The following is a 144,179-nucleotide window of genomic DNA, read 5'->3' on the forward strand; positions in this document are numbered from 1 at the left end:
ACCCTGTCATAGTTGAATAACGACAGTTTGGTGGGTAAATAGGACGTACATAGAAGCTCAAAATCCCATTGACACCCCTTTACTATGAAAATCTCATATTTTGAAACTGTTGCTGAAAACGGGTGAATCTCAATAAAGCTGGAAGTTGACGTCAACCTCCCAAGACCTGTAACTTTGTCACGCCCATGGGTGTATTAAGAGAACAGTCACACCCCAACATTTACATAGGCTACTGACCTGAGATCAGGTAGTCTTCTGAATCTAGGTCACGCAGATCTCTGCTATTCCATTACAAAATTCACTTCTGAAACTTTTTTATGCGAGATATCAACTACGTAAAGCTCAAATATGGGCTGTTTTACGAAAATGGATGGCTAATTGCAAATTTTGTCCCGACTGTGTGTCTGAGTTCAGCGGCCGATGCTGCCTGGGTTGCTACATCGCCGCCCTGCCTGTCCTCCATCACAGACCCCTGCCTGCTGTGAGCTCGATTGAGCTCGGCCGGCGGCCCGGTGCTCAATACCCGCGCAAACTTACCCTTTTCTGGGTGACTGGACTACCAAACGCCGCTGCCCTGACAGAGCTCCAGGGCCTGCATCTCGCTGTTCTCCCTCCCCTCTTCCTGCTAACGGCCGGCCGGTGAGTGACTGAGAGCGCGGTCAGCGAGCTTGTTACGCCCGCAATCTCTTACCGAAGCCCGCAGGTTCCAGTTAATTTTATAATGGATATGTGTGTTGAGTTATTTAAACAAACAATCGGGGGAAATAAACGCCTCTTGTCCGCGAGTCTCATTGACAGAGCCTGCGGTGAGCTGGAGTCCATTAATGAGAGCTAGCTAGCCTCCTCCTAACGAGACCTCTGACATTCACAAAAATGCATTCAATTGAAATCCGAAATCAGTGTTAGTTAAGCTTTGTAAGACCTTGGGGAACCTGTAATATTCATGCTGTGACGAAATTCAAACTGTAATATACTATACTATATACTATAGTTATGTCGAAGGTGTAGCTAGCTAGCCGCAATCATTTCCCATTGCATTCAATTTAGGGTGACCCGACGTCCCGGTTTGACCGGGGCAGTCCCGATTTTGAATTGCTTGTCCTGAGTCGGGACGCTAAAATGTTACACCAGGAGCGGCGTCAGCCGATTTTCCGTGTCTTCAGCCCCGAATGTTTTGAGTGTAGCCCCGAATGTAACTTTGTCCAGTTTATTTTTCCGAGGCGAATAGAACTGTGCGGGGTCCGACCATGCTGTATTTGTTGCTATCACCTAGCAACCATTTCTCCGTGAGGAAAGCTGTGAAAGCCGGGTGAAGTTTTCCAAGGAATCATAGCCAAATCAGTCTAATACATTGATGCCATCAACACAAAGTTTAGGAGCGCAATACTAATGATTTAGTTTGAAGTTCCCGTGACGTGACGTTTCCAGTCTACGGTTCAGACTCAAACACACGGAGCTCTGAAGCAGACCTGTGCGTTGCTTAGTGTCCACTCTCTGTAAAATGGAGGGCAGCTTCAGGTTTATGGATGCGCTCAGCTGTGGACATGCTGCGGCAGATGTGTTGCGTTTGTGCTCCATGTATTTCTGTAGTTTCGGGTTTCCACCTCCGACATAGAGCAGCGTATAGCCACTTCCCTAGCTAAACTATTTGTCTCATTCAGAGACCAGAGACCCAAACGGGGCTCTGTGTCTGTCAGAAGGTCAGAGATCTACCGTATCAGCAGAGCAATCGCGTAATGCACAGCAGACTATGGTGCAGGTATAGATTATTTTCTGAAATATAGCTTGTGACTTATTCTTCTAATAGCCTATTATCACTTTATTTTTCTCAAAATATCACGACTCCTCCAAATCACAGAGAACACAGATATACTGTATTTTATTTGAAAGTTTTGAGCAGAAATCTTGCTCAAACATCTGAAATATTACAGTCCAGGGGTTTATTAATAAATTAAAATGAATGAATGTATCATTGAGGTGAATAATTGTCATATGCACATTAAGGAGGTTACTTCCCCAACAAAATACGCAAAACAGGAGGTAAGAGTAAATTATGCCTATATGGCTACATGTGTGCTGTCTCAGATATAATTAGAAAAGTCCATCCAAAGGTGAATAAATAGTTGAAAGCAATACAGAATTCCTGACAGCCTTACTGCAATATATTCCATTATGTTTTTATATTTGGATTGTAATCTGTTTCTCTTTAACTAAAGTTATTTGCAGCATACATTGATTCAGAAAAAGGTAGAAATAGGTGCATAAAAATTCACCAGAATTAGGAAATTAGTTTAATGCTCAAAATTTTCAATAAATCATTTTAATTACTTTGCTGTTATTGGAATAAATAGCACTTCAAAAAATCTTTTTTAGAAAAAATCTCAACATAAATCTCACACTAAACTGAAAAAGGCTGTTACTGCAATTTAGTTAATTTCACAGGAAAAAACACTTATTAGACGAGGAGCCTAGGATCAAAATAATGAAGTTACTGTCTGTGTCTGATCTGGGTTGACACATGTTCACGTTAAAAAGCGTGTGTCTGCACAAGCACTACGGTCACACGCAAAGTGTCCCGGTTTTAGTTCCGGGAAATCTGGTCACCCTAATTCAATGGGACACATAGCTAGCTTGCTGCTCCTCCTAATAAGACCCCTCAGTTCATAAAAATACCTTAAATTCAAATCGGACACAACGGTTAGCTTTGTAAGACCTTGGGGTAGCTGTGATATAAGTGCCGTGACGAAATTCAAACTGTAAATATACTATAGTTATGCCGAAAGTGTAGCTAGCCAACTGCAATGTTTCCCATTGTTTTGAATGGGACATATAGCTAGCTAGCTGCTCATCCTAACAAGATGCTTCGCGTTCATAAAAATGCCTCAAGATCAAATTGGACACAACGGTTAGCTTTATAAGACATTGGGGTAGATGTTATATAAGTGGCGTGACGAAATTCAAACCGTAAATATATTATCGTTATGCCGGCAGCTGGCCGCGGAGCCCCGGTAGTGCAGTATCCACAAAGGGTGACTTTGCCCTGGGTATGGAGCCCAGCAGGCTGCCGCTTTCTCGTCAGACTGTGTGGAGCTCCTAAAGTCCGACACGTCTTACCAAATTTGCAATTAGCCATACATTTTCGGAAAACGGCCCATATTTGAGCTTTATATAGTTGATTTCTCGCATAAAAAAGTCTCAGAAGTGAATTTGGTAAGGAAACATTGCAGTGTCTGAAATATGAGATTCTGTCACGTCTCTAATGTGTGTGTATTGGGGATTCGCTCAACCAATCAGCGCGCGTCTCCAATGTGTGTGTATGGCGATTCGCTCAACCAATCAGCGTGCGTCTCTAATGTGTGCGTATGGCAATTCGCTCAACCAATCGGCGCGCTCCAATGTGTGTGTATGGCGATTCGCTCAACCAATCAGCGTGCGTCTCTAATGTGTGCGTATGGCAATTCGTTCAACCAATCAGCGCGCAGCTCATCTAAATATTCATGAGCATACCATATTTGGAAGAAAAGCTCTTGTTACAAATAGGGCCAAAACACAGGGATGCATAAGGGCCAATACAATTTCCAGCCCAACCAATGTTACATACCCCATTAGGAGACCATAAGGAACAATGTGAAATACCCTGTATAATCATTCTATCACCCCTTTAACGTTAGTGAATATTTAAGACAATGAATGCGAACGCTGTATCTAGTTCTAATCCAGTTCTCTTAAAGGTGCTCTAAGTGATGTGACGCATTTGTTTTGTATTGCTGTATTTATTTTTATTGTTTTATTATTTTTGTGTTGTGCCTCTGTTGTATGTTACTGTTTATTCATAGACTGTGTTCAGCACTTTGGTCAACAGTGTTGTTTTTAAGGTGCTTTATAAATAAAGGTGGATTGGATTGGATTTTTTAGGCTACAACATTTTTTGTCACATACAGCAAACATCTCCTCCCTATCAGCTTGCTGCCTGTCCCCTGAACAGACTGTAAAAAAACACGGTCTCTGAAGACAGCCCAGCTTGTAGCCTAAAAAACACGTCACATCACTTAGAGCACCTTTAATAAATGGAACGGAACATATCCATTTCTAATCAGCAATGGAGTTTGACAATGAAAACTACAATTCCCATAATTCCACGAAACTTCACAACATCATCAAAAGTCCTTGATTACCATCCATTGTTTTGATTGAGAGACTCCTAGCGGCAGAAAAATACATATTGTATGGTTTAAGCAGCAAAACTAACTGTAGTTATAAACTTGAACGAGGGAACAGAACTAGGCCTTTAGCTTCTGAAATAATCACAATGAAGTTAAGTTGCTGTTTCTCAAGCGTCTCTGCAGACACACTTTCAAATGAAGCTGTCTATCCAACAGCAGCTCTGCTTTGTTAACATTTTAGAGCACGTTAATAATATTTTCCTCGTTGATTGTGTATTATTTCACCCCCGCTAAATTTACCTGTATAGGCCTACCTATATATTACCTACTCCCATTTCTCTACGGGAGTGCCTGAAGTTTGCTCTTTTGCACGTTTTGAGATGAAACTTATATTTCTCAGGTTTTTACTCATTATTCACTAAATCGACAGTAGCCCATGGAACAGATTATTTATATATTTCTTAAAACGGAATTGAACACATAACGAGAAAATATTGATCTCTAGTGGTGGAAAGTAATTTAGCAATTTACTCAAGTACTGTACTTAACAAATTTGAGGTACGCCTACTTGTACTTTATTTGAGTCTTTTATTTTCATGCCACTTTCTACTTCTACTCAGACACTACATCTCAGAGAGAAATATTATACTTTTTACTCCACTACATTAATCTGACAGCTTTAATTACTAGTTACTTTACAATTTTTTTTTTTTTTGCAAAACGCATGTTGTTTATACAATGTTGTATTATATATTAAAATACACAACAATTTCCAGGCCTACAGGTACAGCTGAAATGATTAGCTTTAAACACTTAGTTAATTGACAGAACTGTTTTGATCGTTTCCAGTTTCTAAAATGTGAGGATTTTTCTGCATTGAGTAGGCTACTTTTACTTTTAATAGCCAGCTTTAAGTACATTTTCCTGATGATTGGTTACTTACATACTTAAGTAGCCTAACATTTTCAATGCATATTTCTATCTTTTTTTCTTAAGGATCGGAGTACTACTTCCATCACTTTTTATCTCGTATTTTTGTTTCATTTTATTTATTTATATTTAATCATTTGAAGAGGGGGTTGTAATGGAACTGGAAATATTTGAAATGAGATGTCTTGTAAAAATCCAAACGCCCAAAAAAGTCCACTGGACTTGGTTCAGCCCTAGGGGTTACAGGAAGTTGTAGCTACCATGTTTAGCTGCTTTGTTGTAGATTCCTTGTAGGTTTCCTGCAGATTTTAGCCTAAGTGTTGCAATGGAACCGAGCTGGAGTACGTTTTTATTCCAAGTAAGTGGCACAGTACAACAGTAGTCTGAGAAACAGCATACGCGTTTTTGAAATGACGTAAATGTTGTTAGCCAAATATTTGTTATCACTTTCTGAAATGAATTAGAGTTAGCCAAGCAAAACAAAGGTGTTAGCGTTAGCCTGTTAGCTAGCTTCACTGTGTGGGCTGATGTAGCAATTTGCTAACCAGTTTTCTGTCGAACCCGAGACCTCCGGCTGTGTCTGATTCCGATATAGCTAACGTTACGGTCATCAAGGCCGCCTCCGTGGTGTTGGTTACATGTTCTGAACTAGCTAGCTATATGTCTTATCATACTGCGACGTTTGTCTCAACTTGCACCTTGAAGTCACTTTATGGTGCCATTGCTGTTGATGCGCGCGCGTTAGCAAATTAGCTGGTAGCTCGAGCTATTGCTATTGCATTTCGGTATGCTAAGCTAATTGGCTAATGTGTTAGCTAACCCGGGTACTTTTCTCGTCTCCACCACATCAATCCTCGCCACAATACAGATAACGATAATTGGTAGGCGGGGATTTATTGTGAGTTCCAACCGAATTCTGTTGTTGAAGCAAGGCAACAAAATGAGTTTTAATAACGTTGACGTTACACCAGACACTCGTCGGTTAACGAGAAGCTAACAGAAGGCTAACACTGTAAATTGGAGGGTACCAAGCACGCGGACAGCAGCGACTTAACCACACTAAAGACGCCAAACTTTTTTTCTTTTAGTACAAATCTGTAGCCATGGATTGCAAACAAGAATGCAAATAACGTTAACCATCAGTCCCCATTGATCCGACTGTTCTTTGCGCAAGCCCTATATAAACTTCAAAGTATAATGTGGCCTTTTGTTTAGAGAAACATACATTACAGCATGTGAAACTTGTTTTAAGAACTTTTCTAGATTATGGCAAGGCACTCATTAGTTCGACACACATGGCAAGCCGTTTAACATTCAATCGAACCACACTCCTATCTGTAATTACATGTTAGATATCCATAATAGCATTTCTCCTAGTTAAAATTATATTGTCACTAATCATAATGGTGCTAAAAGATATCCACGATAACATTCTTACTAGTAGAAATTGTTTTCAAGATATCTACCACTTTGATTGTAGTAGTCAAAACTAAATTTAAATTCTTAAAAAGAATAAGTGGCAGCCTAACATTTATTAGCTAGACTGGATATTTATTGCAGGTGTCGCTAATTCAATTCTTCCTAGTCAAAAAGAACATTTCAGATATCCACAATTATATTCTTCATAGCCACAATTGTCATTTCAGATAACCACAAAGTCATTCGTCCTAGGACAAATTACATCACTTTTGTCATTCATGTGTATTGGGTTTTTTAATTTCAGATATCCACAATGTCATTTTTCCTATCCAGAATCAACATTCTAGATCGCTGTAGTACCAGTTCTTACTAGGAAGAACTTTTAATTTCAGATATCTACAATTCAATTGTTACTAGTCATAATTTTAATTTAAGATACATAGATATATAGGGATATCTACAATAGAGGTGTGAATCTTCACTGATCTCCTGATTCGATTACCATTATCAGGTCTTCGATTCGATATCTCGATGCATCAGAAAACATTTTTCTATTCGAGCCATATAGGATATTTGACTTGACAAACTTGCATTGTCAAGTGCAATGCCCAAGCTGTAATACGTAACTTTAGACTGGAATGATGAAGTGTTTGGGTTCATTTCTTTAAGGTAGCTACCACGAAGGTTTACCCATTTTGGATTAGTCATATACCACCCTACTTTTAGCCAGCAAATCTATTGTGCTGTATTGGAATAACTGACCCCAGACAACTATTTAACAAAAAAGGTATTGTTTACTGAACAATAACTTAAATGTTCAAATAATATTTAGCCGTTGGATTGAATAACAAAAAAAATAACACAAATCACACCTTTCAAATATGCTAACTGCAATATTTCTTTAAATGATATTACACACAACTACCCCTTTACCCGTTTCTCTATCAGTTTCCACTTATAACACTCCAGCTACACAAAATTATTCCTCCTTACAGCAGTTTCAATGTAAAACTTACTCAAACCCTATTAAACCACTGTGTTAACACACACCTACCTACCTACCCACCCACACACGCCGAGAGAGGGAAAAAAAAGAAAAAAAGTTGCGGGCCGGATGGTAGCTCATGTGGACGTGCAGCAGGACGTTATCTTCAGTGAAGCAAACGCACAGAAATCCAACTTACAGTTAGCTGTTAGTCCAAGAAACACAGCTCAAACACAAAAACGAAAACCAGTCACCAGCTACGGCAAAGTCCTCTTCAGCAGGGAAACACGCTGTCGTCCTCTCCAGTCCAAAATCAACGTCCTCCGAATCAGCAACTCTCCAACTTTAGCTAGTCCGTTAGCGCCAACTTTAGCCAGGCACACTAGTACGTTTGTTCTAAACCACAGCTGTTAGACAGGAAAAGTGTCGTAGTGTAGCTACACCTCTTCAGCTTCGTTATTCCACTTGGATTGCATTAGAGTCCGGATCGGGCCGAATTTTTCTGTCCGAGGCCGGCCTGCGTCCGACAGGTATTAAGAAATTTGGGACTGAACCCGGCCCGAGCCCGACTGGTATTAAGAAATTTGTGTCCAAGCCCGACACAGTTAAAATCAATTTTTTTTCCTCATACTAATGACACATGTAGGCTACGTTTGTTTGTGTGGAAAGCCCGCTTTTGTTAAGCAACTGTAGGAAGGCATTCGGAAATGTCAACAGATGAGCACATCAGCGCACACGGGGCAACAAGTGCACGTTAATAAGCTGTTAACATGTTCAATGGGTTAACCTTTCCTGATCGCTTCGTTTCCGACTGATCAGAAAACCAGGGGAGACTCGTTACCTCCAGGGCCGACGTTATAACATGAATAACTACTAACTCTGCTCCGGTTGCATCTACAACACGTCTGCTTCCTCTTTCTCTCTCTCTCTTCTACACACACACACACACACACACACACACACACACACACACACACACACACACACACACACACACACACACACACACACACACACACACACACAGCTCTCTTAAAAGGAGCCGCAGCACCATTTTAAAACAAATGCCTTATCGCACTGATATGACCGAGCCCGACCATCATTTTTAAATATCTGTCCGAACCCGGCCTGGCCCATCGGGTACCGCCGGGACCCGTCGGCCTCGGGTCGGGTATCCATGCCTTAGTCCGCATCCAGATGCATCGATTATTTGATTAATTTCAACACCTCTAATCTACAATAAATATCCAGTCTAGCTATTAAATGCTAAAAATGACTTGCCATAGACACATCCTGTCACAATGGGTGGGCAAATAAAGCTGTATAAAGTATTCCAGGAGGGGAAATTGTATTTAAAACACGGGTGCTAAGTAGTAGAGTTACTAAAGAAGCTTTACCTCAAATAATTCTGAATTTGGTCAGTAAAGTCTTTAATGTTGTTTGTGTTAATAGTTTTGATTATGTTGCAGCAATATATGGCCACAGTCAGTGTTTCTGCTTGACAACAAAGTAAAACTTTTTAAATCTATTGCACATTAGGGCGCTGACACACCATGCCGACTATTGGCCGTGGGACAGTCTGGCGAGGTCAGTGACTCAAATCTGTTTGGTGTGTCCCGTGCCGTCATCCGTCTGGGGGGCGGTCTGCGTTCATTTTGGCCGACCTGACATGTTCGGTCGGCGGCAGGGCAGTCGGAACTCACCCGGAAATGACGAGCGGGATGAGGTGACTAGAGTCTCTCAAAATCTGACAAATCTTTTAAACTGACGTTTGTTGAGCTGAAATGAAGACAGATTCAGCAACTGCATGGCCTATTTCTCGCTTAAAATGTTTTCAGAAACATGTTTCAGTGAACTATTTTAGTACAATATGAGATCGTATTCTGAACGGCCGCCATGACAGTCTGGCTTTGAATTTCCGGAGAAAACAAACCCATGTGACGCGTTCGTCCAATCAGCTGCCGGTTTTCATTTCTTGGGCAACATTACAGATTAGCGCCGCCTGCTGTTATAGAGATGTATTACGTCTCGTCTCCTCTCGTCTTTTTGGTCTGTTCTGTGGCAGTTTTTTGGACCTCGGGGACGCGACTGATCATATCGACGGGGTTTTCTGTCAACGGTCGGCCGTCGGCTAAATGTGTCTACACCTTTTTAGAGGTTTTTGGGCAATCCAAGTGTATCTTTTACCAACTGACCGGGAAATGCATCTCCAATTTTGATTGATTGTTTATTTTTTTTGCAAGTACTATCAAATTGCAACATAATTTTACTGCCACAGAATTTAATAATGTGATTACAGCTAGGGATGCAACGATTCGACTTTTTCAGTCCCGATACCAATGCCAGGGCTTTGTGTATCTGTCGATTACCGATCCGATACCATTGCTGAATTAATACTAAACTGTATACCTTCCACCTTGCTTCCACCATGTGGAAGAGACTAAAGGCACCAGCCTTTACTAACTCAACATTACTTTCCTAACTAAGACAAAATAACATAGATGTAATATATTGAATTCTTATTCATTTGTTATTTAAAAAACAAAATATAATGTAATCAAACTTCTTAAAATTCTTAAAATAAATTTAAATAAATAACAATAATGGGCCTTCAATAATGGGCCACCTTTAAATAAGTTGATAATGGCTTATTCTACAGTCAGGAGTACATAGAATATCACAAACATTTTAATGGCATCATGTTTATTAAAAGCTTTGATTACTAAAGGGTTTGGCTCCATGACATTATACAATAACTTTAGGCCTAGAAGCTAAACTATTTTTATTGTGCAAAGTAGTAAAATAAACTCAAATCAAATGAATAGCCTGCACATACAGACAACTTTAACATTGTTTCCCTTTCAAAGCTAGCTAGTTGTATAAACACCACCTTGGCCACAGGTAAGTTAGGTTGTTGTAGTGTGGTTGTAGTGGGTGACTGAACTTAGCTCCGCTGTCAGCCTCCTTCGGTGTTTGAATAATGTTAGTAGGTTGGTGGACGTATTTCAGCGAGGCAAGACATCTTAAATCCAGTGTTTTAATCATTGCTCTGAACCCGTCTTTCTCAACGGTCTGTAGCGGGACCATAGGGGGATTGTTATTGCGTTCATAATGTTGGTCCGCTGCATGCTTGAAGTGACATGTCTTTAACGTTAGCATAGTAATGTTAGCACTGTAACGTTAGCACGGCCGAGTAACGTTAGAGCGACGGGCAACAACAGAAAGAGAGTTAGGTGTGGGTTATTAATTGTTGTGTTTAGGCCTGTCACGATAGTCAATAAATCAATTAATTGCACGATAAAAAAAATGAGCTTGATAATTTTTCCGGCCGCAATAATTTCCATTTGCATGCTTGTTTGTTTTTCTCGTCTCTCTCTACCAGAGAGACTGGAGGACCACTCTCGGTTCCTTAGCGTAACGAGGAGTGAACCCTCTTGTCAGTCGCATGGTCTTTGTGGGGGCGGGACTCCTGGCGGAGAGAGAGACGGAGACAGAAAACGCTAGTTGAGAGTTGGGGCAGGGTTTCCCGCAGCACTTTGCAGTTAAGGTGCCGTCAAAAAACTAAAAAGTATATGAGCGATGTCAACCGTGTTACTCGGCGTCCCATTTTCTCCCTTTCATTTCAAACCACACAGCTGACAACCTGCAGGTGGAGGCGGTGGAGACAGTGTGTGTGTGTGTGTGTGTGTGTGTGTGTGTGTGTGTGTGTGTGTGTGTGTGTGTGTGTGTGTGTGTGTGTGTGTTCAGAATGTCCCTGCCCCCCGACCGAACATGTCAGGTCGGCCAAAATGAACGCCGACAGCCCCCCAGACGGACGAGGGCACGGGACACACTGAACAGATTTGAGTCACTGACCTCGCCAGACTGTCCCACTGCCGATAATCGGGTTAATGTGTCCCGGACCTAAGATGCAAATTGGTCTCTCAACGACAATATTATCGTTTATCGCAATAATTTCTGGGACAATTTATCGTCCAGCAAAATTTGTTATCGTGACAGGCCTAGTTGTGTTATAAAGTTACTACCATGAGTGAGAAGGGTACTCAGTTAACAAGGATCCCGGTGCTGCGGCGGAGGGAAAAACAACTGGATCGGCCGTAGGGCTGAACGATTAATTGCATTTGCAATAATATCGCGATATGTTAAAACACGATTTCCTAATTGCAAAGGCTGCAATTTGGTCACATGACTCGCGAGAGCAAATCAGTCTGCACTCCGCAGAGAAAGCATGAACTTGGCACTCTAACGCTACGCCGTACCTTGAGCTGATTTCTGTCATTCAAACAACTCTGAGTTGAAGTTTAAAACGTTTACAGCCATTTTAATGAAATTAAGGGTTTTGTTCGGGCTCGAGTCCATACATGCAGTTAATGGATACAGGCACGCAGAACTGAATGCTTGGTTGGCAATGATTAGCTCTGATTAGCGGTTAGCTCCGGGTTAGCTCCGTTATAAAGATATGGAGTGGAGGAGCTGCCGCTGAGAGGGGTAACAATTGGACCGATAAATGACGTTCGGGGAGCTTTCACAGCAGCATGGCCGCGGTGTTTCAAAGTTTTTTTTAGTACACTTAATCCCACGGCAAGAACACTAGCAACTAACGTAACGACAGCCTGTCTGAGCAAGTGCAACATTGACGGTGTCATGCACACGGCACGCAACTTCACGAGGGGGAGGGCAGGGCTCCAGACTAACTTTTTGCCTTGGTCGCACTGGTGCGCCTAACTTTTTTTATTTAGGTGCACCAGCACAAAATTTAGGTGCACCCAAATGTTTCCTCGCGTCGCCATTAACGCCACAATTTCAAGGTCACCTTTTTAATCACACTCCATATACATTCATATATATATTATGTCAATTTTTTTTGAAACAAGGATAAGGAGTTGGTACATTTTTTTATTTTTTATTTGAAGCACAATTATACTGTACTCAAAGTCTTATAGCGGGTCCCCCCTTGCTGTCAAATGCCCCTCAGATGGCCAACACCTGTAATTTGGCCTTCTTCCCCTTTTGGCCTTGGCTAAACCAGCTTGCCACACTCCCTAGCATCGAAATTCTCCAAGCTGGGCCCCTCCACACGGATTCTTATCAGATCTTCCACTAGTCCAGGACTAAAAATCATATCTCTGTATTTTTCGGCTGAATGGTGATACACAATATATATCTAATATATATTTTTTACAAAGTGGGCTAAATGTTCAGTTTTAAGTCAAAGCCACTTTTCACAAGCTCTTTTATTAAAATGGATTGTGATTAAAATAAAATGCAAAGACAGGGTTTCCTTCCCAATTTGAAAATATACAGCTACAACACATGTAAATTATCTAAAATAAATAGCCTGGGATATATTAAAAAATAAATAAGAAAGCTCCTTCACTTGTTTTCAATAACAGACCCGGATAGCCCAGTAGCTCATATAGGGAGAGAGGGGGAGTGCGATGGACTGGAGTGACAGCTGACTCATTATGAGCGGGTCCAGCACGGGTCGAATGCGGGTCAGCGGCGTTACACATGTCTTGTGTAGGCTATGAAATGTCTGTATTGTCACTCGCGCGTGCATTTTTATGAACTATGATAATGTGGCCATGGTCTATCGCCCAGGTCCGCAGGGGCTGCCTCACATGCTATTACTCAAACGAACTGAAGTTACTTCTAATTAATAACTTCTTCTGTGAATTTCGGCGCGTATTACGATGCCGGAATAAAAGTTACGCACCGGATACACAAATACAGGTTTCCCTCTCATACTTAACAATATAACCAGCTGTGTTAATAACAATTAAAACCGAGAATTATGTCAGCATGTGGACTGGCGGCGCTGTGTCTCTCCATGTTGCAGGTGAGCCGGCCCGGAGGCCCCGAGGAGAGATCCAAACACAGGCACGGCTTTACAGAAGGAGTGGGTCATGTAACGCAACATTAAACCATATCCATATAAACCACATTGCGTTCGCGTTGAGAGGCAGCGAATCGCAGCGACGTAGAGTGCACCAGCCGACCTAGGAAAAATCTTAGGCCTATTCAATTACATACTTGATTTACGTACCAAATTGCGCGACCTCTAGAGCCCTGGAGGGGCTGGATGCAGCCATGGGGGTAAGTTTCGCTTCAGAACTCGAACCTCCTATGGCGCCATTTTGATGCTACAAAGGTATCATCTCCTGTTAGCATTCCACTGACTAGCATTCATTTTGACGTCACTTGACAGCGAATAACTTTACATCTGAAGCATTTAAAGACTCTATTTGTCCATTGTTTAGTTCTAAAGAAACACGACAATATATAAAAGGCTCCATTACCTTGTACCTCACGTTATGGCTCCGTAGTAGTGATGCACCGAAATGAAAATTCTTGGCCGAAACCGAAAACCGAAAAAAGAGGAAACAAAGACCGAAAACCGAAACCGAAACACCGAAAGAAATTAAGCCAATTATTAGTACCATTGCATTTATGGCTATGACTGTGTACTAACTTTACTAAAATCAAGGCATTGCAATTGTATAAATTAATATTAAAGTTTAATTAAAAAAATATCTAGCAGAAATATGGCTACAATCTGATAGTCACATACAGTATACAGTAGCCTAAGAACAGAATAGCTTACCTATTGTTATTATTATTATTATTATTATTATTATTATTATTATTAATTGAGGCACTTTCTTGCAGGATTTCACTGAACATATCAGACAACGAGGGTGCATGCCCCTCATCTGGTGCAGCGAGACAAGTCTTTTTTCTGGCGCTTCTGATCTCCTGCGCGGTGGCGCGCTGCTCCCTCGTCTCCACGCAGGTTTTCCGCATCCATCGCGCCTGGATCATTTCTCGTGGCCCTGCTTTATTTCCGCATCCAAGTAATGGTCTTTATAACGCGGATCAAGTACGAGTCGCGATAGGTGTGCAGAGGATCCGAACAGATCTCACCGAAACGGTGCGCAGACTCTACGCGCAAGAGTTTCTTTCATTGTTTTCAGTCCGTGGTCCGTCTCAACCTCTTTGCTTAGGAGACACTTTGCAGGTGGAACGGATCGGTACTGACACACGGTGGTCGCGTTTTCTGTTTGCGTCATCACAACATTTTCGGTGTATTGTTCGGTGATAAAAGATTATTCGCCGAAACCCAAAATGCGCGCCCTTTGCGGCCATTTTCGGCCGGTAACAATATTCGGGCGGGTGCATCCCTACTCCGTAGCAGGAGCGGTTTTGTGTAAAAAATAAGCTAACGACTGTGTCACATAGTAGAGGAATTACCGATATAGTACAGAAGAAGCTCGCAGTGGCAGTTTACCGAACATGACCATGTTTAGGTTTAATTACTAATGTTAACTAGCATTTTAGTTAGCAATAATTACTATGCCTATCTTATCATCCTTACATATAAACCTAAGCTCTCTGTCTCTGCAAGATTGGGAATGATGGCACAGCTACCACAGTGACTTACAACTTTCAGACGCACGTTCCATGCCACATTTTCACATATCTCTCAGTTGAGGTCGCAAGTAAAGCAAGAGATCACCCGAAAAGTGCTTCTAATAGCCTTCACTGGTCTCCGTCCAGAACAACGGGGTCTGTTGGTCCATTATATACTGTCTATGGATGCAGCTCCTCTCTGTGCGCTGTAAAAAAAATACACCATTTTTGTGTGTGTGTGTGTGTGTGTGTGTGTGTGTGTGTGTGTGTGTGTGTGTGTTAGAGGTGTGAATCTTCACTGATCTCCCGATTCGATTACGATTATCAGGTATTCTATCTCGATGCATCAAGATGCTTCAAAATAAATTTTTCTATTAAAGCCATATAGGATATTTGACTTGACAAACTTGCATTGTCAAGTGCAATGCCCAAGCTGCAATACATAATTTTAGACTGGAATGATGAAGTGTTTGGGTTCATTTCTTTAAGGTAGCTACCACGAAGGTTTACCTATTTTGGATTAGTCATATACCACCCTACTTTTAGCCAGCAAATCTATTGTGCTGTATTGGAAAACCCCAGACAACTCTGTAACAAAAAAGGTACTGTTTACTGAACAATAACTTAAATGTATAAATAACATTTAGCCGTTAGATTGAATAACAAAAAAACATCACACCCTTCAAATATGCTAACTGCAATTTTTCTTCAAATGATATTACACACAACTACCCCTTTACCTGTTTCTCTATCAGTTTCCACTTATAACACTCCAGCTACACAAAATTATTCCTCCTTACAGCAGTTTCAATGTAAACTTTACTCAAACCCTGTTAAACCACCGTGTTAATACACACACCCACCCACCCACACGCACCCGCACACACCGAGAGGAAAACAAAACAAAAAAGTTGCGGGCTCATGTGGACGTGCAGCAGCCAGCAGGACGTTATCTTCAGTGAAGCAAACACACAGAAATCCAATTTACAGTTAGCTGGTAGTCTAAGAAACACAGCTCAAACATAAAAAGTCACCAGCTACAGCAAAGTCATCTTCAGCAGGGAAACACGCTGTCGTCCTCTCCAGTCCAAAATCAGCGTCCTCCGAACCAGCAACTCTCCGCTGTTAGCTCCATCTTTAGCTAGTCTGTTAGCTCTAACGTTAGCCAGGCACACTAGCACAACGTTTGTTCTAAACCACTGCTGTTAGACAGGAAAAGTGCCGTAGTGTAGCTACACCTCTTTAGCTTCGTTATTACACTTAGATCGTTTCCAAGCTAACTATTTTAGTGTCTCTCTGTGTTTCTCAGTGTTTTCTTTCCTCTTCTCGATTTGCGATCCTCTCAGCTCTCCTGTGTCTCCGCTCAGCTGTTGTGTGTGTGTGTGTGTGTGTGTGTGTGTGTGTGTGTGTGTGTGTGTGTGTGTGTGTGTGTGTGTGAGATTGAGAGAGAAACGGGTTAGCTAGGCTAATGTTATTTTTCATTTGAATGTTTATGCCGCGGCCGGAAAATTAACGAGCAACGTCATTGCGTTATAATCGATTATGGTGGGCCACTGCATGCATGCAGCATCGTCTGTGTCCGCGATGCAATGCATCGATTATTTAATTTCAACACTTGGTGTGTGTGTGTGTGTGTGTGTGTGTATCTATCTATCTGCCTGGAAGGTGACGTTGGGGGCTAAAAACACCAAACTGTGTGTGTGTGAGCGAGACACGTGACAGAGAGACAGAGGAGAGCAGGGAAAGGAAATGCAGAAGAACGTGTTAAAAAAAGCGTTTAAAAAACAAAAAATGAATAACTAAACGCAATGTGCGGCGGCCGGTGTTGATAGTGAGGCGGACCGCCACACATTAGTCTGTGTGGGAAACACTGAAGTATTCAAGTAAAAACAATTCAAAGACCTGAAATACTAATACTAATTGAACTAGTGTAGGAACATTGAACTCTGAGTAAACATTCAGTTGTACACCTCTGCTGTAATGTAAATTGTGCAGCATACAAGCAAGATGACATCCTAATAATTAACAAAGGGCTTTGTTCTGTAGCATATTGCACACAACCATGTCCTTATTGGAAGCAGTCCTGGAGCTTGGATAGGGCAGTATCAGGCCAGGTTTTGATAGTCCTTGTACTTGGCTGTATAGTCCTTCTGACCGGGATTTATGCTGTGATCAGTAGTTGGATGTAATCTGACTGGCCCAGGTGAGGAAGAGGCGCAGTTCTGTATGCTTTCTTGATATTAAAGTATACATGGTCTAGTGTGTTCTTCCCTCTAGTAGCACAATCTACATGCTGGAAAATGATGGGGAGTACAGACTTTAAGGATGCCTTGCTGCAGTTTGTTCACCATGGTTAGCAGTGAGCCAAACTTGTGCTAACGTTAGCATCGGGGGCTATGTAGACGGCAGTGTGCTGTTTTCTTGGTAAATAAAATGGCCTGTATATTACTGACAGGGCTTCCAGGTCAGGTGAGGAGTGCTAGGCAACGATCCTGCGGTTGGTACTCCATTCATTATGCACAAAAATGCAGTCCTCCGCCTCTGGTCTTGCCGGAGTTCTTGTCTCGATCCTGCCGGTAGCTAGTTCGGCCTGCTAGCTGCGGACAACAGTCCACGGAGCGCCCGGTCTGGCTATGTCCTCCAGGATGTTATGAGCCGCCTGGAAGGCTCTTGTAATGGCTGTGTTGTATCGTAGTCCTGTATCGATTAGTTCAGTGTAGCTGTACTTATTAAATATACACCGACAGGAGAGCTAATATCGCTGCACAATTGCGCGCTGCCATCTTTGTTGACATTATATAATGTATAGCATTCCAATGCGTGTTTTGAAGTGTTTTTTTTCTAAGTAATTTAAATACTCGATGATGTCAATTTGCACATCGTTAACACAACAATAACTATTATCGTAGACGATATATATCGCCCACCCCAAGTGTGTGTGTGTGTGTGTATTTTATATATATATATATATAAAATTTGAGAGATGATATTGTAAGCAATGTAGGCAATACAAATGTTGCTTTTTTCGAAAATATTGTTTTTTTCCCTAGTTTGGGTTGTTTAAAAACGCAAAAAAAAAATTACCCGATCGATAAAGTGCTAGATTAATCGATTACAAAAAGAATCGATAGCTGTAGCCCTACTGTATTTCAACGGAGAGGTTTCCAACACCGGACTGTAGCTGCCGTTGTCTGAAAAACACAGTCATGATGTTATGTTGCTCGCCTCGCAAGCCTAGTGGTGCATTCACTGTAATTGTAAAAGACCCTTTTCCCACCCAGTGATTGTTTTCACCATTTTGTGCTCCTTTTTCGCGAATCAAATTAAATATTTTAATCGTTTGACAGCACTAAAATATATATATATATATATATATATATATATATATATATATATATATATATATATATATATATATATATATATATATATTAGGGCCGGGACTCGATTAAAAAAATGTATCTAATTAATTAGAGGCTTTGTAATTAATTAATTGCATAAATATTTGACCTGAGAACAGTGAGAAGTAATTTTTTTCACATGGAATTTTAAGTATACCATTGAATAATGACTGAATACATAAGCTTAAGCAACAAAATATTGTTTATTTTTGTTCAACCAAGTCCAGCAGACCAGTGCAAGTTTTGCCATTAAGTGTAGCAATAGCATATTTAGAAATATAGTACATTTCAGAAATCCAGTGAGTCAGGCCGTTGGTTATTTTTTCAGACGTGGACTTAGTTACCCTGGTCCTTAAACCAGTCATCTGGTGGAGTGTGGGTTGGGTGTGGGTCCTTGTACTTGAGTCGGGCTAACGTCCAGGCTAGCTGCTAAATGTTTTGCGTTGAGGTGATACTTGAGGTAGGGCTGGGCGATATGGACCAAAAGTCATATCCCGATATATTTTGGCTGAATATCGATATACGATATATATCCCGATATTTTTTTCCGCGAATTGAGAGCAAATGTTCAGTCAAAGCCCAAATCAAATATGACATGTCACAAGTAGTTTCATAGAAACAGTTGCAAAATCAAATAAATAATAAACCGGTTTCTTCACCTGATTCATGATTAAATGCTCAGCTGTTCAAATAACAATAAAATGTAAACCTAAATACTGTATAACAGGAGTAACTTTTTTGAAATCAAAGCTCCATAGGCTATTTGTGATTCGTTCCAAAGGTCAATTAAGCTTTTGATATTAATATAATCTACTTTGTTAAAAATGTAATGCCTCATGCCTGTAAGCCTAGGTTATAGTCCCATTCTTCCACTTGATACTGCTTCCACTTAAGTAAACTAAAAGATTAACTATCGACTACAAAACAAAGAAACTAATTAATGTGTTAATACAAAGAATATTTATTATGATCGGTTCACAGATCTGAGTCCAAACGGAAACTTCACCCTTCTGAACTAAGAGTTTCTGCTTCAAGGTGAAGTTTAAACAGACTGAAATGTCCAGGCTCATTCCTCCACTATTTATTTCTGTATGTATTTATGCGTTACATGTAATTTTAACGGGCACTGAGCTCCAGATCCTGCAGCCGCAGACGGTCGCTGCCCCGCTGTAGCTTCTTTCAGTCCGCCTGCCGCCGGCAAACTTAGTGGAACTTTCCGCCGATATCGACATACAGTTCGTCCCTGACTACGTTAAGATCCTACCGATCACCACTCTGTCTTTGGCTGGTCCGATCCTGGATCAGCGGGGACCGCGCAGCAGCGAGGCGAAGCTGTGTTTTTGCCCGGGAAGAAGACGCGCGGCTCGGCCACGGGCGTCTCCGCCGCCCGAGCTCAGATTGCTGGTCGAAGGCGTATATATAATCATAAAACACATTGTCACCTGTTAAATGTTATCCATTGCGGGTTTGTTCTTTTCATTTCCTCTATCGAACATAATTAAGCAGTACAAAAGTCCGGCATCTTTAGCGTTGATCTGAATGCTTCGGACCCCTGTTCCAAGATGGCGGCGGGTTTTGACGTATGTTTAGAACCTCACGGCGACATATCTATGGGAGCAAGGATCACATTTGAACTATATCGATATATGCGATATGGTCTAATTCCATATCTCATTTAAAAATATATCGATATATTTGTTTATATCGATATATCGCCCAGCCCTAACTTGAGGCTCGATGTGCTGCGGTGATATGCGATTTCCTTGTTGCATAGCTTGCACACAACCATGCTCTTATCGACCCTTCATCCGTTCGTTTTTTATAATAAAATTTCCCATCCACGGGGCCAACCAAAGCGGTCTCGTCAGTTTGTTGTCTTTATATATATATCTATATCTATATATATATATATATATATATATATATATATATATATATATATATATATATATATATATATATATATATATATATATATATATCTCCTTTTGCCTTGGTTGCTCTGGTGCACCTAACTTTTTTTATTTAGGTACACCAGCACAAAATTTAGGTGCACCCAAATTTTTCCTTGCGTCGCCATTAGTGCTGAATGGCAAAAATACACGATATATAACTCAGTTTTTTTTACAAAGTGGGCTAAATGTTCAGTTTTAAGTCAGTCACTTTTCACAAGCTATTTTATTAAAACAGATGTGATTAAAATAAAATGCAAAGACAGGGTTTCCTTTACCAGTTTGAAAATATACAGCTGCAACACATGTAAATGAAAGTTATCTGAAATAAATAGCCTAGGATATATTAAATCTCTTTTTTTTTTTTTTTTTTTTTTTTTTTTTTTTTTTTTTTTTTTTTTTTTTTTTTTTTTTTTTTTTTTTTTTTCTCTCTCTCTGAGAAAGCTCCTTCACTTGTTTTCAACAACAATAACAGACCCGGATAGCTCACTTGGTAAATATAGAGGTTTGACTCCAACCTGCGACCCTTTCCTGCATGTCATTCCCCCATTCTCTCTCCCCTTTCATTTCCTCAGCTTTCCTATCAAAATAAAGGCCGAAATTATAAAATTTTATATATATATATATATATATATATATATATATATATATATATATATATATATATATATATATATATATATATATATATCAGTGCCTTGCGAAAGTATTCGGCCCCCTTGAACTTTTCGACCTTTTGCCACATTTCAGGCCTCAAACATAAAGATATAAAACTGTAATTTTTTGTGAAGAATCAACAACAAGTGGGACACAAACATGAAGTGGAACGAAATTTATTGGATATTTCAAACCTTTTAAACAAATAAAAACTGAAATATTGGGCGGCAAAATTATTCAGCCCCCTTAAGTTAATACTTTGTAAGCGCCACCTTTGCTGCTGCGATTACAGCTGTAAGTCGCTGGGGTATGTCTTTATCAGTTTTGCACATCGAGAGACTGACATTTTTGCCCATTCCTCCTTGCAAAACAGCTCGAGCTCAGTGAGGTTGGATGGAGAGCGCGTGAACAGCAGTTTTCAGTTCCTTTCACAGATTCTCGATTGGATTCAGGTCTGGACTTTGACTTGGCCATGCTAACACCTGGATATGTTTATTTGTGAACCATTCCATTGTAGATTTTGCTTTATGTTTTGGATCATTGTCTTGTTGGAAGACAAATCTCCGCCCAGTCTCAGGTCTTTTGCAGACTCCATCAGGTTTTCTTCCAGAATGGTCCTGTATTTGGCTCCATCCATCTTCCCATCAATTTTAACCATCTTCCCTGTCCCTGCTGAAGAAAAGCAGGCCCAAAACAGATGCTGCCACCACCATGTTTGACAGTGGGGATGGTGTGTTCAGGGTGATGAGCTGTGTTGCTTTTTACGCCAAACATAACGTTTTGCATTGTTGCCAAAAGTTCGATTTTGGTTTCATCTGACCACAGCACCTTCTTCCACATGTTTGGTGTGTCTCCCAGGTGGCTTTTGGCAAACTTTAAACGACACTTTTATGGATATCTTTAAGAAATGGCTTTCTTCTTGCCACTCTTCCATAAAGGCCAGATTTGTGCAGTATACGACTGATTGTTGTCCTATGGACAGAGTCTCCCACCTCAGCTGTAGATCTCTGCAGTTCATCCAGAGTGATCATGGGCCTCTTGGCTGCATCTCTGATCAGTCTTCTCCTTGTATGAGCTGAATGTTTAGAGGGACGGCCGGGTCTTCGTAGATTTGTAGTGGTCTGATACTCCTTCCATTTCAATATTATCGCGCACAGTGCTCCTTGGGATGTTTAAAGCTTGGGAAATCTTTTTGTATCCAATCCGGCTTTAAACTTCTCCCACAACAGTATCTCGGACCTGCCTGGTGTGTTCCTTGTTCTTCATGATGCTCTCTGCGCTTTACACGGACCTCTGAGACTATCACAGAGCAGGTGCATTTATACGGAGACTTGATTACACACAGCTGGATTCTATTTATCATCATTTGTCATTTAGGTCAACATTGGATCATTCAGAGATCCTCACTGAACTTCTGGAGAGATTTGCTGCACTGAAAGTAAAGGGGCTGAATAATTTTGCACCCACTTTTTCAGTTTTTATTTGTTAAAAAGTTTGAAATAGCCAATGAATTTCGTTCCACTTCATAATTGGGACCCACTTGTTGTTGATTCTTCACAAAAATTACAGTTTTATATCTTTATGTTTGAGGCCTGAAATGTGGCAAAAGGTCGAAACGTTCAAGGGGCCGAATACTTTCGCAAGGCACTGTGTATATATATATATGTATATATGTATATATGTGTATATATATATATATATATATATATATATATATATATATATTACTGAAGCAGCGGGGGCAGATCTGTCTGAACAGCAACCACCTCTATTCACACACCATGACGCATATTTTCAGTTGTGTCATGATAGTAATGATGACATCACATACAATATAGTCATCAGGGCACAATTTTGCTTAGTATAATATAAATATAAAATAATGTAAATGAGAAGTAATTCATTTGTATTTGAAGGTCACAAAGTGGCTTTTCAACTCACATATCATTGGCACTGTATTTTATTACCTTTTATTCAATATTTTTGTATAGAGTTAATAAAACAATACTATTTTATGGTATAACTGGTATTCCTAATATTGTGGTCAGTGAGTATATGCCATCATATTTTCATCAATGTCAATCCTAACAAATTGGGCCTAGGCCTAATAACATCATTGTGTGTGTGTGTGTGTGTGTGTGTGTGTGTGTGTGTGTGTGTGTGTGTGTGTGTGTGTGTGTGTGTGAGATAATCGTTAACGAAATAACCAAAACTTGTCAATGTCTTTCACAGAGCAAATAACGTTATATCTTTCAAAGTTGACATTTCCGACCATAGACCTGTTTTATACAGTCTATGCCATAGACGTATATAGTTTCCAACTGGGAACCCAGAAATTCCGACATTCCATGTCAAATTGAACACAACATAGTCCGTGCCCCTCGCCTGGCATCATGGTGGTACTGAAAGTCAAGAAAGCGGAAGAGTCCTATTTGATTGTGACTGTGTCAGATAAAAGCAAGTGCCTTGCAGTGGAAGGTGGCATAATATGTGGACAATTAATTAAAGGGAAAAATCCCCCCAATTTGAAAGTACATTTGAGAAGCGCACACAAGGAGGCTAACCTAGCTTACCATAGCAAGGTAAAGGAGAACGCAAAGCCCTGTTCCCCCAAAACAGTAGCTAACCCCGGTACAGGGCGTGGATGTATGGGTACAGGGCCTGGCAGCATGACGGAGACAATCGTAGGACAGAGGATTTTTAGTAATCGAATTACTCAAGTTACTCGAGGAATCGTTTCAGCCAGGTGCATTATGTCGGCAACCGCATTGTGCGTCTACCCTATTTCTGTTACCATGGCAGAAGAAAATTTGCCATTGTGGGAGGAAACACTGCACCCTCTCATCTAGTCACATTGGTGTACACTAGCAGGTTTCAGAACGCTGCAGACTGGCACATTGCATATTTTATGATATTTTAGGCTCCAGTGTGGTAAAAGCTGAGCTGATTTGTTCACAAACACGTTCCATGTGAAAACTATGAATATACAGTGCAGTAACGGACCGCCCCTATGGTCAGCATACATGTGAACTGCGGATTAATTGTAAAGTTTAACCTTGTGGAATACAGTTTAACTTAACTCGCACTGTTATGTGAACAGACAGCAGTCAGATCTCCGACGGAAGACTGACATCTCTGCGCCCGTCAGCAGCAGCTTCTCGCTGCGCCGTGGTCCCCAGAGCAGCATGATCACCGGGAGAGTCCGGTACAGCCTGACTCTGCAAGCGAAGATCCCATTAGCGCTAATTTCACAGCGGAGCGTTCAGATCCAGTCAAATCAGCGCCAGCCGCATGTGTAAAATATATTGTCTGTGTGTGAGAGGGAGGCTAGCGGCTGAAAATCAGACGCTTTGACGCGCTCGTGATTTCCCTTTGCCGCTGGCTAAAACCTCTTTGGAGTGCGCCAAAAATACTCTGTGCAGGAAATATACACGGCATACCTACAGACGTACCTATAGCGCACATTCAACACAAAACCATAAATCAGGACTAACTCGCAGCCCTTCAGAAAGGTTGATGTGGAATTACCCAAGGAGCATATTGATGTTTGATGGGGGAGGCTATTGCTCAGGTGGTAGAGCAGTCGTCTACCAGTCGCAAGGTCGCTGGTTCAATCGCTGGCCCTGCATTCCCATCTCGAAGTTTAGTTGGGCCAGTGATGGAGTACTCAAGTCCTGAGGCCTGTACTACGAAGCAAGATAAACATGTCCTGGATTTCTTTCAGTTATCCAGCTTCACTAACCCTAACAACCGCGGTCCCACATAACCTGTGTCACGACGGTGGTTATCAACTAGTTCAGTCAACTCTGGGTTTCCCAATCCAGCGACGCGCGCGTTCACATAAAAGAGGCGGTGTTTGCGCACCACGACCAATTGCAAACATCTACCAGAGCCGCATATTTTACATAAGAAGAGCAAACTATAATTCTACATAAATAAGAAGAACACAGACACGGTTTTACAGGCAAAATGCAGGAAGGAAAGCTGACAAAAAAGCCGACGCTGTTTTGCGTAAATCACAACGCCTATCAATATCACTTCCAGTGGTGTAGTCTACATGATAGTAAGCTCCAGGATTTCTATATACCCACTTAAAAATGCTCAATGAAACGTAACAACTAGGGGTGCACCGATCCGATATTAGGATAGGTTATCTGCCCCGATATTGAAAGTTAGTTCTTTTTTTTTTCTTCTTTTTTTTTTCTCCGTCGCAGCTAGGGCTGAAACGATTCCTCGAATAATTCGATTACAAAAAATCCTCGACGCAAAATGACCTCGAAGCTTCGTTAAATCAATGTAACCAATGTATCGCTGACGGACGGTGTTTCCACACGGAGCACTATTACTGTCGCACAGACGCGGCTCAGTCTGCTGCTGGCGACACATGCCAGAGTGTAAATAGCGAGGGGCTGGAGAAAACGACAGAAAGTGTCCAAAATTTGGAATCAGTTCAAACGTAATTAAAACTAAAACTCTGTACGGTGTGTCTACTGCAAAATCAAACTATCTTACCACGATAATAGTACGACGTCTAACTTAATCATCCATTCCACGAAGAGGACCGACTAAAGTAAATCACAGAGCCGTATGGACGATGAAACTACAACAAACGCAACAACTACCAAAAACAAAGACAAGAAAATACGTAGTAGTGACCACGATCTGATGAGCCGACGCGTTGACTATCCCTTCGGAAAAACAGCTGATTGTTGCGCATCTCTCTCTCTCTCTCTCTCTCTCTCTCTCTCTCTCTCTCTCTCTCTCTCTGGAGAAACAGCTGATCAACGATCTAATAGCATAAGTGTAACAGAGCTGTGTGACATTATAATCAAATATATAAATGAAAATAGGTTGAGTATAACTAATATTTACATATAGGCCTACTGTATATACAGATCAGTCTCAGGTTGAAACTTGTAGTTCTGAAAGTTAAGTTGCACAACTTAATGTTTGTGTATGTTTAATGTATGCCTTAGTTTGAGGTTGATATCATTTGAAAAAAAAATCTTTAAAAACAATGTAATATGGCACTTAAATGCACTTAATATGTTTAGTTTTTTGAGAGATGATATTGTAAACAATGTAGGCAATACAAATGTTGCTTTTTCCGAAAATATTGCTTTTTTCCCTAGTTTGGGTTGTTTAAAAACGCAAAAAAAAAAATATCCGATCGATAAAGTGCTAGATTAATCGATTACAAAAAGAATCAATAGCTGCAGCCCTAGTTGCATCACTGGGACCCCTTTTTTACCCTTCTCACTCAAGGTAGTAACTAGGATTAACTACCATAGCATATAACAATTTGTGACTTAAACAGTTTCTAACACTAATAATTTTACATTTACAAATGTAGCTACACCGCCCAACGGCATGCTGGGTAACATTATAGCTGCTAGCCTAGCTAGCTAGCCAGGTAACATAACAGTCTGTTAAACTGGGAGAGGCTCCGGTCGCTACTGCACATTCAAGAACCGAGAAGAAAGTTAGCTATCCACCGTCATGGTACAGAAAACCCTGGGTTGAACCTGAAGTTACCTCGTTAACGGCAAATCCGGCTTTGTAGTACAGGCCTCTGGACTCGGACTCAAGTCCTACTCAAGTCTCTGTTGTCTGGACTCGTGACTTGACTTGGACTCAGACTCGAGGATATATAAAATTGGACTTGAGCATTCATGAAAAAGGACTCAGACGTTGGATGAAGTTTCTGACAAAATAGGTTATAAAAAGATTTATATAAGATGTTACACTTTTTCTGTTTCGGCCTCCAAGAACAGCCAGGAAGCAGTTGGGGAGATGTTCCATCCAGGGCTGATGTTCTTTTGGGGGTAACACCCTTTACTTCACTGACAGTATTAACAAAAGATGAAGCCACCATGTCTTGTGAAGCTTCTTGTTTATTGTTAACTGCAGTGTTTCCCACAGATTACAAAGCAATTTGTGGCGGGGGTCGCCCCGTGTCACCCGGGGGGGGGGGGAGGGAGTGTGTAACTTATTTTTGTAACAATCAAGTATCAAAAACTGAGGACATGCTGTTGGATGCTGTCCTCCTCTCCTACTTCAATGCCTAACGAATCTAATGCAGAATAACGTTTTAAATAGCGTTTAAGAACAAAAATTAATAACTAAACGCAATGTGCGGCGGCCGGTGTTGATAGTGAGGCGCACCACCACACAATAGTCTGTGTGGGAAACACTAACTGTTAACTCACTTTACATCGTCTTTGGATCTCTTTTTTTTTTATTTTATTTTTTTTTTCTCTTGCGCTTTTTCCTCACAGCCACACGTACGCTTCTCAGTCACTTAATGCTGCATTCTCGCTCTAACTTTCACTACTCTCGTAACAAAGGAATTTATATTGATATATGCAACTGTAGTGCATGATTCGCGGTAGGGCTGGGCGATAAAACGATAACGATATGTATCGTGATAGACACATAATCAATATCAATAGAAAATGCGGTCGATAAAACGTTCGATAACTTGTTTTTCTTCATCAGAAGAAACCAGAGGTTGTGAATCAAGTTTGGTTGCATGAACACAGGCCCTCACTCTCTGGCAACCTAGCAACGTAGGGAGTGACACTCTAACAGCCAATCATGTAACAGTATCATGTTTGGTTGCGCCACATCGCTGTCTCGTGTTCTTCAATAACAGAGCCGGCATGGAGTGGAAAGTGAGTGCCGCGGCGAGCGAGGAAATTGTTGATAAAACAAAGTCAGTATGGCAGTTTTGGGGATTTTATAAGTCTGACCGTAGCCAGACAAATGTCGTCAGACCATCGTCCCCACCAACACTGGTAATACCATAAACTTGTTTTACCACTTTAGCCGCGCTCACACTTTCGAGCACAGCCGTATTCGCCATCAACGTCCAACAACATCTGCATGTAACACGGCACAAGCAGCAGACCGCCATGGAGAGGTACTCTGCATCAGCGCCTTACTAAACGCTACAAAGAAATAACGAAGGCAGACATGCTGAGCACTGTCCAGAAGCCAGGTTACCAACCTAGCACTAAACCTGCAGAAAATAGTTCCCTCTCAGGTTTCTTATTTTTAGCTAATACTTTGCACTATTTTATGACACTTTATTAAGCATTTCTTACTTATTCTTATTATTATAATTTTGCACCTTAATGTTAAGAGATAATTGTTAAGTGTTCATTGTGATTTTAGACCTGTTTACATTTTAATTATTTGAGTGTTTTCCATGGTTGTGTTGACATTTCTGCTTTTATAACTGAGGGGATTATAATCAGAGCAGGGTTAAGTTTAAAATAAAAATGTTTAAATTTAATATATTTTTCTCCTGGTCCTTATTTTAAATAGGTCATAAAAATATCAATAATTATCGATATCGACTGATATGAAAAACGTATATCGTGATACAGTTTTCAACCATATCGCCCAGCCCTAATTCGCGGGAACCCTACTATATGTTCACATTTGGAAAATGAAAAGAGATGTTCGCCTACAAGGATTTTACATCCAATGCTGGAAAGAGCACTGCTAAATGTTTAGAAAAAAGTCAATGAATAAACTCCCTTTGCAATCGTGGAAAATAGCATTGTGAACACTGAATTTTAATGGTTTATCAGACGGGGGGATCATTTGCAATCGTTTCTAAAACGCATCATACATCTTACAATGTCCTCTCACAGAAAGTCTTTGGATCGGATTGTTTTACTACTGTGACTCTGACTGTGGTCGCACAATGATTGCAACCATTTTTTGAGACTGTGCGAGTAATTCTTAAAACTACTCGCACAAATTTTATGACTTATTAATTTTATGTTGAAAAGGCGGAGAGTTGGTCAGTGTATGGGAGAGTGTCCTTGAGTGATTAGTTACTGCGTGGGTAGGTAACGTCATCTACACTCATGTATGCACAACAGATGCTGTTGCACAGCGCTGTTACCGTGTTTCCGTGAAAATCATGTCGCAGTCATACATTTATGAGTGGTTAACGTTAGCCCTCTTCTCTTTGTTTACGGTCTTAACACCCGCTTGCACTTCCGGTCGGCCGAGCTGTGTTGATAGACCTCGGCAATGCTGTAGTATTACGTTTCGTCACAAAATCGGCCGCAACATTTGCCACGGTATCGCTCCCTCACTTGGGGTGAGAGAGGTTATGTTAGAGACGCGAAGAGAGGAGACCGCTTCTTTGGAAAAAAAAAAAAAATCCATATAGGCTGCTAAATATATAAATCTTAAAAACAAATAGTACATGTGTGAGTGTCGTGAGCTCATCTGTCTCTGGCTCCCGCATAGGGCTGTGCAATTAATTGAATTTCGATTTCGATTTTGGCTCCCAACGATCACCAAAATAGTATTATCGAGAAAAAACAATTATGCCATGTTCTGTTTTGCAAGAACACTCTTATTTTGTCTTGTGTTCTGAATGACACGCGCATGCGCACATCCGCCTCTCCCGAAGCCAGTCAGGGAGGCAAGTCGTGTGCATATCATCCGCCGGAATTTAAAAACTCAGTGGGAGTAAAGATGGCAGCAGCGTTTGGTGAGCAAGAAAAGGCACAACCAACTCAGTTGTCTGGGAACAGCTAACGTTAGCTAACCCTGCGGTCCCTCTGCCTCCCCCCCTCACTGTAGTAGACGTTGTATTCCCCCGACACGCTGTATTCACTTACTGTTTAAACCTTTTTCCAGCTTAGTGGGAGTGCATAAGCATACTGCTCAAAAACAACATGAAAAAACCTAGTAATGTTCCCTCAGCATTTAGTTTTGTTGTTAAACTGTATGTAAATGAGCAGGGACGTTAAATCACCTGTTTCATTATTGATATTTTGGCACAATGTTTAGTAATGACAGTAGTAGTGGTCATAGTGAGTGAACATGTGATGTGAGATGCACATTGTGTTATGTCTGTGGAACTGTTCATTAGCTGTGTAACGTTATGTGTGATATCTGTAAAGCTGAACCGACTCACAGTAGTAAAACAGATTTTATTCTGATCCAAAGACTCTTTCTGTGAGATAAAGGACACTAACCGATTATACCCTGGACACTATCCATTATATCCAAATGTTAATGAGTAATTGTGTTAAATAATCATGATTTCAGTATTGACCAAAATAATCGTGATTATAATTTTTTCCCATAATCGAGCATCCCTACTCCCGCATCACTCAATATTTCCCACACTGGCTGTTAGATAATTAGATACCCCCTTTCCATGGAAGTCTAATTACATAGATATTGCTATTTCGGTGATGACGAGAAAAAAAAAGGCTGAGGCAATAATGATATAATTGACAATTATAATACTTTGTTACATTTTTTCAATATTAACTACGTTGTTTAAAAGTTGTCATTGAAATGACCAGTGATGTTCTATTCCAATATCTTGTCGTTGGCGCAGGACCAAAGATGCTAGAGCGCTACATTTGCACTTTAGTGTATTATTTCATTAACATATTTTATTTTAATTTTCTATGGGAACTAAAGTTATGTTAAGGCAGGGACAGGACAACTAGGTGATATTCACAGGTGTACAGACTTGAGCAGGTGAGGTAAAACATGCACTGGAGCCCGGTACATGAGCCCCGCCCAAAGGAAACAGAGATCAAGGGCTTGCCAAAAATAATCGTTGACTAAGCGAAAAAATAATCAACAGATTAGTTGACAACCAAAATAATCATTAGTTGCAACCATAATCATTACTAAACATTGTGCAAAAATATGAACAATAACTTTACCTGAAACCGTTGACTTAACATCACCACTCATTTTACATACAATTTAGCAAAAAAAACAAAATTCTGAGGGGACATTACTACGTTTTTTTCATGTTGGTTTTGAGCGGTCCCACTAACCTGGAAAACTTTTTAAACCGTAACGTTAATACAGCATGTGGGGGCAATACATCTCCTGCAGCAAGGAGTCAAAGGCAGAGGGACCCCAGGGTTCAATAACATAAGCTTCTTGTCTTATCTGGGGTCTGATAAACAGTCAATTCATCATATTCAGTGCCCATAATGCGGTTTTCCAAGCGGCTGTAGCTGTCACATTTCACTGGGTTTTCATGGTAAATCAGCCGTCGAGGCTTTCGTCACTGTTTTTCACTTTGCCTGAGGAGAAAATGCTGTACTGTTAATTTGTTGCCATGACTTTGCGAGTGACGACGTCCAGTCACTGTTCCAGTTGCTCACCCTCAAAGGAGTTCGTGGAGCAGCAGCTCTGCAGTCGTGGAATTACGACTTCATGACATTTTTTAAAACACTGAAGGAGCAGCAACAATCGCTCCTTCAGCAGCGGACCGAATGTTTTGCTCCTAACAATTTGTGATTGTTAGGAGCCGTAATCACGATTAAAAATTTGACTAATTTCACAGCCCTTCCTACATTAGCAAACTGTGCCGCCACATTACATTGGTAATAAGCAATATGGCAACGTGATTAACATTAATGTATGTTAACAGAGCAGTGTCTGACACTTTCTGACAGCACTTTACAGAGCAGCAGAGCAATACGATTTTACCCATTTTAAATAGTAAAAACATTGCCACAAATAACTCAATGTATGGAAAACACTGAAAGTGACAGTGTTTTTTTATATTTGGAGAGAAGAGTTTGATGAAACCAAGATATAAATGTTATTTCTGCTGTTTTAATGGCTAATATTTTACACTGGAGCAGAAACACTTCCCCTTTTTTCTTTCATTAGTAATGTCCAAATAAAGCTGCATGAAGCTTTGTAAACTATTTTCTGGGCCCCCTAGATGGCGCTCTCTGTTCAACAGTGTGTTGAAATTACGCTGAATTGCTATTCCTTTAGCCTTTTTCTTTAAACCAAAAGCGCCATCTGGAGGCCTCATTAAATAAATAAAATGGTTCACATGGCCATGACTATGTCGTATGTGGTTCACTGATGTGTATTAACATCATTTTATTTTCTCATTACAGCAGGCCAATGAGGCTCTGCATCACCAGCACCAAGTAGCCGGAAACAGCCTCTTGCCTTTGCTCAGTTCTGGAACGGAGCCGCCTGATCAGAAACCGGTGCTGCCCATTCCCTTGGACCAGAAACCCCCTGTCAGTGCTGCAGAACTTCTTAAAGACAATGTGGCTAGTGGAACTGGGGGAGGAGGAGGTGGAGGGCCTCCAGTTGCCGTGGTCAAAAAGGAACCCAAATCAAAGACCCCCTTTATCTGTGGCTACTGCAACAAGGCTTTCCGGGACAGCTACCACCTCCGGCGGCATGAGTCTTGCCATACTGGCATTAAGATGGTTTCACGGCCTAAGAAGACACAAACAGCCCCCACAATGGTGCCACTCATATCCACTGTACCACGTGAGAATAGCGGAAATCCTTCATACATTACTACAGTAGCTGGTATCCTGACTACAGCCACAACGTCAACATCCACAGGCACCAGCATCATGACCCCAATGCAACACCAACAGCAGCAGAGCATCCCTAAGAAGCCACCCAAACCAGTGAAAAAGAATCATGGTTGCGACATGTGTGGTAAGGCCTTCAGAGATGTGTACCACCTCAACCGCCACAAGCTGTCGCACTCTGATGAGAAGCCGTTTGAGTGTCCCATCTGCCAGCAGAGGTTCAAGAGGAAGGATCGCATGACATACCATGTCCGCTCCCATGATGGTGGAGTTCACAAGCCTTACATTTGCTCTGTCTGTGGCAAGGGCTTCTCCAGGTATGTGGACATTATTTTTGAACTTTTTGATGAAATTTAAATGCCTACCATATCGAATGATAGACACTATTAAAAAAGTTGAAAATAGGGCTGAGTGGTATGTCCTAAAAATAAAAACAATTTTTTTTTTTTTTTTTCTTTAAAAAAAAACAACTACAAAAGACGAAGGAATCATTCAAATAAGTTTTTTATTTTAACTAACAATTATTAACAAAAGCAAACAGATGATTTTTATAAAGCGCAAACCTACCTTTCCCCTTTCAAAATGTGTTCAGACACCACCAACCTATCTGCATGGATTGGTGGTAACTAGGGGTGGGCGATACGGACATCTATATAAATATGTCTTTTTTTGGCGATTTTGACGATAACGATAATTAGACGATATCCTTTTAAAAAATTGTTTTTAAAAGTCCGATTTACTTAATCACTGATGATAATAATGGGCACAATGTTGAATGAAAACAGTTCTTATTTATTTTCTTTAAAATGTAAGTATTCAAGTAAAAACAATTCAAAGACATAAAATACTAATACTAATTGAACTAGTGTAGGAACATTGAACTCTGATTCAGTTGTACGCCTCTGCTGTAATCTAAATTGTGCAGCATAGAAGCAAGATGAAATCATAATAATAAACAAAGGGCTCTGTTCTGTAACATATTGCACACAACCATGTCCTTATTGGAAGCAGTCCTGGAGCTGGGATAGGGCAGTGTCAGGCCAGGTTTTGAAAGTCCTTCTACTTGGCTGTATAGTTCTTCTGACCGGGATTTATGCTGGGATCAGGAGTAGTTGGATATGATCTGACTGGCCCAGGTGAGGGAGAGGCAGTTCTGTATGCTTTCTAGGGCTGTTGGAACGAATACCGAAATTCGAATATAATTCGAATAGTTAAAAAATCCATACTATTCGAATGTTGAAATTACTATTTGAATGTGACTTTTTTATATAAATATGTTGGCTAACGTTAGCTAATCTCCCTCTTCTCGCATTGACCTATACCCGCATGATTCATGTCACGCCATATGAACAATAACAGCGGGAGTGAGAAACACAAGGCATTGTGAGGTCTAAGATAAGGTTACGTACCGAGTAACGTTAGTACAACATCGCAGACCTGACGTTACGTAGCGAGTAACGTTAGTACACGGGGGAGTGACAGGCTGCGGCTGGAAATCGTAAGGAGGACGGTAAATAGTTTTAACATGACTTTAAAATCGCCATCCACCGAGCCAAAATGCTAATGTTATCAATAGTTTGTTCTGGTTTCCTAACTGCGTCGGGATGTAACGTTAGCGTAGCTGGGAGCTTCATGGAGAAAGCTACAGTTTATGTTAGCTCCCCTACAGCTGTCAGTTAGCTTCCACGTCATCTTATCTTCTTACAGCTGTATTCTCAGTAACGCGACAATCTGCTGGAAACAGGTTGCTTATAAATCACTAAACTAGTTGTGACAGCACCGTTTGGCTTGGTTATTAATGCAGTTAGCATCGTTTGTTACTTACCTAGTTTATGACAAATGGTTTCGGCTGTGCTTCCTAACATGATGTCGTTGTGCTAACCGAGCACTGTTAGCCTTTACAACAGAGCCGCTTCCCTTGTTGGATCATGGTTCATTACTCTGTTGATTTGTGTTTGTCGCTGTGTGCTCGTGGTGGAAAATGAATGTAAACAAAGTTGCGTGCAGGTCGCCTCAAGGCCAGTCTATAATGTTAGACGTCCCTCTAGTGAACAGAACGTGTAACAACAACCACATGCTTGTAGTGGCATCGACAATGCATAAGCCTGAGTAGTGTAGAACATATTTAACAGGCTGCATTTTGAGCATTAAATATTCGAATATTATTTGAATATTAAAAAAAATCTCAAATGGAATTTGAATAGTATTATAGAGGAAGATTGACAGCTCTAATGCTTTCTTGATATTAGAGTATGCATGGTCTAGTGCAGTGGTTCTCAAACTTTTTCGGTCATTCCCCACTTTGGACAAGGGGGAATTTCCAGCCCCACCTGCCCCTATCGGCCCAACACAATGCTAATGAAATGCGCAACAAGCTTAAAATGTTCCACTTTATTGAAGTAACAACTATCTACAGTACAGGCCAAAAGTTTGGACACACCTTCTCATTCAATGCGTTTCCTTTTTATTTTCATGACTATTTACATTGTAGATTCTCACTGAAGGCATCAAAACTATGAATAAACACATATGGAATTATGTACTTAACAAAAAAGTGTGAAATAACTGAAAACATGTCTTATATTCTAGTTTCTTCAAAGTAGCCACCCTTTGCTTTTTTATTAATAAGGGGAAAAAATCCACTAATTAACCCTGACAAAGCACACCTGTGAAGTGAAAACCATTTCAGGTGACTACCTCATGAAGCTCATTGAGAGAATACCAAGGGTTTGCAGCGCTATCAAAAAAAAGCACAGGGTGGCTACTTTGAACAATCTAAAATATAAGACATGTTTTCAGTTATTTCACACTTTTTTGTTAAGTACATAATTCCATATGTGTTCATTCATAGTTTTGATGCCTTCAGTGAGAATCTACAATGTCAATAGTCATGAAAATAAAGAAACACATTGAATGAGGTGTGTCCAAACTTTTGGCCTGTACTGTACATCAAATAACAGCAAGTTCAAAAATAAAGAAAATAAAAGTGCAGCTGTGTCAAAATTTGTATCAACTTCAAAAATAGAAAATAAATAAAAGTGCCACTTTGCAATCTGATAAAAAAAGAAAAGAAGAGAAATCCATTTGGCAAGACAGGTCTATTCTCCCTGCATTAGTGGCTGCAATGAGCCTGTTTTGCATTGCACAATTTCGGGGGTGATCGGTCAAATAAGCGGCAAAACACCTATAAGAATGGTTTTCTCTCACACTTGTGCATTTATAGTCACACACACACGTGCAGTAACTCTCTAGTCTAGTGGAGGCGGGTATGGCTGCAGCCTGGAGTGTCCTAAGCCGTCCGTATCGTGCCGAGGCGTATCAAAGGGTAAATTCAGAGGGTCAAAAATACGAAATCAAATTATTTTCCAGATTGATTCACGGGTAAATCCATGGGCGTCAGTTTGGTTTGAAATGTGCTAGGGACAGAGACGCATTTCCAGTACATTTCCAGAAGTGCTGGGTACAATGACGCATACTTTTTTTTTTGTTCTCTTTTGCGCAGGTCACGTTTGAAAGACGCTATCCTGTAGCTTACTAATGAATAAAAACGTGGTTTAATGTACGTAAACAATGACCAATGATAACCAAATTTCATTCCATATTGCTCCTCATAACCACTGAAAACTGTCAAAAAATCTAACCCAAAGTCCTATTATTATGGACGTTATCAGACATCTGACGCGTTTCCTCTTCACAGCGGCTGTGGGTTGACTCCCAACGGTTCTCATGGGCTTTATAAGTCCTAACATGAAAAAGCTTAACGTGGTTTAATGTACCTAAACAACGATCAATCATCAGCACATTTCTGGTTCGATTTTTGACAGTTTTCAGTGGTTATGAGGAGCAATATGAGAAAGCTTGTGTGTTAATCATTGATCAGTGATCAATGATTACCACACAAGCTCACAAGCTTTTTCCTCGTCACAGGCGCCAATGGAGAAGAAAATGTTAATGTAAGATAACGTATAATCGTTGGATTTTGAGTTCTTTTGACAGGCTTAAGTGTTCATTACAAGATATGGCCATGATAAATTTGGTGATCATTGATCGTTGTTGAGGTACATTAAACCACGTTAAGCTTTTTCACGTTAAGCAGAATGTTCCGACAGGCAGCGTTGTGAACAGATGCGTGCAGCCAGCACAGCAGCAGAGCGGCTTTGGGGATAGAGATTGCTGTGGATTTTTTGGCATCTTTTTTTTGGCAGAATTATATGTATTAGTAATAAAGTAGTAAAGTATTTTATTCCAGACGCCAGCTTTTATTTTGAAAAGTAGAAGCTCGGGGACGGCACCAGGCGGGATGGCATGAGACGGGTCGGCATGACATGGGACGCTCCAGGCTGCAGCCATACAGTCTTGTTCTAGTGCGCGGTCTTGCTCCAGATTCCGGGAGATTGGATGTCATTTGCGGGCGTCAAGGAGCCGCTATCGATATGCGGGAGACTCCCGGAACTTCCGGAACAGTTGGGATTTCTGGATAAAGATATAAAGGCATAAAAACTAAAATTTCCTCCCGTTTTCCTCCCGCGCCCCACCTGTCAGGTCTCTATTCCCGACCAGTGGTCCACACTTTGAGAACTGCTGGTCTAGTGTGTTCTTCCCTCTAGTAGCACAATCTACATGCTGGAAAAAGCTGGGGAGTACAGACTTTAAGGATGCCTTGTTAAAGTCCCCTGCTATAATATGTATCCCCTCCAGGTGATCGCGCTGCAGTTTGTTCACTATGGTTAGCAGTGAGCCAAACTTGTGCTAACGTTAGCATCGGGGGCTATGTAGACGGCAGTGTGCTGTTTTCGTGGTAAATAAAATGGCCTGTATATTACCGACAGGGCATCCAGGTCAGGTGAGCAATGCTGGGGAACGATCCTGCGGTTGGTACTCCATTATGCACAAAAATGCAGTCCTCCGCCCTTTGTCTTGCCGGAGTGCTTATCTCGATCCTGCCGGTAGCTAGCTCGGCCTGCTAGCTGCCAACAACAATCCACGGAGCGCCCGGTCTGGCTATGTCCTCCGGGATGTTATGAGCCACCTGGAAGGCTCTCGTAACTGCTGTGTTGTATCAGTGTGGCTGTACTTGTATAAATATACACCGACAGGAGAGCTAGTAGCCGCTGCACAATCGCGTGCCGCCATCTTTGTTGACATTAGTGAATGTGTAGTGTTCCAATGCGTGTTTTGAAGTGTTTTTTTTTCTAAGTAATTTAAATACTCAATGTCAATTTGCACATCGTTAACACAACAATGATGATATCGTAAACGATATATATTGCCCACCCCTAGTGGTAACAATGTAGGAGCCGCACACAAGAACACAGGGTCTTGAGGAGTTGTAGCATTTATTGACTGGCAGATAAACTGTACACAGACTGTAACTTTCACAGACTGTAACATTACTGCTAACTTCATACTCACCAACAAACGCACATCTTACTCTCTTTTTCTCTTTCTGTCTTCGCCGCACATGCATTGTGTGTGTGTGTGTGTGTGGCTGACACTGTTTGTGCCGCTGTGTACGCAAACCGTGTGTATGCTGAATGTTTCACAAAGCACGTTTTTAAAGTGGCATTAAAGAAATGGTACCTTGTAGTAGGGCTGGGCGATATGGACCAAAAGTCATATCCCGATATATTTTGGCTGAATATCGATATACGATATATATCCCGATATTTTTTCCGCGAAGTGAGAACAAATGTTCAGTCAAAGCCCAAATCAAATATGACATGTCACAAGTAGTTTCATAGAAACAGTTGCAAAATCAAATAAATAATAAACCGGTTTCTTCACATGGTTCATGATTAAATGCTCAGCTGTTCAAATAACAATAAAATGTAAACCTAAATACTGTATAACAGGAGTAACTTTTTTGAAATCAAAGCTCCATAGGCTATTTGTGATTTGTTCCAAAGGTCAATTAAGCTTTTGATATTAATATAATCTACTTTGTTCAAAATGTAATGCCTCATGCCTGTAAGCCTAGGTTATAGTCCCATTCTTCCACTTGATACTGCTTCCACTTAAGTAAACTAAAAGATGAACTATCGACTACAAAACAAAGAAATTTATTATGATCGGTTCACAGATCTGAGTCCAAACGGAAACTTCACCCTTCTGAACTAAAAGTTTCTGCTTCAAGGTGAAGTTTAAACAGACTGAAATGTCCAGGCTCATTCCTCCACTATTTATTTCTGTATGTATTTATGCGTTACATGTAATTTTAACGGGCACTGAGCTCCAGATCCTGCAGCCGCAGACGGTCGCTGCCCCCGTGAGCTCTCTCCGTCCGTCGTCGCCAGCAAACTTAGTGGAACTTTCCACCGATATCGACATACAGGTCGTCCTGGACTACGTGTAAGATCCTACCGATCACCACTCTGTCTTTGGCTGGTCCGATCTGGATCAGCGGGGACCGGCGCAGCAGCGAGGCGAAGCTGTGTTTTTGCCCGGGAAGAGGCACGCCTCGGCCACCGGAGCTCTCCGCCTCCCGCCCCGCGAGCTCAGATTGCTGGTCGAAGGCGGCATATATAATCATAAAACACATTGTCACCTGTTAAATGTTATCCATTGCTGTTTGTTCTTTTCATTTCCTCTATCGAACATAATTAAGCGTACAAAAAGTCCGGCATCTTTAGCGTTGATCTGAATGCTTCGGCCCCCTGTTCCAAGATGGCGGCGGGTTTTGACGTATGTTTAGAACCTCACGGCGACATATCTATGGGAGCAAGGATCACATTTGAACTATATCGATATATGCGATATGGTCTAATTCCATATCTCATTTAAAAATATATCGATATATTTGTTTATATCGATATATCGCCCAGCCCTACCTTGTAGCGTATTTAAGGTTGGGTACCGTTCATATTTTTACCAGTACCTAAAATTTGTTGCCGGTAGCCAACGTTAACAGGTACCTCTTTCCGTCTTTAATAAAAACAATTTACGTTTTAAAAATAATTCCAAAACTATTCATCCTATTCATATAACATTTTGTTGTTTTATTTATTCATTTTACATGCTAGACAAATAAAACCCCTCTCCTCTCATAAATCTTTCCCTTTGTCTACAATTTGGGCCTCTTTAACCTATAAAATCAAATAATTATTAATTTCTTACACTGCTGTGTTTCCCACAGGTTGAGAATTTACTTGATGTTGTTGGGTGGAACAGGATGTGATGGCTGGGTTCAGTAATAAACTAGTCAAACAAAGGTTTATGAACTATTTATAGAAATGTATGACTATATAACATAAACAGATATTTTAAAGAAATAAATAACTATTTACATATTAAACAATCCAGACTAAAAGATAATAGAGATGCGTAGCCTTAATGTGTTTCGTCAATTAAGTGGTTGGTTTGTCAAATACATTTTATGGTTCAGCAGATAAAATACCTTATTACCTGGAGCCCAAATGTTATATAGGCCTATATTAAGAACTTAACCTTAAAACTAGGGGTGCACGATTCGGAAAATGTCACGATTCGATATCGATTTTTAGGCTCAAGATTTTGATTCAAAAACGATTCTTGATTTAAAAATAAATAAAAAAAGATTCACAGTATGTAAATGTAGTTACTTTTCCTATGTGAATGCAGTAGACATACAATTTAAAAGAAAAGAAACGCAACAAATTAAATGTAGTTTGATATTACTTCATATTGTCTTCATACAAAAATTTAAACTTTTGCAACTAAAAACTGCAAACTGCCAAGCTTTCAAATACATTTAATTCAAGTATAAAATAAAAAGAGCTTTTTGTTCAGAGTTCAGTGGGAGTTTAGAGCATTGAAAGAGTGCATTGGTTGACTGGCATGTTAGGTACTTTAGGTTGTTGTTCGTCCACGTCTTTAATGTTAATCTCTGGGTGATGGCCTACCTTGTGAGTTCTCAAGTTTGTGTTTTTTCCAAAATAATTAACTCTCGCTTTGAAAGCCAGCTTATAGCATAATTCCTATCAAGTTCAGTCTTCCCCTCAAGGTTATAAAAGCCGAAATGTGCCCAAACTCTCGCCTTCAATGAGGATGAACCCGGTTGAATAATTCTTTCTGTGAGGGCTGCCATTTTTTGTGCCGACTAAACTACTTCTGCTGCACTTATTCTTCTTTTGTTATAACAACAAGGTTCCCGCGGGTCCTTAAAAAGTCTCAAAATGTCTTAAATTAAAATCCGGGTAATTAAGGTCTTAACTTGTCTTAAATTTACCGTAAAGTTGTGGTAGGTATTACATTTTCAGCCAGTGTGCTTAATGATGATCGGAAAGCACAGTGGCCCACCATAAAACATCTAATAGTTGATTAATTTAGACGCTGACGTCGGGCTGCGTGCCGCCATTACGCGGTTGTTGAGGTGAGGTTCAACGTGCAAAGAAGATGGGGAAGTGCAAATTTAACGACAAGTGGATGGAAGAGGATGTATTTAGGTGGTTGGCGCCAGCTGAAAACGACAATGAGGCAATGTGTAAATTCTGCAAAACAACTTTTTCATTAGGGACCATGGGGCTCAAAGCCGTCAAGTCACATATGAGAGGAGGAAAGCACCAGCGGTACGTGGCAGCAGCTAGCCATAGCTAATCCCTGCATTGTTTGCAGCACGACCTAACGACCTTACAAGTTCAGACGCCACCTCTCAGTCGGCTATAACAAGTTTAATTTCACTGCCAGACATCCAAAAGGCAGAGGTACTATGGGTTCTCCATACTGTGACAAGGCACAATTCATTTAAATCTAACGAGGACATATGTGGCGTCGTTGCTGCCATGTTCCCTGATTCGCAGCTTGCAAAGTCATTCACCTGTGTTGAAAATAAAACTGCCTATGTCGCCATATATGGCATCGCTTCATTCATCAAGAAGGAGCTATCGTGCAGCGTTAGTGAGAAGCCATATGTTGTCAAGTTTGACGGAAGCATGAATAAAACGACAAAGAACAAACAAATGGACCTTCATTTGCGGTTCTGGACTACTACTACTATTACTACTACTACTATGATGAGACTGGCACACACCACGTCATCTCCCGCTACTATGGGTCGGAGTTCATGGGTCACTCCAAAGCCGAGGACATGTTGGGTCATTTCAGCGTAAGTAACGTTACGATCCCATACTATTATTCATACTGAGTGTGGTGTAAAATTGACTAACGTTAGTGCAGTCCAAAGCTCATATGCTAGCGGTGTAAACACCAACACTCCCCCGGTGCTCAGTGCTGCCACTCCGGGCAGAGTCGGCAGATGACTGGTTATGTGCTCCAGTCAGGTCACAGGTCTATGGTCATTTTGACAATCTAACAGGTAACAACACATTAGCTCAGAGTTTAAGGGGTGTAACTGGTGGTAGATGTGGTTTATTGCAAGGAAAAGAGAGGGGAGTTGGTGGACCTAGACCGTGAAATTGAGAAGAGAGCGGCAGAGCTAAGCCACGTCTTGAGGAGAATTTGGGTTGTTGTTGAGCTTATTTATGAAGGACACTGCTTTTATTCTTGGAAGTATTATTATTCGGTCTCCCACTGAGCCATGATGGAGTCCACTTTAAGTGTTATTTTCATTATTCTATATGGTTCCTTCATGCAATGCATTGTGTTGTTTAGTGTAATCCAACTTATGTATGTTATGTTGGCTCTGTTCTGCAAAGGAACAAAATGAAAATGCCAACTGTGAGCTTTGATTGTGTTTACATCTATATTTGCCAAACAGTGTTGGAAGTGTTATTGTTAGTTATTAGGCTGTCTCCTATCCATCCATCCATCCATCCATCCATCTTCGTCCGCTTATCCGGTGTCGGGTCGCGGGGGGAGCAGCTCCAGCAGGGGACCCCAAACTTCCCTTTCCCGAGCAACATTAACCAGCTCGGACTGGGGGATCCCGAGGCGTTCCCAGGCCTGGTTGGAGATATAATCCCTCCACCTAGTCCTGGGTCTTCCCCGAGGCCTCCTCCCAGCTGGACGTGCCTGTAACACCTCCCTAGGGAGGCCCAGGGGCATCCTTTACCAGATGCCCGAACCACCTCAACTGGCTCCTTTCGGACGAAGGAGCAGCGGCTCTACCCGAGCTCCTCACGGATGACTGAGCTTCTCACCCTATCTCTAAGAGAGACGCCAGCCACCCTCCTGAGGAAACCCATTTCGGCGCTTGCACCCTGGATCTCGTTCTTTCGGTCATGACCCAGCCTTCATGACCATAGGTGAGGGTAGGAACGAAACTGACCGGTAGATCGAGAGCTTTGCCTTCTGGCTCAGCTCTTTTTTCGTCAACAACGGTGCGATAGATGGAATGTAATACCGCACCCGCCCCGATTCTCCGACCAATCTCCCGCTCCATTGTCCCCTCACTGCCGAACAAAACCCCAAGGTACTTGAACTCCTTCACTTGGGGTAAGGACTCATTCCTTACCTGGAGAAGGCATTCCATCGGTTTCCTGCTGAGAACCATGGCCTCCGATTTAGAGGTGCTGATCCTCATCCCAACCGCTTCACACTTCCGCTGCGAACCGATCCAGTGAGTGCTGAAGGTCGCAGGCCGATGATGCCATCAGGACCACATCATCTGCAAAAAGCAGCGATGAGATCCCCAGCCCAACGAACTGCAACCCCTCCCCACCCCGGACTACGCCCGATATCCTGTCCATAAATATTACAAACAGGATTGGTGACAAAGCGCAGCCCTGCCGGGAGGCCAACCCTCACCTGAAACGAGTCCGACTTACTGCCGAGAACCCGACACAGCTCTCACTTTGGTCGTACAGAGATTGGATGGCCCTGAGTAGAGACCCCTCACCCCATACTCCCCAGCACCTCCCCACGGTATCTCCGCGGCGACCCGCCATACTCTCCAAATCCACAAAACACATGTAGACCGGTTGGGCATACTCCCAGGCCCCTCCAGGATCCTTGCGAGAGTGAAGAGCTGGTCCGTTGTTCCACGACCAGGACGGAATCCGATTGTTCCTCCTCAACCTGAGGTTCGAACTATCGGCCGAACCCTCCTTTCCAGCACCTTGGAGTAGACTTTACCAGGGAGGCTGAGAAGTGTGATACCCCTGCAATTGGCACACACCCTCTGGTCCCCCTATTTAAAAAGGGGAACCACCACCCCAGTCTGCCACTCCTTTGGCACTGTTCCAGACTTCCACGCAATGTTGAAGAGACGTGTCAACCAGGACAGCCCCTCCACACCCAGAGCCTTGAGCATTTCTGGACGGATCTCATCAATCCCCGGGGCTTTGCCACTGTGGAGTTGTTTGACTACATCAGTGACTTCCGCCCGGGAAATTGACGGACAATCCCCGTCATCCTCCAGCTCTGCCCCTAACATAGAGGGCGTATTAGTCGGATTCAGGAGTTCCTCAAAATGCTCCTTCCACCGCCCTATTACCTCCTCAGTTGAGGTCAACAGTGTCCCATCCTTACTGTACACAGCTTGGATGGTTCCCCGCTTCCCCCTCCTGAGGGGGCGAACAGTTTTCCAGAAGCACTTTGGTGCCGACCGAAAGTCCTTCTCCATGTCTTCTCCAAACTTCTCCCACACCCGCTGCTTTGCCTCTTTCACAGCAGAGGCTGCAGCCCTTCGGTACCCTGCAACTGCCTCCGGAGTCCTCTGGGATAACATATCCCGGAAAGACGACTCCTTCAGTCGGACGGCTTCCCTGACCACCGGTGTCCACCACGGTGTTCGTGGGTTACCGCCCCTTGAGGCACCTAAGACCCTAAGACCACAGCTCCTCGCTTCAGCAATGGAAACTTTGAACATTGTCCACTCGGGTTCAATGCCCCCAGCCTCCACAGGGATGCACGAAAAGCTCCGCAAGAGGTGCGAGTTGAAAGTCTGTTGGGACAGGGGCCTCCTCCAGACGTTCCTCACCCGCGCACTACACGCTTGGGCTTACCAGGTCTGTCCAGAGTCTTCCCCCACCCCCTGACCCAACTCACCACCAGATGGTGATCGGTTGACAGCTCTGCCCCTCTCTTCACCCGAGTGTCCAAAACATACGGCCTCAGATCAGATGAAACGATTATAAAATCGATCATTGACCTTCGGCCTAGGGTGCTCTGGTACCAGGTACACTTATGAGCATCCCTATGTTCGAACATGGTGTTCGTTATACACAATCCATGACTAGCACAGAAGTCCAACAACAAACAACCACTCTGGTTTAGATCAGGGAGGCCGTTCCTCCCAATCACGCCTCTCCAGGTGTCTCCATCATTGCCCACGTGTGCGTTGAAGTCCCCCAGCAGAACAATGGAGTCCCCCACTGGCGCCCCATGCAGGACTCCACTCAAGGTCTCCAAGAAGGCCGAATACTCCGAACTCCTGTTTGGTGCATATGCACAAACAACAGTCAGAGTTTCCCCACAACCCGCAGGCGAGGGGAGACGACCCTCTCGTCCACTCCAACGTAAGCGGCTCAGCCGGGGGCTTGTTAGTATCCCCACACCCGCCCGGCCGCGCACACCCTGAGCAACTCCGGAGAAAGAAAAGAGTCCAACCCCTATCCAGGAGTACGGTTCCAGAACCGACCGTGCGTATGAGGTAAGCCCCACCAGATCTAACCGGTAGCGCTCCACCTCCCGCACCAGTTCCGGCTCCTTCCCCCACAGAGGTGTGACGTTCCACGTCCCCAGAGCCAGCGTCTGCTGCCCGGGTCTGGTCCGTCGAGGCCCCTGACCTTCACTGCCACCCATGTGGCAGCGCACCCGACCCCAGCGGTTCCTCCCACAGGTGGTGGGCCCATGGGCTGGAGAGATGGGAGCCACGTAGCTTGTTCGGACTGTGCCCGGCTGGGCTCCGTGGCAAACCCGGCCACCAGGCGCTCGCCGACGAGTCCGCCGTCTGGGCCTGGCTCCAGACGGGGGCCCCGGGCTTCCTCCGGGCAGGGTCACTCCATTTCTACCTTGTTTTTCCATTGGGGTTTTGAACCATTCTTTGTCTGGCCCCTCACCTGAGACCACTTTGCGTTGGGAGACCCTACCAGGAGCACAAAGCTCCAGACAACACAGCCCTCAGGTTCACAGAGACACACAAACCTCTCCACCACGATAAGGTGATGGTTCACGGAGAGGCTGTCTCCTAATTTGAAAAAAAGGTCTCATGAAAAAGTATTTTGGCAGAGTTTACACATTGCACATAATTGATAACAAATGGAAAACTTTAAGTTTTGATTTCCATTGTAGGAGGCAATACATTGAGTATTCCAAAGAAATTGTTATGACATGTCTTAAATTATATTTGTTGAGGTCTTAAAAAGGTCTTAAAAAGCATTACATTTTACTTTTAAAATGGTGCAACAACCCTGATAAAGTCGCCAGGCGTCAGTGTGAATTCGACGCAGTGCCATCTATGGTAATGGAGAGCTAAACTCATTTCAGGACACGCCATTACAAAAACGAAAATAAAAATAAATTGATTTTTGGAATTCTATGAATCGATTTTGAATCAGAGCTTGAATCGCGATACGAATGTTAATCGATTTTTTTGCACACCCCTACTTAAAACCATATAATCCATACAGACAATTACATGTTATTATAAATCTCAACAATTATGACTTCAACAAAACTGCAGAGCCGACATAGTTTACTCCGTCCGCACCTCTGTGCATGTGTGTGTCGGTCGGAGCTCCGCTCTCTGTCAATATGCAGAGAGGACAGATAACCTTGCGCTTACGCGCTCAGACTTAAATTTGGCACCGTAAGAGAAATATTTTTTCCGGTGCCCAGCCCTAAGAGTCCATAAGTACAGTTAATGAATACGGGCACGGAGACAAAGAGAAAACATAATTGATTGGAAAAAAAATTTAATTCAGATTTTATCTACCTAGGCCGGTATAAATCTACCTTTGGGGGCACCCATGTAGAACCTACGTATGGGAAACACAGCTGCACTGTAACTTTTATTCTTGTATTGTGTATCTTTTTCTATTTTAGCCTGTTTTATTTTCTATCACTTTCATGACTGTTTTATTTTTATCACTTTGTTTTATTTAAAGCGTTTTGAATTGCCTTGTTGCTGAAATGTGCTACAGAAATAAAGTTGCCTTGTCTTGCCTACAACCTTTAGCCTGTCAGTCTGTCACCACTGCATAGAGAAAGCTGTTGTGCCTGTCTGTCTCAGAGGAAGTGTAATGTTAAACGCACCGTGATCGCTTTTGCCTCACCATTATATTATATTGCAGCAAACGCTGTCTGTATGGACCACACTTGTGACCAATTTCTCAGCATTGCCGTCGATATCCACGACGTTACACTTCCGGGATTGCTCCGGTGCCGCAGGAAATTCCGGCAGATGCATGTCTTTTCGCCGATGTCGGTTTCGCTTTCTTTGTGTTGGAATTTTAAACTCTGGTGGATTTATGAGGACTATAGTTAACTGCTCCTCAGATCTCTGCATGGAGAATTGAGACAGCTAGCTAGACTATCTGTCCTATCTGAGTTTTCTCTCGCATGACTAAAACAACTTTTTAATGTACACGTTCCACCAAAACAAGTTCCTTCCTGAGGCTATTTTGCAGCACCCATGACAATTGTGATTGTTTTAAAGAAATGCCAATAAACCCGAGCACGTTTTTCTCCCATCCCGGAATGCTATGTTGACTAGCTAGACCCTCCTTCGCAGCGCCTTGGAGGATGGTCTGGCAAAGCGAGACTAGCATTGTGACTTGAACAAGCTGCACAGGTGAGTTTTGCTCCGTCTGCACCGCAGCTCTGTGTGTTGGTGCTGAGTCTCGCTCTCCGTCAATTATGCAGAGAGCAAAGAATCTCGCTCTTACACAAGGACATGAATTGGTTCTCGGTAGTACCGATGTAATTCGGTCGATACCCTAAAAAGTACCAAGTTTGATACCCAACCCTTAGCATATTTAATGTCAATTCTATTTTTTTTTTTACTTTTTATGACCACGAAAGAGCACGTTGACATAGCTACCCTGCGGCCTGTTATTCATATGTTGATTGTATTGTCTGCACTTGTTGTCTCGTTGATGTGCCGTTTTAACTTGTGGTCTGTTAAGATGTTTTACTAGATAACCACAATGGAACCAAATTTGACTTAATTGTGTTATTAGGGATGCACCGCATGAAAATGTCACTTTATGAGGTTTTTTAACATTAATATGCGTTCCCCCCAGCCTGCCTATGGTCCCCTAGTGGCTACAAATGGTGATAGGTGTAAACCAAGCCCTGGGTATCCTGCTCTACCTTTTGAGAAAATGAAAGCTCAGATGGGCCGATCTGGAATCTTGCTCCTTATGAGGTCATAAGGAGCAAGGTTACCACCCCTTTCTCTGCTTTGCCCGCCCAGAGAATTTGGCCCACCCTTGAGAGTGAGAGACATTATGGCTTTCAAACGAGCAAAGTGGCAGTTGGTCAAAAAATAACCATGTACATGTAAACAGGGTCTAAGGAAAGCTCATTGTGGGACTGGCTTCTAGTGGCTGTAATTCTGCACCAAGGCTGAATTTCAGGAAAGAGACTTCAGATACAGTATTGGGGGACCACTAAGGTCTATATAAAAGCATCCAAAGAACACCATGTCATGGGACCTTTAAGCAAATTCGGATGAAAATGGCCAAAAAAAAGCAATCATCAACAATTACGTTTTTTTTAAGACACTATCAAATAGCAACCAACGTAGAGTGAGAGGCATGCGCGCTTTATAAATGCAGCAAATATGTCAGCAGTATGGAAGCACTGCCGATTTGATTTAGTGCCGTGACGGCATCAGCACAGGTTGCTAATGTACTTTTTAATTTGCCAGAAGGTGTCATAGTGGCGCATGCTGATTCAACCGGTTAGCATAAAATCAAACCGGTTTAGTCTCGTACGTGAAACCGGAAATCCAAAGTTGATACATTTTTCTGCCATATTACACAGCCCTAAACTTTTGCATCAATAAAATGATGCTACTACTAAAGCCAAAGCTGAAGGATTTCCTTTTTTTCCTTGTCTTCATCTCACCTTGCAGACCTGATCACCTAAGCTGTCATGTCAAGCATGTCCATTCCTCAGAGAGGCCATTTAAGTGCCAAGTAACGGTAAGAGTAATGACTAAGTCTTCTGTGTTACTATTATTATTATTATTATTATTATTATTAAATAAATTAAAAGAATAAAACAATATTCACTGCTTTTATGTCCTAGGCCTGTACCTCCGCCTTCGCTACCAAAGACCGTCTGCGCTCCCACATGATCAGGCATGAAGGCAAAGTGACCTGCAACATCTGTGGCAAAATGCTAAGCGCTGCCTACATCACAAGTCATCTCAAGACACATGGTCAGGCCAGCTTCAGCAACCCATGTAACAATAAAGGTAAGCCATAGCCTCCTTTTACCCATCCTAAAGCTTCTTGCTACTTTGTCCACTTTTCAAGTTTAACACATAATCAGCAGGCAAGTTGATACTGATGGTTTCTATCAATACCCCACTCATCCAGCGGTGATTTAATGTATATTGGAACTGAGCTACAGACTACCACCACTACCTGCCTTAAGTGCAAGAAGTCAGTTGTTCAGTGCAGTCAGTGCCCTAACTGTCATCAGCTTTTAAGTTGTAATGTGGTTTTGATGCTTTTAACTTGAAAAAGAAATTGTGTGTTGGCCGTTTGTGGCGTGAAACTATATCTTCACCTTTTTTTTTGTTTTTCAAGAGCAGGCTTCTCAAAAACTGTTATGGGCATGATGACCTGAATCTGATGCATAATTTGTTTTAGCACTAACCTCTTGGCATATTGTCCTTTTTCACTCAATAATTAACATTAGCATTTCTGGCAATATTTAAAAGTTTTATTAAAGAAGTGAGCCATAGATACGTACTGAAGTAGTAGCAGTGCAGGGCATAGTGGGACGTTAAGCAAGACAACGGCAGAAGCTGCTCACTTGATCCAGGTGCCTCCACAATCAAAGGAAATCTGCAAGGCGAGAAAGCATAAATGTGTCTGTTTTGATATTTTGCTGGTGTCACTAGTTTTTAATCCTTTAAAAGTATACTACCGGTCAAAAGTTTGGGGTCACTTACAAATTTCCATTCCACTCCATTGTAGACAGAATACCAGCTGATCTGAGTGGGTGGCTGATCTTTAATGCAATATCTACATTGCCCATTATCAGCAACCATTCATCCAATGTTCCAAAGGCAAATTCTGTTTACTAATCTGATATCATTTTAAAAGGCTAACTGAGAAAACATTGGAGAACCCTTTTGCAATTATGTAGGCACATAATGTAATCTGAAAACTGCTACCCTAAAAAAACTCATTCAGTCATTTTTCAGTTTTTCAAGAATCTGTTTAGGAATCGGTTAGGAAGCAGAATAGTTTTAAAAGTACCGGTTCGGAATCGTAAAAATCCAAACGGTACCCAACCCTAATCTTGGAATGGTTTGCATCAATTGGAATTGTTTGCATCAATGTTTGATTTGATTTGCATCAATTGTTTGATTGCTGAACAGAAATCGTGTCAGATCGAGTGTCATACAAGTAGCCAACTGTAAGGTTGAGGATGCCCTTATGCACTATTTGCACTGCTCTATTCCAGTAGATAAATGTATGTCTTGGCAATGAAGTACATTTTTTCTTTTTTTTTTCTTTTCAACTAATATAGGCTATTCACACATTACACATTACAAGAGATGTGCCCTTGATTATTTTTCTCTACATACATTTTGTAAGTACAAATGTGTACAAAGGAGAAAATATTAGAAAAAATAAAACTGCTGTAAACTGCTGTTTGCGGTATGTGAACCATATTACCAAGGGTCATTTTTTTTTTTTTTTTTTGGGAAACGCCTAGACATACAGGTGTAAAATAGTAATTTTATGAGAGATTGTTTGAAATTTTCAACTGGGACTAGGTAAGACTTATTGTTGTAGCCACATTGTGTTTTCAAGCTATGAAGTCCCAGCTGTAGTCATCTACAGGCATCTTTTTATGAATAAATATTCAGGCAGAAATGAAAACCTTGACAACATATCTCAGTTTTTGCTGCTCCCATTGGGACCATTCCTTTTTTCTCTTGTGTATCTACTAACTGTTTGCAAGTGCAATACTAAACTGCAAGCAGTAATGACAGGGTCCAAGCCTCACCGGCACAAGTCCCCCCTGGAGCGAGTCTCCCCTGGCGACCTGCGGAACCCGTGAAAGCGCAACCCAAAGCGTGTTGCCTGCGATGCAAACCGAAGGAAATATCGCAATGCGCGTGCTGCAATGCCTTGTAGTAAATGCAATTGCAAATTTCCCATTTACATTCATAGAGTTTCAGGCCAAAACGCATCTACATTGATTATACTGCCCCCTGAGGGCAGATCTTCACCAAATTTGGTACAAAGCCTCGGAGTGGCACGTGAACAGTAATGCCACGTTTTGTTTTGATAGCATTTACTTTAGCCAACAAATGCTAAAGTTAGTGTTTGGACACTAGCTAGAAAAATGTGTTTGTTGCTGATTTATGCAATTTTTAACTAGGGCTGTGCAATTAATTGAATTTCGATTTTGGCTCCCAACGATCACCAAAATAGTATAATCGAGAAAAAATGATTATTTTGCCATGTTCTGTTTTGCAAGAACACTCTTATTTGTCTTGTGTTCTGAAACACACGCATCCGCCCCTCCCGAAGCCAGTCAGGGAAGCAAGTCCTGCGCTGTGCATATCATCCGCTGGAATTTAAAAACTCAGCGCGAGTAAAGATGGCAGCAGCATTTGGTGAGCAAAAAAAGGCAAAACCAACCCAGTTGTCTGGGAACACCTAATGTTAGCTAACCCTGCGGTCCCTCTGCCTTTGCAAGCAAAAAGACCTTTAACTCTATAGCATCACCTAGTGGTCCACATGTGTAAAGTTTGGTATGTAAGGTCCATGACCCATTGTTCCCTGTAAATTTGAAGTTGCTCACATTAGTGTAAGTGGTGAATCGAAACATGGGTCCCATAGGTTACGCCCACTTTGACTAATCAGTACAACACTGTAGGCATGGCCTCAGGAGATGGTACCCTCCAAATTTCGTAAAAATCGGATGAGCCGTTCATGAGATATAAACGTTTCGTACTTGTAGTGCGGCCAATTTCAGAGGGTCATGGCAAACAAGAATCTAAATTTTCGTGTTGATAGCGTTTATTTTGGCTGAGATATGGCAAAGCTCGTGTTTTCGTAGCTAGTAACACAAATTTGTTTGTACGTTTCTTGCGCAATTTTTAACCGATAATTTTTTTTTTTAGAACTTTGTGTCAGGTCAGTCTGGAGATGCTAAGTACCAAGTTTCGTGCAGGAAGTGTACGAAAAAGTAGGTTTACGATAAAAGAAAGAAAAGAAGCATAATTTGTTTCCCTGATCCCACTAGAAACTGTGAAACCCATCTTAAAATGTTTAGCATTTAACACCCCATTACCATGCCACATACACACAACCATGTTCTGTTGAAGCTGACTCCTAGATGATGGCACTGCTGCCCTGTGCTCTTGTAACCCCATATGTGTCTGTATTTCTAAATAGGCATAAGTGACTGGCAGTGGAACCACTCAGGGCCACGAAAAGGTAATCCAGTAGCTTGTAGCAGAAACCCCTAAACACTGAATTATAACCTCTACAAAACATAAGTGGCCAGTTTTTCTACACATACCATGTCACTTGAATACAGAATCATTTTTGTTCTGGTATTATGTAAGGACTGGTGTAATTAAGGTTCTTCTGTTATGAAGACATAGAACTTTGCTAGTATAAGGTTAAATTTCATGAAGCAGGATCAGTAGTTCATTTAAATTAACCACAAACTGGACTATAACACTAAAGCTGGATGCACATTACCTGACCTTTCATAGGAGGTCATCTTGCATTACCAACTGTAATTTCTGTCCTGACTTTGACCAGATTGATAAATCGGCTTTTTCATCCACTCACTCTTAAAATTTACCAACTATAACAATAAACGTATTTGACAAAAAATTGGGATATCCCAGTTGAGATTGGGTCAAAAATTACCAAGCAGTGAGCCAGCCCCATTACAGCATGGGTGAGGCAAGTTGATAATGAACCTGGGATGTGCTGGCCGTGAACTCATGGGAATGTCAAATTGGCAGTCCTGAAGTGTAATGTGCGTCCAGCCTTAGGCATACACAGAGCTTAAGATGTCCTTCATAATGTGTTACTGTTTAAAATGAAAGTTTTGAGTTAAAACAAATGGCCAGTTAGCTGGTTAGTCTATTGATCCTGCTTTTTGAATTTACCCCTCAGGTGAGTTGACGGTAGGAGAGATTTTAAATAACTCCTTCCAAGTCCTAATTGACAACTCTCACAAAGGTAGGTTTCTTCAACAATACTACCACAGTTGACATAATGTATTAATGATGTATTGATATTTTCAGTGACCCAGCTAAACAGCCAAGAAGCTGAGAGGGCTGTTGACTTTCCCTGTTTTGGAGTGGTAGTATATTTATACAAGGTTGACCAGCCCTAAATTTACTCTTATCTGTCTTTTTTAACACAGATGCCAACAATGTGCACAACAACTCGGCCACTACGACGCCTGTCACAAACACAGCAGCCATCACATCGTCTGTGAACCGAGGTGGCATTGCCAGCAATCCTGTCACCATCGCTGCTCAGATGAACATCGCCACCAGCACGGTCAATATCACGTCACCGGTCAACCTGCAGCACCCGGTCACCATCACTGGCCCTGTGAACCTGGCCTCCGTCAATACTACAACAGCACACATGAATATCGCCCACCCAGTGGCTATCACCACTCCCATGTCCATGAATATCACTGGGCCACTCAATATTGCCATGAGGTCCATGGAGAGCATGCCTTTTCTATCCCAAGTTCTGCCTTCCTCTCCTCCTTGGTAGAAACTTTTTCTTTTGCCTATTTAAGAGCCGATAATGTTTTAACTGCCTAATAATGGATGAGACTGTCATATCTTAGTAAAATGGCCTTTTTATGGGTTGATAATGTCTTAAACCTGAAAAGGTGATAACTTATTCAACCACATAGATAGTAACCAATAAATGCTACTTGCAGGAGTGATAATTACGACGTAATTTGTTAATTTTTAAGTTTATTTGTATTTATAGAAGAAAAAATATTTCAAATACCATTAGTCAATGATAAAAAATAAATAATTGTTTGCTTAAAGTCACCCGTTACAGAGTATTAACCTAAATAGCATGTGAGATAAAGTTTGCTGCCCTCCACAAGAGAATCTGTCAGATTAATTGTCTATTTTAGGGATGGGCAACATGGATACACTCGTATATCATAGCATGTTTTTTATTATTTTTATTTTAGATATTGTAATATAGGACATTACTAGAAATTTATTGGACATTTTTAATTGATACTAGATGGGAGATTCTGTTTTGGCAAACCCAGTGAATTAATTGTCTGACAAATTAAGGTACTTCATCACATTGATGCAAAAAAATCTTGTAAATCAAATATAACCATAAAGTACATGGATTTGCAACATTACCAACACTGGCCTAATACACCAAAATGGAGAGATACCTTAGTGTAAATGATAAGGCAAAATTTCGACGGATATCAAGTTGTTACCGTCTTGAACTATATTGCTCAACCCTAATATATGGTGTTACTCCCCGCTGTATAGTTAATCTAATACATTGGTCACAGCTTTTGATAAGTCTTTGTCATTCCTATTATTTGGGTTTCTGAGGGCCATGTCAGTCTCAAATAACAGATAAAGTAGTTTGGCAAAAAAAATCATAACTTAATTTAACTTACAAATTTTTCTCATAGTTATCAACCACATTTCATAGTCTTCATCAGTTGTTCTAGAGCTGTCATTGTGTGATCGAAGTATGGAACCTTTTATGGGGGGTGGAGGAATATAACCACTGTGTCTGTTTTAAAAAATGGTCTTTAGTGCCAGATGTGATTAGCCTCCAATCTCCATCTACTGATCAAGACCATGATGTATAGTTGAAAGCTCTAAAAAATGCTAGCAAATGGTCCTGAAGTTAAGATTATTTGCCAGACTATCTCCAAGGTGAAGAATGAACTTTCACGCTTGGATAATCTATATTTGTTACCTCTACTGCCTGATTTACCCAAATGATGTCACTGGCCACAGAACATTTCAGATAACTTCTTTTACATTGCACCGTGATCCCATGATGCGGTTGGAGGTAGATGTTTGAATGGTGACGTTTTGTGCTGATAGATATTCTCTGTAAATAATGACCATTTTATGCCAAAGATTTTTTAGTGTTTTCTCCCAAATGCTATATTTTAAAAGATGAGGGAAAACCTTAAAACAGTGTTTAAAACATCATAGAACGCTAAATTCTCCTTTTTAAAACAGAGTTATAAAATTGGCGCTTCAGGTGGGGCTGTCTGACTCCTGTCTGACTGATCTTTCATTAGAAGCCAACAATACCCATTATATTATTGCAATAATGTTTAATTTTGCATTATTTAAATATGTGATAATGTGTATGTAATTATTTGCATTACTGGCAGTAACATCACATGAACAGGTTTCATTACACTTTCAAACCAAATGAGTATTTTCTTTCACTTTGGTTTAAAATTATTGGGCAGTTATTACAATATCAGCTGCTACATTGTCACCCTTTTATTTATCCCTTGTCTACTGCTTTTTTAAACGTGTAGTTTTTTACAATGACAAATAGTTGGGGTTGAGCCAGCTCAATGCAGCAGTGTTGGCATTCAACTTATATGCTGTGGAGAGGCAAACCTTTTTCCAGGATTCTTTCAAGGTGACCACTTAGATGATTTCTTTAAGTGGGCATTTGGCTTCAAACATGGGAGATACATGATACATTACTATACCTTAGGCTTTGTTTATCAGCTCCTTAAATGAAAGCGTATTGCTGGAGTTGTTCTTAAATGCTTCCTCTTAAGACAAATTTTGTTAGTTTTTTCTGTTATTTTAGTGGACTTATCAGTATTTGATAGTTTATGTATTTAAAAGTTAAATTACAAAAAAACAAAGCTTCCATTTCGGGGGTGAGTGAGATTGTGGATTTCACTGATGGTGCAGAGATGCTGTTTAGATCCATCAACCCCCCTCCCTTCAGAAGTTTATCTGTGACATCTGTTTAGGGGAATTTTGTATGTATTTATAACAGGACATGACCGCAAATGGACAATGACTTGTACTGAAAGCATGTCACTTATGATTTGCCCTTAAAATGGCAGTATTATCAAAAGTCAAATAATTTAAAATTTTGATTAGAGGACTTAACTGTAGAGGTCAAGAGAGCTACCCAGTGGCTCGTTATACTGTACTACAAACGATGTCCCAAATGTAAAGCCTCTGAACACCCACACAGGTGTTTTCAGTTATTCTGGCTGATTAGACTCTTTTCAGGTTGAGCTTTGATGGGAACTTATTAGGTTACAAATTCTTTCTACCAATAAGGATGACAAAGGTGTCATTTGTCCCGCCCTAACAGGTGCAACAACACTAACCAAGGACTCGGGAAGATGTCAATCACTCAGTCTAACCACACCCACACAGTCCTGGAAAAGGTCGAATCAGCCACATTAACAATAAACACCTGTGTGGGTCTTCAGGGCCTTTAACTTGTGGTATATTCAGCTGGTTAGATTGTTTACTTTAGCAGGTATAGGATCCCATCACTGTCAGTCAAACTCAGGAAGGTTACTGAGAATAGTCTTTTACCATGTTCAACAATTTACACACTGACCATTTCTTTGTAAATATGAAACACTATTTTATTGCCTTTACCTGTGGGAGAGGGAGCATCTCTCTACTTACCACAGGCTAGCAATGCAAGAACTATATTACCGCTGATGTGGCCGTCCATTCCGCAGAAGAGAGAGAAAAGGAGCAGAGACTAAAGGATAAGGCTGGTGTCAGTTTTTTGCATAATCAGGAAAAATCCCATTAAAATGCCAAAAAACACCATTTTATTAAGTATCCTCTGTGTAGCTACGACTTGACATCACAGCTTATGCCTCCAATACAATAAAAGTCCATTGATGACCAGAAACTATTGCAAAAACATTAAGGTCCATTAAGGCCATACCGTTGAATTGGTTACCATGCTTCATTAACATGAACACTTATTCCCCTCAGATTGTCAAACCACCGGTGCATGTCATCAGTCCCACATGGTGTTACTCTCAGAGACAAAGTGAAGCCACAGAATTCTTTGAGTATAAAAACCATGTTATTCTCATTGAATGAGTATGTCAGCAGTATGGCCCTTGTTTGTAGTTTATTAGTTTTTAGCAAATGGGGTTCTGTGGCAGTGTTAGCAATATCAGTCTGTAGCTACACAGATCATACCTTGCAGGATAACTCATTGTTGGTTGTGATTTCTTCAGGAAAATTATCAATTATTATAAAGAGACAAAACTCCCACTTGATCCTTTTTAAGCTGAATTTTTGCTGTAGCTCAGTATTTTTTCTTTCTTTTTTTTTTCTTTCTGGCAGTTCATCTTTACTGAAAAATTGAGGCTGTGATCACAAAGGAGGCTTTATATCCTGCTCAAAGATCAGGTGTACTAGTTGTATCCCACAATAGTCTTATAGGGATGTGGCACAAATAAATTCATTGATTCATTGTAATGTGCGTTCATTTTCAGCTGACATAAATAGCCCCCTGACGATGGACACCTTAATGCAAGAACAGACCTTAACATCGTAGCAGATGAAAGTCTTCCTTTCATGCCTTAACCCACAGAGGACCAGATACTTTGACCATTGCTCGATCATTTTCTCGTTCAGAGTCTATTCTATTCAGCAGTCTGAGATGATCTTGAATGCAGTATCCGTAGAAAGGACCACCTACCTTCATTTACATGGTCAGTTTTATCATTGAAACGCTAAAGGTCTGTCACTATGTATGTGTGACAGTTATCGGGGCCAGAGCTGAACAGGCATCTGTTTTTTTGGTCGCTGAGTTTAGTATGCTTCTAACAAAGGTTGAAGGTTGTTGCATCTCATCAACCATGTCTAAAGACAAAGTGTTTCTTCCTGATCTGAAAGCCCATAGGCCCAGGTCCCGAATTCCACCTAAATAGTTTCGAGAACGTGTGCTTGTCACGACCAAGCTCATGGACAGTGACTGAAAAAAAAAATAAGAGTGAACATGTCAAGTCTCTTATGTGATCTCGGCCTCAACAGGCAGGCTCACATAATGCCCTACAGTTCCCTGGTGGAGTTTGTCTTAAACATGAGTGAATTAGTTCATAGAAGCCTGTTTGTAGTTACGGGCCTTTTTCAGTGCAGGAACTCTGAAACACTTGCAGCAATCTGTAGGATGTCCACACTACAGAAGAGTGGTACTTAGGGGCCCCTTAATTTCATTGTATGCTTGCGAACCCTGTCCATCAAAGGAAATGCTCTAATTTGGAATGGCATCATGAATTTAATTCATTTTAAATCTTTATTTGATTTGATTTTTTTTCAGTGTTGCATGTGTCAGAGCTTGTCCAGTGTAGGTTTGAGTTCAACCATTATTAAAGGCTAGTGATTTTTTTATGAAAACAAAACACTAAAAAATTAGGATGAAAGGAAGTGTGTAGTGTCATTTGTCCTTCTCCAATGGCTGTTAACAAGTGTGCCTGAAATACTTTGCAAGACTTTTCCACATGTTAATGCTTCTTCCTTTAGGCGTGCTGTGTGATGGAATAGTTTTGTGAGGGAAGCCTTCATCAGTTCAGACGGCCAAGGGCCCCACAGGTCTGGCAACCAAACTATGTTGTAAAAAGCTTTTTTTATTTTTTTGAACCAAATGATTGTGAAGTTATTCTACTTCAGGAACAACATTGAAACATGAGTTGAGATCTTTACTTGGGTCAAGGTAAATATATCCGTGACATTTAACCATGTGGTTTATTTTTTTAATTAGACTCCAAACTAATGTGAAAAACATTTGGCCAAATAATGATTTGGAAGATTGTGAAGTTTGTGATGAATTTGGCAGATGTGAAGGCAAATGAATGTATATCTTTGTACAAAATAATTTAGTTCAGAGGACATGTTAGTTATGACAGACACATGCAAGAAAAAAATAACCTTTTATAAATCTTTTTGTATTAGAACATTAACATGGTAATTTTGTATATAAAACGGCTAGGCTTTCTGATTAGCAGAAAGGTAAAACATTCCTACATTTTTTTTTTAAATGTATGTCCATTGAGAATAATTATGTGCAATGTTTTATGTGCCTTTTATTTGGGTTTGTCTAAATAAAAGAAAACATTAAAACATGATTCTGGACTGTCCATGCTGAGTCTTACAGAGGAAAGTCAATACTGTTTTGCTCAGATGAATCTCTGGACCCCCTGCACTCAAGACACTCGAGAGATGCACTCTTCTGGTTTAGTGCTTTTTCTAGCTTTCGTTGCATTTTCTGGTAGGCTGAATGGTTGCTGAAGTCCCCTGTCTTTATGGATGTTTCTGATCTCCAGACTTCTCAGTGTCTTCACCGGTTCACAGGCGGCCTGCTCATTATGAAAGTGCCTCTGTGACTTTGCTTATTGGAGTGGATTGTGGGGGATTGTGTGCCAAATCATGGTATGTATGTGTTGACAAAAACATTTCAGTGTTTTTTCATTCTTTAACTATTAAACTTGGAAAATGTGATGGGGCTGTGTGAAGTGTCCTTGTTTGACATTCAGTGGTTAACTGGCATCTGAATGGGCAAAGTTTTGCACTGTATAATGTAAAGAAAAACAGCTTACTGACTACCACAAGTGTATTTTAAACACTATATGGCCAAAAGTATGTGGACTTAATCTTCCACACCAAAGTCATTTTGGGGATGGTTTTTCTGGTTTGGGTAAGGTGCCTTTCTTGTGGAAGAAGCACTGATTCGCTAGTCAAAGGCTAGCACTCCACTTATCAGATTGGTCATTGAGTCCGACTGCCCACTGGCCGATTCAGCAAGTCAAATCGGCCAAAATGGATGCCGACGGCTCCTCCGACTGACGACGGCACGGAACACACTGAACAGACTCAAGTCACCGACCTCACCAGACTGTCTGACAGCTGATAATCAGGTTGGTGTGTCAGACCCTTAAAGGAAAGCGTATGCTCCAGCATGAAAGTATGTCTAAAGCCCGGGACACACAGGGCCGAAAATTGGCCATTTTTGGACAGTCTGGGGGCCTGTCGGCGTTCATTTTGGCCGACCTGACGTTCAGTCGGCGACAGGGCAATCGGGAATTTCCGGAGAAAACAAACCCATGTGACCCCGGTGTCGCCTCAGTGTGTTCCCGAGGCAGTTTTTTGGACCTCGGACCCGACTGATCATTTCCACTGGCTTTTCTGCCGAGGGTTGGCCGCCTAGTTGGTGTGTACCGGCTTTAAGACTACCGTGTGTTGCCAACTTGCGAAAAACCTTTTTTTCACAGGCCCCTGTGCATAAAACCAGGTCCATAAAGAAATATATAGTAATATATATAAATAGTCAGTGAAACGCCCCAAATTAATATTCATCCATACCGACATGCGCACAGAGGAAAACAAAACAAAGGACTTTCACTCAATGTGAAGTTGTAGTTAGAGGGGTGGAAAAGAGGAAAATATGTTGGGCGGGCACAGTGTGGGCATTACTAATGCCAAAAAAGCTGTAGAGTGACAACATGGTTGCAAACGCAGCCCCAGAGGTTGGACCGTGGCCCATATTAAAAAGAAATGGTACGATATTAAAGTTGATGCAAAAAGCCGCCGCTGACACCCCTTGAAGTGTCGGCACTGAGTGCTCCTCTGTAACGCTGGGCCCAAAACAACACAGAGATCCAACAGGACAGCTCGAGACAGTCGGAACCGGCTCTGAGGCCACTTGCTGTCGGTCTCCATTTGTCACATAGCCATTGTGCATCACTACGCATGGCATGCCTTTTTTATACCTATCAATTTGTTGTATCTAAAAAGCTAAAGGTGTCGGAATTAAACCTCTTGTAAATGACAAATAGTTCTGTGCAAGGAGCACTAATTAGTAAAACTTTCTATTGTACCTTTCACAATGGTTAAAACATGCTTTAGAACTACAATAAAAAACATTTAAAACAAAAATAAAACGATCTAAAGCCATACAAACACTGTATAAAACACTATGATACTGTATATAATGACCATATTAAAATGATGTGCTCCACCAGACGGAGGCATCAAAAACAGTATCATTATTTGTCCTGTTTATCATGAGAATAAATTCCATAAAATGCCAATATAATTACAGATTGCTTGAATTTTCGACAGTATCTTGTTTTATTTTGTGTTTTTCACCGCAGATTGATCAAACAGGTGTTTGTGTAGGATATTAATTGTAAGAATGGCTTTGAGAATTCCGCACATTTTCCCATCAAGTTTGCTTTTTATAAATCCCAATTCTTGCGTAGAGAGCAGTGTACATCTTTTGCGCGTATGACACTAAAAGTCTCTAATGATATTCTGATGGCTGCTGATGGGGGTAAATGTTCTGTTCTAGTCCTTCTGGATCTGAGTGCAGCGTTCGATACTGTGGATCACTGCACTCTGATTGACAGACTGAAAACAACCGTGGGCATTACTGGATCAGCCCTGGAATGGTTTTCTTCCTATCTTTCAGACAGGAGTTTTTCTGTAGCTATGGGAACTTACATGTCAGACTCTGCTCCTTTGTCTTGTGGTGTGCCCCAAGGTTCTGTGCTTGGCCCTTTGCTATTCAGTCTTTATATGCTTCCTCTTGGTAAGATTATTGGTAGTTTTGAAGGTATATCTTACCATTGTTATGCTGATGATATCCAATTATATTTATCTTTCGGCCCTGATAAGCTAGACAAACTGTCATTATTGCATAATTGTTTAGCCTCCATTAACGAATGGATGGCTGACAATTTCCTGCAATTAAACTCTGACAAAACTGAGGTGATGATCTTTGCCCCAGATAATATTACCCCTAGGATTAAGCAGGCTATTGGGACTCTATCAGTATCTGACCGCAATGCTGTGCGTAATTTGGGTGTCATTTTTGACAAATCTATGTGTTTTAACAGTCATGTGAAGTCCGTGGTTCGTTCCTGTTTTTTCCATCTCAGGAACATTGCTAAAATTAGATCTGTGGTTTCTCAAAGAGAGATGGAGATGCTTGTTCATGCTTTTGTTTCTTCTCGTTTGGATTATTGCAATGTACTATACACCTGCTTAAACAAATCATCCTTGGACAAACTGCAAGTCGTTACAAGAATGCAGCAGCAAGACTTTTATCTAAGACCGGCAGGAGGCGCGCATTACTCTCCTGTGCTTAAGGCTCTTCACTGGCTAGCGCTTGGTTTTAGAGTGCATTTTAAAATTTTAACTATTACCTATAGAGCCTTACGTGGCCAAGCGCCCTCGTACATCCAGGATCTACTGCACGCACACACTCCTGGTCGCTCTCTGAGGTCTTCAAGTCAGGAACTCTTAATTGTTCCTAGAACACGTTTTAAAACAAGAGGTGATCGTGCATTTTTGGTGGTGGCCCCAGTGCTCTGGAACTCTCTCCCTTTAGCCTTGAGAGCTTTGGATTCTGTGGAAACCTTTAAAAAACATCTGAAGACTCATCTTTTTAGACAAGCATTTTATTAGCCATATAGCTTTGTATGTGTTGTCATTGCTCTGTTTTTATTTTACTGTAAAGCACTTTGTGACCCATTTTGTCTGTGAAAGGTGCTATATAAATAAAGTTTACTTACTTACACATTTATAAATGAGGCCCCTGATCACTAATGATGTCATAAATAAATATTTTATTTGAAACATAAGTTGTATTTGTTGATCCAAATATATGGTGCTCTTGATTTAAGGTAAGAGGCTCAATCCCCCTCCCTCCATCATATCACTGACAATCCCATACAAAACATTTCGTAATCAACTAGAAAATAATCTTCAAATAGAGAAAATAAAACAGTAGTCCACACACACACACACACACACCCACCCCAATTTTTCCAGGTTTTTATTAAAATTCATGCAGTTCTATGTCTTATTGTACTCTGAAATGAGTACAAATGAACAATTTAAGTTAAAAAAGAAAACATGGAATAAATGTATAAACCAAAATGTATTCTAAATTTTTGACTCATCAAAGTAGCCCCCTTTGGCAGATATAACAGCTGAACACACCCGTGGCATTCTTTCTACAATGGAAATCAAATATTCTTCAGAAAGTTCTTCCCAACTCTGTTGCAGAAGTTCCCATAAATGTGTGGCACTTGTAGGTCGCTTTGCTTTCACTTTTCTGTCCAGTTCATCCCAAACCAGCTCAATGGGGTTTAAGTCTGGTAACTGTGCTGGCCACTGGACTTATGTTTTGGGTCATTATCTTGCCGTAGAATGGACCTCTGACCAACTAGGCACATACCAGAGGGTACTGCATGGCGCTGCAAAATGCTGTGGTAGCAGTTTTGGTTCAGGGTGCCTTTCACTCTGTACAAATCACCGACCCTGGATCCAGCAAAACAGCCCCAGACCATCATGCTTCCTCCCCATGTTTGACAGTTGATGTCACACACTGAGGAACCATCCTTTCGCCTATTCAACGGTGTACAAAAATCCTGCGTGATGAACCGAAGATTTCAATTTTGATTTATCAGTCCATAACACCTTCTTCCAGTCTTCAGTAGTCCATTGACAATGTTTCTTCACCCAGGCAAGCCTCTTTTTCTTATTCTGACATCTTAGCAATGGTTTTCTTGCTGCAACTCGACCTACCAAACATGCAGCTCGAAGTCTTCTCTTTACAGTTGAAACTGAGACTTGCTTATCACGACCACTATTACGCTGTTGTCCTGTGAGCCACCTATCACACAAGCTGTTGACTCCCAGAAACTTGTCTTCTGATTCTGTTGTGGCTTTGGGTCTGCCAGACCTCTTCCTGTCAGAGTTTCCCCCAGTTTCTAAGTGCCTTTTGATGGTGAAGAATACTGTACTCACTGACACCTGGACTTTCAATTTCTCTGTAGGAAAGACCAACATTCTTAAGTGTTATGATGGTCTGTCTCTTTTCCATTGTTAATTGCCTTTTTCCCGCCATTTTTATGGCAACACACTACTTTCTGCAGTACAATACTGTTCAAATAATGCTCAGGAGGGTATGGTACCACAGTGTGTTCCAAAAATACTTTTATACAAACAGAGGGGGTTGTAAGTAATCCAGACAAGTTGGAACACCTGTGGGAGTTGGTAGCACCAACTTTAAAGCTTGATCAACCTCCATTGCTGCAGAACAGCTTTACGTTGTTACCCCATTTCTTGTTCCCTGAAAAAGGCCTTTTTGTAAAATTTGTAAAATTATTTTTTAGTTTTGGGTAACCTTACTTTTTTTTTTAACCTCAGGTAGTTCACCACTTACCTTTGTATCATTTCAAGCTATTCATTGGACTTGAACTGCTAAAATGTCATTAAAAAAACAAAAACAATTGGGGTGTTATAAAACTTTTGACCAGTAGTATATTTCTATAATACAAAACACCTCCAGTAAACAATATACATTTCATAGAAAAAAATCTTAACCAGTCCTTTACACTGTTCCAGTATGTAATCAGAACACTGACATTGTTCCTGCATGTTCTTCAGGGTCACAGTTGCCTCATGGTGTTTTTTAATGTCTGTGTAAGGGTTAAAAATATGTCAGATGCAATACAAATACATGCAGCAAAACTTTATATATAAAAAACATAAATACATAAGATTTACAAGGCTTTAGTATTTCATACTCTTGAATTATAAGAAATATAAGAAAATATGCAACACATCTTTCAATGTAAATGTAACACATCTATATAGACTTGTACCACTTGACTTTAAATGTTGCCTCTTTTTCAATCTGTCACACAAACACATCACACTTGCTACCATAGATGCCTATGATTAGTGGACAACCACACTCAACCTCCTGAGCCACAGCCACCCCCTAGATTGATCACAGCCAGAAACATATAGCATCTAATTGTTTGATAGAAAATCTTAACAAACCTTGTAGTATCTTGAAGACAAGGCTCTATAGAGGTTGTCCCTCTTGCGGTCATTCCACCCCATGGCATGGACTGTTAACATGTCTGTCCTTACTGTTGATTATAAAACAAACAAATCAAACTGTGTGGCAAGTTTTTATCAGCAGTTCACCCAAATTAGGCAATAGAATTTCATACTAGTTATGGCCAAAAGAGTGCCCACATTTTCAGAAGTCCCAGATTATGATTATTATACATTGTAAAAGTGCAGAAACAATTGTATAAATTTATAAATCTACATTTCTAAAAGGCAAGTACATTTACCAACCTGACATTGACATGTATTTGGTGGTCACAGCACATCTTGAAAGGAAACTGTTAACCTGCTCAACCTCTTCACCAATAGTGGTGCCTACCCCTTCCTGGTTTCTTGCACTTGATCTGCAAGGAGATGTAGAGTAGGTTAACAAGGAAATGTGTACATATAACTCACCGATTTCCACTTTGGAAAGTGTAAAGCTTTCGGTTACCATCCAAAGACACAACTAACTGATCAGGGACACAGGCTGGACAGACAAATGACTCCAATCCCTGTGATGGTTGGGGTCGGCTGGCTGTGAGTCTTTTGTTTTAGTTTTATAGTTTCCTAGTTCTATTTCATTTCCACTATCAGTTTCCTCTGTTGGCCCTGCCTCTCTCTGTGTCTCCTGTGTTTTCCGCTCCTCCCACCTGCTCCTGCCAGCTGACTACACACACCTGCTCGTCATTCCACCATCACCTCTCCCGCCATGCAAACCTGACAGCCATCTACAATCAAGCCCAGTATATGAACTAGGGGTGCGCCGATCCAATATTAGGATCGAATATCAGGCCCGATATAAAAAAAAAATTAGCTGGATCAGGGATTGGAAAAATTAACAGATCCACGGGCCGATCCAGTTTTTTTTTTGTTTCTTTTTACTCCATCGCAGCACCGCAACCCCTGTTAACTGCGTACCCTTCTCACTCATGGTAGTAACTTTATAACACAACAATTAATAACCCACAACTAACTCTCTTTAAAAGGATAAAACACCATAGCATATAACAATTTGTGACTTAAACAGTTTCTAACACTAATAATTTTACATTTACAAATGTAGCTACACCGCCCAACGGCATGCTGGGTAACATTATAGCTGCTAGCCTAGCTAGCCAGGTAGCATAACAGTCTGTTAAGCTGGGAGAGGCTCCGGTCGCTACTGCACATTCAAGAACCGAGAAGAAAGTTAGCTAGAGGATGAAGAAAGACCGGAGATACACCAGAACAACGTGTGCTCAAGGGAGAAGCCCTCTGCTTTTTGTTTCTAAAAAATCGGACATAATTTAGCCACTGTTGTTGCCCGTCGCTCTAACGTTACTCAGCCGTGCTAACGTTACCATGCTAACGTTAAAGACCTGTCACTTCAAGCATGCAGCGGACCAACACTATGAACGCAATCCACCTACGGTCCCGCTACAGACCGTTGAGAAAGACGGGTTCAGAGCAATGATTAAAACACTGGATTTAAGATGTCTTGCCTCACTGAAATACGTCCGCCAACCTACTAACATTATTCAAACAGCTAAGGAGGCTGACAGCGGAGCTACGTTCAGTCGCCCACTACAACCAGACTACAACCTAACTTACCGGTGGCCAAGGTAGTGTTTATACAATTAGCTTACAACTATTTAGTTTTGAAAGGGAAATAATGTTAAAGTTGTTTGTATGTATATTCATTCGATTTGAGTTTATTTTACTACTTTGCAGTTTGCAGAAAAAAAAATAGTTTAGCTTCTGTAACTGTTTCATGGATTCACCTTCATATAAAGTTATTGCAGAGAGCAGAAGCCAGCAGGCAAGCGTTATTTATATAAACTTCTGGTGTACTTACAAACTTTACAATCCATCGTTTTATGAGTGCATAACCTATTTGTACTACTGTAGACGTTTGGTATCATTTCGGGCATTATTAGTGGGGTAATGTTAAGAGACACTTCGGATCCATTAGCCCCTGCGCTAAGCTATTCAGCTGATAACGCTACGCTACGCTAACTCGTCCAATGTTCGACCCAGGTGAAAAAAGCTTCTGGGGGGGGGGTGTTTGGTTTGAGGTCATGGTGCAAAGGACCCTAGGGTGAAACTACTCCGAACCATCACTTTAAATAGGGCTGTGCTCAAAATATCAATATATTGTGACACATTCCTTTCTGATATGTGTATCGATATGGATACTTCTGTATTTATATGGCAGCAAATGTTGTTATGCAGTTTTGAAAAAGAATCAGATTAGAAAAGACCATTTTAAGGTCAAAAGTTTAAAAAATTATTTTCTTTGCACCTATTAATAACTCTGGAATTACAAACTGAAGTGTCATAAATTGTCCCAATCTGAAGGCTTTTTCTTCTCTGTCATACAGAATAGTAAAGAATAGCTGTTATAGTAAACACATCGTCATTATTCAAAATCAACGTGGCCCATTTTGTACAGTACAGTATATTTTTATTTAATGCCTTATCAGCAGGGGTTAAAATGAGATTTCTTATGTGGGGGGGGCTCTCCCTAGGGGGGTCCGGGGGTATGCCCCCCCGGGAAAAAGAAATTGAAAAATAAACTGCTAAATGGCACTTTCTGGAGAGTTTTGTGCAAAGAAATGGAGAAATTGAGTCTTACATGATATGTGCAAAACTGCAAGGTTGTGAGCCTATACTTTGCATTGTTGTAGTATCAACAGGCATTAGGGCATTTAGCATTTACATTACTGTTAATCAATCATCACTTGATTACACATTGTATTACCTTTATGATATAAGAAGTGACCCATGTGCCAAACGTAATGTGCCACATGAAGAGTGCAGCATATGACAGTAGCAACAGCTGCGAAGATTTGGGTCTGTGGTGACCAGGTCCACCACACACACTTCCTTCTCCCATTCTCTCTCTTTACTACAACACACACACACACACACACACACACACGGCGCCGAGTGGGGCTCTCCGTGGCCGGCTCGGAGCCCTGCCACTGGAGGAGATGCGACAGCGAGAACTGGTTCCACGGCTTGGTCAGCGACATGAACTCGTAGCGGCCGGTGGAGCTTCTGAGCACCGGGCTTCCACCGCTGCGAACGGGGTTTTTAGCTTTAGGAGAAGTCATTTTATCTACTGACGGAGACACTTTGGTGTTATGTAGTTGACCCGCAGTGAATTGTCTGCAGTTCTGGGCGGGTTGTTGCCGTGTTCTGATTGTTCTCATCTTATCTCCGCCGAGACTAAATTGTGACATTTAGACTGCAAGCAGGCACATCCGGACAAACGAGCAGGCTTATGTTCCGGGGCTGAGGCCCGGAGAGCCCCGGCCCAATTTAACCCCTGCACACAGCAATATAAACAACAGCTCCATGCTCTCTTCACGTCGTTCTTGTAAAATAATAATAATCAGTAAACATTACAAACACACCGCTTCGCTGAGAACAGCACATACCAGCAGCCGCGGTATTGAAGATCCTCTCCTTCTGGTACAATATTAAAAAAATGCGCGTGCGGCAAATCGTCCCGGTCTGGATGAGGTCGTCAGGTGAAAGGTCATCATGTGGTTCATTTTAATTACGAATAAATTATTATTCATTAATTTAGTTGGGCAGGCCTTCACAAAAGGGCCTTTAATTACATTTTTTTTGTTGCTTTTTTGCTTTGACAAAAGGGCACTTTGGGCATCAAGGGGCAAAGGGGCAAAAAAGGCATCTGAATTAACCTTGCCTTTTTGCAATATACATATAAATACAGAGTTTTTTTTTAATAAAGGCTGTAATTACCTATTATTTTCATTGTTGATTAATGATTAGATTCTTTTCTAGATGAATGGATGAGTGGTTTGGTCTCTAAAATATCAGAATATTATGAAAAATGTGGATCAGTGTTTCCCAAAGCCCAAGATGACGTCCTCAAATATCTTGTCCACAACTCAAAGATATTCAGTTTACTGTCAAAGAGGAGAGAAGAAACTAGAACATATTCACAATCAACAAGTTGACATCACACAAGTTTACCTGTTTTTTATAAAAAATAGTTGCCGATTAATTTAATAGTTGACAACTAATCGCTTAATCTTTGCAGCTCTAATTTTAGTAAATGCATTTAAAAAATAAAATAAGACTATACAAAATAATTTTTCATTCACAACAACAAAGTTGTGATTAATTGTAGGATATCTGACATTCAAATTTGAAACTAATGCGAACGCTTTTACTGTATGGGTGACACATTAAATCAACCATGAGTCATATAACTGATAAAACAGATATTGGTTTCTTGATCACTTCCTTTCCTTACCTAATATATTCTTCATTAATTACATCCGAATGTTACACAGTGTAATAATAAATAGTGATTGTAATGTAACTTTTGACTCACTCTTCCAAAGTGCTTTGTCCTCTGGTCCGGCATTGCAGTGAATGCATGTCAGGACATCCCTGGGGCTATTGTCTTCATAGTGTCAAAAGATTCAAACAGGTCCTGTTGAAACAGTGTTTGTGACTGCATTGTGGTCAGCCAGTAGCCACTCATTACAAAGTCAGCCACATCAGGAGTCCACTGACTCACAGAGGCTACACGTTTCTTGTGGCACATGAAGATCATAACGCCCTGAAATCAGTAAAAACATAAAATCAAAGACATACACACACACACACACACAGTGAAGTCCGAATAACCACAGCAAACTCTGGGTGGGGAGGTGACCAGCAACAAGCATGCTGCAGGGACAAGCAAGGATCATAATATTGTCTGTAAGAACATCTGCATCACAAGACAGTTATTATAGATAACAAATTGGACTGACATGGATGTAAACTGCAACTTGACTGGTTGGCAAACAACGGCAAGGCGATAGTTCTACTTCAGACTCATAATATATGTAGTAAAGGAATTTAACAACAATTAAAGTTATCACTATATTGCCATGTCATTAGTTCATTTTATCTTATTAAACATTTGGAGAAATTTTGTCATAATTAACAAATGAATTCTCGGCCAAAAACAGGTTGTGAGGTCACAGTGACCTCTACCTCGGAGCACCAAAATCAAATTAGTTCATCCTTGAGTCCAAGTGGGTTTGTGCCAAATGTTCAAGGTGTTCCTGAGATATTACATTGACGAAAATGGGACATACGAACGGACAACATAAAAACATCATGTCTCTGCTGGCTCAGAGGCACAAAGAGAAACATTTTACCTCCCATCCGTAAGGGTCACTGACTCAGATGGCAGAATGTACAAATCCCATCAACAATGGTTTGCCTGTTATGTAGTATGTGCTGCCTATGGATAGGACATTCTACACAAAACCACTCTTTAAAAGAATCCCAATTAAAATAGCAAGGGCAGATTAATAAAATAATAAATTAGATGGCAGATACATTTGGTCTTACTCTCCTCAAAGTAGGAAGGTCAGGTCAGCATGCACACACCACTCCGGGAGATGACTGTGGGAGACAGAAAGAGGAGACAGAAGGCCCAGCACCGACAAGGACATGCACTACACACTTATTTCTACACGATTCGCTATGGCATATCATGCAAGATTCACTACAAAATTATAGAGGAAATATTTATTCATAATTCAAATTGAAAGTCCAAAGAGAAAACAAAGCGAGATCAAATTAAAAATATTATTATTTTTTTTTTATTTTCCATTTGGCTTTTGAATTTAATATTTGGCTTTTGAATTTCAATTTAACATTGGCTTTTAATTTTCATTTAATATTTGGCTTTTGAATTTCAATTTAACATTGCTTTTAATTTTCATTTAATATTTGGCTTTTGAATTTCAATTTAACATTGGTTTTTAATTTTCATTTAATATTTGGCTTTTGAATTTCAATGTAAAATTGGATTTTCATTTGGATTTAATATTTGGCTTTTGAATTTCCATTTAACATTGCCTTTTCGTTTGGACTTGACACATGTCAATGTAAATGAGGAGGCGTGGCCCAAAGGCTGGTGGGAGGGTCTGAACCGAAAGGGGTGCAGAGGCACCTTACGAACAGCAGGGGGAGCTGACTCCTGAGGAGCATCTGTCTGCAGCTTCACCACTAGACTTGGCCTCTTGTTTCACATGATAGAAAATGATGATGTAGGTTAAACACAAACAACATTTCATGCCAAAACAGTGAAGTTTTCATGTAGTTACTATAATTGGGCCCGTGTTAGTGGGACTAGATTAGGACTGTATTTAAAGCTGATTCTGGTTCCCAACTTCGCCCCAGGTGTGTCTGTTTAAAACACGACTCAGACAACTTCTCTCTTTTGATGTTATATTTAATTAAGCAACAGTAGAAACATGGGTGTGGGTAGCTCTGCTTACGTGTGTTTGTGTGTCGTCAGATCTCGAGGACGCACACACACACACACACAGCGGTGGGTAGTAACGAGTTACATTTACTCCGTTACATTTACTTGAGTAAGTTTTTGAAAAAATTATACTTCTAGGAGTAGTTTTAAATCACTATACTTTTTACTTTTACTTGAGTAGATTTGTGAAGAAGAAACTGTACTCTTACTCCGCTACATTGGGCTACAATGAGCTTGTTACTTTTCTTTTTACCTCTTTGGTATTCTACGCGTTATTGTTTGTATTCCCCCGCGTACGCCTCATTTTAATGTTTTATTTTGAAAGCGAGAGAGAGAGAGAGAGAGAGAGAGAGAGAGAGACTTCCGCCAAAGGCTCTACCACGTACGTGACTGTTCACCAATCAAACGTAGTTGTGCAGTCTCGTCAGCTGGCAACAAAAAACAACGCTGATGCGTAAATCAACACTTATCAATATCACTTCCCCATCAGTCAGGACCAAGATCTGACCATAATTATACTTGTGCTTTCCATAAACTGCCGTAATTAGCCTATTATTTCAGTTGCAATCCTGCCAGTGGAAGCGATCGTGAGAGCAAATAAAAAATATAAAAAACATAATTCAAACCGCTGTGCGCATTGGCTCAAGAAGCAGAGAAATAGCCGATATGTAATTCCCTCCCATTCAAATCTATATATTTCATAAATATACCCATCAGGGAATGTTTACGGCGTTGTCGGTCTCTAAATGTTGTAACTTTTATGAGCGCACTCTTCCCCTGTCTCTCGCTTTTTCTCTCTCTTCTTTTTTTTTTTCTCTCCACACCGAGCTCCGCCTGATCTTCCATAAGAACGGTGATGCTGTTATCAATCGAGTAGGCCTATTGATTGGTCAGTAGGCGGTGCTTTTACACCGGTTGATCTCTGATCTCCAACATAACCTGCTCCCGACCAGGTTAGGCGTCCAGCATGAGTTACCACGGCGATTGAACCCGGTATCAAGTGATCCACCTTCGTGATAAAGAAAACCCTGGGTTGAACCTGAAGTTAGCTGTTAACCCCAAATCTTGCTTCATAGTACAGGCCTCTGGCCTCATAATGAAAGCATGTTTACCTTAGTAAAAGTGCCAAACAGCAGCTCCATTACTTTGTTCTAGTTCTGCCTGCAGAGCCTGGTAAAAAAAAGTAGGTTTGGAAATTTGTGTTACTTGTGCTTATTTATTTTTATGTATTTTATTTTTTAAGTACTTGAATTTACCTGGATTATTTTAATGTAAGCTATTTTGTAATTAATTAATTTTTATTTATTTTATTGATTGGATGAACTATAATTTGCCTAAAGATGATTATTTTGTATTTTTGTCCGTCTGATTGAATGCTTATGTTAAAAAATAAATCAGACGTTACTCAACAGTTACTCAGTACTTGAGTAGTTTTTTCACCGAGTACTTTTTAACTCTTACTCAAGTAATTATTTGGATGGCTACTTTTTACTTTTACTTGAGTCATATTATTCTGAAGTAACAGTACTTTTACTTGAGTACAATTTTTGGCTACTCTACCCACCTCTGCACACACAATCTCAACTGGATAGTCATCGTCCGAACTGCGACCTCTCCTTTTTCTTTCTCTCACTTTTTTCTCTGGGTGGTGCGCGCGGTGTGAGGTGCGTGTCCGCGCTATTCTCCAACATGTACTCACAACTATCACTCCTGATTGACAGCTTTTTGTACAGCCCGTGTACTTTTTCAGACTTCCAGCTAACAGCGGTGTCTGTGAGCATCACTGGCCGGCCAGCAGGGAGGCGATCCCGGCGGCCACCAGCTGGCTGTCCCGTCAGACTGAAGCTTCTGACAACATCAGAGAAAATGTGCAGTTGGCCATCAACGTTTGTAAAACTGCCGATATTCAGACTCTACACAGTTCATTTATCGCATAAAAAAGTCTCAATAGTGAATTTAGTGGTGGAATAGCAGATGAAAATTGTAAAAGGTTCCCATTTGTTTGCTGCTGCTACTACGGCAAACTCACGATCTAGATTATAGAATCGATTGCTTTTTTATAATTTCCATCTGCTATTTAGTTAGTTAGCTGGAAGTCTGAAAAAGTAGCCTACACGGGCTGTACAAAAGGCCGTCAATCAGGAGTGATTGTTGTCAGTAGGCTACATGTTGGAAAATAGCGCGGACACGCACCTCACACCGCACACCACCCGGAGAAAAAAGTGAGAGAAAGAAAAAGGAGAGATCGCAGTTCGGACGATGACTGACTACCCGGTTGAGATTGTGTGTGTGTGTGCGTCCTCGAGATCTGACAACACACAAACACATGTAAGCAGAGCTACCCACACCCATGTACTGTTGCTTAATTAAATAAAACATCAAAAGAGAGAAGTTGTCTGAGTCGTGGTTTAAACAGACACACCTGGGGCGAAGTTGGGAACCAGAATCAGCTTTAAATACAGTCCTAATGTAGTCCCACTAACACGGGCCCAATTATAGTAACTACATGAAAACTTCACTGTTGTTGCTAAAATGTCGTTTCTGTTTAACCTACATCATCATTTTCTATCATGTGAAACAAGAGGCCAAGTCTAGTGGGGAAGCTGCAGACAGATGCTTAACAGTGTGCTCCTCAGCAGTCAGCTCCCCCTGCTGTTCATAAGGTGCCTCTGCACCCCTTTGGGTTCAGACCCTCCCACCAGCCTTTGGGCCACGCCTCCTCATTTACATTGACATGTGTCAAGTCCAAACGAAAAGGCAATGTTAAATTGAAATTCAAAAGCCAAATATTAAATGAAAATTAAAAGCCAATGTTAAATTGAAATTCAAAAGCCAAATATTAAATTCAAAAGCCAAAGCCAAATGGAAAATTAAAAAAATAATAATAATATTTTTAATTTGATCTCGCTTTGTTTTCTCTTTGGACTTTCAATTTCTCTTTGGACTTTCAATTTGAATTATGAATAAATATTTCCTCCATATAAAATATCATGCAAGTCACTACAAAATATACAGTGTCGAGGCTACATACACACTGCAACAGAGTGTCACCCAGTGCAGTCTCAACACGAGGAGGCAGTGTGTTGACACCGACCCAGCCTTGTACAGGATCAAGCTGTGAATATACACAAATCGAGGAGAACAACCTATGTTAAAACTTCCATCAACAATATCTCTCTACAGACCACTTATAAATGCAATCACAAAAATGAATCGACCAAGGCAAATAAACAAAAGAAACAAAATGGTAAAATAACGGTAGAAAACAGTGATTGGACTGGTCCCCCTTTGAGAAAACAAACAAAACACATTAGTGTAAAAAACATCATTTTAGTTCTGACACTTGCTTTTTCTGACAATCTCCTGATGATCTGTTAAAGGGGCTGGGTAGGGGTCCTAATCATTTTTTTAATCTGTAGAGGAAGTTCTCAAATGGGAAATATGAGAAATTATGCAGCACACCAAACTGCCTTGCATCATTGGCAAGATGTGTCAGCCCGTGTATGTTATACACAACGTAATTACCATAAACAGATGATAGATGATTTATAAACTCGATAAATGTGATCAGTAACTTTTCAGCAAAATCACAGTACTGGAGGCACAGTGAGGGGCAGCATAAAATTCGAATGGCTACATGCAGGAGAATAAAATTGTGGTATAGAACATTCGGCAGATGGTCTTTCAGTGCCACTGGACCAGTATACAGGAGAAAAGTTCTGAACTCTGTTGCTTTCTACCTATGTACCTCAACAAGTGATCTCCCTTTCCGTGCAAACTCTCTGGGGAGTGTCATGGCAAAGGACTTAAGAGCTGCAGAAATTAGGCCTATCTGATGAGCACCTAAACAAGTTGGAAGTGGTCCCCTCATCCAAAACCCTATAAACTTTCTCATAACCCCAATAAAAAACAGGTGCATAACATCTAATGGAAATTGGGAGACCATACCAATTCCAACCCCTGTCAACACACTGGTCCCTTTATGGTGAAACTCATCGTCTTTATTAATAAAAGACGTATCTGTCCGTAAAGGTGAATCGACTTCAGGAAAAGTCATGCGATTTTCCGCCCATGTTCCCTCCTGTGTGCATTTTTCACAGCCGTGGTATGCATTGTGGGCTTTAATGTTTTTTACGAAAGCACTCGCACTTGCATTGCAAATAAGTTTGAAGTTTTAATATCTACACATGGGCTTTGGCTGGGTGAAATCAGCGGGTCCCATGTAGGTTTTGTAGTATGAGTCCCACATAGGAAGCCCATATGAGCTGATTACATGGGCCCCATAAGGGACAGGCATGATCTGGGAACACATATATGGGTCCTGCATGGCAGAGGCACAAAGTAACTATGTAGGCCTATTGAGTTATGTAATTACTTACTGTACTACTGGGTGTAGGTTGTTGGCCAATCAGCATACACACAGGGTTTGTAGAGTAAATAAATTCTTGAGCAGGGCAGATCTAAGCCCCAATGAGTGGAATAAGTTGAATTTTTGTTCTTGTGTGGCTATTTGTTTACCTCAGTCAAAGAAATGTTCAGTTGGCATCTTCTCTCGAAGGGGTAGTAAGCACCGCACCCCAGTTAGCCTACCGGTTGCTGGCTAGTCCTTCAAAACATTCAAATCCCCAGTATCAAGGGAGTCATGGAACAGTGGGCAGTAAGCCTATAAACGATCATATGTTTTGGTATCTGTATCGGCTAATATTGGTATCGGAAATTAAGCATTGGACAATATTGGTATATCGGATATCGGTACAAAATCAATGTCAAGCATCCCTACAAATAACCCCATACGGTTATCCACATCCCATAGATGCCTGTCCCAATGGTCTATTTGATCAAATAAAACTCCGGGATCCTATTCGAAGTTTTACGGTACTTCATTTTTGAAGATCAGGCCAAATAGCTCACAGACAGCTAGTCCCTTTATGGACATGAATATGATGCATTTATTACCTCTTAGGAAATTGTAATTCAATATTTGTTAGAAAAGGACTTGCAGGAGGCCTCATCATCAATCTCTCTTCCACTTCTGTGTTGTTAGATGTCCTTGGACCAAGGAGTACCATGTGTTTCTATCAAGGTGTAGCACATACACCAACAATGACTGATGTGTTGGCTGTAAAAGGTACAGTAGATCTGTTTGAGAAAAAAATGAGGGAAAAACACTTGTTTTGTATCTAATCAATTATTAATGATTAATAGATTGTTGGCATTTTAACTTTTGGTAAAGGAAAACACACATCCAGCCCTAGTCTGGAGAAGTGACGGTGGTTAAAAGTAACTAATACTCTGAGTAGTTTTTTTTTTTAGTTTTTTTTTACAAATTGTACTTTTACTTGAGTATTTCTCTAACACCAGTACTTTTACTTGTAACAGAGTAATATTTTAGCAATGTAACAGTACTTGTACTTGAGTACAGATTTTCAGTACTCTTTCCGCCTGTTATGCACACAAACACCTAATTAGGCTCATTCATAATGAAGCCAGCGAAGCAGTTAACAACGTTGTTAATTCTCTCAATTTACGAATTTTACTGTATTTAATTGTTATTTGGTCAGGCAGTTCTTAGGACATCTATAAGGGGCCTGTATGCAAAGGCCTTGTTTCGCGCTCAAAACATTAGCAGTCCATTCGGAAAGCACTGCTGCTAGCTGTGACTTCAAGGAGAACTTCTATCAGACATTCACAAATTGAGGTAAGTTGAAATATTATTTTGCCAGAAAAATAACACTGCAGATTGTACAGTGGTCTGTATTTTTGGTTTGTGTTGTTTAATCTGATGTAGAATCTAACCAAAAGGAAAAACAGCGGGAGAGGTTGGACAATAATTAATATATCGATGAGACGGAGCTCTGAAGCAGACCTGTGCGGCGTTAAACAGTGTTCGCTCTCTCTGGATAAAGACGAGCAGCAGCACAGACACCAGGGGCATCGGACCGGGGGTAAAACCAATACTGATTACCAGGGCCCAAGGGGAGAGAGGGCCCTTGAAAAGTCTGGAATATATTTTATTTTACCTGGATATTTTTATTTCCTAATAACATTTCATAATGCATATCAGATGAAATGTAAAGTTAGTGTATTGGCAGAATAACTTGGTTGATTGACTGACTACTTTGTATACAAAAAGGTCTAGTCCACCTGCATGCATTACGTTAGCCAGTTCAGTTGAGCGTCTGGTGGAGCGCAAACTTCTGCTGTAGAAATGTCTTTTCTCAAAGAAAGCCAAATCATGCTACCAAAAAGAAAGGAAAGACAGGAGGAGGAGAGAAAACAGAATGAGGGGAAACAATTGGTAACTGACTTCTTTTCAAAGAAAGGTGAGCACTAACTAGAAAACGAAATCCATGGTGCTTGTCAGGGACCAAGCAGTTAGGCATGAGAAGTCGCAAGGAGATTTCAAAAAAGGTTTTTTTATTTTACCCACAAAAAACTCTGACAACAAATAAAGATAAAGTTTGGGCCCTTAAAAGAGGTCAAACAAACTAAACTTAAGCTCTGAACATAACAAACTCAAAACTACAACTGACCTCCTATACAAGAAACAAAGGGGACTTATATACTGGGTGATCAGACCAGGTTTGACACCCAGGGGTAGACTAACAATAACACTAATATGTAAATTACAAATAACAAAAGAAAACAACTAAACACTTACTCGCAAAGAAATGTAATCTTAATTAACATTAACTGAATAAATGTACTAAAGACAATACAAATCAAAACTCAAATATCTTGAGGACAAATAAAGCTAACTCCCCCCTGACATAACAAGTAGTGGTAGAGTCCAATTTAGCCACCACTCCTATAAAGCTGCTGTAGTTCCAGACGCCACCCCTTTGTCCCTGCAGCCTGCATACCTCACTCCAGGGTGTGGAATCCGCAACACTGGTAAGTTATATTAGAAAACCAATCCAAAACTAATAAAGTATATATGTAAACTAAATCCAGTGCCCTGTAAGTTATTTAAAACTAAATAAATGTTTACAACAAAATATATAATGTGTCTGAAAAGATATAGAAACCAATCTTAAGGAAAACAGCATGAACTAAGATAAATGTGAGTGTATGAGGTTACCGCCTTTAAGATGGCTGTGTGGCCACAGCTGTGGCCATTACAGTGCTAAACTGCTTGAATATCTCCGTGACTGTTAGCGCTAAAAAACGGACTGAGACAACCCATTGAAAGAGCAGAACATGCACTTGTTGGAGCAAAAAAGAACCTTGCTAAATTGACTTATGCTCCTTTGTTTTTAGGTGCACTGAAGAGTAATGCAATGACTCAAAATGTGAAGTGGAAATGGCGCTGTTGAAGTGGTTTACCGGCGCACGTGACCGTGGAGGAGAGAGGGCTGCAAGAGCCCAAAGAGAAAAAGGAGCGTCCACCACACAGACGCCATGAGTGTATTTTGTATTAATGTATTTTTTGGAGAGGTTTTTTTTTTTCAGAGATTTAAAAAAAAAACATTTTTGATTTATTTACCGGTATGTTGTGACATTTAAATTGTTTTTTAAAGATTGTTTGTTGTTCGATGTAACAATTTTGTATTAATGTATTTTTTTTGGAGAGATGTTTTTTTTCAGAGATTTTTAAAAAATATATTTTTGATTTGTTTACCGGTATGTTGTGACATTTAAATTGTTTTTTAAAGATTGTTTGTTGTTCGATGTAACAATTTTGTATTATGTATTTTTTTTGGAGAGATGTTTTTTTTCAGAGATTTTTTAGAAATATATTTTTGAACCATCACCTTATCGTGGTGGAGAGGTTTGTGTGTCTCTGTGAACCTGAGGGCTGTGTTGTCTGGAGCTTTGTGCTCCTGGTAGGGTCTCCCAAGGCAAAGTGGTCTCAGGTGAGGGGCCAGACAAAGAATGGTTCAAAAACCCTATGGAAAAACAGGCCCAGACGGCGGGCTCGTCGGGCTCGTCGGCGAGCGCCTGGTGGCCGGGTTTGCCACGGAGCCCGGCCGGGCACAGCCCGAACAAGCTACGTGGCTCCCATCTCTCCAGCCCATGGGCCCACCACCTGTGGGAGGAACCGCTGGGGTCGAGTGCGCTGCCACATGGGTGGCGGTGAAGGTCAGGGGCCTCGACGGACCAGACCCGGGCAGCAGACCCCGGGCTCTCTGGGGGACGTGGAACGTCACCTCTCTGTGGGGGAAGGAGCCGGAACTGGTGCGGGAGGTGGAGCGCTACCGGTTAGATCTGGTGGGGCTTACCTCTACGCACAGTCTCGGTTCTGGAACCGTACTCCTGGATAGGGGTTGGACTCTTTTCTTCTCCGGAGTTGCCCAGGGTGTGAGGCGCCAGGCGGGTGTGGGGATACTAACAAGCCCCCGGCTGAGCGCCGCTACGTTGGAGTTTACCCCGGTGGACAAGAGGGTCGCCTCCCTACGCCTGCGGGTTGTGGGGGGGAAAACTCTGACTGTTGTTTGTGCATATGCACCAAACAGGAGTTCGGTGGGCCTTCTTGGAGACCTTGAGTGGAGTCCTGCATGGGGCCAGTGGGGGACTCCATTGTTCTGCTGGGGGACTTCAATGCACACGTGGGCAATGATGGAGACACCTGGAGAGGAGTGATTGGGAGGAACGGCCTCCCTGATCTAAACCAGAGTGGTTGTTTGTTGTTGGACTTCTGTGCTAGTCATGGATTGTCTATAACGAACACCATGTTCGAACATAGGGATGCTCATAAGTGTACCTGGTACCAGAGCACCCTAGGCCGAAGGTCAATGATCGATTTTATAATCGTTTCATCTGATCTGAGGCTGTATGTTTTGGACACTCGGGTGAAGAGAGGGGCAGAGCTGTCAACCGATCACCATCTGGTGGTGAGTTGGGTCAAAGGTGTGGGGAAGACTCTGGACAGACCTGGTAAGCCCAAACGTGTAGTGCGGGTAAATTGGGAACGTCTGGAGGAGGCCCTGTCCAACAGACTTTCAACTCGCACCTCCGGCGGAGCTTTTCGTGCATCCCTGTGGAGGCTGGGGGCATTGAACCCGAGTGGACAATGTTCAAAGTTTCCATTGCTGAAGCTGCGGCGAGGAGCTGTGGTCTTAGGGTCTTAGGTGCCTCAAGGGGCGGTAACCCACGAACACCGTGGTGGACACCGGTGGTCAGGGAAGCCGTCCGACTGAATAAGGAGTCTTTCCGGTATATGTTATCCCAGAGGACTCCGGAGGCAGTTGCAGGGTACCGAAGGGCCCGAAAGGCTGCAGCCTCTGCCGTGAAAGAGGCAAAGCAGCGGGTGTGGGAGAAGTTTGGAGAAGACATGGAGAAGGACTTTCGGTTCGGCACCAAAGTGCTTCTGGAAAACTGTTCGCCACCTCAGGAGGGGGAAAGGAACCATCCAAGCTGTGTACGGTAAGGATGGGACACTGTTGACCTCAACTGAGGAGGTAATAGGGCGGTGGAAGGAGCACTTTGAGGAACTCCTGAATCCGACTAATACGCCCTCTATGTTAGAGGCAGAGCTGGAGGATGACGGGGGATTGTCGTGAATTTCCCAGGCGGAAGTCACTGATGTAGTCAAACAACTCCACAGTGGAAAAGCCCCGGGATTGATGAGATCCGTCCAGAAATGCTCAAGGCTCTGGGTGTGGAGGGGCTGTCCTGGTTGACACGCCTCTTCAACATTGCGTGGAAGTCTGGAACAGTGCCAAAGGAGTGGCAGACTGGGGTGGTGGTTCCCCTTTTTAAAAAGGGGGACCAGAGGGTGTGTGCCAATTACAGGGGTATCACACTTCTCAGCCTCCCTGGTAAAGTCTACTCCAAGGTGCTGGAAAGGAGGGTTCGGCCGATAGTCGAACCTCAGGTTGAGGAGGAACAAGGCGGATTCCGTCCTGGTCGTGGAACAATGGACCAGATCTTCACTCTCGCAAGGATCCTGGAGGGAGCCTGGGAGTATGCCCAACCGGTCTACATGTGTTTTGTGGATTTGGAGAAGGCGTATGACCGGGTCCCCCGGGAGATACTGTGGGAGGTGCTGCGGGAGTATGGGGTGAGGGGGTCTCTACTCAGGGCCATCCAATCTCTGTACGACCAAAGTGAGAGCTGTGTCCGGGTTCTCGACAGTAAGTCGGACTCGTTTCAGGTGAGGGTTGGCCTCCGCCAGGGCTGCGCTTTGTCACCAATCCTGTTTGTAATATTTATGGACAGGATATCGAGGCGTAGTCGGGGTGGGGAGGGGTTGCAGTTCGGTGGGCTGGGGATCTCATCGCTGCTCTTTGCAGATGATGTGGTCCTGATGGCATCATCGGCCTGTGACCTTCAGCACTCACTGGATCGGTTCGCAGCCGAGTGTGAAGCGGTTGGGATGAGGATCAGCACCTCTAAATCGGAGGCCATGGTTCTCAGCAGGAAACCGATGGAATGCCTTCTCCAGGTAGGGAATGAGTCCTTACCCCAAGTGAAGGAGTTCAAGTACCTTGGGGTTTTGTTCGCGAGTGAGGGGACAATGGAGCGGGAGATTGGGGGGAAATCGAGATCGGAGCGAGGTGCGGTATTACATTCCATCTATCGCACCGTTGTGACGAGGAAGAAAACTGAGCCAGAAGGCAAAGCTCTCGATCTACCGGTCGGTTTTCGTTCCTACCCTCACCTATGGTCATGAAGGCTGGGTCATGACCGAAAGAACGAGATCCAGGGTACAAGCGGCCGAAATGGGTTTCCTCAGGAGGGTGGCTGGCGTCTCCCTTAGAGATAGGGTGAGAAGCTCAGTCATCCGTGAGGAGCTTCGAGATAGAGCCGCTGCTCGCTGCGTCGAAAGGAGCCAGTTGAGGTGGTTCGGGCATCTGGTAAGGATGCCCCCTGGGCGCCTCCCTAGGGAGGTGTTCCCGGCACGTCCAGCTGGGAGGAGGCCTCGGGGAAGACCCAGGACTAGGTGGAGGGATTATATCTCCAACCTGGCCTGGGAACGCCTCGGGATCCCCCAGTCGGAGCTGGTTAATGTTGCTCGGGAAAGGGAAGTTTGGGGTCCCCTGCTGGAGCTGCTCCCCCCGCGACCCGACACCGGATAAGCGGACGAAGATGGATGGATGGATGGATATTTTTGATTATTTTACCGGTATGTTGTGACATTTAAATTGTTTTTTTAAAGATCATTTTTGTTGTTCAATTTAACAATATATTTCTTGCAGTTCAAAGCGTCAAGTGTCTTTTATTTATCTTGGACTTATATTCATTCTTCGTTTTTCTTAGATTGCTTCCTTAAACAATTTGGCATGGTTGGGCTTAGATAGGCCTTGCATGAATTGCCCAGTTAGGACCCACATAAGATCCTTACAGAGCCCACTCTAAGCCCATAGGGGCATTCACGGTTGAATCCTGGTGCAAGCCCACTTTAAACCCCTTTAGTCAGGTGTGGCCCAAATGGGTCTGACATGAATTACCCAGTTAAGACCCACATAAGACCCTTACAGGTCCCACTTAAAACCCATCTGGGCATCCACGGCTGGCCCCCGTGTGGATCCTGGGTGCAAACCCATTTTAAACGCCCTTTAAGCAGGTGGGGCCCAAATGGGTGTGTCATGAATTGCCAGGTTAAGATCCCACATAACACCCTTATAGGTCCCTTTTAAAGCCCATCTGGGCATCCACGGCTGGATCCTGGGTGCAAACCCACTTTAAACCCCTTTGGGCAGGTGGGGCCCAAATGGGTCTGACATGAATTACCCAGTTAGGACCCACATAAGACCCTTACAGGTCCCACTTAAAACCCATCTGGGCATCAACGGCTGGCCCCCGTGTGGATCCCGGTTGCAAGCCCATTTTAAACGCCCTTTAGGCAGGTGGGGCCCAAATGGGTCTGTCATGAATTACCCAGTTAGGACCCACATAAGACCCTTACAGAGCCCATTTAAAGCCCATCTGGGCATCCACGGCTGGATCCTGGGTGCAAACCCACTTTAAGCCCTTTGGGCAGGTGGGGCCCAAATGGGTCTGACATGAATTACCCAGTTAGGACCCACATAAGACCCTTACAGATCCCACTTTTAGTATGTCTGGGTTTCCACGGCTTGCCCCAATGTGGATCCCGGGTGCAAGCCCATAATGGGGCCCACATTTGCCGCCCATGAAGCCCTCATCTGGGCCCCACATGTCATTGCTGGCTGGGTGCTTTTGAACAAAGGTAGTCCATCAATATTCACTTGTAAATGAATGGCCTTTGGGAGAGGCTCTATCTGGTTTAACACATGCCTAATGCCTTTCTCAACTCCAAAATAATGCAGCAATCTGCTGGACCTCATAATTAGTTGGAGTACCTAAAAGAGTGCGAGCATCCTTCGGGAGATATGGATGATATTTTCTCAGGATGCCCAAGAGCCCATTTAGATGGCATTGTGGTATTTGGCTAACCTCTGAGCTCCTCCCCAAGACACTCTGCAGACTCAACAAATTCGTCATCACTTGAGTCAGTTTCTGTCAGAGCATCTGACCAAAATTCATCAATCACGTTATCGTCAACATTAAACTCATTCTCTAGCTCGTCTGATTCATAGGACATGGGACAATCAGATGCAGCATCTGACCACGCATCATCAGCAGGGGCGTTTTTTGCCAGGCATTACGTCGGCTGCGTCAGATTCAGCATTGACGTTAACCTCACTAAGGATATTGTAAGCCCTCCGCTTTGCCTGACTTTTAAGTGTTCTGTCTGAATAAATGTTGTTTGCAGACATAGTGTGTAGGTATCCCTGTAAGTATGATGCCAAACAAATAACTAATGTTAATTACAGTTACTACAGCTGATTTTGATTCTGTTTAATCTAGCTAGCTAGCATATGCCTACGAAATCTACAATGCCCATAGTTTACCTATGGCTATAGCTAGATAGCTAACGTTAACTGTTAGAAGCTAGCAGGCTAAAGGTAGATGCTAGCTGTCGCTATATTGAATGTAAATTATGCTGGCTAAATGATAAGGCGAAATTTACATCAGATTGCTAACGTGAAGCCATATAACAATGCCTTACTAGATAACAGATTGATTACATCCATCCATCCATCCATCCATCTTCGTCCGCTTATCCGGTGTCGGGTCGCGGGGGGAGCAGCTCCAGCAGGGGACCCCAAACATCCCCTTTGATTACATATTAAAACAAATATATAACAAAACAATATATTGAATAAAGCAGATTACCTTGGACTGGCTGGGCTAACGTTAGAAGAAGGCTAACGGTTAGAAGGCTAACGGTTAGAAGATAACGGAAAATAACGGTATACAATTCTATATCACGCACTCGCTATTCACTTGTAAGAATGAGCTCGCGCTCTTCTTTAGGTCCGATGCATCCATACTTTTAGATGGTATTCATGTTGTGTAAGTAATATAGCGAGGACAGGGTATGATACCCATAAAATACGGTGTTTACATAAATAAACGGTACAATGTTTGCATACACTGATAAAACTGCTGCCATTGTTGGAAGGTTTTTGGCTTTTTCTATTACATGAAATAGTCGACACGGAAAAGAAACGCGGCTAAAACGGCCGAGTCAAAATGACAAGTTTCGACACTTTCATTACAACTAGTGTTGTTGTAACATTACCCTTTGGACATAAAAAACCGCCACAAAAGAATCACAACTCATCTTGTAGCTAGTAAGCGCGGGGAGCAGAGAGTGAAGTGAACCCCTGCAAACATGTCTTCTGCGGCGCTGCGTTAGATCCACAACTCCCTCTCGTCTGATATACTCGTTCTAATCACTTTTCTCTGGGCCAGTAGGCTATTTATGGGATTAGTTAATCACTTAAATTCCAAGCAAAAATTCTCATAAACAACAAAAAAAATAAATTGCAAAACAAAAAAATTTCTGTATTTTGTTAAAAATATAAAACTTAAACAAAAATTTTTAGTTGTAAACTATTGGTCTTTTATTTGTTTGATATTATGTCCTTTTGTTTACAGTTCCCTCTGCTTCTTTCTCAATGATCAGTCTTTTGCTCTCTCCATCACGTTTGCAGTCATGCTCCCAGCTTTCTTGTTTGCGCTCCCTGACTTTTTGCTTGTGATTCTGACACAAACATCTCGCGTGGGCGGGTCTTACAGGGGTGCGTCCCCATTGGCTAATGAGACTTAAGGGGAAAGTTTGAGTGACAGCTCAGCCTCAGTGCAGGTAAACTAACGTTAGAGACTCAGAGTCTGGTCTGGAGGACACACAAGCCACTCCACATGGGATTCCTACAAGATTAATAAAGTGTAAGTATTATTAATATATATATTATCTGTGATCTACGGCAAGCATGGTTACTAGACATTTGTTGTTTCGTTGTGTTAAGTGACTAGCTAGCGAGCTAGTAAAGCTTTTAAGTTAGCATTTAACATTAGCTATAGGCTACTGCTAACGTTATCTAAAACTTGTAGCCACCGGCTACCTTACTGAGCTAATAATTTACCATGGGAATCATGTATTCTTCGTGAGGCCTTACTCAATGGAGCTGTATTAATTATCGTCTTCTCTCTGTATAAACCTGCAGGACCCGAGCAGAGCTACGATGCTCTCCCAGGTAACCTAAAGGTTAGTAACGTAGCTATATTATGGTCTATTAGGAAAAATTATTATCCAGCTAACTACTAATTGTTGTGGTTGCTATTGGCCTGATAATACACAATGCTAGGGTATTGGTTAAGTTGTACAATGTAGAAGCTGTGAATGTAATATATATAGGGTTCGACACATACATTAGATAATGTTCCATCTGTACACACTGTTCTTTCTTTGCACTACCTTAAGATGGCAGATAACGGACGTATTTTTTGTATTTTTAAGCGTGGTAAATGTCAACAATATTTAGAATTAATGCATAGTGTTACTACTGTCCAAACTATGTACTTTAACTAACACACCAGGCCCTTGACAAATACTTTGCTTAGTGATCCTTATGGTTTGATGTGATGTGCATGTGTCCTGGTGGCTGGCCATATCTTACTTTACACATGTAGTCAACGTGGAGGTAGGAATCTAGAAAGTGTGATCAATAATATTCCAGAAATAAGTGTTCCAGTAGTGTTCAGAAAGCTAGAAAAATGTTTCTAGAGTGCAGGCTTTATTACAATTATTTATTATTGAGCTAATTTCAAACACTTTTTTATCATCCAATAAGGTACTTCAAGCTTTACAATAAGAAGTCAAGGAAGTGAAGGACTACAGCCACATCCCAGCCCTTCAGAGAACTGTCCTGCAGAAAAGGCTGTCGTCCAGACTGGAGCGGTCGGCCATCAGTGAGCTCAGAAGACCAGATGATCCCAGGCATCCAGGAGTTGTGTGTGATATTCCTGCACCACCCTCAGAAGTGTTTTTGCAGACACAAGTCAGCAGAGAAATACAGCTTGCCTTAGGTGAAACTGAATATGTGAAATATATACATAACCCAATTACTCAGTATGTTTGTGTATTGTTGGTGATGAAAAACTGACCCTGACCTGTGATGTACTGCAAATAATGACTGACACTGAGTTCCAGCTTCTTCTACCACCGGAGCCCCAGCTAAATATGTTCAAATATCCATTATGTATGTGAAGTTTTATATTGGACTAAAAATAAAGCATTATAATAGTCTCAACCTTATTTCCTGTTTTATATAATGAACCAAACATACAAGGGTGAATGTAAAAACATGTTTTATATATTATGTGCATTTTAAAATATAATTACAGTAAGACAATGTAAACACAAATTAAATTACAGGACAGTATACTGTAGTAGGATATATATTCACATACAATGGACTAAGAAACTACAAGTACACCAATGAAAACTTAAGAAAAAGGTTATTGTAAGTGTTAACTGAGTATCTGAGCAAAATATGATCAATACATACACTATTGGTCTATACCCTGGCTGTTTGAAGCCTTCGCACACAGTGTTTCCTCCACAGAGAGACTAAAGGCTCCTCTCCCTCTGCTGCTCCACGTCCTCCTGGTTGGACTGCCTGCTGCCTGATGTGAGCTGTGATAGAAAATTATAACAAAGTTTCTTACACAAATCAAATGGTAACAAAGTTCTTACTGATAACTGAGGCTTCCAAGGTTGTGTGATTTACAATTAAAATAACTTGCTTTTAAGTAGCCATTAGCAAATGTGTAGCCTTTAAAAACACTATGAACATTTTCCTTATGCTGACCTGCTTGCAAATGCAACAGAAGACATGTAATTAGAGTTAGGATAGCCAGTCTTTGTCATAACTAGGAAAGTACAGAGGAGCACAAAACTATAAAGATGAACCAGTTAAGCAGTGCTAACACTGCATTTGTACTGTACAGTATGTGTCAACCTCTAGATATAATACATTACATTCACAGCTTCTACATTGTACAACTTAACCAATACCCTAGCATTGTGTATTATCAGGCCACAGCAACCACAACAATTAGTAGTTAGCTGGATAATAATTTTTCCTAATAGACCATAATATAGCACGTTACTAACCTTTAGGTTACCTGGGAGAGCATCGTAGCTCTGCTCGGGTCCTGCAGGTCTATACAGGGAGAAGACGATAATTAATACAGCTCCATTGAGTAAGGCCTCACGAAGAATACATGATTCCCATGGTAAATTATTAGCTCAGTAAGGTAGCCGGTGGCTACAAGTTTTAGATAACGTTAGCAGTAGCCTATAGCTAATGTTAAATGCTAACTTAAAAAAGCTTTACTAGCTAGCTAGCTAGTCACTTAACACAACGAAACAACAAATGTCTAGTAACCATGCTTGCAACGTAGATCACAGATAATATATATATTAATAATACTTACACTTTATTAATCTTGTAGGAATCCCCTGTGGAGTGGCTTGTGTGTCCTCCAGACCAGACTCTGAGTCTCTAACGTTAGTTTACCTGCACTGAGGCTGAGCTGTCACTCAAACTTTCCCCTTAAGTCTCATTAGCCAATGGGGACGCACCCCTGTAAGACCCGCCCACGCGAGATGTTTGTGTCAGAATCGCAAGCAAAAAGTCAGGGAGCGCAAACAAGAAAGCTGGGAGCATGACTGCAAACGTGATGGAGAGAGCAAAAGACTGATCATTGAGAAAGAAGCAGAGGGAACTGTAAACAAAAGGACATAATATCAAACAAATAAAAGACCAATAGTTTACAACTACACAAATGTTTTGTTTGCAAGTTTTAAATTTACCTTTGAGGTGACAATTTTTTTTGCTTGAGTTAGTGTTTTTTGTTTGATACTAGAGAAGTTTTGCTTGGAATTAAAGTCACAAAACTAATCCCATAGCTATTCCGTTGTACAGTCTGGAACACTGCATCATGGTTCATTTTCAATATCCTTGAAAAACTTCTGTGAAGGGGGAGAGGCCGACAGGGAAAGCATCAAACCCAGCCGGCAGCCGCCGCCGCCTGTCCCGGCAGATTGTGGAGCTTGTGAAGTCCGACACTGTCTTACCAAATTTGCAATTAGCCATACATTTTCGTAAAACTGACCATATTTGAGCTTTACATAGTTGATTTCTTGCATAAAAAAGTCTCAGAACTGAATTTAGTGATGGAATAGCAGATGAACAATGTATAACATTTCTGAGATCTGCGTGACCTAGATTCAGAACACTACCTGATCTCAGGTCAGTGGTGTAGCCTATGTAAATTTTGGGGCGTGACAAAGGTAGGAGTTGAGGAGTTGATGTCAACTTTTAGCTTTGTTGAGATTCGCCTGTTTTCAGAGGCAGTTTCAAATTGTGAGATTTGCAGAGGAAAGAGGTGTCAATGGAATTTTGAGGTTCTATGTATGTCCTATTTACCCTCCAAACTGTCGTTTTTCAACTATGACAAGGTAAAATCGGTTTTGCATTCTATCACCCCTTTAAAGTGTACTACAGAGCCTTTCAGCTACGGGCCTTAGAGTGTGGATGGACCCCTCATCTACAGTCCCATGGAGAGAAATAGAGCAAAACCTCACCGGAAGTCTAAGACTGCCTATGGCCCTATTATCACCGACACATTAACCGACTTTAAATAGGTGGAGGAGCAACTACACCAATAAGTGGCATTTGAGCACCCCAATTTGGCACAACATGCACTCAATGTCTGGTAACAAACCTTTTGTTTGTAACCAGTGGAGTGACAGAGGTATTTATACTCTAGACCAGTTATTCAATGGGGAAGGTATGTTGAGTTTTGAGGACCTGAGAACTAGCTTTGAGATCCCTAGGACATCCTTTTTCCTTTATCTTCGCTTAAGGTCAGCCCTAAAGTGTTATGGAGTACCATGGGGGAACAGTCTTGAGATGCACCCAATCATTAAATGATACATGCAAGCAGGTGCGGAGCACATTGACAGCTGGCCCGCCTAATCAGAAATTCAAAGTTTAGTGTGTTTGTTGTTTTCATTCCACATTGACAGCTGTCCCGGTCCCGCCCGACCCTTCGCTAAGACCCGCCCTCCCTAGTTACTGTTGCTACGCCTGACAAGCTTTCGTGCCTGGCACGTCTATTACAGTATGTATGCACCGGTTTTCATTGGTCAATGCAACATCAATGTAGCACTATTGCAATCAAAATGAATCTGCCGATTTTGCCAAGAGTGAGGCGCACCGTGTGCCTCTGACGCTCATTCATGAGTGGTGAAGATAGTTGTGGAAACTTTCCCAGCTGGTCAACAGTAGGCTACAGAAGTTAGCTAGCCATGGCACAAAAGCGCATTTTGGATTTCTTTATAGATTAACCACAAGCTAAAAAGCGTAAAAGACCGGAGGCAGAAAACTCAGCAACTGTAACTGACTGAAGTAGCGACCCTGCTAGCAACAGACGATGAGGGAGCTAATCCTGTAAACCAAGCTAGCAGCATCAGGGTAGCCGCAGAGGGAAAATCAATGTCAACTCAGTGCTGCCAGCCTCGGGCTCACACTTTTCCTGGTACACGTTTTGGAGATGAGGATTTTTTAAGGTAATAATGCTGGTTTATTATTATCATGCTGCCACCGTGCAGTAAATTGGCATGATTTATCAACTGTTCAATAACAGTTCAACTGAAAGTTTATACGAATTATTGGAGATAATTGTGTTTTTTTACACTCGTGTAAAGCCTACTTAGCCTACGTTTTGGAAAACCAGAATGATGTCACACCGATTTTTAATTATCCTACCGTATTGTTCTAAAATTATTAGGCCCAGTTTAACACGCAGGCCCAATATCTGTATGCCTTTAATTTGCTATGGCTGTGCTACAAAAAGTTTAGGCGGCATTTCTCTATTTCAGTGTTTGTGTCAGGACTGACTGGCTTCACTTTGATTTGATTTAATATAATTCAGTAGTGTGTTATCCTTGTGTTTTGTGGCTCTGTTTTTGAGCTTGTAGTAGGCATTTTCTGTATCTTTGTCGTAGCCGTGTCTATATCCTGCCTTAAGGCTTCGGTAATAAATTAGTACTGTTTTGACACCACGAAGTGCCTTTTGTTTTAATAAATAGAGGGAATCAGGCCCACCTTGACTTAATCCAGGCCCACCCATCTGTAACGTTCTGCATCCGCCACTGCATGCAAGCATGCGTAGGAGAACTCCCAATAGTAAAGAAATGGGAGCGAGAGCTGAGCGCGGAGGGGAACGTAATTAATTGGGAGACATTTCCCACTGTTCCAAGAACCCAAATCACCAGCAGATCCACTTCAACATATGTCATAGGACATATTGGACACCTCAGAAAAGATAGGTCTCTAAAGTCATTCCCACTTCCTATTGCACGTTCTGTCAACCTGAACAAACTGGAACTTTCCTGCATATTGTCTGGGAGTGTGAACAGGTGCATGAGTTTTGGAATAAAACAACATCATTAACATCTGATGTGATAGGATGTCAAATTCCTACTGACCCGATTGTTTTGTTACTTAATGACGACTCTAAATTACATCTGCTTGGGAGACAAAAGTTTGGTTAGCGTGCTCAAGAAAATGATAGCTCAACACTGGCTCCCCCCCACTCGCTTTTTTTTATTGTTGGCGTATTTTCTGGACAGTTATGCTTGAGCTGTCTACAGCAAGGATTAACAAAGCCAAATCATCTACTATAGACCTGTGGAAAGGTGCAGCAGCACAGGTATCAGTCCTAATGACCTCAGCATCACAGGAAGTAGAGGAGGGCGACTAGGCAAGGTGGGATTTTTGTTTTTGTTTGTTTGTTTTTGCTTTCTTTTCCTTTAGACCGCAGAGGGTGGGGGGTGGGAGAGGGTGGTTGTTCTGGTTCAAAGTGTGTTTGTCTGTTCTATTGTTCTTTAAAATGAAAAAAAAGAAATAAAAAATGTATCATAAAAAAAGCAGCTGAAGTTTTTTTGACTCGTGTAAATTTGTAACTTTGTAAATTTGGGTTTTGGTTTGAACCTTTTAAATGATTTTCATTGGTCTTTCATAAATTTTTTCCTTGCTTATTTTCTGTTGGATCGTACTGTATTTTTACAAATGTTTATCATGTGAAGCACTTTGTGTCTGTAAAAGGTGCTATATCAAATAAACTTATTATTATATATTATTATCATCTCATCATTATCATATATTATTATCATCTGCTGGCTAAAATATGTAAGAAAAATTCCAATATATACTAAGCAATTAAAGAAGTTCAAATGGGAGTTTTACAGCAAGGACTTATATGAGCTTGAGTGTACTCAAAATAAGTCAAGGTTTCCTTAAAGTGTCTTTGTTAGAATAAAGATAAAACATCAGATGAGGTCTAAAGCCCTAAGAGTTGATCTATAATAACTTAGGGTTAGACCTGTGTGTGTGTGTGTGTTACAGACATTAACATCACTATTCATTTATATTCATTATATATACTGTATGCATGAACTATATATATATATATATATATATATATATATATATATATATATATATATATATATATATATATATGAATATAGATGTTAATGTCTGTAACACACACACACAGGTCTAACCCTAAGTTATTATGCGTCATGTTTGTAACCACAGCGGAGATCCCTTTGATCGCTGTAATCAGCTAACAACCATGTCAGCTGTGATAATTCAAAAACTACAACTCATATCGCTTAAATCAACACATTTGCTCACAATAGATAATAATATCTGTTATGGTTGGGGTCGGCTGGCTGTGAGTCTTTGTTTTTGTTTCTTAGTTCTATTTGGTTTCCTCTGTTTGCCTGCCTTTTTCTGTTTCCTGTGTTTTTCCCCTCCTCCCGCTTTCTCCTGCCAGCTGACTACACACTCGTCGTTCCGCAATCACCGCTTACTGCCGTACACACCTGCCAGCAATCTACAATCAAGCCCAGTATATAAACCCCGGATTCAATTCAATTCAATTCAATTTTATTTATAGTATCAAATCATAACATAAGTTATCTCGAGACACTTTACAGATAGAGTAGGTCTAGACCACACTCTATAATTTACAAAGCCCCAACAATTCCAACAATTCCAGTAATTCCCTCAAGAGCAAGCAGTGCGACAGTGGCGAGGAAAAACTCCCTCTTGGGAAGAAACCTCGGACAGACCCAGGCTCTTGGTGCGGGTCTGACGAGCCGGTTGGGGGTGTGATGAACAGTGGCGATAGTAGTCACATTAATAATGGAACAGTGACTGGATGTAGCGGGAAGCTGCAGGGTTCAGCAGGACGCAGCATGACATTGCAGGGCATCGCTGAGCTCAGCAGGGAGTGCAGCAGGACCACGGCGACAGCTGCAACCAGGGTCTTGGTGCCAACGTTCTCCAAGGAAATACGCTGGGGGAAAAAAAAGCATAAGGACTCCGGGGAGTAAACTCCCCAGAAGCTAGGATTAGTAACAAGCATTTCTGGGACGGGCTGCACACAAATAGTAATAGTAATAGTAACAGTAATAGAAACAGTAATAGAAAGGGAGAGGAGAGAGCAGCTCAGTGTGTCAAAGGAAGGAAGTCCCCCGGCAGTCTAGGACTATAACAGCGTAACTATAACAGGTAACTAAGAGAGACAGGTCATAAGGAGAGGTAGCTTTTTCGGGCTTAGAACTCTCCCCCTGCCGGATCTGGCTTGGCTGGCCTGCCTCCCTCTACTTTGTTATGTATTATTAATCTAACAATTATGAAGAGAAGCAGTTGGGCCAGTTAGGTGAACACTGCAACTCCTCACTCCCTAACTATAAGCTTTATCAAATAGGAGAGTTTTAAGTTCATTCTTGAATGAGGTGACAGTTTCTGCCCCCCGACCCCAGATCGGGAGCTGGTTCCATAGGAGAGGAGCCTGATAACTGAAGGCTCTGGCTCCCATTCTACTTTTAGAGACTCTAGGTACCACCAGTAACTCTGCATTCTGGGAGCGCAGTGCTCTAGTAGGACAATAGGGTATTAGGAGCTCTTCTAGATATGATGGTGCTAGACCATTTAGAGCTTTGTAGGTCAAGAGAAGGACTTTAAACTCAATCCTGAGACAACAAAAGCCAATGCAGAGAAGCTATATACAGGAGAAATATGATCTCTTTTCTTAGTTCTTGTGAGAACACGTGCTGCAGCATTCTGGATCAGCTGGAGAGTCTTAAGAGACTTATTTGAGCAACCTGACAGTAAGGGAATTACAATAGTCCAGCCTGGAAGTAACAAATGCATGGACTAGTTTTTCAGCGTCGTTTTGAGACAGGATATTCCTAATTTTGGCAATGTTACGAAGATGAAAAAAGGCTGTTCTTGAGGTTTGTTTTAGATTGGCATTAAAGGATATATCCTGATCAAAGATAACTCCTAAATTTCTAACAGTGGTGCTGGAGGCCAGGGCGAACACCATCCAGAGTAGCTATATCTCTAGATAATGAAGTTCGGAGGTGTTTAGGGCCCAGCACAATAACTTCAGTTTTGTTAGGGTTTAACATCAGAAAATTATAGGTCATCCAGGATTTTATATCCTTAATGCACTCTTGAAATTTTGCTAGCTGACTGGTTTCGTCTGGTTTGATTGACAAGTATAATTGGGTGTCATCCGCATAACAGTGAAAGTTAATTGAGTGTTTTCTAATAATATTGCCTAGAGGAAGCATATATAAGGAGAATAGAATTGGTCCAAGCACTGAGCGCGGAGGAACCCCATGGCTAACTTTAGCGTACTTGGAGGATTTATCATTAACATTCACAAATTGAGATCGATCAGAGAAATAGGACCTAAACCAACTCAGAGCAATTCCTTTAATGCCAACCAAGTGTTCCAATCTCTGTAACAGGATTGAATGGTCAATTGTGTCAAATGCAGCACTAAGATCTAGTAAAACAAGAATGGAGACAAGACCTTTGTCTGCAGCAGTTAAAAGGTCGTTAGTAATTTTCACCAGTGCCGTCTCTGTGCTATGATTCTTTCTAAATCCTGATTGAAAGTCATCAAATAAACTGTTGCTATGTAGAAAATCACATAACTGATTAGCAACCACCTTCTCAAGGATCTTGGATAGAAAAGGGAAGGTTAGATATAGGTCTATAGTTTGCTAAGACCTCAGGATCGAGGGTGGGTTTTTTTCAGAAGAGGTTTTATCACAGCTACTTTAAATGACTGTGGTACATAATCTGTTAATAGAGACATATTGATCATATCTAGTAATGAAGTGTTAACCACAGGTAATGCTTCTTTGAGTAGTCTCGTTGGGATGGGGTCCAAGAGACAGGTAGATGGCTTAGCTGAGGATATCTTTAACAATAATTGTTGAAGATCTATAGGATAAAAGCAGTCTAAGTATATGTCGAGACTAGTCTTTATTTCTAACGACTCGCGTTTAAAGGTGAACCGTTAGAAGTTGAGTGTAAAAGGTGATGAATTTTATCTCTAATTGTTGTAATTTTATCATTGAAGAAGCTCATGAAGTCATCACTACTCAGAGCTAGAGGAATAGATGGCTCAGTAGAGCTGTGGCTATCTGTCAGCCTGGCGACAGTGCTGAAAAAAACCTTGGGTTGTTCTTGTTTTCTTCTATTAGTGATGAGTAATAGTCTGATCTGGCCTTTCTTAGGGCCTTCCTATAGGTTTTGAGACTTTCTTGCCAATCCAAACGAGATTCTTCCACCTTGGTGGAACGCCACTTACATTCGAGGTTTCGCGAGATTTGTTTTAATTTGCGAGTTTGGGAGTTATACCAAGGTGCTAGTTTCCTTTGCTTCAACATCTTCTTTTTCAGGGGGGGAGGCGACGGAGTCTAAGGTCGTCCGTAGGCATGTCGTAACACCGTCTACAAATGCATCAATTTGAGAGGGACTGATGTTAACATACAGGTCCTCTGTTATGTTAAGGCATGACATAGAGTCGAATGCTGTTGGAATATCTTCTTTAAATTTAGCTATAGCACTGTCAGATAAGCATCTGGTGTAGGAGCTTTTATCTAATTTAATATAATCAGGTAGTAAGAATTCGAAAGATTTATTAAAGAATAATCTGATAATACGGAATTCTGCGAAAATATTATTAAATCCTCAATTTCAATACCATATGCCGCGCACAAGGTGAGGGTGTGGTTAAAGAGTGCGTCGCCTTGTCACACTCTGACTGAAACCGATTGAATCCAGTAATGAGTTGAAAGCAGTACTAAGGCTGTCATTGTCAACGTCCACATGGATATTAAAATCACCTACAAGAAGTACTTGGTCTGATTTAAGGACTAAACATGATAAAAACTCTGAGAATTCAGATAAAAATTCAGAATAACGGACCTGGAGCCCTGTAAATAACAACGAATATAATTGGCTGTAATGTTTTCCATTTTGGATGTTGAAGATTAAGAACAAGACTTTCAAATGAGTTATAATGTAATTTAGGTTTAGGAGTAATTAGCAGGCTTGCATCAAAGATGGCTGCAACTCCCCCCTCCTCGGCCTGAGCCTCTAGGAATTTGAGTATTAATATGGCTGGGAGGTGGGCGGTGGTCATTTAGACTAACATAGTCTTCATGGCCCAGCCAGGTTTCAGTAAGACAAAATAAATCAATTTTATTGTCTGATATCAACTCGTTTACCAGTACTTTAGAAGATAAGAAAAGATCTAATATTTAATAGTCCAAATCTAATTTTCCTATTTTGTTTTATTGCAGTAGTTTTAATTCCAATTAGGTTGTTAAGTATAGCGCATCTTTCGTTTACCTTTGATTTAACCGATCTGAGCCGGGGAACAACACCCGTGCGCTTATTAGACTATGAGTGGGCGCAACGTCTACAACGGAAGCACAGAGGGCGGCGTAGCACTGCACCTCTGATTACTAATATCAAACTTGGGTTGTCATGGTTTATGTCTGATAAACTTCGTTCAGATTTTTGATATGAGAGCGGCGGCCGTCCCAGGTGGGATGAATGCCGTCTCTCTCAATCGAACCAGGCTTTCCCCAGAACGCCCTCCAGTTATTCACATAGCCCACATCATTAGCTGGGCACCACCCGACAACCAGCGGTGGAAGGATGACGACGGCCGTACATTTCATCATTGGTCAGGTTTGGCAGGGGTCCAGAGAAAACTACTGAGTCCGACATTGTCTTTGCGTATGCACAAAGTGACTCAACATTCATTTTAGTGATCTCCGATTTACGCAACCATTACCACCTACGTGAAGTATGATCTTACTGTATTTACGGTTTTTTTTTGCCAGCAGCTTTAGATGGGTTTCTATACCGCCGTCCAGCCCCGGGGGACACATATGACCGTAGGTAGGCCTACTGTAGCCGCCGGGGCGCTGGCTTCACATATCGCAGTATAGAGCTCCCAATAACCAGAACTGGCTTCTCAGCGGGTGTATCGCTGAGTAGGGAGAACCTGTTAGAGAGGCGAAGACGCTCCGGTTTAGAGCGACCTTCATCATGTGCACTCCCTGGTCTAGATCTAACGCTACGCTTCCCTCGGACAGTCACCCACTCGCCCGGCTGCTCGGGGTCTGCCGGGGGACAGCTAGCAGAAGCTACAGAAGCTACAGTATGTTGGCCCGCATTAACTACATGGTGCTGGCTAGCTACGGAAGCATACGATTCTGATTCCATGGTGCGGAGCCGTGACTCAAATTCAAATTCAGATTCACTCATCATCTTCGCTTGATCGTTGCTTCAGTCACCCGGGTGAAACGCCGTACAAGCTCTCAGAGGCTCATTTTGTACTTACCTGTCCTTGCCTGTGCTAACTCTGTGTTTCCTCTTACAGTTATTTCCTCCATTTCGCTCCGCTACCTCCAGTCAGCTGGCTTCACCATACGGTCCCCTCCTCGCGGCTCCCTGTTCCGCCCTGCCTCCGTTCCTGTGTTCAGCCACTCCTCCCTTGACTCCCCGGACTCCAGTCAGGGACGGACTGACAATCTGTGCGATCTGGAAAAGTCCAGAACAAAAAAAAAGTCTATTAAAGTGATATTAACAGCCAACAGCAGGGGGCGCAAATACAATCACTTACATGCTATGTGTAAAAATAAAACTGAAGAAGAGTCGGCCTACATCATTTTAGACGTGAGTTAATTTCACATCAGCATTATGTACGTACCAAAGAACTTCTAATATATCCGTAGACCGGCTTTGGTACGTACACACCGCCGCCGACTTGAGCTGCAAAGAAGCTCTGGCCGCCCTGTCGAGGACGCTTGTCAAAAAGTACGGGGAAGCTTATAGACCCTTTGCACGTGACGTCACACTCTACTCCCGCGAATTATGAACGCCATGACGGACGGCAGAAGAGCTATTCTGTAGACGGACGGCAAGTCAAACGAGAACGTGTTCGCTGCTTATATACTGTCTATGGTTCGCTGTTCTTGTTCTCACATACACAATCTGCGTAATCTGCAGAGTAATCCTCAACAACACAAGCATGTGTATGTATTGCCTTTCTGTTTTAAATGACTGGTAAATAATAATAATAATAAAACTTACTCACCCAGCTAGCTGCCGTGCTAACCAGCTGTTCCTGCTAACAGGTCCCACATAACTATCATCGGTTATTCACTGACCTACATATCCCAAAAAGTAAGCCGTTCCCTTGATAATTTAACTTAACAGGCATACAAAAAATATTGGTTAAATTTAAAGATGACACGGAAACTAGCTTTATAAAGGCCAAACAACTGAATTAAATGCGGGTCTGCGGAGCTCCTACCCCGGTTAGCCAACCAGGTAGCTGTCGAAATATCCACCGGTCAACAGCGAATATAATCACAGATAAGACGATGGCTAGATGTTACATTATGTGTGGTTAATAGTGATCATAGACACTCCGTGATTTACTGCATGGATTAACGTGTGATGAATTATTTCCCAGAGCTGGGATTAGGGTGACCAGACGTCCCGAAAAATTCGGGACAGTCCCGAAGTCCAAGCAGTTGTTACGAATCCCGAATCCTGCCCTAATTGTCCTGAAAATTAGAACAAAGTCTCAAAAGCAGACTCTCGAGTAATTTTTATTTTTTTACTCTCGATTAGTTCTAGTATGATAGAACATTAAAAACTGTCCATGCATTGAGGCGTCCTGCAGCCAGCTCCCGTCGGCTGCTCATTGGCTGCAAGTTGCAATATAGTATGTATAGGCGGCTATAGGCGCGAATTTTCATTCATTCATTTTTGAAATGGAGGCTCAGGCTGGTGTACCCGGACCCGATCAAGATCAACACGTAGCTAAAAAGCAAAAACGTCTCTGCAGATACCGGGAGGACTGGGTAAGGAAATACCCCTGGATTACTGCAGTTTTATGCGATGCAAACAAAGCGTTCTGCAATGTATGTAGGAAGGAGTTTGGTGTTTCACACGGGGGGGAGTCCGACGTCAGGCTGCATGCTAGCAGCAAACTACATACAGCTAACAGCACAACTGTACAGACCAACACGTTGGTCTCCTCGTTCTTTAAGCGGAAGGATGACTCCATGTATAATAAAATAGCTGCTGCTGAGCTGACATCTGTGTTCCACTGTGTGACCCACCAACAGTCATACAGATCGCTTGACTGTGCTATGAAGTTAACGCCCAAACTGTACTTTGACTCGGCTATAGCTAAACACATCTGCTGCGGTCGCACAAAAGCAGAGGCACTTGTCACAAACATACTGGCACCCCTCGCGTCTGACTTCTCCCAGAGCCTTGAGTCAAAAGACATGTATTTTTCTATTGCAACTGATGCCTCTAACAAAGGCAATGTGAAAACATTCCCCATCTCTGTAAGATTCTGGACCCCCGAACAAGGCATCCAAAACAGGGTTCTGGATTTCTTTGAACAGGCAGCCGAGAGCGCAGATGCTGTCACAGCAACCTTACTGCAGAAGTTAGCAGAACACAAACTCAGCATCCATAACGTCTCGGCCTTCTCAGCTGACAATGCGGCTGTGAATTTGGCAGAAAACACTCCATTTACCAAAATCTAAAACAACACAACAGCAAGATCCTGCCTGCAAACTGCCCAGCTCACATAATACACAATGCAATAAAACGTGCCAGCAATGCACTGAAAACAGATGTCGAGTCTATAGTGATTAAATCATTCAATCATTTCAGCTGTTCTGCCAAGAGAGTTGCCACCCTCAAAGAAATGTTTGAATTTGCTGACATGGAGTATCTTACCTTGTTGCGCCACGTCCCGACACGCTGGTTGAGCCTACTCCCTGCAATTGACAGACTTATCAACACCTGGCCAGCTGTGCAGAGCTACTTCTTGTCGCTGGGAGGCGAAGAGTGCCCCCGTGTCATCTGGGATGCGCTCCGGGGTAACTAGCATGGAGAGGAAAACGAGTGCAGCGAGCTGGAGGCCACGCTCTTCTTCTTGCAAAATATTCTAAAGATTTTCTCTGGTGCTGTGCTGAGTCTTGAGAGTGACAGTCTCACCTCAGTTGAAGTGTATGCACTGATGAACGGCCTCCGAACCAAACTCCAGCAGCGCAAAAAAGATGCTTTCTTCGGAGCAAAAGTTGACCGTGTCTTCGCCTCCTCCGTTATTCTGAGGGTTGACAGGCTCCGTGGAGACTTCATCAGCTTCTATGATACCGCGGAACAATACCTTGAGAAATGGTTCAACTTCTCCGAAACTGGGCACCTGTTCAACATCCAGTGTTTGAACCTCAAGGAAAAACAAGCCATCAGCTACCGGCAATTGACCACAGCTGTATCCGCCCTTCAGATGGATGAGGATCTTGACATGGATGAGCTCTACAACGAGAATTGTGCTCTGAAAGATGTCTTGCCAAATCTGGCGACAGTCACCCTGTAGGTGAGCTTTGGGCCCAAGCGCTGAAGAGCAGGTCTGCGTTCCCTCAGTATGCCAAACTGCTGTCCTTCGTCCTGAGCATCCCTGTGAGCAACGCTTACTCAGAGCGGTTGTTTTCCATAATGAAAGGTGCCTGGTCTGATGTGAGAAACAGATGCTCATTTAACCTGATCCGCAGCGAAATTAAAGTAAAAATGAATTTACAAATGAGCTGTGCAGAATTCCACAAAGACATCATGGGAAAGCCGAGAGTGCTGGCAGCAGTGAAATCCTCCGCGAAATATGCCAGCGCCGTGCCTCCAGCGCAATCCAATCTTAGGAGGTATTATATAGCTTTAGTGTATTACACTTTTGTTGTTTCTGTTATTTTATACGCACAAAGAAAATACAACCTATTTGTCCCCTTTTTATGTCATAGAGTAGATGAAGAGAGCGCAAGCTGCAGCCATGAGGCCAGGGAAAGTGCACGTGCAGGCAGCCACGAGAAGGAGTGATTGGATAATTGGATTGGATGTTGGCGCCACGAGAAGGAGTGATTGGATTGGATGTTGCCGCTCCCGCCCCCGTCCCGAATTTTACCCATTCTCATCTGGTAACCCTAGCTGGGATGCGTTCAGGCATCCATTAGAGAGTTGCATCGGCTCAGCCAGTGAACAACGGTACGTGCCTGTAACTAGCTTGCCCTGCTAGCTGATAGCCGTTAGCTGCCGTCCTGTGAGTGTATTCAGACAGGCTTCTGTAATAATCATCCCAATAACAATCCACGGTGGTGTGGCTATGTCCTCCAGAGGACATGTCATGTCACGTATTGAAGTGTATTCCCCCCTAAAAAAAAAACCTGTAGTGCGGTAGTAGCTGCTAGTTGTAGCAAGAAAAGGTAAACCGTAGTGTGCCGATCGGAGCGTAGTGTGTGAAAAGTGAAGGGCAGATTTGTTTACAAGGGAAGAAGCTTGGAGTAACGTAACTATGGAGAATATAGCAGATATACAACACACAGAAGAGCCTTTTGAGTTATATGGTCGTCCTTATTTATTCGTTTCCAAGTATACAGACGAAGAACTAGCCTCACAAGAGTTGAAAAGAACGAGACAGACAGAGGGGCAACAGGCAGATGAACTTGCTGCTCCAAGTGTAAGCTAAAGCTAGTCTTCGGTAACTGGAAGACATAGCCACACCACCACCGCTCCATGGATTGTTATTGGGATGATTATCACAGAAGCCTTGCTGACTACACTCACCGGACGGCAGCTAACGGCTAACGGGGCAAGCTACCGGCAGGATCTAGACAGGTACCAGGGTAGGTGAATTTAAACAATGTATGAAGAAGCCATAAAGAAGAAGGTAGTAGTAGTAGTAGTAGTAGTATCATCAGTAGTATCATCATTATTATTATTATTATTATTATTATTATTATTATTACTACAGTTTATTTAGGGTTATTTATTTGAAACTAATGAAAATTTCTGCTTGTCTACTACACAGTTTAGCTTGTGCTTCCGGTGATTCTGCCGTCCGTCATGGCGTCGTCACGTGGTCGTGGTCACGTGTTTGCAAAGGGTCTATAGACGCTTTGGCCGCTCTGACGTAGCAGCATCATTGACATATATATAATGGACCAATTCGCCTTATTCACCTACGTCATCATCTTAAACCAAAACGAGGCTGTGGTGTACGGAAGTAACCGTTGGCCCTCTGTAGGCTAACTGTCATAACGTTACCAACAATGCCGCCGCATTGTTGTGTTCCCAAATGTACTTCTTCAAAAAGAAAGAAATCCTATACAGGTCAAACCTTCCATCGTTTCCCCAAAGATCCTGTACTTTGCCGTGAATGGATTCACAAAATAAGAAGAGATCCTGGTCGCCATTTCAAGGTAAGATATTAACATTAGCTTACGAACTACGCTAACGTTAGCTAGCCATATTTACGTTAACTAGCTAGTATAGAGATACCTAGCTAAGCCTTCTGGCTAAATAGACATGGCTTGATAAGCCACGAACCGGTCCTTTTTAAGTTATAACGAGCGAGGGGCTGATTCGGGGGTAACGTTAAGCAAGTTGTAGCTCTTTAGACTAGCCTGGTTTAGCCTGTTTATGATAACCTTTGCTAATCTAGACCAAGTAACATCCACAGTAACATCCATTCAATATCTAACGTTACAGATCCACGGGGACACAAAAGTATGTTCAGATCACTTCACAGAAGAGTCTTTTTTGAAGACCTTGGTTGGCATGCGAAAGTTGAAGAAGGGTGCTGTTCCAACATTGTTTGCCTGGACTTATAGCACCGTGAGGCCTGCAAGGAGGTCTATCGTCAGAGGAACTACAAGGTATATTTCTGTTACATTCTTAGTCCATAATGTTTTTAAGACCTCTTTTCATGTGACTAAGTTTCAGTAATACTGCTTTCCAGTCATGCAACCACTGCAGTTGTTGAAGAGGATGTCCAGCAGGTTGATGTAAATTCCAATGAGTTAAGGTAAGTGACGTGTATCTCTCTGAACATAATTTTTTCCCCTATCTGATTGCTAGGATCAGAGGAATTCTGTTAGAAAATACAGTAGCTATCGACTCAGTACACTCTCAGTGCCTCCTGTTTATTTAACATAACAACTATATATAATATAGCCAGGTTAAGAGAGCCCCCTTTGTGACATAAAAAATTCTGGCTTTTGGCTCAACATACCTAGCTAACCCATCAACCTCACTTTGTAGTACACCCCTCTGTAGTTAACACTTAATCCTTTTGAAAATCTAAAACATGAAAATGATACATATTGTACCCAGATATATTTCATTCTGTCTGGGTTCTAACCTTTCAAAAAGTAATATCTCTTTGTAGTAAACAATACTGAGTGTTAAAAAACTAATATTATTAGGGCCCGAGCACGAAAGTGCAAGGCCCCAACGGTGCCTTGCACTGAAAGTGCGAAGGAACCTATTGTTTTTCGTCAGATTATTATTAGGGCCCGAGCACGAAAGTGCAAGGCCCCAACGGTGCCTTGCACTGAAAGTGCGAAGGAACCTATTGTTTTTCGTCAGATTATTATTATTAGGGCCCGAGCACGAAAGTGCAAGGCCCCAACGGTGCCTTGCACTGAAAGTGCGAAGGAACCTATTGTTTTTCGTCAGATTATTATTATTATTTTTCCGAGTCCTCCGTTGCGTTTTTGAGGGGCTTAGCATGCACGAAAACTTACAAAAATTTGATAACATGTCACAACTGGTGAAAATTGCAAAGTACTGTAGTAATTGGGCTCGGGCGTTGCCAGGGGGCTCCATAGCGCCCCCTAACATGCGCCTTAATTCCGACAAAAGTAATAAGTTAATATACCAACTTTTGAGGGAAAATAGGTCTCATCTTGAACTCCATCGTGCTATTTTTAGAAAAAATTACAAAATTCTAAAATTTCCGAAATCTTGGTTTTTGTGAAAAAATCTTTTATTTTATGAACATTTATTTGAGGACTTCACGATGCACGAAAACTCTCAAACTTTTGCAGCCATCTGCAGAATATTAAACTCTTTCATCTGAATACTCATTTAGGCTTGGGAGTGTTACAGTTGCTCTGTAGCGCCCCCTAATTGGTTTTAGCACCTGGGCACATTTATGACGGCCTCAATATATACGAAAACTCACAAAAATTGGCACCCACATAAAGACCTGGGAGCTTTGCGAGACTGTTCAGTGATTTGGGCCATACCTGTAAGCGGGCTCCATAGCGCCCCCTAATGCGTGGAAGGCCTTAACATGGACGTAGTTGCTCCAATCTTCACCAGACTTAATACACATATTGCTCTAATCATTGCAGACATATTTCCCATTTACCTTCATTAGCTCCACCCAACCGGAAGGCGGCCATGTTTAATTATGCATATTTCAGGCGTTTTACATTCTTTCGAACTCGTCCTAGGCCGTGATTTCAAACTTCTTGAATCTTTGCAGGTAGTATCTGTTGACCCTCATGACGAATAGTTATCCAGAGAATTTTGATAATTGAAATAATGCACAAGTTATAGGAACTTCCTGTCTAAACAGGAAGTTGCTTTATCGTGGTAACAATTATTCGGATTGCCCCGAAACTTGGTAAAGTTGTTCCTCATGTCCGGTTTAGCATCTGTGCCAAAGTTGGCGGCAATCGGCCATTAGATGGCGCTGTTTTAATTTTTATTTATTAATCAGCAAAATATTGACATATGGGAAGCCTACTTTGTCTAACTACTCCTGGGACGTGAGTCCGATCGGCACGAAAAGGACACGGAGGACCCTCATGAAAAAAAGTTATCAAAAGAATATTGATAGCTAACACAATGCACAAGTTACGGAGGACCAACTTCCTGTAGATGGATGTGAAAACAGGAACGGTTGTATCTTGCCAACGGCTATTCCAATGGATGCAAAACTTAGAGCAGTTGTTCCTCATGTGCTAATGAGGCTGTGTGCCAAATATGGTGACAATCGGCCTTTAGATGGCGCTGTTTTCATTTTTTTTTTATTAATTAGCAAATTTACACGATGCCATGTAGTAAACAATACAGGTTATTACGCAGTTACATCTATTGACCACTAGATGGTGCTCTAAGACCACAAATGAACATAACAGCAACATACAGGTACAATAGTCATGTGACAGACCAGCGGCGCGAATGGCACAGTGCAATGCGCTTCAACAATTAAACCAGCAACAACATCGCGAGTGCAGCAGCTGAACTAATCATCAGCAGGATTGTAATTAACTAATGTACCACACTGTACTAACATACATCCATGAATCAAAGTATTAACTATTGTTTCTGAAGGATATATTTGCAGTAAGTTCCCAGCATTACAGTAGACATAAGCATGCATCCTGAACTATAATAAAGAAAAATACTTTCATGTTAATTACACAAACAAAGATACATGCAACATGAAATTGTGCACTTACGTTTTCAATAACGCACACGGCAACACAACAGAATGCTATACAAGTAACTTGCAACTATAGGAGCAACTGTACTCATGTCTGCAGCGAACTACAAAAGGAAATGGCTAAGTTGCGCATGTGCGCAAATGCGTGAGTCCAATAGGTGACGTTGTCTCAGTCCAGCAGGGAGTTTTCCACAGGTTGCATCTTGGCAAAAGTTATTCCGATTTACATGAAACTTACAAGGTGTGGACTACACGTGCATGTTGCGTCTGCCAGTACCCCCGATGCAAGAAGCGTAGGGCCGTCCGCCATCGCTGCCTGCAGCTTTAATTATTATTATTTTTCCGGAGTCCTCCGTCGGTTTTTGAGGGGCTTAGCATGCACGAAAACCTCACAAAAATTTGATAATATGTCACAACTGGTGAAAATTGCAAAGTATTGTAGTAATTAGGCCGCGGCGTTGCCGAGGGGTCCCCTAACGCGCGGCATTAATTACGACACAAAGTAATAAGTTAATATACCAACTTTTTAGGGAACATAGGTCACATCTTGAACTCTACCGTGCTATTTTTAGAAAAAATTACAAAATTTCTGAAATATTGGTATTCGTGAAAAAATCTTCATTTTACAAACACATGTTTGAGGACTTTAGGATGCACGAAACCTCTCAAACTTTTGCAGCCATGTGCAGAATATTAAACTCTTTCATGTGAATACACATTTAGGCTTGGGAGTGGTATGGTTGCTCTATAGCGCCCCCTAATTGGATTTAGCACTTGGGCACATTTATGACGGCCTCAATATATACGAAAACTCACAAACATTGGCACCCACATAAACACCTGGGAGCTTTGCGAGACCGTACAGCGATTTGGGCCATACCTGTAAGCGGGCTCCATAGCGCCCCCTAATGCCTGTAAGGCCTTAACTTGGACATAGTTGCTCCGATCTTCACCAGACTTAATACCCATATTGCTCTTATCATTGCAGACATATTTCCCATTTACCTTCATTAGCTCCGCCCAACCGGAAGGCGGCCATTTTTAATTATGCATTTTTCAGGTGTTTTACATTCTTTTGAACTTGTCCTAGGCCGTGATTTCAATCTTCTTGAATCTTTGCAGGTAGTATCTGTTGACCCTCAAGACGAAAAGTTATCCAGAGAATTTTGATAGTTGAAAAAATGCGCAAGTTATAGGAACTTCCTGTCTAAACAGGAAGTTGCTTTATCGTGGTAACAATTATTCGGATTGCCCCGAAACTTGGTAAGGTTGTTCCTCATGTCCGGTTTAGCATCTGTGCCAAAGTTGGCGGCAATCGGCCATTAGATGGCGCTGTTTTTTTAATTTTTTTATTAATCAGCAAAATATTGACATATGGGAAGCCTACTTTGTCTAACTACTCCTGGGACGTGAGTCCGATCGGCACGAAAACTTGCAAGTAGACACGGAGGACCCTCATGAAAAAAAGTTATCAAAAGAATATTGATAGCTAACACAATGCACAAGTTACGGAGGACCAACTTCCTGTAGGTGGGTGTGGAAACAGGAACGGTTGTATCTTGCCAACGGCTATTCCAATGGATGCAAAACTTAGAGCAGTTGTTCCTCATGTGCTAATGAGGCTGTGTGCCAAATATGGTGACAATCGGCCTTTAGATGGCGCTGTTTTCATTTTTTTTTTAATTAATTAGCAAATTTACACGATGCCATGTAGTAAACAATACAGGTTATTACGCAGTTACATCTATTGACCACTAGATGGTGCTCCAAGACCACAAATGAACATAACAGCAACATACAGGTACAATAGTCATGTGACAGACCAGCGGCACGAATGGCACAGTGCAATGCGCTTCAACAATTAAACCAGCAACAACATCGCGAGTGCAGCAGCTGAACTAATCATCAGCAGGATTGTAATTAACTAATGTACCACACTGTACTAACATACATCCATGAATCAAAGTATTAACTATTGTTTCTGAATGATATATTTGCAGTAAGTTCCCAGCATTACAGTAGACATAAGCATGCATCCTGAACTATAATAAAGAAAAATACTTTCATGTTAATTACACAAACAAAGATACATGCAACATGAAATTGTGCACTTACGTTTTTTCAATAACGCACACGGCAACACAACAGAATGCTATACAAGTAACGGCAAACTATAGGAGCAACTGTACTCATGTCTGCAGCGAACTACAAAAGGAACTGGGTAAGTTGGCGTATGTGCGCAAATGCGTGAGTCCAACAGGTGACGTTGTCTCAGTCCAGCAGGGAGTTTTCCACAGGTTGCATCTTGGCAAAAGTTATTCCGATTTACATGAAACTTACAAGGTGTGGACTACACGTGATGTTGCGTCTGCCAGTACCCCCCGATGCAAGAAGCGAGGGCCCGTCATCGCTGCCTGCAGCTTTAATTCTATATATTGTTGGTGGTGACAGCAGATTTCCAGAGCAGCTTATGTTGGAGGTGACTGCTACTGACCTGTTCTACTTTGGGAAATATCACTTTTAAGAGAAAAGCATTGTTTTGCAAATGACTCAGATGGGAGATTGATCACTAGTTTAAAATATGCTCTCCTAAAATTATGTCCCTCAATATTTTCTTGCCCTTGCAGTACAGAGACGGCCCCTCTACACCCCAATCATGATTATGCTGAACTGCCCCCGCCACTGGAGGAGCAACTTAAGGAAGCCCACAAGATCATCAACGATCAAGCAGAATTAATTGCACGTCTTCAAACCAAGCAGTTTCTCCTTTCAAGATTCCAAGGCGGATGATAAGAACATCATGTTTTTCACAGGCTTTCCTGATTACAACACACTGAAAGCAGTGTTTATGGCCCTACAGCCTACTGCAGAAAACATGGTAGGGTGGAGTCAGGCACAGCTAATAGGCAAGCTGGGGAGGGAACGGGTTGTAAGGTAGGGGTTTAGCATTCCTAAACTGTCCGTCATTGACCAGTTTTTTCTATTTCTTTGTCGTCTTAGGCAAGGTTTCCCTGAACAGGACCTTGCAGTGCGCTTTGATGTGTCACAGTCAACTTTAAGCAGGGTCTGTGTAACCTGGGCAAACTATCTACAATTCATGTTAGGATCACTTCCAATTTGGCCTTCAAGAGAAACTGTAAACGAGCTCATGCCTCCTTGTTTCCAAAGCACTTTCCCACTTACAAGAGTTATATTAGATTGTACAGAAATACACGTGCAGAGGCCTAGTTCAAAAGTTCTCAACTCTGAAATCTACTCCCACTACAAAGGTAACACCACCTTTAAGGGCCTAGTTGGCATCTCTCCCTCAGGTTTAGTCACAGTTGTCAGTGACCTGTATACAGGTTCGATATCTGACAAGGAGATCACAAGAGAATCAGGGATCCTGTGTCTACTTGAGGAAGGCAATGAGGTCATGGCTGATAAAGGATTTCTCATCAAGGACCTTCTCACTGAAATCAATGTCTCCCTTGTGATCCGCCCTTTTTAGGCCCAAGTGGACATTTCAGCCAGGAAGAAGTGAGACAGACACAAGCCATAGCCAGACTTCGCATTCATGTTGAGCGTGCCATTAGGAGGATCAAAGAGTATCACATATTCGATAGGGTCTTACCAATGACACTAGTGGGCTCTGTCAATCAACTGTGGACTGTTTGTGCCCTCTTGAGTAACTTCCAAGGGCCTCTGTTCTAAAGAGTGCCAGTGCACCCTTGAAATTGTCTTTTATGGACTGGTTTGAAATTATACTGTCCACACCATGGAGCACACTGAATTAGGCTACGTTCACACCGCAAGTCTTAATGCCTGATTCAGATTTTTTGCTCAGATCCGATTTTTTGTTTGGTTGTTCACATTACCTTTTAAAATGTGGCCTATATCAGATTCCAGTGTGAACTGTTTGCGGATTTGAACTGACCCGCATGCGCAAAAGAACACTAACAATGACATCAGACGCAGCACACTGTTGCACTAAAGTTAGGGAGGTTATGGAGGAAATCAGCATTTTCGCTTTTATTTATTTATTTTTATTTTATTTTTATTAAAATGTTTGTGTAATGGCAGCCATAACATTAATGCGCAGATGCTGAGGAGGAGAAGACTGAAGAGAAGAGAGACAAATTTGCGGGGTTATGGCTGCAAATTCACTACAGAGGTCTGTGTGACCGGACGGCCAATTTGCACGTCAGGACCGCTACGGGCCTCCACCACTCTAATCGCCCCTCGACACCGCTCCACCTCCCGGCGGTGCGGCGACTCGGGCCGGTGGTGTATGTGGTGCGCCCGACCCGGAGGGACCGGGATCCCACCTCAGGCGAGGCACGGCTTTCACTTTCATTGCACCACGGGCGAACGAACGGGCGACCACGGGCGAACCCCGACTTGGCGCGCGTAAACTCCTTTGTTCCGTGTTTACAGACGGGTCGGGGGTTGCCGACATCACCTTTTTACGTGAGTCGATCCCCGCCCTGGCGATGCGACGCGCGGTTGGGGAACACTGAGGACAGTCCTCCCCGGTTAACAGCCGCACTGGAAGCAGGGGGCCCCGCCCCTCGCGGGGAGAGTGGCCGCAGCGAGGGTTTTTTAGGGTAAAAGTCACATCAAATCCGCCTTGGCTGTTCACACTGCGGTCGCATTGAAAAAAATCCGATCTGGGTCGGATTCAGGACCACATGTGTAAGTGGCCTGAATCTGATCTGAAAAAATCAGATCTGGGCTAGATTTGAGTGTTCACACTACTTCTGAAAAAGCCTGACCTGGTCACTTGACCCCAAAAAAATCGGATTTGGGCCACTTTGGCCTGCAGTCTGAACGTAGCCTTACACTGACAGGTTGTTTTACAGTCAAGTTTCTTTTATTTTTAACAGTGTTTATTTTTGATGTAATTTTTGGCGACTGAAGCCATCTACTGTGTGTGTGTGTGTGTGTGTGTGTGTGTGTGTGTGCATTAATGTCACGCACTTTCCTATCAGGTGAGGTCCCCAGATGTGGGGCATGGGGGTTAATTACAAACCCGCAGGGGTAGATTTCATTGCCAGTGATTTCCTTGTATTCAGCAGCAGCAACTGGCTCCATTTCAAGGCCTCTCTTCATTGTTTTAGTTTATGTCAACTGTTTCTCCTTCATGTTGGCTGCCAAACTGTCAAAGTCTCTCACCCTGGAGCAGATTCTTTTGAATGATGATGATGTCAGGCGTTTGGCTCGTACTTGATGCCAGGTCTTGCTACTGCTTTGTCCTCTGGTTTCCATCTCTAGATGCTTTGCATCAGACAGTGTGACAGCCAGGCCACCATAGAAGAATGTTTCAGTATCATCTAGAGCAGTGCTAAATGAGCATGGCTGTGGAGGTAGAGGAAGTTCAGGGTCATTTTCACTGAAAATGGACAGTGGACGTTGAGTTTGGTAAGTTAATACAGAACCCCGGGGAAGGTCCCCAAATTCTGTGGAGACCAGATCAGCAGGCTGCTTACAGTTTGCTTCCAGTAACTTTAACATCTGGCTCTTACTGCCGATTTTAGCCAGGTTGCTATGAAGAGTCTCTGCAAATTCAGCACTTGGTAATGGAAGTGGCACAGGACAATACAAATTAGAGACAATCCCCTCAGTAGAGCGCTGTTTTTTCTTTGGTGGTGCATTAGCCAATGGTGGTTTAACTTTGGATACTGTCACAGTGCTAACTGCTCTTGGGGTGAGACCTAATGTCCTTGATGGAACATGCCAGGCTTGAGGTAGAGATGTTTTGCTTGCAGTTGGGGGGACAGATGCATACCCCATTTTTATATAGTGGGCCAGCGTGTAGAGCAGTCCTATTAGGTGATTGCACTGTCCCAAGCCAGCTTTACAGTTGCAGGTGGTCTTGCCAATGAATGGCTCCTCGAAGGACAGCTCCACCTTTAAGAATAATCAAACAAGTTTAAGAACACATTCACATTTAGATAGGTATACAAACATATTTTTCTAAATGTCTGGTCCAGACCCAAACAGTCATGGTAACTCTAAGGATTTAAAAGAATATGTAACTGGCCTAGCAAAATAGGTGGTGATATAAATACCTAACATGGAATTACAGAGCATGGTGATGTACACTGAGTGTGCATTTAATTAGGTACAACTGGCGTTTTCATGTTCCAGCAATGAAAGCATAACAGTCAATGTTTAAGTTGCTAGGTTTGTTCTAGACATCAGACATGATACTGATTAATACAGCTTGCAGGGTACCTAATATGTTGGACACTCATTGTACTAAAACCCAGGGTTGGGGAATAACAGTAATTTGACAAGCGGTTTGACACTAGGGGTGGGAATCACCACAGGCCTCACGATACGATATCATCACGATACTTATGTCACGATACAATATTATTGCGATTTTAAAGATATTGCAATATTCTGCGATATATTGCAATTTATTACCTTTTTTCCAACTTCAAATTTTTCCAAATTTCAAATTATGTCCCCAAAAGAAAACTGTCAACATCTGTTTTGTCTAAAAAGATACATGTCTCTGTTTGTTCATCTCATTTCAATTGTATTGCTGCAAAATGGGATTGTCAAGCAGACCAACACATATATAATAAAAGATCGATACTTGGCGTCTGTGTATCGATACAGTATTGCCACGGAAAATATTGCGATACTATGCTGTATTGATTTTTCCCCCCACCCCTATTTGACACCAGCTGTTTATTAAAATAAGATATTTTTGAGGCCGAGATGCATATAAGTTTCAAAGTAATCAAATGATGTTACTGGGTTTGTGCATCCCTGTGGACGACATTACTGATTTGTTTTTAGCATCTGTGTTACCTGTGAGACCTGAAGAGTACCTTCCCCAACCCTACTTAACATCGCTGTGTAAACTGAGCAACCCATGCCTGTAAACAAACTTACTTATACTTAATATTTATTAACTTTAATAACCAACAGTAGCACCCTGCCTTGCTTTGTAGTGACACATTGGAAACAAGCCATTTTGACTGATGGTTCCAATACACTTTTAGCTAAAGATCTCATTAACTGCACATATGTTATTTTTAGTCTAGCAGGGAAAGATGAACTGTTGATATGAACGATCAAAATGAACATTTGAACGTTTAGCAAGCATCTTTGTTCTAGCAGTGGCACCACTCCGCAAACGGATCAGTTTATCCACAGTCATGATACCTGAATGTTGTAAGGTGCCTCGTTTTTTCGCATTGAGTGAAAAGACTTAGCTCTCACACTGACTGTCTCGCCACTCTTGACTGTCGGGAAAATAATGTATTGTTAACACTCAAAATAACAGTCAGTCTGGTGTGGTTAATATATCTTAACAATGCTTAGCATCAGCTTGTAATGTTGTATTAGCTAGCTAACAAGCTAACTTTAAAAGTAACGTTAGCTAATGTTGATTTCAGAAAAAAAGCCGTCATCATCGTGTATTAACTTCCACGTCGTGCACATATCCCTCGATCCAGTTGCTGTAACCTTTCAGCAAAACAGCCCGAGGAATCTTGCAGTCGTTATTTGCCCATTTTTCAACATAGTCTGTCACTACCCAAAGTGAGTAGAGTGCAGCTTTGAGTTGCGCATGCTCATGCGCATGCGCATGCTCATAGCAGTCATTTCAAAAACGTTTTAGCTATTTATGATTGTTTGACCGCTAATGTTAGCTAAAAACGCCATTAGCATCTAGTAGGCTAGCTACTTGATTGCTAACGTTAGCTCAAAACGCCGTTAGCATATGGTTAGCATCTAGTAGGCTACTTGATTGCTAACGTTAGCTCAAACTGCCGTTAGCATCTTGTAGGCTACTTGTCGCAAAGTGACGCATGCGCAACTCACATCTGCACTCGTCGCAAAGTGACGCATGCGCAACTCAAAGCTGCACTCTACTCACTTTGGGTAGTGACAACTACAAACCTTTCATCTCTTCCGGAATTAACAGTGGACTATGTCACTACCCAAAGTGAGTAGAGTGCAGCTTTGAGTTGCGCATGCGTCACTTTGCGACGAGTGCAGATGTGAGTTGCGCATGTGTCACTTTGCGACAAGTAGCCTACAAGATGCTAACGGCGGTTTGAGCTAACGTTAGCAATCAAGTAGCCTACTAGATGCTAACCATATGCTAACGGCGTTTTGAGCTAATGTTAGCAATCAAGTAGCTAGCCTACTAGATGCTAATGGCGTTTTTAGCTAACGTTAAAAACAATATAGCTAAACTTAACGACCAGTACAAATCAAACACAACATAAACGGTCACGCTTGAATGGCGCGAACGTTAGCAATCTAACAATCATAGAGAGCTAAAACGTTTTTGAAATGACTGCTAGCTACAAGTTAGCAATCAGACACAAAGGCTGTCACTTGAATGGCGTTTTGAGCTAGCGTTAGCAACCAAACAATCATAGATTGCTAAAACGTTTTAGAAATGATTTCCATCTTCTGTTATTGTATGTAAAGAGAGAAGTTTATTATTTTACAGATTTCACAAATTTCAGTAAGACACGTTATGCCGTAAACAGTTTAAATCTGACCATGCGCAACTCACATTTGCACTCGACCAAAGCCGGTCTGACTCGGCTAACATCGGGTATGACACGTTATGCCGTAAACCGTCTAAATCTGAGCATGCGCAACTCAAAGCTGCACTCTACTCACTTTGGGTAGTGACAGTAGTCCACACAGGCAGGGGCGCCGTATAGGCATGGATGTATTAAGAGAACTGGATACAGTGTTCGGCGGGAAGCCCCGTACGTTCCAATGAGAGTGCTCAAAAGCGCATTAAGACAACATGGAGCTCGGCTTTTCCGCATTCTTGGCCCATGACGTCACGGTGGACACGCGCACTAGCAACAATTTGTTTGTGTTGTCGTAGCAACCGGTAGCAACATGCTCGTTCATGAGCTTATTTCTCGTGGCTCTTACAAGTGGCAAACTCATGAACTCACCGTTTTCATTGTCTAAAATATTCACTAACGTTAAACATTGTGTTTTCGTTGTTCCCGATCGTTAACATGCTTAACTAAATAAACGATTGATGTATTTAGCTAGACAACCAAGGAGATTTAATCATTATGTCGTGCTACTAGCTAGCGCTAGCAGTTAGCCTGCAGTTTCGTGAACAGAGCTCATCCATGGCTTTATCTGTCATCCACGTTACAAGCTTTACAGCATACAGCCCTCGGATGGATCATAAGAGAGAACCAAGGCCATGTAATCACTATGTCTGTAGTAACGTTATGTAGGCATGATCTTAATACAGCCACGCTAGCTAACCCTGATGTTAGCAACTAGCTAGCTAGCCGATAGCCCCCGCCAGTTTGGGAACGCGTAATGACGTTACATCGTAACGTAACTTTAGGCTACAACATACATACATCCCTCGGATGTATCATAACTGCATAAGATAATACCATGGACGATATTAATAGAACACATGGTGAATTACAACCATTAGCTATATCCATTATTACAGCTAGCTACGCATGGCTCGGAGAACAGTCATGAGAGCGGACCGGTCGCAGTCCCGTGGGTCTGCTCGCGTCCATTATGCGCATTCATCATTTCAAATTTAATAATTCTGTATTCGCTTCTAGTGAATGTTAAAAATGTTAAAAAAACGTAACTTTTTAAACAAGGACCCTTTCAGTGTTCGGGCTGGTAGGTTGATATACCCCGAAACTAATTATCCGCTGAAATATAGACGTTTTTTTCGCCATGTAATGTCTATGTGAAAAGTCTTTCTGGGCCTGGGGTGCAGTACCACCGTTATCCGCTAAGCCCATGTTGGCTTAGGCTAGCTCCTGCGGGGCAGCGTTATTCACCTTCTTTTTAACGAATAAGGACGGAGCGCTGAGTGCGGATTTTTGTGCGAGACTTCGGTCAAGCACTTCCGGTCACTGGCTAGCTAAACCCAGCTAAACTTACTTTTCACCGTAGAGTTAATCCTTCGTAACAACTAAGTTATCATAACAAATCGTTTGGGCTTCGAGGAACGCCGGGGATTGTTTGTGCAGTTAGAGGGTGTCATAATAACTGGTACAAAGAAAACTTTACTTGGAGCAAGAGTGTTTAAATCACACGAACGCAACGGAGCTGAATGTGGATGTGGCCCCCACGACCCCTACCCGCCCGCCGAAGAATGAGGAATCCCTTCGCCTGTGGTTAAAAGCTTTAAATTTGAAGAAACCCCGAAACGACCGCGTTATGTTTGTTCTTTTCATTTCGTGAACACAAGACCTACAGAAGACCACCCGATACCAGAAAAGTGGCTGGGCTACGAAGTCCCAATAAAACTCCAAGGAGACGTGTCAGGAGGTTAGCAGACACAGGTAAGTTAACGGATGTTTAATTATAGAAGATGGTGCAAAAGTTCATTTATTTCCGTAATTAAACTTAAAGGTGAAACTAATATATACTAATATATTATATAGACTCATTACATGCATTATATAATATATTAGTTTCACCTTTAAGTTTAATTACTGAAATAAATTAATTCTCTATATCATTTCGAGTTTCACCTCTATGCTCTCACATAAAGCCAACTGTCTTTTAAGTTTCTTCTCTCTGTATATTTATTGATACATCTGTATTTTTCTCAACCCTGCTGCCCAGGGCATTTGTAAAAATTGGAAGCAATGTAATGCAATATGATTATTTGGATAGCACCAATACAGGTGTTGCTCTATTAGCTTGGTGTTAACATAGTTGTAAGTACTCTAGGTATGCTTTATGTTGTTTGCTAAACTGGTTGTGGGCTTATGTGGTCTTGTGTTTGGCAGATGGCACAGCCACTGTGTTGAGGAAGCTGACCAGGCCGTTCCACAGTCAGAGTCACCTACGCTAAAGATGCTGACACTCAGTGGGAGGTTGCAGGCCCTGATGGATCACACCTACATATTAGGACAAAAGAAGAATCATGTATGCGCAGAGAAACACAATGTGGTGGAGAAGAACCCCTTGCCCATGCCATCCTGAAGAATGACACTAGCTGTGTGTTGTACACAGGCCTTTCTGTGCCTTTTTGATCATGTTAAATATCTGGAACAGTTCTATAAAGCAAACTTTAAGATGCACTTAATGGATCAAATATTGGACCATGATGCAACTTAGTTGAACTTAAGAATCTACTCCAGGGTGATCTTGCAGAACGCTTTGCTGTGTCCCAGGGGTTAGTGAGCAGGATCCTCTCCTACTGGATAGACACAATGGAGGAGCACATGAGGATCTACATTCCTTGGCTGCCACGGGAGACAATCCGGAGCACAATGCCTCAGTGCTTCAGGGAGAAGTTCCCCAACACCACCTGCATCATTGACTGCACTGAGACCACCCTGCAGAAACCACACAACCTTGACTCTAGAGGCGAGTCATAGAGCCATTATTATTCCAGCAATACTATAAAGTATTTAGTTGCTATTGCCCCATGTGGACTTATTATGTTTATTTCTCCTGCTTATGGAGGCAGGTGTAGTGACAAGTTCATCACTCAGGAGTCTGGCTTCCTGGAGTATCTTTGTCCCGGCGATGAAGTGATGGCAGACAGAGGCTTTACCATCAGAGATCTGCTGTTTGAGAGGAAGGTTAACCTTGTTCTACCAGCGTTCACTCATAAAGGTGGGCAGTTGTCTGATGAGGATGTAACTGCCACAAGGAGGATTGCAAATGTGCGCATACATGTGGAAAGAGTTATCAGGAGGCTCAAAGTGTTCAAAATAATCTCCCAGACTGTACCCATCAACTTGGCACACAAAATGGACAAAATCCTCAGAATCTGTGCAGCCCTTGTAAACATGCAGGGGGAAATCATCCACGAGGATGCTGATTGAGTATAGAAGTCTACATGTCAAAAAGATCCTGATTTCCACTGTAGCTTAATATTTGTAAATAATTATTTGACAGCCTGCAGTGCCTTGATTGTACTATCATTTGCACATGTCATTTGTCTTTAACATTTAATTTTTCAGGTATCTCTATTCTGCACTGCTGATTAGTTATTTTACAGTAAACTGTAAACCAGTGAAATTATAATGCACAAGAATGTGTTTTGGATCTCAGGTTTTAAAAAATATTTATTGTGTTTGGCACCTTTTCAAGTATTGTATAATATCAACTTATTTTTAGACTTTAAATGTTTACAGAAAAACGATATTTAACTTGTTAAACACATATGTACATATTTATGGCACAGTGTAAGTCTGCCTGATAGAAACTCATCTACAATCCTTGGCAGCATGTAACTAAAATAGAAGGACTTGAGTTTAGGTAGAACTTGTGAACAATACTCCAAATCAAATGGCACATCAATGACAACTTTCTCAGATGGAGCCCAGACAAGCAGCTTGCATCTCTCTAATCTTGTACAAAACATACCTAGTTGGACTTGAAGGTAGTAACCACGGGATCCATTTGGTTGCAGCTGTGGAACCCCGTTGACCATCTTCACATCTGTGAGCTTGCTGGAAAACACTTCAGCCAGAGATGAACAGTTCTTGGCCAGAACAGGACATTTAATCTCCAGCAGCTCCGTGGAGTTAACCACACCATCTGGGCTTGCAGAAAGCCATGGTTCTGTAACACTAACTACAGTGCCTCTCTTCTCAACTACAAACCCACAGCTCTCCATCCACGCGTAGGCCACCTCCTCATTCTCCTGGCCATACCTGGTTGCAGTGTTCCCGTGGAACCTAGGAAACAGATGCTCTCTAAGAAAGTTATCTGGCTTAGTAGATGCACGCGACGGGGACCTTTTTGCAGAGCTAGCAGTTACTCTTAATTTACGAGCATCAAACCACAAGTGGGAGGCACTCTGCATTTTAGTGGACTCCTCCAAACTGGCACATTTATCCCCATCTAATTTAATGTACATATCATAAAATGACATGCATTTCTGGCACTGTATGTCCGTGCCATGTTCACTATGAGGCTGCTGGAGCTGTGTGGGAGCTGCTGGAATTTGCTCTGGTTCAGCAGAGATGCATTTGTGCAGAAGGCTGCCCACTGGAACATTTGCGGCTTCTAAGCTCATCTTCAGTGCTTCATGTGAGCTGTAGGCAGGAGTTGGCGGTAGAGATGGAGAGATGGGCAGGATGTTCTCAGAGACATCAGAACTTTCTTTGTGGTGCCTGAAACATATATTGCTCAACCTTTTGGGGACTAAATTACGCTGTGTCCCTGAGTTCGGGGGGGCTGCTCATCTGTGCAGGACAATCCAGTCAGACCTTTGGACACTGCAAACCGACGCACCTTTAACAAAGTTTAAATAGAACAGTTGCATAGTTTTAATGTATTACAGTCCTTGGTGTCACAATACTTATATAGAAAATATGGACAGCTATAAACTGTCCATATTTTTCCAACTTCTATGATGATGTACTTAAACAAATTGCCATTCGAGATTAGACTGGTATGAATTAGAATTGGTGAAAATATAAACTTTACTTTCCTACACAGAAGAGGTGGTTCACCAAAAAGTGGTGTGCTGACAGAATATTACATTTACCCAAACTTGAATGACCTTACCTTAACCCAAGGAACATCAATGAACAAGAGATTAGACTTTACTTATCTGGAAAAGGTTACGATCTGTTAATAAAAAAATAAAAACGTTAGTCATATACTAAAAATTTATTTAACAAATGCTTTAGAAGCCAATGTTTTCATAAGCTCTTTAGCACTTATTTGTATTGTCTGGGTATCAAATAGAAATAAACGAAGCTTCAATGTAAATCTAGCTTAATCTAATCTAAAATCTATCTTATTTTTATGTGAAAAACTTGCATTAAGAGCTCGGTGAGTACACATCAGATTGGTACAATGTTGTGACAAACTTAAAGCCTAAACATTATGAGGTAGGCAACAGTTCAGTTAACGTTTTGATATCAAATTGTAACGTTAGTTAAATCCCAAACATTTAGCACTGCTATCTATGTAAAATAAACTGACAATCACATAATCACAACGAGGCAACAGCTAACGTAAGTATATTTTGACACTGAACCATAGACTGTATATAAAACAGACAACTGAACAGGCAATTAATTAACCTACCTTCCATAAGATCGCCGCTGCGTGACTGCAGGACTTCCCCTGTCCCGCGACACAGGAGCACCCGGCCGTCTCAACAGTGCCGGTAGATGTAGTCAGGATCCATGCAGAGTGAACGTCAGACTTGCTTTGGCTTGGTTGAACATCAGCCTTCATAAATACCAGGTCATCGATTATGTTGTTATTGATTAACACCTTCCCAACTTTTCCACTGTGAAGGTACTGATACGCCTCTGTACTTTTATAATTGCGCATTGTAGACCCATCCGCACCAAGTGACAACACAAAATAATTAAATATGTCCTCGTACGTGATCTGAGGCCACTTCTTCATGTCATCTTCCCACTCATGAATAGTTTGAGGGTGTGGCACTGACCTGCCATTTGGATTATTAAGCGATTTTTGGAAATGTTCCCACGACATAGTTTACCAATTTAGTTAAGCTAATGTTTTGTGTTAGTGTTGCCCAGGGAAGCGATGAAACGGAAGTACCGCACAAAAACCGGAAGTTAGACCCATATTTATTTCCGCGTTCGAAAATAAGGCGAATAGGGGGGAAAAGTTAGGACAATTCCAAGGGCCCATGACTGACAGGGGCCCCAAAAAATATGTAAAAACTAATATAAAATTATTAAACCATCATCATTCAAGTATATATATTTCAAATATAATAATAAAATTAATGATCTCTTTGTTTTACTTGTTTTTGGCAATAAAAGTTAAATATCCCCATTGACCAAAAAGTAAACATCCATATTGACCGACCACCCCCCTGTATCTGCATGAAATGGTTTGGTCCTGCCTTAGCGCACTCAGTGACGGTGTTTAGTTGCAGTCAGTAGATGCGCCAGAACTACAGTGACCGCAATGTTGCCAAGTAATGTTATATCAAAATCTGGTTTTCAAAAAAGGAAAGAGAGAAAAGAGAGGGAAAACAAAGGAAAGGGTGTCAAACTGTAACCCAGTTTTTCACCAAGAAAGGTGGGTATCCTCTAGTCTATGAGTGGTATTAACCTGTTGGCTTAATGTCCATAGTGAAATAAGCTAGCTAGCTACAGACTAGTGTTAGCCTACATTTAATCACCATTTAATAAGTGCAGGGAAACGTTTAGCAAGATATTCATATTCAATCATTGTCCCTGCCCCTTTTAGCAGACTCACCAACAGATGACTCAGCAGCACCCCAGTCTCCCCCTAACTGTGCCCCTCCCTGTCCCAGTGAAGAAGGTGAGCAACATTGTGTTCAATGACATGCCAGTTAGCATCATTGCAGGGAGTCTGTGGGGATTTCTCTGTCTCTCTTGCTCTTTTTACCATTACAAAAAAAGAAAATGAAATATTTGTTAATGACAAAAATTCAAACACATGAATAACAATTATTTTATCACATAATGATCATTATGAAATAAAATTAAAAAAACAACAACCTACTGTCTGTACTGGATGCTGGACAGTTGGAAACAGTGAGTAGCTTACCTGAGCCTGCATGTAAGATACAGACAATATTAAAATAATCCAGTTTGATACGTTCATTTAGATTGAATTATGGAATGACATCTATAGATACAGACTTTATTATTCCCATCATGAAAGACAAGTTATTTGAGAAGCTTGCACACACACACACACACACAAACACAAACAAATCTATCGTATCTACTGTATGTAATCAAGTGGTGGTGATACAGAACTAGGTCATTTGGGTCAATGTTCTGTAGTGTTAGTGTTATTTATTAGTATATGGCAATCTTGCATCAAATAGTGAAATACATACTAGACTTGCATGCAGGGGTTAAATAGGGCCGGCGCTCTCCGGGGCTCAGCCCCGGCACATAAGCCTACTAGTGTCCGGATGTGCCTGCTTGCAGTCTAAATATGTCACAAAAAATATAATGAAAGTGATGCTTTTGAAAACATGATATTTCTGACAATAAATGAAAGATGTTTGAAATGGCATGTCTATTTTGTCCCTAATGCCCTAATACCTGTTGATACTACAACAATGCAACAAGACTCTTATCCTTGCAGTTTTCCACATATCATGTAAGACTCTATTTCTCCATTTCTTTGCACAAAACTCTCCAGAAAGTGCCATTTAACGGTTTATTTTTCAATTTTTTTTCCTGGGGGTGCACTCCCGGACCCCCCTAGGGAGAGCCCTCCCACATAACAAATTCTAATTTAACCCCTGCTTGCATGCATGTACAAATCACCAGCAGCAAATATTGTGCTAGTACTAGTATTGAACTACAAGCAGCAAGACAGTTGCAAGCCTTTAATTAGAGTTATGTAAAGCTTTTGATGGGACAGTTAGGTCCTAGAGACAATGGCTGCGCAGAGGGGGCCCAATTAGATTTTTTGTCATGGGGCCCAAAATTCCTGGCGGCGCCCCTGCACACAGGTACCGCCATGACGACCTGATGACGACAGACGCCCGCTGCGCTCTGTCACTGAACTTCCGGTTTAGAGTGTACCCCCTAGCCTCGTTTTGGTTTTCAAGATGGAGGCGCAGTGAATAAGGGGAATAGATCCCGTTGCTCTGGACGGAGACCAGTGAAGGCTATTAGAAGCACTTTTGCGGTGATCCCTTGCTTTACTGCGCAGCCTCCAACTGACGGAGACAACGTAAATGTGACGTGAGCAACGTGTCTGAAAGTTGTAAGTCTTCTGGTAGCTGTGCCAAGAGAAATCTCAATCATTCCCAATCTTACAGAGACAGAGAGTGTAGGTATATGTAAGGAGATAACATAAGCACAGGCTAATTATTGCTAACTAACATGCTAGTTAACATTAGCAATTAAACCTAAACAGCTAATGTAAGTCGAAACTGCCTGCAAGCTTCTCCTGTACTATACGGTAATTCCTCTACTGTGCGACAGTAAGTCACTTGGTTATGACACAATCAATATCCTATTTTTACAGAAACGTCTGCTACGGAGCCATAACGTGAGGTACAAGGTAATGGAGCCTTTTATACATTGTCGTGTTTCTTTAGAACTAAACAATGGACAAATAGAGTCTTTAAACGCTTCAGATGTAAAGTTATTCGCAGTCAAGTGACGTAAAAAAAAATGGTGGTCAGTGGAATGCTAACAGGAGGTGATACCTTTGTAGCAACAAAATGGCGCCATCGGAGGTTCGAGTTCTGAAGTGAAGCTTACCCCCTTGAGCAGCATTCATCGATCATGTTCAATACACGATTGAAGAAAAAGCACAAGCGGCCAATCCATTGACACTAGAAACCTTTTATAAATTGCATATATAATGACAGAATTTGTATTGTTTGTTGGTCGCGGCGGTGTCTGTTAGCAGTTAGCTCGCTTGTTAGCCGCTGAACCGCAGCAGAATGCAGGCAGAGCGAGCAGCCGCCAGCTGTTGATCCGTGCAGGACTTCACCGTGAGCGGACTGTTTAGAGACCATGTGACGGCAGGTAACATTAACTGGTCCCTATACGCAAACACTGTCATATCATAAATGATAGGGGAACCCAGCAACGGCGATTATGAGATTTTCCTCCATTTTCATGGAACTAATAGGCTCGTTCGAGATGAACTGCGCCTCGCCTGTAAAGTAGACGAGAGCAGACGGGAGCAGCGGGGGGCGGTGACAAAAGTCCGCTCTCAAGTCGGACAGTTTTCCAGCTGATTCCAGCAGCATTCAGGCTGAACAGGAAGTGACACAAACACTGTGGTCCGATTCCGATTTAATAAAATGTTATCAGACCCATATATCAGCTCCTACACAGTCTCCAGTTGATTTTATTATGACAGAGTAGCTGTCAAAATTCTCTACATGCAATCTGTTGCTGATTTTAATTAACAACACACTGTAGATGATCCATAATCTGAATGGATTTAGTCTCTCTGACTTCTAAATGTAACTATCAGCCACACAACATGTGTTCTGTACAGAATAAGCTTTTAAATCAGACAAATCGCAGTTAAAATCCCTCCGATTCAAAATCAATAAAACATTTATATAAAACGTCATCATGTTGAGTCAATTCTGAACCAATCAGCTGTTCGATCAGCTGAGAGGCCGGCGTTTCCCAGCATGCACTGGGTCCGCCTGCGTCTTGCAGTTGGTGAAAAGCAACTGCGCTGCCTGCGTCTCAGAACTGCGGCCGCCTTGGTCTCGTGAGATTATCGTTGCCCACGTGTGCATGACGTCAGAGCAAGTCGGGATCAAGTCGGACACAAATCTAACCGGCATACAGCATGCCGATCGCCGGTGATCGATTCTCCGCAGATCTGGCTCATCTCGAACAAGCCTAATGTCTTGGTAGGAACAAAAGTTTACATCGTATGTTTCTCTGGGATCAGCCAGCGCGAAGGACGTCTATATTCCGATTGGTTGCTGCTGCTTGCCGCTGAACCGCGTCATAGCTCATTACCATAAAGTTGACCAAAAGTTCAACTTTCTGATTGACGCTCTGGATGCTCAAAACACCCAAAACGCGACGCCGACAGATTTGACGCTCCTTGCAGCTGAGAGAAGCCAGCTTCCATTGAAAATGAATGACTTCCGGTATCTTTAGAAGCTCAAGTCGGCGGCAGTGTGTACGTACAGTTAGCCTACTGGTAAATGCCAGGAGCATTAAACACTATAGGCTGCCTTTATCCCTATCTTAGCAAATTGCATGTTGTCAGCTCAACATGAGCATGTGCATCATGATTATGAAAATGATCGTGCCTTTTAGTGCTGTCAAACTTAACATATTTAATAATTTCTGTTAGGTTAATTTGAAACATTAAACGCGTTAGAAATGAATCGCGGGTTGACCGTGATTTCACTTTTTGTGTATATTGGTTGTATATGAGAGGTTGTAGTGAACTCACTTTTGCTGCTAGGATGAAGATTATGGTATTAAATTAAACGGGAAAACATCAGGCATGCATTTGTACCACTCTAAACGTGCTAACAAACAGGGAAGGGGGCTAAATAATTCACCAAATGTAACCAAATGTTTTACCATAAAAAATAAATAAAAAGTCTTCCATCAGAGTGCCGTTTTTCCTTGTCTTTCATATTTGGTTTACTAGTGTGGAACTGGCAAAGACCTGGTGGTTGTTTGTGAAAGCTTCACAGACAACATTGATAGGGCCTAGTCATTTTCATCAGTTCACAGCCTTAATATGAATCAAAAGTGTAATAAATATTAAATAAATAAATAAAAGTTAATAAATAAAAGTAACACGTTATATACATTTATATTTGAATAGTTATAGTAGGCTATATAATAACTAACACTCAGTGTAGTTTTGGTATAGGCCTACAATATATCTAATCCCAATGTTCAGGTACAGCAAGTAGCCTACTTTATCTCTGAAAGTGTTGTCAGTAATACGTTTGTAATAATAAGTTTGTGTAATTTGGGGTTTCTGTAGACAGTGACATTTCATTATTTGTATTTTAATTTCAATGACTATGTAACGTTTTTATTTTAAGGCTGAGGCTTCATTAATAAACACAACCATCATTTGAGATGTTAAATGCTAATAATACCTTGTCTGATAGGCTACAGTATCGTGGCATAGTATCAGGACATCCTGGCTAGTGTCTGTCGCGTACGGCTGGGAGCAAATGGCCGGATGATGGGCCTATTTGAGAGAAAGTACAGGGCTGTTTTTTAGCCCCAGTCCGTCCCTGACTCCAGTGCCTCCTCCTCGGCTCCCCTGGCCCCGGTTTCCCCGCGCTCCCCCAGCTCCTTCTCAATCCTACCTCCAGCCCCAGAAAACCCTCACTGCTGCCCTCGGCATCCGCCTCCCCACTCCCATCTAGTTTCTGTTGCCCAATAAATCTGTTTTGTCGAGCCTTGCTTTTGGGTCCGTTCTGTCTCATCATAACAAATATCTACGTTTTAACATATAAATCATGTATGACAAGTAAAAATTGTGGGCGTGGGAGCAATTTATAGAGAAGAGACTAAGATGTTTTTTTTAAGGCTCCGTGCTTTAGCATCACCCACTGTAAATCACACACCCATTATAATCGATGAAAATGCCTGAAAGTAACACTAAACTTAAACAGTTTTTTCACAAAAACTGTAAAAGATATCAAAATGCTTAATAGACCCTGAATAGCCGATCTTTGTCCTGAATGGTTTAATGTTTGGATGACGTCTGTAGGTTAAAGTATGAAGGAGAAGATAGATTTTGAAGTAGAAGAGGATTTGAAGAACTTGAAGCCTGCTCTCATTGACTTTAATTGTAAAAAAAGCTTAATATTTATAGTATTTAAGTATAAATAGCAGAATGAACTGAATAGCTGAACGTAAGCAAACGGAATAATAAAAATAAAGAATCAAATAACAATACTGTGAATGCTGCTGAATAAGCATCCCACAAATTGATATACAGCTAAAAACAATAAAGCTGATGGGTAAAAAAAAAGCCTACATACAAGATGCAGGTGTTTTCTGGCCAAAATCGAGCCGCCACTGTGGCCAACTGAAGTGGCAGCCAATGCTGAAAACATCCGGGAGGAGACATTTACATGTAAAATAGGGCTGTCAGCATTAACGCGTCAATCGCGATGCGATTAAGGGCCGAGCATAACGCCTACATTTTTTTTAATCGCATGCTGCCATTAATTAGGGGTCCAAGCCCGCCCGAGGGGGCATGGGAACCACGTGTTGCAAGGCAACGCGGTTCACATCTCCAGCGGAGCTGTGGAACCCTATTGTTTTTCTACTGATTTTTATTCTTCTCCGCCTAAAACTCCGACTATAGCCTAAACCGTACATGGTGGGGGGTTGCCATTTTCAGGACTGGTCTAAAACTCCGCAAGGACCTCAGGCGCAAAAATCTACTCATTTCCACCACTAGGTGGCGCTATAGCAGAAAAAACGCGTTTGGCCCTATAGCTCCCACACTGTACACCCGACATTTAAAAAACATACATCTACGCGTTCCCTGGATCCAACTGAATCACATGATATAGGCCACGCCCATTTCCGCCTAGACTTTTATGCGTGAAAAATCGTGATTTATCAAAAACCTACTTTTTCGAACTCCTCTTAGACCGTGCGACCGATCTGCACGAAACTTCGACAGTAGCATCTCCAGACTGACCTAACTAAAAGTTATGGAAAGAATTTTTATACGATAAAAATTGCGCATATAATGCACAAACTAATTTGTGTAGCTAACTATGAAAACACCAACTAAACCATATCTCAGCCAAAATAAATGCTATCAATGCCAAACTTTAGATTATTCTTTGCCATGATCCTCTGGAGGTCCCCCATGCGTTTTACGAAAATTGGTCACTAGGGGGCGCTACAAGTACAAAAAGTTTATATCTCATGAACGGCTCATCCGATTTATACAATATTTGATGGGTAGGGTACAACCGGGACGATTGAAACAGGGGACGAATGAAACACTGTAGTTATCTCGAAAACAATACACGTTGCAAATGTCAAATTTCGTCAGCATGTACAGCACGCAAGATCTACCAGGAGGAAAATAGGTTAAAATGTCAATTGTTGCTGTCGGGATGAGCTGTTTCATTCGTCCCGCTATACAGTTATGCGTGTACCGCTGTTAATGCGGTCACATTGTATACACAATATATTGAAATAATAAATGCTTGCAATGAATAATAAGTAGTTTTTAATTATTAACAAATGTTCGTCACATAAATCAACAGAAAATGCCAAGAAAAAGAGTCAGAACAACGACCAGAGGGCAGGTGCCGCCTGCTACATATAACAGGGCTTATGCTGAGGTGATGGAGGGAGCCAGCATCAGAGAGGCAGCAGAGAGGCATGGCGTTAGCCATGTCACTCTGTCTAGATTTGTGAAGAGGAGAGCAGAGGCACAGCCAGGGACAGTGATGGTTACCCCTCCAGGGTACTGGACCCCTAATAATAGGGTATTCACACCCAATCAGGAGGGAAAGCTGCAGGCCTACCTGAAGAGGGCGGCTGCAATTTACTTCGGCCTGAGCCCCAGAGAGGTTAGTGGCAACATGGGTTCACACAGGCTACAGGCATTTAAAAATAAATAAATAAATAGGCTACAGGACAAGTTCATAAAGTTGATGAAAACATTTTCACACAGACATTTAAAAATAAATAAATAGATAAATAGGTTACAGGACAAGTTCATAAAGTTAATGAAAACATTTTATGAACCCTTCAGGTACGAAAGTTGGCCTTTGAAATTGCAGTGAGGTACAGCTGCAAGTTCCCTCCATCCTGGGGGGAGAAAAAAATGGCCGGGAAGGATTGGTTCGCCTCCTTCATGGAGCGGAGTGGGAGCCTCTCCATCCGCCGTCCCCAGGCGACAAGTAACTCCCGCCTGACCAGTTTTATTAGGACCAATGTGGCAGCCTTTTTTGCTAATTTAAAGATGGTCCTTGACCGCCACAGCTTCCAGGCCAAAGACATCTGGAACATGGATGAAACCGGTAAATTCATTTAAATTTTTATATACCCAAAAGTTTGGACACACCTTCTCATTCAATGTGTTTCTTTATTTTCATGACTATTTACATTGTAGATTCTCACTGAAGGCATCAAAACTATGAATGAAAACATATGGAATTATGTACTTAACAAAAAAGTGTGAAATAACTGAAAACATGTCTTATATTTTAGATTCTTCAAAGTAGCCACCCTTCGCTTTTTTTGGTAACTCTGCAAACCCTTGGTGTTCTCTCAATGAGCTTCATGAGGTAGTCACCTGAAATGGTTTTCACTTCACAGGTGTGCTTTATCAGGGTTAATTGGTGGAATTTTTTCACTTATTAATAAAAAAGCAAAGTGTGGCTACTTTGAAGAATCTAAAATATAAGACATGTTTTAAGTTATTTGTTAAGTACATAATTCCATATGTGTTCATTCATAGTTTTGATGCCTTCAGTGAGAATCTACAATGTAAATAGTCATGAAAATAAAAAGGAAACGCATTGAATGAGGTACTGTACTGTATATATATATATATATATATATATATATATATATATATATATATATATATATATATATATATATATATAAATAAGATAGGCAGACATACATACATACATATTTACACACACACACCTTAAACTATACATATATACACACACACACACACCTTAAACTATATATATACACATACACAACTTAAACTATACATATATACAAATAAATGTATGATTATATATAATAAATATAATTACATTTTTGCAGGAGTTATAACCGTCCAGGTGCCGCTGTGCCGGACAGGATTGTGGCTGCCAAGGGGCAGCGGCAGGTTGGGGCAGTGACCTCTGCAGAGAGAGGGACACTGGTCACCTTTGCCCTTGCAGGAAATGCACAGGGTGAAATTATCCCTCCGTTTTTCATTTTCCCCAGAAAGAGATTCCAACCACATTTCCTCAGGGGGGGTCCAGTTGGCTGCGCTGGATCTGCGAGTGGCAGTGGGTGGATGCAGGAGGGGACTTCATGCTGTACTTTGGCCCACTTTGCCAGCAACACCCGGGTCAACAAGGACTCCAAGCTGCTGCTCCTCCTCGAAAATCACGCTTCCCACCTTCCTCTTGGAGCCATCGACTACTGCAGGGAAAATGGAATAGTTTTACTGTTTTTCCCTCCTCACTGCACCCACCGTCTGCAGCCGATGGCCTGTAGCGTCTTTGGTCCATTGAAGACCTACATCAACTCGGCCGCAGACCAGTGGATGAGAGGCCACCCAGGGATAAACCTCTGCATTTATGACGTGCCATCTGTTGTTGCAGCAGCCTTACCTCTGGCAGCGCAGGCTTCAAATGTCATCTCAGGGTTTTCTGGAACCGGGATCTGGCCCTTTAACCCTGAGAAATTCAACGACGATGACTTTGCGCCGTCATACGTTACTGACCGTCCTCCTCCCAAGGCTCTTTCCCCAGCAGGTGACGAGGTCCAAGAGGCTGGAAACGCTACTCCAGGTAGGCAACATTAAGTCGATGAATGAATGAATAAATAAATAAATAGAATAAAAAAGTTCATAAAAGTTAATCTATCCTCTTCGTCTTTTTCTTCTCATTGAAGTCTCTGACGAAGAATTCAGCCCGGAGATTGTCCGTCCTTTCCCCAAGGCTGGCTCTAGAAAGACTACAATGAGAAAAGGGAGAAAGAGGCAAGTAGAGTTCAGTTTTTGCCTTTTTTGCATTTTGTATTTTAATAATTATAACCATAGTTAATGTCCCATTTAATTTTGCAGGACAACTGCAATACTTACAGACTCTCCGGTGAGGGCAGCTTTGGAGGAGGCGAAACAGCGTCGACCTAAGCCATCCTCCAAGGTACCGAGAAAAAGGCTGTTCTCGCCTTCTTGAAAATACATATTAATTTAAACATTTGAATTGCATTGGTTTACTTTGCACATCAGCAAGCCTGCCATACAATGTGATGTAAGAGCCAGTCCCCTGAGTTTATACAAGATGTTTCCACATTAAAACGCAAATTATAAAAACGTAAATTATTATTTGAGTCCATTTTTAATCAACTCTAATATCTGATCGTTTGTCTCCTTCCTAAGAGCGTTTATATACATATAAGAGTTAGTTTTGTTTGTGATTTAAAAGTGTAGCTTTATCATCATGTGCAGTAACAAACAAAACAAAGAGACTAATTAATGTGTTAATACAAAGAATATTTATTATAATCAGTTCACAGATCTGAGTCCAAACAGAAACTTCACCCTTCTGAACTAAGAGGTTCTGCTTCAAAGTGAGGTTCAAACAGACTGAAATGTCCACTCCAGGCTCACCCCTCCACTATTTATTCATTTATTTCTGCATGTAGTTATTTATGACTTAAAGTCATGTTTCGTCATCCACAGCCAGACTCCCTTTAGGAAACCTGTGATTTAAACTTCAGCAGGCTGTGACAGTCCGCTCCGCTGAGTCCTTGTTCTAGTTCTCCCGGGCTTCCCTTCCCTCCAGCCGTCCCAGCAGTACGGGCCTCAAGCAGTGTGGTGTCGGTTTTGGCTCCCAGGAAGCGGGCAGTGAGCTCCAGATCCTGCAGCCGCAGACAGACTCTGCTGCCGCTTTAGCTTCTCTCCGTCCGCCGGCTGCCGGCAAACGCAGTGGAATTTCCAGCCGAAATCTACATACAGGTCGTCCTGGACTACGTGGAAAATCCTGCCAATCACCACTCTGTCTTTGGCCGGTCCCATATGGATCAGTGGGGACCGGCACAGCAGCGAGGCAAAGCGGTGTTCCTGCCCGGGGAAAAAGACGCTGCCGTTGGGCCACGGAACTCTCCACCTCTCGCTGCCGCCGGAGCTCAGATTGCAGGTCCAAGGCGGCATATATATCATAAAACACATTCTCACCTGTGAACTGTTATCCCTTGCTGTTTTTTTTTTTCATTTCTTTCGTTCCAACATCCATAAACAGCACAACAGTCTGGCATCTTTAGTGCTAGCTAATCCTGCGCCACTGAACTCTACCTATCGATCTGCGCTCGATTGCTCTTCCTTCATCCTCCAACTACCCAGATGTCTGTCACAGTAACTTGAAATTGAATTTTGAGAACTGAATCTGAATTGTGAGAACTGAATGTGAAGATATTTAGAGAGTTGAATTTTCAGTGAGGATCAAATTTTATTGGACTTCAGTTACAAACGAATGAATTCAATTTCAAATTATACTATTCAGATTCAGTTTTTCAATGCAATGATTGAAATTAAACAATACAATTTCAAATTATATGATTCAAATTCAGTTTTTCAATGCAATAATTCAAGTTTAGCAATTCAAATTCAAATATAAATGATTCAAATTCAGTTTCTGGTGGCACATATTTCAGACCATACGCCTCCGCCACCATCACCACCTGGTCCTCTTCTGCAGTTGCCCCTCCTGGAGCCACCTCTGCCACCATCACTACCTGGTCCTCTTCTGCAGTTGCTCCTCCTGGAGCCACCTCTGCCACCACCACCTGGTCCTCTGCTGCAGTTGGTCCTGCCATCCTCTGCACCACCGCCGCTGACACCTGCCCGTCTGTTGCAGAAAGCCAGAATGACAAGGATGAGGAATGCCTTGTATGTTGTGAGCCCTGCAGTGCTTCTTCTGCTACGGCTGGGCACACGAGGCCTGTACAGAGGAAATGGGGAACTATGTTTGCCACAACTGTGAGAAGGAGTAATAGAGGATGAATAATAAAAAAAAAAAAAAAAAAAAAAAAAAAAAAAAAAAAATAAATAAATAATATTTTTTTATTTATATATTTTTATTTTTATTTTTTAATATATAATGACAGTCTGCTTTAACAATCAGAATATTTAAATATTAACCAATCACTACTCAATCTTACAATGCTAATCAACAACAATGGTTCAGTCTCAGTCCAAAGGCTTTAATCTGTTCCTTGTGGTCAGTGTCAGTTCAGTCTCTGTCAGTTTCTTTTTTTTTCCCCCGGGGGTTTTTTTTTTTTTTTTTTTAAGCCTTTTTTTTTTGTTTTTTTTTTTTTTTCTTTGTTTGCCTCAGGCGGGGTTTTTTTTTTTTCCCCCGAAGATTATTAATTCGATGGAGTCCAATCTCCAAAAGACTTTGTACATTCAATATCATACAGTTGTACAATAAATATCTTTGCATATCTGCAGACGAAGTCTCTCCTGATTGAATTGTAACGTAGGCCTACTAGTCATGTATATGTGTAGATTAATACAATATTTTAGAACATAAAGTAAGTTTGGCTACTTAACTGTCGACTAGGAATCTAGATGCATCCGCACAGCAGGCTAGTCGAAACCGAAAGGAGTGAAATTTGGTGAGGCGCTCCATATGATGAGAGGGAACCTGTGTCGTGTCTTCCGGTGGATTTCTTCTTCTGTTTTTTTTTAAATAATTAGCTGACTGTTCAACTGTCAATCACTCGACAAGACTCAAGGCAGGAAAATAAGGTAATAAATAAAAAATGTAGCTTGTCTACCTCAATTTAAAAAAAAGGGGGAGTTTAATCCAAATGCGCATCTTTGCCATTGACGCATGGTACAAAAACTATTTTGGAACTGTTAATATTATGAGAAATTAGCAAAAATTTTAACAATACCGACTAAACAAATAATTTGTTATGTGTGTTTCATTAAAACCCGAATAAGGTATATGGTTTAAGTTAATATTATAGTGTTTCATTCGTCCAGGCCAGGAGGGACGAATGAAACAAAACGCATGTCAGACTACTGTTTAAATAACTCCCGAACGGTTTCGTTCAGACAGATGTAGGTTGCTAGTGACAAAATATTAGCTTTCAGTGTTTTACGATGTCTTTGTAAATGACGTTTAATTAAAAACTGTTTCATTCGTCCCGGTTCTCCCCTACCATCTGGGGCCAATCCTGAGGCCAACCCTAGAATGGAGTACCGAGGGGTCAAAGTGGGCGTGGCCTATGTGACCCAACTCTAGATTCATCACTTACACTAATGTGAACAACTTTAAATTTACAGGGTAGATGGACAATGGGCCATGGATCACACCTACCAAAAATTACACATGTGGATCACTAGGTGGCGCTATAATGGTTTTTTGTCACTAACTCCCACAATACACATCGCACATTAGAAATTCTTACATCCACGTGTTCCTTGAATCAAGCTGAATTACCTGATAAAGGCCACGCACATTTCCGCGCAAACGTTTTTTCGCAATATGCGCAATGTGCAAAAGCAACTTTTTCGAACTCGTCCTAGGCTGTGCGACCAATCTGCACGAAACCTGGTAGTTAGCATCTGCAGATGGACCTGACAAAAAGTTATGGAAGGACCAAACAAATTTTCCTAGCTAGCTACCACACACGTATCATATCATATCTTGGTTAAATTTAATGTTATCAGCAAATAACTTGAGATCCTTATTCAAAATTTCACTACGATGCTCTGTACCAAATTTGGCGAAGATCGGCCTTTAGGGGGCGCTATAAGCAACGTTTATTTGTTTCGCCCAATAACTCAATGCATTTAAATGGGAAATTTGCAATTGCAATATCTTTGCCACAGTAAAAGCAATCAACACAAACTTGTGATGCTCGTTCGGCATGCCGCTCTAAGGCTCTGTACCAAATTTGGCGAAGATCGGCCATTAGGGGGCGCTATAGTCAACATATACCAGTTTGGGCCTTTTAATCCCGTCTGAGGTCGAGCATGTTGTATGCAACGCCAAACGGCACTTCTTAATAATAACTTTATAACTTCATAATTATACGTAGTCGAAGCATAGGGTCTTTTGGAGCTAAAAGCTAACAGTTGCCCCTTTCTGCTGGTGTTTTCGTTGTCTTCCTAGCCCTTACAGAAGGTTTTGCATCCAGCCTAGAAGTCCAGAGTTTTTCGGGTCTTTGTGAAATTAATCCATACTGTTACATCCAAGATTGATACACTGTGTGTAAGAAATGTTAATAATTTGTCCATTATGAGTTATAATGTTCAATATGTTTATTTTTGCAATGGATGACTCAAAATATATAGAACTGTAGATGTATTGCTCGTTGAGCATGCCGCTCTGAGGATTTGTACCAAATTTGGCAAAGATCGGCCATATGTCGGCGCTATAATCAACGTATAAGTGTTTTGCCCTGTTAATCAATGTTAATGGAATATTTGCAATGGGAATGTATCAAAGACCTTGCAGCTCACACTTCACAATATTTACAGATGTTTACCTCCTACCTTTACGTTTTGGTTTTCGCTTTCGCGTGCTCCCCTGGTGTTCTACAATAAACAAACTTCTTAACCCACCTGACAAAGTTTCTACAACCTTCACAGTGGACAAATGTAACTCTTTTCTCCCACTTTTTCAATCCAAAATCAACACCATTCATATACGCTGATACCGTGCAATTAAACATTGCAGTTGGTGCTAAGTGGAGAGTCTGTCATAGTGTGATGCATATGTCGGTGGCATTGATTCTTAATTTCCCACGAAGCTGATCACGGTTACGTGTCAGTTAAACTTCTCATCTCCAATCCTATCTGTATGTGTGAGAAGTGGCGCTGTCCTGAGTTGAAAGCCTACTTTACGGCTTTATTATCAAGTTAATAGGCACATGTGTTCGTGTCGGCCACTGTCCATTTTCTAAGGTTCTGAAATGCAAACAACTTTTGACTACTTTTTTTTTTTTTAAACGACGTGCGCCTGTGAGCACCCTCGGAGGAAAACATCAATTGGCGCCTATGACACCATTTACAACAACCTGACCACCTCCCCTGCTCTTTCAACCACCACACCAGCCTCCACCCTCTCAGTCACTCTCTCATTTCTCTCTGCTGTCCCCTGTGGTCAGGGGGGTTAAGAAGTTTGTTTATCGTAGAGAATTGTTAAAGGTATAGTCTGTATATGCATGGAAATGAACTGTTAACCACTACATTTGCAATGGCAGAGTACCGCAGACCTTGTGCATCAAACCTCTCGATATTCACCAACGTTTGCCTAACGTAATGCTTCAGGTCCCGCATTGGCCCAGCTTCCCGGGTCATCAAGGCCGACTGGCGCAGCTCCCTGGGGCGTCGGGGACGACTGGCATCGGAGGCGACTGGCATCGGAGGCTTGGACCCCGTCATAACTGCTTGTAGTTCTAGTTTATTTTCACTTCACTCGGCTTCACGTCATGCCTAACAGGCTACTATTTTGACCCTTTGCCGCACCTTTACTTATCATCAAGCTGTCATGCTGTCACTACCCAAAGTGAGTAGAGTGCAGATTTGAGTAGCGCATGCTCAGATTTAAAGTGATGGTTCGGAGTAATTTCACCCTAGGGTCCTTTGCACCATGACCTCGAGCCAAACACTCCCCCAGAAGCTTTTTTCAGCTGGGTCGAACATTAGAGAGTTAGCGTAGAGTAGCGTTATCAGCTGAATAGCTTAGCGCAGGGGCTAATGGATCCGAAGTGTCTCTTAACATTACGCCACTAATAATGCCCGAAATGATACCAAACGTCTACAGTAGTACAAATAGGTTATGTACTCATAAAACGATGGATTGTAAAGTTTGTAAGTACACCAGAAGTTTATGAACACTTGCCTGCTGGCTTCTGCTCTCTGCTGCTGCTGCTGTTACTACCGGGCAGTAAGAGTGCTTAGGGCCGTCTACAAATTAAGAGATGCAACAAAAATATTTATTAATTTAATGATTAAATAAGGTAATGTCTCCAAACTTACCTCAATTATAACTTGTCTCCTGCTAGTTATTCTACAGTACTTACTTTAAAAAATAAGTGAAATAAAAAAATATTTTTGTTGCATCTCTTTTCAGTGTTGTAATTTGTAGACGGACCTAAGCACTCATCTTAGAGCAGCAACAACAACAGCAGAGAGCAGAAGCCAGCAGGCAAGTGTTCATAAACTTCTGGTGTACTTACAAATTTTCCAATCCATCGTTTTATGAGTGCATAACCTATTTGTACTACTGTAGACGTTTGGTATCATTTCGGGCATTATTAGTGGGGTAATGTTAAGAGACACTTCGGATCCATTAGCCCCTGCCCTAAGCTATTCAGCTGATAATGCTACTTTACGCTAACTCTCCCAATGTTCGACCCAGGTGAAAAAAGCTTCTGGGGGGGTGTTTGGCTCGAGGTCATGGTGCAAAGGACCCCTAGGGTGAAATTACTCCGAACCGTCACTTTAAACGGTTTACGGCATAACGTGTCTTACTGAAATTTGTGAAATCTGTAAAATAATAAACTTTTCTCTTTACATACAATAACAGAAGATGGAAATCATTTCTAAAACGTTTTAGCTGTCTATGATTGTTTGGTTGCTAACGTTAGCTCAAAGCGCCATTCAAGTGACAGCCTTTGTTGTGTCTGATTGCTAACTTGTAGCTAGCAGTCATTTCAAAAACGTTTTAGCTCTCTATGATTGTTAGATTGCTAACGTTAGCTCAAAACGCCATTCAAGTGACAGCCAATGTTGTGTTTGATTGCTAACTTGTAGCTAGCAGTCATTTCAAAAACGTTTTAGCTATCTATGATTGTTTGATTGCTAACGTTAGCTAAAAACGCCATTAGCATCTAGTAGGCTACTTGATTGCTAACGTTAGCTCAAAACGCCGTTAGCATCTAGTAGGCTACTTGATTGCTAACGTTAGCTCAAACCGCCGTTAGCATCTTGTAGGTGTATATATCTATGGGTTATGCCACTACCCAAAATGAGTAGAGTGCAGCTTTGAGTTGCGCATGCTCAGATTGAAACGGTTTACGGCATAACGTGTCATACCCGATGTTAGCCGAGTCAGACCGGCTTTGGTCGAGTGCAAATGTGAGTTGCGCATGGTCAGATTTAAACTGTTTACGGCATAACGTGTCTTACTGAAATTTGGGAAATCTGTAAAATAATAAACTTTTCTCTTTACATACAATAACAGAAGATGGAAATCATTTCTAAAACGTTTTAGCTATCTATGATTGTTTGGTTGCTAACGTTAGCTCAAAACGCCATTAAAGTGACAGTCTTTGTGTCTGATTGCTAACTTGTAGCTAGCAGTCATTTCAAAAACGTTTTAGCTCTCTATGATTGTTAGATTGCTAACGTTAGCTCAAAACGCCATTCAAGTGACAGCCGATGTTGTGTTTGATTGCAAACTTGTAGCTAGCAGTCATTTCAAAAACGTTTTAGCTATTTATGATTGTTTGACTGCTAACGTTAGCTAAAAACGGCATTAGCATCTAGTAGGCTAGCTACTTGATTGCTAACGTTAGCTAAAAACGCCGTTAGCATCTAGTAGGCTACTTGATTGCTAACGTTAGCTCAAACCGCCGTTAGCATCTTGTAGGCTACTTGTCGCAAAGTGACGCATGCGCAACTCACATCTGCACTCGTCGCAAAGTGACGCATGCGCAACTCAAAGCTGCACTCTACTCATTTTGGGTAGTGACAGGTTACTTGCTACTTGTCGCAAAGTGACGCATGCGCAACTCACATCTGCACTCGTCGCAAAGTGACGCATGCGCAACTCAAATCTGCACTCTAAGTAAGTAAGTAAGTAAGTAAATTTTATTTATATAGCACATTTAAACATAGCGGAGCTATCCAAAGTGCTGAACAGGGTAAAAGCAAAAACAAATAAACAGTAAAACAGCCAACAAGACAAAAGACAGCATCAGAAAACAATTTAAAACTCTACTCACTTTGGGTAGTGACAACTTCCCAGTGTTGCCAACTTAGCGACTTTGTCGCTAGATTTAGAGACTTTTCAGACCCCCTTAGCGACTTTTTTTCACAAAAGTGACTAGCGACAAATCTGGCGACTTTAGGTAGAAAAAGTCGCCAGTATTGTCCAGCAAGCACGCAAGGTATTTCTCCCCTGTAGCCGCCAAAACATTCACCTCTCTTCTGTTCTGTGACTGAGGAGCAGAGGAGCAGCCCCTCCCCCCTGTGCTCTCTCCTCATGTGCACATTGTGCAGCAGCACAGTGCGCGCATGCAGGTAGAAAGGGGAGAAGGGACAGCGTGCGGGTGCCGCTGTAGGTAGGACAGACAGCGGGACGTGACGGGAGAAAGTCGCCGCTGAGCTGGCCTGGCCCTGGGCAACCCAGCCTTTTTTGAGAATTATTTATCAATCTTTCTCCATCCCATTGTAGAATTTCTTTTTTTCCTTTTTCTTTTTTCACTTCAAAGATAGGCTACCTAAGTAATAATTATAAGGTAAAATAAATTCCTGTATTGAATTTGTGATTATTTGGCTAAAGATTTCTATTTGTTTTTCTATCTACCTTGCTGACACAACCACTAAGCTGTATGCAAATGAGCGTATGACGTCATCTAGCGACTTCTAGCGACTTTTAAGACAGCCAATAGCGACTTTCCTTACTGAGGAGTTGGCAACACTGCAACTTCCTCCTAACACATCTTCCTGCTGCTGGCTGCAGGCATGATGGAGAAATGCAGCAGCAACACAATTCTGAATGGCGCTTTTTATTTCCAAAACTCCCAGACGGCTCGTAGACAAGTCGAAAGCCACATGCACATTGTGTAAAGCCAAATTAAAATATCACCGAAGCACGTCAAGCTTGAGCTACTACGAGCTAAGCATAGTACAGTTAACGTGACTCAGGCTGATGCTAGTGGGCTCAGGCAAAGCACTATTTTGGAGAGTGCTACTCACCGACCTGTTATTGAAACCAAAGTGCAAACGCTGTCTCATCAACCGGTGATCACTGGACGTCAGTGAGTAATCAAAATTATTTAGAAGTTACTGCACACTATGTTGACTCTGGTAAGTAGGGTTGGGTACTGAAACGTGCCGACCTAAACGGTAGAAACGAGACCGAATAAGAACGAAAATTTCGGTGCCTCATTTCGGTGCCTGACTTTACACTACACCTGACAGCAGTACACTGCTGACTTTTAAACTAAGTAGACTAATAAACTTTTTTCATTTTTATGAATACTTGTTTAATGTGTGATGTGATGTCCCTTTAGTGGTGCTTCTGGATAGGCTATAACGGAATACATTTTGGTGAAGTGGAGTGGTGATGAGACATTTGGGACGGTGGGAGTTGGGGGTGGATGGTGATACATGAATTTCAAAACTCTGCACCAAAACTCCTAGGTTTTCCGTAGGAAATGTAGACCGGGAATTAATCTATAGGCCTGCTCTATAATTAATTCCATTTTTCTCCTTTAAGCCCTGTGAACAGTTTTTAATGTTTCATCAGGCAACTGTTCTGCTCTAGTATTATTTCCTGGATTCATCAAATACGATGTAGGCTAATTGCCCCGAATATTAATGATTACGCCCTAATATTATGCCTTTTTACTGTACTATTAGCCCAAAAATAATCAATCATATCATTGAATCGAATGACGAACAACATATTTATTAATATCCCAGGTATAAAAAAAATGTGAATAGAAATTATACAGGTGTATAAAAAAGCCAACAATTTGGCATTTAATTTAAACTAGATATGTAACATTCAAACTTTAATTGGATATTACAAACACTAACAGTAGCCAAATTAAAAAAAATTTAAATCTATTTTTCATTCAAATCTAAATCTATAATTGAATAGGAAAACAAGCTGGCACTTAGCACGGGGTGAAAGCAGGATTTACTTCTGACTGGAAATAAATTTACAACCTTTGAAAGTTAGTGAGAAACTTTTTTTATTGCTTAGAAGAAGTTTACTATCGCCTGTCTTGCGAGTAGCCTAAATAGCAGAAAAAACGTTTGGAGAAACGTACATAGCGCTGCGTTTTGTGGAGGTGTGATGAGAGTCCCGTACAGTAAACAGTGACATCACTGCATCTATCGCTTCCACAAGAAAGTTTGAAAATACCAAACACAAGCTCTGAACTGCCCGGGAGTTTGTGGAACAGCTGACTGTTTGCCAAACAACAAAGCACAGTCAATATCTCTCGCACGTCTCTTTTCTTTCTCTCTTTCTCCGTGAAATGAAGCTGCCTTCAGGTGCATTACGAAATGTTGGGTTCTATAAACTATCTGACGAAAAACTGTTAGGCTACTTTGAAATATAAAGTCTACTTCTGCTACATTGGGGGATTAAAGAACACAACAGGACGTCGCACGACTTGCACCACACTGCGGCGATTGCTTTTTTTTAATTATTTGAACGCAGCTTCACGCTGAAGTACAGAGCTCATTTAAGATGATGCTCTGACGTCCAGTTTCTTGAAGGCAGCACGGAGGTGCGCCGAACAAAGACAGAAGCAGAGAAGAGAAGAGTTATGATACACTGTCTCGTCCAGTCGCAAACTGGCAGGTTTTAATGTTGCAGACCACTGTTTTTTGTACCGTCCCCTTTGAGAAACACTGGCCTAGATTCAGGCCCACCTTGACTTAAAGTGATGGTTCGGAGTAATTCACCCTAGGGTCCTTTGCACCATGACCTCGAGCCAAACACCCACCCAGAAGCTTTTTTCACCTGGGTCTAACATTGGGAGAGTTAGCGTAGAGTAGCGTTATCAGCTGAATAGCTTAGCGCAGGGGCTAACGGACCCACGTTTGTATCTCGTAAATTACCCCACTAATAATGCCCGAAATGATACCAAACGTCTACAAGTAGTACAAATAGGTTATGCACTCATAAAACGATGGATTGGAAAATTTGTAAGTACACCAGAAGTTTATGAACACTTGCCTGCTGGCTTCTGCTCTCTGCTGTTGTTGCTGCTGCAGTAAGATGATTGCTTAGGGCCGTCTACAAATTACAACACCGAAAAGAGATGCAACAAAGATATTTATTAATTTAACTTTTTTTTTTAAAGTAAGTGCTGTAGTATAACTAGCAGGAGACAAGTAATAATTGAGGTAAGTTTGGAGACATTACCTTATTTAATCATTGAATTAATAAAATTTTTTTTGTTGTTACTTGTAATCCTTTAGTAATGTGAGCGCTCCTAAAATGTAACGCGTAACGGCAGCAGCAACAGAGAGCTGAGGAGAGCAGGCAAGTGTTCATAAACTTCTGGTGTACTTACAAACTTTCCAATCCATAATTTTATGAGAGCATAACCTATTTCTTACTATGGAAGCGTTTGGTATCGGGCATTATTAGTGGGGTAACTTACAAGATACAAAAGTGGGTCCATTAGCCCTGCGGCTATAGCTATTCACATAACTCTTATACTAGCTAACTCTCCATTTTTATGTTATGACCCAGGTGAACTGAAGATACTAAAACAAATCATCACTTTAATCCAGGCCCACACATCTGTCACGTTCTGCATCCGCCACTGCAGTGAGCCTCTAATACTGTGTAAAGGCTGTTTCTATCAGCCTTTACAGCTTTACAGCTAAAGTTGAAACAACTTTAGCTGTTTCTAACAACTTTAGCAGCTGCCGTTGTCGGAATTAAACAACACAGACACTTTCACTTAAAACAGGGAGCCTCGTGGTGCATTCACAGTAATTGTAAAATACCATTTTCCCATCTGGTGGTTGTTTTTGTCGTTCAACAGCAATTTACTAGTGAAATAAGTTATTGTTATAGTTATTACATTATTATTAAATATTTTATTTTGACCATGGCCTTAACAATAACAAGTTCCTGACTGTTGTATAGTACCCTTCTTTTTTTTCTTTTTTCTAATTTTGTTTACAGTAAATAAATAATAAACTAGCCTAATACAAATCTTAAAGTCAAGTTCATAAAGTAACTTTCTTTGCATTCATTTGATTCCCAATCAAGATACACTGGTAAGAATTGCTTTCCATTGTTAATATGTACTTAAAAACAGTTCTGAAATGCAAAATAAGTAAGGGTTAATGCCCGACGAGGTGTCCATTGTCAGGTATTAATGAACGACAGCGTCCATTAATACCTGACAATGGACACCTCGAAGGGCATCAACCCGCTTATACCATGGTCACTTGCCAAATAACATTTTTAAAACATTAGTTCATATTTTAATTAGTTTTACAATCGAAATCTAAAGTTTATCCAAACAATAACTCTGTTTCCCTGGTTACGCCTTACGGTTTGACTAATACCTGGAACAATCATTCCCATCCATCAGGTTCTTATGCAATGCAAACGTTGTAGACTCCCCCAGGAATTAGGAAGGACCTTAGATACAACTTGCCTCCCTTAGCAACCGGAGATATTTATATAGTCCGCTCAGCTGATAGAACCCTTCAGTTTAGCTACGAGCCAGAAAGCTAACGCTATGCTAGCAAGATACAAAGTCAATAACATTGTGTACAGTTGGCAATCAGTAAAAATAATTTGACAGTATGTTGAACAACAAGACAAGCTAGCTATCCAGCCATGTCATTGTCCCCAAAACAATATAACGACTTTTACGAAGAATTTGATCCGCAATGTGTAACGTTACTGTCGGCTGCAGCGGCGCAGCCTGAAGCAGTGACCTGAACAGCAAACGGGATGTGAGATAACGTTATTCGCTGTGAAACAAAGTCAGTCCAGAGGGGCAATATAACTTACTTCTTGCAGCCTGTGTGTTTTAGCGCCATCCTGTTGTGTTCAGAGGATGAGTTGGAAATAATAAATCCAAATATCCTTTTTGATTTAATGTAGCGCATTATTTTAGAACAGTAAACAGACAGTTTCACCGGAACTCCATTAGTAGGTGTCCAACATCACTTTTTAATGGACACCCTGCAGCCAATCAGAATCGAGTATTCACCCAGACCATGGTATAATAGAATTTTAATCATGTGATAAAACATGCGATTAATCGCGATTAACTATAAAAATTCAGCGATTAATCGTGATTAAAAAAATGTATCGTTTGACAGCCCTATATATAAACTTGTCTGTGAACAGATACATTTTTATTGGTAATTGTGGTTGTTTAACAATGAAAACAACTCCCACGATCCCACACAACTTAATGACCTTATCAAAAAGTCTGTTTCGATTGAAAGACCCCTATGGAGACACCTCGCAGCAGAAAATTACATATTGTATGTTTAAGTAAACAATATGAGTACTTGTTCCATCACTGCCGATGGACGTAGTTTTTCGTTGCATTGCCAGAATTTATAAACACAATTGATATATATACAAATCTATATATTATAGATATATATATTATAGACTAGAATAAAATGTCATACATACATTTCACACTAAGAAGTTTCCCGCTGAAATAAACTGACAGACAGTACATATGGAGCACTAAATAGTAAGAAAGGACTGACACAGACTGTCTTTTTTTTAATACCTGATTGTGGTATTGCTCAGACTTTATCATTATTTTAAAGCTGCATTATTTAATTTTTGACAACTAGGGCAGCAAACACAACACTGAGATATTATCAGCTTACAAAGTTGTTGGTGAATTGTTAGCCTGACAAGCCAGTCCCACATCAAGATGTTGGGTCTGGGAACTCACCATTGGCAGGGCACAATCCGAGGGGCGGGATAAACGGTTGTCTTTCAAATTCCCTCTGCATGCAATAGGATTTAATGTGATGTGATGCAGCCTAACATAAAACTAATGACCACACTATGAACTCAGTAGATAGCTAGCTATATAAATGACCTAGTTGAATTGAAAAATAAAAGAGAAACCCAAGATCACTTAACATTTAAGCATTTTTGCTGCCTTTTTTAATAATTCAGCCTATATTATACAGGGCTTTTTGAGGGGTTTTTTTTAGGTATAAGGTGTCTTGGCACTCTATTTTACACTTATAATTTGGAAGACCTACTGGCCTGAGCACAAATTAACAAAATGAAGCTTATTCAGTGGTCTTAAAAGGCCATTACCCTGAAAGTTTTACTTAAGAGAAGAAAAAAAAAACGTTTTTCATGAATATTGTTTTTTTAAGTGATTTGACACTAAATTTCAATATTTCAGCTGGGCTCCTAGGCTGAAATCATTCAGGAGGTCCTAAAGAAGCTTCATGTACAATTTGGTGCTTTTATCACCTCGGTAACGGTATAATTTAATATGGGCACTACCCAACTGAACTATACTGGGTTAAGATGAGTTCTTTTATGATTAATGAAAGGCTTGGTCCGACGACGTAGGTCATCGAATCAAATCGAAACATTGATGTCAATGCTGCTGCCAGTTCTGCCATTGTTTACCTTTTTCTTCTTCGTCTAGTCCGTAGAAAGGTAGCCTTTGCTCATTAGCGACACCTCTGTTCAGGAGAAGACTGCAACTAGTGTTGCGACCACCACGAGCAAGTATAAACAGTTACAGCGCTCCCATAACATCACATTTTCGCACGACAGGTCGGCTGCGGTGAGTATACCACACGTTTAATAACTAATAATACAGGGCAACACGAGGTGATGTGATTTCAGCAGCCGTTGCAGTTGAGTTTAGCCGACAAAAGCTGACAGTCATGCGGCAATGATAGTTTAGGCTCCAAAACTAAAAGCTAATTAACATTAGAAAAAAGATGCTGGTTTGGATTAAAACACCAGCCCCCTTAAGTAAAACTCCAGGGACACAAACACGCATTTCCTGGCTAAAAGTCTTTTGTTTTTTCCTTGGGACACGAACTCTGCTCCCTGGCTTGAAAGCCTAACACAAACCTAACCCTAATAATAATAATTAACCAGCACAAACTCAATGGGGCCCTTTGGGGTTTGAACACTAATGATAATAAAAATCTGAGCAGTTTCAATATGATTAAGCCCTGCTGCTTTGCATACCATGTCCTCAATTGTTCAGCTCTTTGCATGTTTTTCCAATATTGAAGTGATGAAGGTTATAGGTCGCAGATATATCTGTGCAGTCTAGCAATTGTCGACTTAAGGTCCACTATCTGCTGCAGAAGGGGAGGAGGATCATTCCCAGACAGAATAAAATTACAGAATGATTATTAACCTCAGTAGCGGTTTTTGGCACGGGCGAACCAGGCAGCCGCCCGGGGTGGCATATTTTAATGACACATGGGGGGCGACATGAGAACTTAAAAAAAAGCGAAGCGGTTTTCTGTTATCTATCCTTTCACTGTGTGGGGAATTGGCAAATCGGCGCCCCCTGCAGCTGCAGGCGCCCGGCTTGCTGAGAGAGGAGCATCTCGCTGCAGCCCTCAATTGCACAAATCCTTCATTAGAACATTTGAAAAACACTGAAAATCCAGTCATTTAACTATTGCAATTACAACAGGAAACACACGTTTTAAGGTGCA

At 41.6% G+C, this 144,179-nt stretch overlaps 3 protein-coding genes and 2 long non-coding RNA genes across 18 annotated transcripts; 3 read left to right on the forward strand and 2 right to left on the reverse strand.

Annotated features, from left to right (window-relative positions):
* The first annotated feature begins 5,314 nt into the window (after positions 1-5,314).
* Positions 5,315-58,861, forward strand: LOC120545596 (vascular endothelial zinc finger 1-like). Of its 3 annotated transcripts, XM_039780101.1 has the most exons (7): positions 5,315-5,451; positions 31,840-32,594; positions 48,233-48,302; positions 48,409-48,577; positions 51,750-51,791; positions 52,488-52,553; positions 52,741-58,861. In XM_039780101.1, the coding sequence occupies exons 1-7, from the start codon at positions 5,419-5,421 to the stop codon at positions 53,103-53,105; spliced, it is 1,500 nt and encodes a 499-aa protein (XP_039636035.1). In that variant the 5' UTR covers positions 5,315-5,418; the 3' UTR covers positions 53,106-58,861. The 3 variants fall into 3 exon arrangements, with proteins under 3 accessions (XP_039636035.1, XP_039636042.1, XP_039636051.1); XM_039780108.1 differs by lacking the exon at positions 52,488-52,553; XM_039780117.1 differs by lacking the exons at positions 51,750-51,791; positions 52,488-52,553.
* A 4,805-nt stretch (positions 58,862-63,666) lies between these two features.
* Positions 63,667-64,891, reverse strand: LOC120545612. Its single transcript, XR_005636718.1, has 4 exons — positions 64,725-64,891; positions 64,523-64,635; positions 64,217-64,308; positions 63,667-63,849 (listed from the first exon to the last, which is right to left on the reverse strand). It is a non-coding gene; the product is annotated as an uncharacterized LOC120545612 (long non-coding RNA).
* A 31,572-nt stretch (positions 64,892-96,463) lies between these two features.
* On the reverse strand, positions 96,464-111,973 carry LOC120553425. 2 transcript variants are annotated; one of them, XR_005638163.1, is made up of 3 exons: positions 111,762-111,973; positions 109,560-110,489; positions 96,464-96,823 (listed from the first exon to the last, which is right to left on the reverse strand). XR_005638163.1 is itself a non-coding variant. In XM_039791810.1 (2 exons), exons 1-2 carry the CDS (start codon positions 111,792-111,794, stop codon positions 109,701-109,703), a joined length of 822 nt encoding a protein of 273 aa, XP_039647744.1. In that variant the 5' UTR covers positions 111,795-111,973; the 3' UTR covers positions 109,514-109,700. The 2 variants fall into 2 exon arrangements, 1 of the variants encoding a protein (XP_039647744.1); XM_039791810.1 differs by lacking the exon at positions 96,464-96,823 and having other exon boundaries at positions 109,514-110,489.
* Positions 101,354-102,211, forward strand: LOC120553433. Its single transcript, XR_005638166.1, has 3 exons — positions 101,354-101,562; positions 101,852-102,018; positions 102,102-102,211. It is a non-coding gene; the product is annotated as an uncharacterized LOC120553433 (long non-coding RNA).
* A 7,399-nt stretch (positions 111,974-119,372) lies between the features above and the next one.
* Positions 119,373-130,769, forward strand: LOC120572363. 11 transcript variants are annotated; one of them, XM_039821649.1, is made up of 9 exons: positions 119,377-119,609; positions 119,781-119,855; positions 121,551-121,586; positions 126,283-126,591; positions 126,777-127,044; positions 127,811-128,547; positions 128,651-128,738; positions 128,823-128,904; positions 130,415-130,769. In XM_039821649.1, exons 6-9 carry the CDS (start codon positions 128,049-128,051, stop codon positions 130,595-130,597), a joined length of 852 nt encoding a protein of 283 aa, XP_039677583.1. In that variant the 5' UTR covers positions 119,377-119,609; positions 119,781-119,855; positions 121,551-121,586; positions 126,283-126,591; positions 126,777-127,044; positions 127,811-128,048; the 3' UTR covers positions 130,598-130,769. The 11 variants fall into 11 exon arrangements, with proteins under 11 accessions (XP_039677631.1, XP_039677637.1, XP_039677583.1 ...); XM_039821659.1 differs by having other exon boundaries at positions 119,784-119,855; XM_039821677.1 differs by lacking the exon at positions 119,377-119,609 and having other exon boundaries at positions 119,625-119,855; positions 127,976-128,547.
* Positions 130,770-144,179: the final 13,410 nt, after the last annotated feature.

The sequence above is a fragment of the Perca fluviatilis genome, chromosome 2 (assembly GCF_010015445.1).
Source record: "Perca fluviatilis chromosome 2, GENO_Pfluv_1.0, whole genome shotgun sequence".
NCBI lineage: Eukaryota > Metazoa > Chordata > Actinopteri > Perciformes > Percidae > Perca > Perca fluviatilis.

Bases quoted from the DNA above. Each gene is read 5' to 3' on its own strand.
- LOC120545596 (XM_039780101.1), top strand. From the start codon at position 5,419: ATGGAACCGAGCTGGAGTACGTTTTTATTCCAA. The intron at 51,792-52,487 runs GTAATCCAGTAG...TTTACCCCTCAG, and splicing joins CCACTCAGGGCCACGAAAAG to GTGAGTTGACGGTAGGAGAG. The intron at 52,554-52,740 runs GTAGGTTTCTTC...TTTTTAACACAG, and splicing joins AATTGACAACTCTCACAAAG to ATGCCAACAATGTGCACAAC.
- LOC120553425 (XM_039791810.1), bottom strand. From the start codon at position 111,794: ATGCGAAAAAACGAGGCACCTTACAACATTCAG. The intron at 110,490-111,761 runs GTATCATGACTG...TTATTCTTAAAG, and splicing joins AGGCACCTTACAACATTCAG to GTGGAGCTGTCCTTCGAGGA.
- LOC120572363 (XM_039821649.1), top strand. From the start codon at position 128,049: ATGCAGGAGGGGACTTCATGCTGTACTTTGGCCCACTTTGCCAGCAAC. The intron at 128,739-128,822 runs GCAAGTAGAGTT...TTAATTTTGCAG, and splicing joins ATGAGAAAAGGGAGAAAGAG to GACAACTGCAATACTTACAG. The intron at 128,905-130,414 runs GTACCGAGAAAA...CACATATTTCAG, and splicing joins GACCTAAGCCATCCTCCAAG to ACCATACGCCTCCGCCACCA.